This window comes from Jaculus jaculus, chromosome 8 (genome assembly GCF_020740685.1).
Source record: "Jaculus jaculus isolate mJacJac1 chromosome 8, mJacJac1.mat.Y.cur, whole genome shotgun sequence".
NCBI lineage: Eukaryota > Metazoa > Chordata > Mammalia > Rodentia > Dipodidae > Jaculus > Jaculus jaculus.
The window spans coordinates 17,735,450-17,879,628 of record NC_059109.1 but is presented as its reverse complement, the minus strand read 5'-3'; the positions used below and the strand labels follow the sequence as shown (position 1 = coordinate 17,879,628).

At 45.7% G+C, this 144,179-nt stretch overlaps 1 protein-coding gene across 1 annotated transcript; it reads right to left on the bottom strand.

Annotated features, from left to right (window-relative positions):
- Nucleotides 1-33,863: 33,863 nt before the first annotated feature.
- Tnfrsf21 (TNF receptor superfamily member 21) lies at nt 33,864-108,488 on the bottom strand. The gene is made up of 6 exons (XM_045156935.1): nt 107,871-108,488; nt 82,885-83,533; nt 80,456-80,953; nt 58,922-59,187; nt 36,380-36,608; nt 33,864-35,284 (listed from the first exon to the last, which is right to left on the bottom strand). Exons 1-6 carry the CDS (start codon nt 107,973-107,975, stop codon nt 35,055-35,057), a joined length of 1,977 nt encoding a protein of 658 aa, XP_045012870.1. The 5' UTR covers nt 107,976-108,488; the 3' UTR covers nt 33,864-35,054.
- Nucleotides 108,489-144,179: the final 35,691 nt, after the last annotated feature.

The following is a 144,179-nucleotide window of genomic DNA, read 5'->3' as shown; positions in this document are numbered from 1 at the left end:
AAGCCAAGATTCTCGCATCTCCTTCAATCCAAACCCTATTGTCGCCGTCGCCTTCTCGTTGCCGGGACAAAGCACCTGAGCAAAGACAGCGGAGGCAAGAAAGCTTTACTTGGGCTACAACTGCAGGGAAGCTTCATGATGGCAGGGAGCAGCATGGCATGGGTGAAGGCTGGGTGTCACCTCTGCCACGGCTGGTGGAGCACCATGGCAGGACAATGAGCCAAACTCTAAAAAGGGCTCTATAATACTTCTCAAACTTTCCCCTCAAAACCTATTTCCTCCAGCAAGGCCGTACCTCCCAAATTGCCGCCAGCTGGGGACCAAGAATTCAGAACACATGAGTTTACGGAGGACCCCTAATTCAAACCACCACACACACTTAACAAACTCAGGTTTCATTTCTCTCTCTCTCTCTCTCTCTCTCTCTCTCTCTCTCTCTCTCTTTCTCTCTCTCTCTTTTTCTTTTGGTTTTTCGAGATAAAGTTTCACTCTAGCCCTGGCTGACCTGGAATTCATTATGGAGTCTCAGGGTGACCTCGAACTCATGGCAATCCACCTCCCTCTGCCTCCCGAGTGTTGGGATTAAAGGCGTGTGTCACCATGTCTGACTCTGAAACCCAGTTTCTTGATGCTGCTTGGGTAAGTTATTCGTTTGTTCATTCAGTATTTATTAAGTACTTGACATTGGCTCAACACTGTGATAAGTGCTGGGAGTGTGACGGTGAACATGATCTCTCTGTTTAAAATTAGCTTATAATGCCGGGCGTGGTGGCGCACGCCTTTAATCCCAGCACTCAGGAGGCAGAGGTAGGAGGATCACCATGAGTTCGAGGCCACCCTGAGACTCCATAATGAATTCCAGGTCAGCCTGGGCTAGAGTGAGACCCTACCTCGAAAAACCAAAAAAAATAAAAATAAAAATAGAATTATCTTATAGAACCAAAGAAAATGAAGTGTGGTGATTACTAATCTATGACGACAGCTGAGTCCTTTAGCATTGATCGGTGTGCTCCTGACTGGACAGAGACAAAGTTTAGGGAGTAAAGTAGACAGAGAAATCTGCCAGAGGGTAGTAATACCTGAGCTGAGACCTGAAGGCTAACTAATAAGTCCTCAGGCATAGCATGGGAAAGGATGTGCTTTGAAGACAAAGAACACTATATTCATAAAGATTTGGGACCAGGGCTGGAGAGATGGCTTAGCAGTTAAGCGCTTGCCTGTGAAGCCTAAGGACCCCGGTTTGAGGCTTGGTTCCCCAGGTCCCACGTTAGCCAGATGCACAAGGGGGCGCACGCGTCTGGAGTTCGTTTGCAGAGGCTGGAAGCCCTGGCATGCCCATTCTCTCTCTCTCCCTCTATCTGTCTTTCTCTCTGTGTCTGTCGCTCTCAAATAAATAAATAAAAAATAATAATAAAAATAAAAATAAAAAATAAAGATTTGGGACCAGAAAGAATGGAAACTGAATAGAGATCAGAGGAAAACAATTTAAAAACTAGGCATGGTGTCACGCTCCTATTATCCCAGCACTTGGGAGGTAGAGGTGGGAGAATCACATGAATTTGAGGATAGTTTAGAGCTGCAAAGTGAGTTCCAGGTCAGCCTAGGATACAGTGAGACGCTGCCTTAAAAGGGGGGGGGGGACTGGAGAGATGGCTTCACAGTTAAGGTGCTTGCCTACAAAGTCTAAGGACCCATGTTTGATTCTTCAGATCCCACCTTAGCCAGATGCACAAAGGTGAGGCAAGCACAAGGTCGCACATGCCCACTAGATGGCGCAAGCATCTGGCATTCTATTACAGTGGCTGAGGCCCTGGTGCACCAATTCTCTCTCTCTCTCTCTCTCTTTCCTCTCTGTCTGTCTGTCTCTCTCACTCTCACTCTCACTCTCTAAAAGAGAGAGAGAGAGAGAGAGAGGTCAAGCCTGATGTGGTAGTGCAAGCCTTTAATCCCAGCACTCAGGAGGAAGAGGTAGGAGGATCACTATGAGTTCAAGACCAGTCTGAGACTAGTAGTGAATTCCAGGGCAGCCGGGACTAGAGTGAGACTACCTTAAGAAGAAAAGAAAGAAAGAAGGAAGGAAGGAAGGAAGGAAGGAAGGAAGGAAGGAAGGAAGGAAGGAAGGAAGGAAGGAAGGAAGGAAGGAAGGAAGGAAGGAAGGAAGGAAGGAAGAAAGGAAGGAAGGAAGGAAGGAAGGAGGAAAGAGGAAGGAAGGAAGGAAAGGAGAAAGCAAAAAGAAAGAAGAAAGATATTAGAGTAAAAAAAGAAAGAAAGAAAGAAAGAAAGAAAGAAAGAAAGAAAGAAAGAAAGAAAGAACAGGGTATTGCAGAAATGAGGGAAGAGACCGTCTAAGATTAACAATGGACCTGAATGTCAACGTTACAAAAAGTCAAGCAATGAAGAAATCTTCTATGACAATGTCCACTGGGCAAGTGATGTGGATGGACCAAGGCTAGATCACAGTGGAGAGAACAGAATGGACCTGCCAGGCACAGTGGCTCAAGAAGGAGGATCACTGTGAGCTCAAGGCCACCCTGAGACTACATAGTGAATTCCAGGTCACCCTGGGCTAGAATGAAATCCTACCTTAAAAAGCAAAAAAACAAAAAAAACAGTAGAAGAATGACCAAAGCTGGGTCTGTAGCCATCAGCAGAATGACTGCCTAGCCTCAGGGCAACATATATTGGTAATGGCGCTATATGCCTGTAATCCCAGAATTTCAGAACAACAGGCAGAAGGGTCAGAAATTTAGAGTCATCTTTCATTACATAGCAAGTTTGAGGCCAGCCAAAGCTATATGAGACCCTGTCTCAAAGAGTAAAACAAGCAAAACCGAAGAAAGAAAGAACCTAGACTCAGTGAAGACTAGAGTTGTTGGCAAAGCTCTATGAAAATTTGAAGTACCGTTTCTTTATGTAGTTTGCTCAAAATCCCAACCAGTTCCCTCCTCACTTACTTCTTCCCAGCATTGCATGTATTTTTACCCCCAATTTCTCTTCTCCTCTCTCTCTCCCTCTCTTCCCAGGTAGGGTCTCACTCCAGCCCAGGCTGACCTGAAATTCACTCTGTAGTCCCTGGCTGACCTGGAACTCCCAGCAATCCTCCTACCTCTGCCTCCCCAGGGCTGGGATTAAAGGCGTGCGTCACTACTCCTGGCCCAACTTCTCTTCTTGTTGAGGCTCTATTCATTCTCCAAGACCTAATCTCGTGGCCCTCCTGTTCCTGTAGTGAGAGAGAGCGGCTCAGTGCTTGCCACGTCAATCTTTGCTGAGTTAGCAAACTGCTCCCGTCTCACTGATCACGTGACATTTCCTTTGCGTGGCTGTTCTTGGATCTCTTGGAGTCTATTTAGCTGTGCACACCTGTCTCCATGACAACAGAGTTGGATGATGAGCCATGTATTAACTAGTCATCTTTGGACCTTCATGTCCCCAGCTCAGGGCACTGAGCACTATTGCCATCTGAACTGAGCTCTGCTGACTGTTATCTGTCTTACCTCGATGTAAGCACGTGGGAAGCATGATATTACTTCCCCCTTGAAGACAATGACTTTCTTTTAAGCTGTGTAGCCATGATCGTGTTCAGATTTATACCATTATCAACTTAATATTGCAGTGTCTTCCATTTTCTTTTCTTTCTTTCTTTCTTCCCTTCCTTCCTTCCTTCCTTCCTTCCTTCCTTCCTTTCTTCCTTTCTTTCTTTCTTTCTTTCTTTCAGTTCTTGAGGTACGGTCTCATTGTAGCCCAGGCTGACCTGGAATTTATTATGTCATCTCAGGGTGGCCACAAACTCACCGGTGATCCTCCTACCTCTGCCTCCTGAGTGGTGGGATTAAAGGTACGCACCACCACACCTGGCCCATTTTCTATCATGATTATTTGCCTTTTTGGGTGTGTGTGCGTGCGTGCGTGTGTGTAGAGACACAGAATGGCCTTTTGCCACTGCAAACAAAAGTGAGACACACGTGCCACCCTGAACCTGTCTTTACATGGTGGTTTGACAGGCAGGCACACTTTGCAACTAAACGCTTTTAACTGGTAAGCGATCTCCCCAGCACCAACCATGACTTTTATTTATTTATTTATTTATTTATTTATTTATTTGCAAGCAGAGAGATGGGTGCGGCAGGGCCCCCAGCCACTGCAGACAAACTCCAGATACAAGTGCCATTCTGTGTATCTGGCTTTATGTACACACTGGGGAATCAAACTCCAGCTGTCAGGCTTTGTAGGCAAGCATCTTAACCACTGAGCCATCTATCTCCCCAGCCCATCAGTTACTTTATTTTTTCTTTTGCTTTTTTGTTGATGTTGTTGTTTTATGGGGGTAGGGTCTTGCTCTAGCCTACCTAGGCTGAACTGGAATTTGCTAGGTAGTCTCAGGGTGGCCTCAGATTCACAGTGATCTTCCTACCTCTGCCTCCCGAGTGCTGGGATTAAAGGCGCGCACCACCACGCCCGACTACAACGATGTCTTTGAATAGTATCGATGATAAAGTACGGGAGACCACTAACTGGGGGGAGCTTGCTAAACAAGCATGAGGACCCGAGTTCAGAGCTCCAGCACTTACATAAATGCCAGGCAGTGCACGTTCAATCCTAGCCATGGGAAGGCAGAGATAGGAGATTTCTGGCTGGCGACACTAGCCTCACCCATCAGTGAGCTCTGCGTTTCTCAGAGACTCTGACTCAAAGCACAAAGCAAGGAGCAGTGGAGGAGGATGCCTAACGTCTATCTACCCCTAACCACCATAGGCATAGGCACATGAACTGTATCTGTGCCCCAAGACCTACAAGTACATGGTTGCTCACCCATGCACCCATCTAGAATGGGAGTGGAAGATCTTAGAATTTGCTAAAATCATCTTTAATGACTTGAAATATTTTTGCTCTTCACATATTCTAAATTCTATCAGTTTTCATCAGATTGCCTCATTAAACATGCATGAGTGAGTACTCTATAAATCACATTTATGGGCTGGAGAGATCGCTCAGCGGTTATGGTGCTTGCTTGAAAAGCGTGATGGCCTGGATTTGATTCGCCAGTGTCCATGTAAAGCCAGATGCACAAAGTGGTGTATGCGCTTAGAGTTTGTAGCAGCAAGAGGTTCTGACATGCCCATACTCTCTCTTTCTTTCCCTCTCCTTCTCCCTCCCTCTCTCCCTCTCTCTTTCCCTCTCTCTCTCTCTCTCTCTCTCTCACTCTCTCTCTCTCTGTCTCTCTCTCTTTGCAAATAAGTAAATTAAATCAGCATTTACAAGTGAAATAACTCAGCTTTGGAACTCAGAGTACTGAAGTACCAACTGATTAATGAAGTTGAATTAACTATTCACATATCTCTTCTTTCTTTTTTTTTTTTTTTTTTTTTTTTTTGGTTTTTCGAGGTAGGGTCTCACTCTAACCCAGGCTGACCTGGAATTCACTATGGAGTCTCAGGGTAGCCTCGAACTCATGGCAATCCTCCTACCTCTGCCTCCCGAGTGCTGGGATTAAAGGCGTGCGCCACCACGCCCGGCCACATATCTCTTCTTTCCAGAGAACAGCCTAGGGAACTGTTAAACCAACCCAAACCAGAAAAGTGGCATTGAACTTTCAAACTTATAAGGAGGGAAGCCAAAGTAATAAATTATATTTTTTAATTCTAATATTTGTTTGCAAGGAGAGAGAGAGAAAGGAAGAGAGCAAATGAATGGGCACTCAAGCATCTCCCCGTCACTGCAAACTTCAGACGCGTGTGCCACTTTGTGCATCTGGCTTTAGGTGGGTGCTGGGGAATCGAAGTCAAACAATCAGGCTTTGCAAGTAAGCTCCTTAGCTGATGAGCCATCTCCCCAACCCCTAAACTGTAACTTTAAATTCTAAATGCCTGAGGTGGCTGATTTGAAGTTGGTGATGGGGATAAGTAAAAGATGAATTAATTATGCTGTGATTGAAAGTCTTACAAATACTTTAAAAAAAAAACAATTTATAATTGGAAAGATAGAAGCTTTGTTTAGTTCACTTGATAAGCTATTTTAGAATTCCTCTGAAGTGAATTTCGTGATTCTTCTTAGATAGAATTTAGAACCTGTCACTCCTCCTCTAGCTGAGCTCCAAACACAGGGCTGACCAGCTCAGTCCTAGCTCACCTAATAGAGTGGGGTAAAGTAGAAGGTTCTATCTAAATCATACATGGGGGACTGTGCCTGTAATCACGGCACGCTGGATGTCTAAGCAGGAGACTCAAAAGTTCAAGGTCTACAGAATGTTCCATCTCAACACTGCAGAACATGGGACTTTTCAGTACTGCATAGATCTTTACCTAAAGTGGATCATTTATTATATTAGGGCATTGTTGCAGTCTGGTTCGCATTGCTGGTAGAAATCACCCAACCAAGAGCAGCTTCTGGGAAAAAAGAGATTTATTTTGGCTTACAGGCTCGAGGCGAAGCTTCACAATGGCAGGGGAAAACGATGGCATGAGCAGAGGGTGGACATCACCCCCTGGCCAACAGAAGGTGGACCACAGCAACAGGAGGGTGTGCCAAACACTGGCAAGGGGAAACTGGCTTTAATACCCATAAGCCAGCCCCCAACAATACACTCCCTCCAGGAGGCATTAATTCCCAAATCTCCATCAGCTGGGGAGCTAGCATTCAAAACACCTAAGTTTATGGGGGACACCTGAATCAAACCACCACAGGCATAAAGCAAATCTTAATAAATATAAGAAAATGGAAATGGTTCCTTATATTCTATCGAATGACAATGAAATAAATCTACTAACCAACACCAAGAGAGACTATGAAACACACACAAACTCATGGAAATTAAACAATACACTACTGCATGATGAACATGTCATTGAAGAACCAAGAAGACAATAAAAAAGAAAATCCTAGAATCAAGGGGCTGTAGTGGTAGTGTTTAAGGTGCTTACCTGCAAAGCCTAAGGACCCTGCTTCGATTCCCCAGGACCCACATAAGCCAGATACCCAAGGTGGCACATGTATCTGGAGCTTATTTGCAGTGGCTAGAGGCCCTGGTGTGCCCATTCTCTCTATCTCTATCTCTATCTGCCTCTCTCCCCCCACCTCAAATAAATAAATAAAATTTTATTTACATTGGGCTGGAGTGTTGGCTTAGTGGTTAAGGCACTTGCCTGCAAAGCCTAATGACTTGGATTCAATTCCCCAGGACCCACATAAGCCAGATGCACAAGGTTATACATACATCTGGAGCTCATTTACAGTGGCCAGAGACCCTGACATACCCATTTTATCTCTCTCTCTCTCTCTCTCTCTCTCTTTCTACTATCTATCTATCTGTCTGTCTGTCTGTCTGTCTATCTATCTATCTATCCATCCATCCATCCATCTATCTATCTGTTTGTCTCCATCCCTGTCCCTCAAATAAATAAATAAATTAAATACATATTTAAAAAATAGATTAAGAGCCAGGTGTGGTGGCACACACCTTTAATCCCAGCACTTGAGAGACAGACAGGAGGATCACCATGAGTTTGAAGCCACCCTGAGACTAGGTAGTGAATTCTAGGTCAGCCTGGGCTACAGTGAGACCTTACCTCGAAAAACAAAAGAAAAAAAATATATTAAAGCTATTAAACTATTTCCTTTTAAAAAGTCTTAGAATCATGGGCTGGAGAGATGGCTTAGTCGTTAAAATGCTTGCCTGCGAAGCCTAAGAACCCATGTTAGACTCTTGAGCTCCCACATCAGCCAGATACAAGGTGACAAAGCAAGCCTGCGCATGCGCACAAGGTGGCACACGTGTCTGGAGTTCGTTTCAGTGGCTGGAGGCCCTGGTGAGCCCGTTCTCTCTCCCTCACTGTCTCTCTCTGCCTCTTTTTCTCTCTCAAGAAAATAAAAATAAAAATAAATAAAATTTTTTAAAATGTGGTACAGGGCTGGAGAGATGGCTTAGCAGTTAAGCGCTTGCCTGTGAAGCCTAAGGATCCCGGTTCGAGGCTCAATTCCCCAGGACCCACATTAGCCAGATGCACAGGGGGCTGCATGCGTCTGGAGTTCATTTGTAGTGGCTGGAGGCCCTGGCGTGCTCTCTCTCTCTCTCTCTCTCTCTCTCTCTCTCTCTTTCTCTCTATCTCTATCTCTATCTCTATCTCTCTCTACCTCTCTATCTCGCTCTCTTGCATGTAAAAAAAAAAAAAAAAAAAAGGCCAGTCTGTTGGGCTTGCCTCAAAAAAAAGAAAAAAAAAAATTCCAAAAATCAAAGCTGGAGAGATGGCTCAGCAGTTAAAGAAGCTTGCTTTCTGAGTTGATGGTCTGAATTTAATTTCCCAGAACCCACTTAAAGCCAGATGTACAATGTGGCCATGAGTCTGGAGTTTGTTTGCAGCAGCAGAAGGCCCTGGTGCACCCATTATCTCTCTCTCTCAAATAAATAAATAAAAGAAATATTTTTTTAAAAAATTACAGACCAATCTCCCTCATGAACATAAATACAAAAATTCTCAACAAAAATATGTGCAAACAGAATGTAGGGACACATCAAAAAGATCATCCACCTGATCAAATTGTTTTATTCCAGAGATGCAGGGACTGTCTGATATATACAAATCAATAAATTTAATACACTTTATAAATGGACTTAAGTACAAAAAGATATTTGACAAAATTAAACATCTCTTCATGATAAAAGTTCTAAAGAAGCCAGGTGTGGTGGCGCACGCCTTTAATCCCAGCACTTGGGAGGAATGCAGAGGTAGGAGGATCTCCGTGAGTTTGAAGCCACCCTGAAACTATGTAGTGAATTCCAGGTCAGCCTGAGCTAGAGTGAGACCCTACCTCAAAAAGCAAAAGAAAGGGCTGGAGAGATGGCTTAGCGGTTAAGTGCTTGCCTGTGAAGCCTAAGGACCCCGGTTCGAGGCTCGGTTCCCCAGGTCCCACGTTAGCCAGATGCACAAGGGGGCACACGCGTCTGGAGTTCGTTTGCAGAGGCTGGAAGCCCTGGCGCACCCATTCTCTCTCTCTCCCTCTATCTGTCTTTCTCTCTGTGTCTGTCACTCTCAAATTAAATAAATTTAAAAAAAAATATTAAAAAAAAAAAGAAAAGAAAAAGTTCTAAAGAAACTGGGAACGGAAGGAACATAATAAAGACCATCTATGACAAACCAATAGCCAGCACTATACTACCTGGGGGAAAACTCACAGCATTCAAGACAAGGTTGTCCACTTTCTTGACTTTTATTTAATACAGTACCAGAAGTGTTGGCTATAACAAAAAGTCAAGAGAGGGGGGAAGGGAGGGAATTACCATGGGATATCTTTTTATAATCATGGAAAATGCTAATAAAAATTTTAAAAATAAAAAAAGTCAAGAGACACAGATTGAAAGGATACAGCCAGGTGTGGTGATACACACCTTTAAACTCAGCACTTGGGATGCAGAGGTAAGAGGATCGCCATGAGCTCAAGGCCAAATTGAGACTACATAGTGAATTTCAGACTACAAAAAGACTCTACCTCAAAAAAAAAAAAAAAAGTATACAAATAGGAAAGGAAGAAATCAAATTATCTTTGTTTGCAGATGATATGATTCTGTATGTATAAGGGACCCTAAAGACTCCACAGGAAACTATCAGAGCTGATAGATATTTAAACCAAGGAAGGAGCTCTCCTTTCCCAGAGTTAAGGTTCCTGGGAGAATCCAACCTGAACCTGGACTTGTGGCTGCTTACCTCAGCCCCCATCCAGAATTCAGAAAAGGTTATTGGTCTATAGAGGGACTTTACCCCATTCCTTCCTTCTCCTGAGCAAAAGTTCTGTACTCTCTCCTCTTTTGGTATTTCAACCTGGGCTGGAGAGATGGCTTAGTGGCTAAGGAATTTGTCTGCAAAGCCAAAGGACCCAGGTTCAATTCCCCAGGACCCACGTAAGCCAGATACACAGGAGGGCGCACACCTCTGGAGTTTCTTTGCCATGGCTGGAGGTCCTGGCGCGCCCATTCTCTCTCACCCTCTCTCTTCCTCTTTCTCTCTCAAATAAATAAGTATAAATAAAATTAAACTCTATACCTACATACAATGTGCCCAGGTCACAGTCCCCTCCCACTGTCCTTCTTTGGCCCCCTTCTCCCTCCACGAAGCCCCTCTTCTTTCCAGCTAATGTCTCTTGTACTTTGATGTCATTTCTCTTCTTTTTGCCCCCCTCTACCACACATGACCACATGTTGACGGACCCAGTGCCACGCAGGTCTTATGCGCATGACCGCAGCCACTGCGAAGTCACGCACGGAACAGCCCCTTCGTGTCTACGAGACGGTGTTCCAAAGCACCTCTCCTCACCTTCGGCCTCTTACATTCTCTCCAGCCATGAAACGTGTAACAGAGATGTCTCATTTAGTCCTTCACAGTCAACTGCCACTTATCTCACTGTTTTTGATGAATTTTAAGTCTCGCTGTAGTCACCACCATCTGCAGAAGAGAGCGTCTCTGACCAAAGGTGAGGGCGGCAGCAGCTTAAGGGCGCACAGAAATGCTCCAAAGGCAGCTCCGTGGGCACACCATATCCATTTGGCTGAACAACAGTAGAAGCTTCTCCTCTAGGGCCTGTGACCTCCCCAGCCACGGGCTTTTTTAAAAATATTTTATTTTTAGCTGGGCGTGGTGGTGCACGCCTTTAATCCCAGTATTCGGGAGGCAGAGGTAGGAGGATCACCGTGAGTTCCAGTCCACCCAGAGACTACACAGTGAATTCCAGGTCGGCCTGAGATACAGTGAGATGCTACCTCGAAAAACCAAAATAAATAAATATAAATAAATTATTTTATTTATTTGAGAGAAAGAGACAGAGAAAAAGAGAATAGGCGCACCAAGGCCGTCAGCCACTGCAAACACACTCCACACACGTGTGCCACCTTGTGCATCCGGCTTACATGGGTCCTGGGAAGTTGAACCTGGGTCCTTTGGCTTTGCAGGCAAGCACCTTAACTGCTAAGCAATTTCTCCAGGACCACCACTGGCTTTTGAGATTACCTGACTTTTCTGTCTTGTGTTGTGTGTGTGTGTGTTTGAGATAGGATCCCACTCTAGTCCAGGCTGACCTGGAATTCACTATGTCGTTTCAAAGTGGCCTCGAACTCACAGTGATCCTCCTACCTCTGCCTCCCAAGTGCTGGAACTGAAGGTGTGCGCCACCACGCCTTGCTTATCAGACTTTTTTCAAGCAGAATGAAATCGTTCTTCAAGCTAAAAACCCAGGCCTGGGCTAATCCGGGCCCACAGCTGGGCCTCAAGCTGCACGGATCCATCTGACCCATCAGCTGCACACTTTTTCTACTGTGGACATGGGAGAACTGAGAAAGGGGTCTTGAGAATCAAGAAAATGATGCAAAACGTAAGCACCAGGAGCAGATTGACCTTAGCGTCACAGGGGCATGCTAGATACACCCGCGGTTTTCCTCTAGCTCTGTCTCAGCCAAGGTCCTTAGCAGGCGAGCGTGGATCTTAAATACAAGGGGCACATGATGGACTCACTAAACTTGGGGAAGATGTGAAACTATCCCTTCTGGAGAAAGAGACAGAGTCAGAGTCAAAGTGCACGCCAATGTGTGTGCATGTGTGTACGATGTGTGTGTGCATGTGTGTATACAATTTGTGTGTGTGCAATGTATGTGTGTGTGTGTGTGTGTGTGTGCGTGAGGGTGTATACAATGTGTGTGTGCATGTGTGTGTCCAGCGCGTCCATGTGCGTGTGTTTGTGTGAGCACGTGTGCCCCATGTGCGTGTGTTTGTGTGAGCACGCGTGCCCCATGTGCGTGTGTGGGACCACTGAGAGCAGGAGTGGTGATTTCCTTCATCTTCCCTCCCTGAGCCTCCAGAGCCCTGGTGAACCCCAAGATTCACCCAGGCCAGCACCCTGACACTGGGAAGGTTCTCAGGGATTTCTGGAAGGCTGGGATTTGGACGCACTTGGAGAACGAGTTCATTGTGTAACTGGGAGGGGATGCAAAGTTCAGACCATGATATGCCAAGCAAGAACTATAGCTCAGGCCCAGCTCCTGGCCTACCTGGGGGTGGGGCGCAAATGCCCTCGGGGAGCTTTCTTAGTTATCTATAAAATTCCACGGATGAAAGAAAGTGGGGGAAGGAGGCTCACCCTCTTATTAACTTGCCTTCCTGGGTTTGGCAGCACATGATGTCTTTCCAAACTTTGCTCCTTCTCCTGGCAAAGACTTTTTCTTAGAGGCAAGGGTGGGGGGGGGGGGGTATGTATGAACAGGTTGGGGAAAAGGCTGCACAAAAGAACAGAGTTATTATGAGGTGCGCCAAGGAGAAGGCGGGTCAGCTACGGACATATGACTGCCAGAGCTGCTGGCAAAATTAAGAAGTGTATTTTCTCCTTGTGGCAGCAGAGGACAGCCAGACCAGGCAGGTTCTGGAAGGTACCTCTGAAAGCCCAGAGGTGCTGGGTCTCACATGACCTGGAAATGTCGGCTGAGCACATGGTGCTCAAAGCTGGGGTTGGTATAAGACCCAGAAATGAGATATTAGATCCCCTGAACATCTCCAGCCTTCCCAAGCAGGCTGATAAAAACCGAAGTTTAGGGCTGGCAACATGGCTTAGTGGTTGAAGCACTTGCCTGCAATATCTAAGGACCCAGGTTCAATTCCCCAGTACCCAGGTAAGCCAGATACACAAGGTGGTACGTGTGTCTGGAGTTTGTTTGCAGTAGCTAGACGCCTCATGCCCATTCTCCCTCCCTCTCTCTCTCTCACTCACTCACTATCTGACTCTCTCTCTCAAATAAATATAAAAGAAAAAAAATATTTTTCAAACTTCATTCTCCATCATACCCCCTCCCCATCTCAATCAGTCTCTCTTTTACTTTTGATGTCATGATCTTTTCAAAGGGGTAAGTGGGAGGAGGAAGGGTATTACCATGGGGTATTTTTTATAATCATGGAAGTTGTTAACAAAAATAAATGCTCTAGGCAAAGATTTCAATGTAGATACAATTAAAAACAAATTTTTTTTGTTTACCTAAAGTTTAGAACTTGAGGCTAGATGGAATCTATGGCTCCTTGACTGTCCGCCTCTGGTTTGAACCTGCCCAAGACCCAGACACCTGCACCTCGTGCCAACCTAATCCTACTGAAATATGCTTTCATCTCACCCCTCCCTGGACCAGATCACTCCCTGGCTCCACACTGCCTCCTCCTTCAAGCCTAAACTTTGCCGACCCCCTACAAATGCAGGCCCCACAGTTCAGCCGGCCCCACTCCCCATCCCCCACCCCCCTCCTCTGCGCCCCCTGCTGGACTCACCCAGAACTGCACCTCACTGTTCTCTGTTGCAAGCCCGGTGACCATTCCTTCTGCAATACTCGGAAAATCACGGGTTCTTTCTGTCTGCAGAACAAGCCGCCTACGCAACAAGGCGCGGCTCTTTATCAAGCCATATTGTTCTGTTATGTCTCAAAATGTCATTCTGACCACCCAACAGCTATTGGCCAACGCCAGCACTACACTACTGTGAATCATGATCCCCGGGCTGGAGAGATGTCCCCGCAGTTAAAGGCACTTGTGGCCGGGCGTGGCGGCGCACAACTTTAATCCCAGCACCCAGGAGGCAGAGGTAGGAGGATGCCCGTGAGCTTGAAGCCACGCAGAGACTACATAGTGAATTCCTGGTCTGGGCTAGAGCGATACCCTACCTCGAAAAACCAAAAAAAGAAAAAGGCACTTGCTAAGCCTGATGGCCTGGGTTCAAGTCCCCAGTATCCACCTCAACCAGATGCAAAATGGAGCATACATCAGGAGTTTGTTTGCAGTGGCAGGGTCTTGGAGTGCCCGTTGTCTCTCTCTCCTTGCCAGTAAATAATAACTGAAAATATTTTAAAATAAATAATAACACTCCTTACAGCAAAACATAGTTGCTGCATGCTGGGTGAAATTCTGTGTAATTTTCTAGGCTAACTCATGTCATCTGCCAACAATGCTAGGGGATAGATACGCCAAGGGCCTCTAATATTATTAGGGATAATTGGGCTGGAGAGATGGCTTAGCGGTTAAGCTCTTGCCTGTGAAGCCTAAGTACCCCGGTTTGAGACTCAATTCCCCAGGACCCACCTTAGCCAGATGCACAAGGTGACACATTCATCTGAAGTTCGTTTGCAGTGGGTGGAGGCCCTGGTGCACCCATTCTCTCTCTCTCTCTCCCTCTCTCTCTTGCTCTCAAATAAATAAATAAATGAAGATAAACAAAATTAAGGGGGGAAAAAAAAACAGGGATAACCAAGCCAAGCATGATGGCGCACACCTTTAATCCCAGCACTTGGGAGGCAGAGGTAGGAGAGTCACTGTGAGTTTGAGGCCACCCTGAGACTACCTACATACTGAATTCCAGGTTAGCCTGAGCTAGAGTGAAACCCTCCCTTGAAAAACCAAAAATTAATTAATTAATTAATTTTTTTAAAAAATAGGGATAATCTCTGAAAATAAGAAAGGGGATGTATATACCAGGGCCATGAGAGTATTTCACAGATTTGTTGAGTCATCAACATAAAAGGCCCTCGATGGTACCTGATGGGTCTCTGTGGTGGTTTGGATGTAAAACGTGCCGGTAGCCTCACCTGGGGGTGATTAAACCTCATCCTGGGGTGGAGCCTTACTGGAGGGCTAGTACAGCCCCGCTTCCTGTTCAGTTTAACTCGCTCTGGCTGCTGCCTCCCAGCCTGGGACAAGGCGTGATGCTCAGTTGTCAACTCACTGTGCTTTCCCACCAGGATGAAATTTCTAGAAACTGTAAGCTGAAATAAACTGTTTCTTCCCATCAGCTGCTTTGGGTACTGTGTTTTGTCCTCCAGATGAGAAGGAACCAGCTACAACCATTTTCTGGGTTGGTAGGGCCACCGACATCACCCTCCCCAAATAAGTCAACAGTGAACAATGTCACCGCTCAGGAAAGCCAGGACTGGGACTAAGGAGGAAGTGAGGATCCAGGGAGGATTGTAGTCATCACCACAGGTATCTTGTGTCTCACACCTTGCACGCATGCGTTAGCTCTGTTGAAGGCATGTACAAACATTCAGTTAATCTTTAATGACCTCCCCTGGAGAAAAAGTTGAAGTTCCTGGTAGGAAGTTATTTTGGAGCTTTTATTATTATGACTAATTTCAAGCACACACAAAAGTAGCCGAATTTCATAAGCCCCATGGACCCTGTCACCCGGATTCAACAAGAATCAATTCATACCTTGGTTTGTTTCATGTTATCTCACTCACTCCCCCTCCCCCTGCCAAGCCCAAATCACTGTGAAACAAATCCAAGGCCTGCATCGTTACAAGATGAGGATACTTCAAAAACAAAGGAAAGTTGGGCCAGGTGTGGAGGCTCCCAGCACTCCCCCGAGGTAGAGGTGGAAGAATCGTGAGTTCCCAGCCATCCTGGGACTACAGAGTGAGTTGAAAGTCAGCCTGGACTAGAGTGAGACCCCTCCTGGGGTGGGGAGGCATGAAAGGAAACAGAAAGTTGGGAGATGGTTCAGTGGTCCAAGATGCTTGCTTTCAAAGCCTGCTGCCCTGAGTTCAATTCTATAGTACTCAGGTAAAGTCAGAACACAAAAAGTGGGCTGGAGAGATGGCTGAGCAGTCAAAGCTCTTACCTGCAAAGCCAAAGAATCCAGGTGTGATTCCCCAGTACCCACGTAAAGCCAGATTCACAGGGGCACATGTGTCTGAATTTCATTTGCAGTGGCCAGAGGCCCTGGCACATCCATTCTCTCTCTCTCTCTCTTTCAAATAAAGAAAAAAATAAAATAAAGTGACACATGCATTGGCATTTGTTTGCAGTGGCACACATGTACACACATTCAAATTATAAATAAATGATTTGTTTCAAAGGAAAGGAAAAAGAGGGAATGGGTTGATGGCTCTGTGGTTAAAAGGGCTTACTGTGAGCTGGGCATGGTGGCGCACGCCTTTAATCCCATGACTCAGGAGGCAGAGGTAGGAGGATTGCCGTGAGTGAGTTCGAGGCCACCCTGAGACTACAGAGTGAATTTCAGGTCAGCCTGGACTAGAGTGAAACCCTACCTCAAAAAGCCAAAAAAAAAAAAAAAAAAAAAAAAAAAAGTGCTTACTGTGCAAGCCTGCCCACCAGAGTTCAGATTCCCAGAGCCCATGTGAAGCCTGGCACAATGGCATATGTGTTTGTAATCCCAATGTACCTACAGCAATAGCAGGCAGAGGCAGGGGAACCCTGAAGGACCAGCGAGCGAGCCCGACACTCACAGCGGCTAAAGAAGAGACTTTCTGTCGAGTAGCCTTCCCTGACCGCCACAGATGTGCCGTGGCCTGCATGTACCCACACATACATATACACACACTTAAAAATTTTTTTAATTTACATAAATTTCACTTTTTCTTTAAAGAGGGTGAAGGAGGGGAGAGATGGCTCAGCAGTTAAGACACATGCTTATGAAGCCTGATGGCCCAGGTTCAATTCCCCATGTAAAATCAGATACACAAAGTGGCACATGCATCTAGAGTTCTCTCTCTCCCTCTCTGTCTTTCTCTCTATGTTTACAAAATAATAAATATTTTTTTCTAATCTAGAGAGAAATGGGGCCTAAAAGAACAAGGTATACATTTCCCAGGATAGATAGAAAATAATTAATTCGCCAGACGTGGTGGTGCACGTGTTTAATCCCAGCACTTGGTAGGCAGAGGTAGGAGGATCACCATGAGTTCAAAGCCACCCTGAGACTACATAGTGAACTCTAGGTCAGCCTGGGCTAGAGTGAGACCCTACCTCGAATAAAACAAAAACAAAAAGAAGAAGAAGAAGAGGAGAAGGAGAAAGAGGAGGAGGAGGAGGAAGTAGAAGAAAAAAGAAAATAATTAATCCCATCTCATTTAAATGCTTCTAAACTTTATATTGGCCAAGTTTATTTATTTATTAGTTTTTGGTTTTTCGAGGTAGGGTCTCACTCTAGCCCAGGCAGACCTGGAATTCACTATGTAGCCTCCGGCTGGCCTCAAACTCATGGCGATCCTCCTACCTCTGCCTCTCAAGTGCTGGGATTAAAGGCGTGCGCCACCACGCCTGGCTCACCAACTTTATCTTTACTATGGTATATGTTGCCTTGTAGCCTTAATGGTTTCCCTTGAGTTTGACTTAGGAACTACAATGGAACTGGAAACACATCATTAACAAGAGTCCCATTTTTCTCTTACAGCACTTAATATTGCATTCTAGGGTTCCAGATGGCTAACTCTCCTCCCACATTTCCTACATAGTGTCCTGCCTTCTCCCAAACCAATCTCCTGCTTAAAAAATTATTTATTTATTTGAGAGAGAGGAAAAATGAGAATGGGTGTACCAGGGCCTCCAGCCACTGCAAATGAACTCCAGACATGGGTCCTGGGAAATCGAACCTGGGTCATTTGGCTTTGAAGAAAGGCACCTTAACTGCTAAGCCATCTCTCCAGCCCCAAATCTCCTATTTTTTTGGTTAATAACTACTTCCTAACTTCCTTTTTCTTTTAATATATTTTGTTTTACTCTTTTATTTTTTATTTATTTATTTATCTTTATTTTTATTTTTGGTTTTTCAAGGTAGCGTCTCACTCTAGCCCAGGCTGACCTGGAATTCACTATTCAAGCTGGCCTCAAACTCACAGTGATCCTCCTACCTCTGCCTCCCAAGTGCTGAAATTAAAGGCATGTGCCATCACACCCTATTTACTTTTTTAATTTCTTTAAGAGAGAGAGAGAGAGAGAGAGAGGCAGAGAATATGGGCAGGTCAGGGCCTCCAGTCACTGCAAGTGAACTCCAGGTGCATGCCCCACCATGGACATATGGCTTACGTGGGTACAAGGGAACTGAAACTGGGTCCTGAGGCTTCGCATGCAAGTGCCTTAACCACTAAGCCATTTCTCCAGCCCCTAACTTTCGTTTCCTTATCCCATGAACACCCACTGCACACAGCTCCTGCCAAGCAATAGATGCAGCCAAAAGGAGATGGGCACGCCCAGCAAACTGGTGAGGACTAAGAGGCAGCAGGATGGCATCTCGGAGGAGGTGGTGCGATGCCTCTTGTAGAATTGGCAAGAAAGGAAGGAAAGGGAAGCAGCTGACAGAAGGAGGGCATTCAAGGCAGAAGGAAACAATTTTGTCAAGGAGCTGTGGAAGAAATCTGGGCTTATGTGCTGAACTTCAAAATATACCATATGGCTGGGTGAGTGGGTCGGGGGCAAACAATGAAGGCTGAAAAATGTAGACCTTGGATCTCAATTCCGATTGAAGTTGAGGATGCTGGATGGAGTAGGGTTAGTAGGACGAAGAGGGAGCCCTCATATGATTAAAGAAATAAAGATAAATAAAACCAATAAAAAGCAGCTTTGAAACAGCCGTGGGAGCCAGGCGTGGTAGCTCATGTCTTTAATCCCCGCCGTCTCCCGGTTGCTGAAGTAGGAGGGAGGATCGCCCTGAGTGTGAGGCCAGCCTGGGTGACAGAGTGAGTTCCAGATCAGCCTTGACTAGAGTGTCACACTGCAAGGAAGAGGAAGGAAAAAGGAAGGAAGGAAGAAGGGAGGGAGGAGAGAAATTAAAAAGAGAAAGAAAGAAGGAAAGTCAAGGCTGAGCCCTTAATCCGAGCACTTGGGAGGTAGAGGTAGGAGGATTGCTGTGAGTTCGAGGCCTCCCTAAGAGTACTACATAGTCAACTCCAGATAAGCCTGGACTAGAGTGAGACCCTACTTCATAAAACCAAAAAAAAAAGAAAGAAAGAAAAGAAGGAAGGAAGGAAGGCAGGGAGGGAGGGAGGGAGGGAGTCAGGGAAAGAAAGATGGGGAAAAAGAGGGAGGAAAAGGAAGTTCTAGCTAAGCACTTGCTTCAGCAATGTGTATTAGTCTTGGATTTCATTTTCCGTGGGACTACACCCTCCCAAAGGTAGCATTATGTCTTTGTTAGTTAACTAAAGACGGTTACCACCCCCAAAGATTTGTCTTTGACAACATACATGGCACCTAGGAATAGTATTGGTGGCATATGTGCCTATTTAGTTTGTACACATTTATTTTTCCAGAAAAATGTTTTCAAAACAGAAACTAGACCAGACTTTATGGTTTTTACATATTTGTTTCATTGGTAAACAAAACAAAGAAGAGCACCATTAAGAGATAGGAGGGCTGGAGAGATGGCTCAGCGGTTAAGGTGCTTGCCTGCAAAGCCAAAGGACCTCGGTTTGATTCCCCAGGACCCATGTATGCCAGATGCACAAGGTGGCACAAGCATCTGGAGTTTATTTGCAATGGCTAGCGGTCCTGGCATGCCCATTCTCTCTCTCTCTCTCTCTCTTTCCCTCTCTCTCCCTCTCTCTTTCTATCCCCCCCCCCACCTCATTCTGTCTCTCAAATAAATAAATAGATAGGAAGTGATGCATATAATAAACTTTACTGTGGTGGTCTTTTATTTTTTTAATTTGCAAGCAGAGAGAGAGAATGGGTAGACCAGGGGCCTCTAGTCACTGCACACAAACTCCAGATGCATGCATCGCTTTCTGCATTGGACTTTATGTGGGTACTGGGGAATCAAACCCAGGTTGTTAGGCTTTGTAGGCAAGCACCTTAGCCACTGAGCCATCTCTCCAGCACAGTGGTTGTTTTTATTAGGTTTTATGCCCCCACTGAGCACCTGTGGAAATATATTTAGAGTTGTTCATTTTCTAGAGCAAAGATTGTTGAACCACATAGCCAAGACTTTGGAGCTAAATCTATAGAACTCAAAACGGAATCCAGGGTTGACCAGTTGCCTACTGATCTGGGGTTGTATAGAAACTAGCCAAGGATCTATTTACTTCTGACCACTGCCTCCATTGCTTTAGCCATTGAAAATGCTGCACTTTGCTCTGGGCTTGTTGCACTTGGCTGGTTTTAGAGTTCATTACGGGTAATGTTCTTAGTTCCAGGGTTGGTAATGTGAGCTTATTGTCAAGTGTGCACTAGAGAGCTCTGGAGTGAGAACTGTGAGCCCGTGACCTCTAATGTGCCTTCCAGTTACATCATGGGACACAGATATTAGAACTCTGAATTTTATAGTGCCACCCCTCCCCAAACTAAAAATTAACTAAATTTCAGTTGACAGTTTACTAATCAATTTGGGTGGTAGAGGGAGGTGTCTGAGCATGTTGGTTCTGGGTTCACACTTGATGGGATTCGTTTTTCTCATCCTCAGGCTGGAGAGAAGTCTCAGTGATTAAGATGCTTGTCTGCCATTCCTCTCTCTTCCTCTCTTCCTCCGCATCTTTCTCTCTCTCAAATATATATATATATATATAAAGATAAAAGAAATGGGGCTGGAGGGATGACTTAGCTGTGAAGGCACTTACCTGCAAAGCCAAAGGACCCAAATTCAATTCCCCAGGACCCACATTAGCCAGATGCATAAGAGGGGAACACATGTGTCTGGAGTTCATTTGCAGTGGCTGGAGGCCCTGGCACTCCCATTCTCTCTCTCTCTCTTTCTCTCTCTCTGTCAAATAACTAAATAAATAATGTTTTAAGGTATTTTTAAAAATTAAATAAATAAATAAAGGGGCCAGAGAGATGGCTTAGCTGTTATGGTGTGTGCCTGCAAAGCCAAAGGACCCAGGTTCAATTCCCTAGAACCCATGTAAGCCAGCTGCACAGGTGGTGCATGCACGTATCTGGAGTTTGTTTGCAGTGGCTGGAGGCCCTGGTGCACTCATTTCTCTCTCTTTCTCTCTCCCTCTTTCTCTAAAATAAATAAATAAAAATAAAAGGTGCCTGTCTGCAAAGCCTGACAGCTCAGTATCCACATAAAGCCAGATGAACAAGGTGGCACATGCATCTGGACTTTGTTTGCAGTGGCTAAAGATCCTGGTGTGTCATTCTCTCTCCCTCCCTCCCTCCCTCTCCCAAATAAATAAATAACATTAAAATGTTTAAAAATTATGTTTTTGGCGGGGGGCTGATGTTTGGTTTTATTGTGCCAAGGACATGACAAATGGTGGATCTTGTCAGCTCCTATAGGGCACATGTGACCAATTTCCTGAGGCTGTTCCCACTCCGGACACCCACCCTCACCGAGTTGTATGAGACTCACACTCAGGAATCACTGAGAATCTTGTTTCAGAACAGGGCAATGCCTGTTCCTCTTTATCCAAATGGCATTTAATTTCTACTCGTTCTCCCCAGTTTGACTCAGGGGTTCACACACCCGTTTTCCTACTTTGTGGACCATGGTGTCATAGGCTCTGAAAATATCTGTCGTGATTAACTGCTGGCCAGCCGACTCTCGGTCTTATCTGACAGCTCAGCTGGGGTTAGGTCTGATCTTAGAGAGGAAGGGGAATATTTAGAGGCTTAAATCCTTCACTTTATTTAATTAAAAAAAAATTTTTTTTGGTTTTTCAAGGTAGGGTCTCAGTCTAACCCAGACTGACCTGGAGTTTACTATGTATTCTCAGGGTGGCCTCAAACTCATAGCAATTCTCCTATCTCTGCCTCCCGAGTGCTGGGATTAAAGGCATGTGCCACCACACTCAGCCACTTTATTTTTTTAAATATTTTATTTTTATTTATTTGTTTGACAGAAAGACACAGGGAGAGAGAGAGAGAGAGAGAGAGAGAGAGAGAGAGAGAATGGCCTCCAACAACTACAAACGAACTCCAGACACATGTGCCACCTTGTACATCTGGCTTACTTGGCTCCTGGGGAATTGAACCAAGGTTCTTTGGCTTTGCAGGCAAGTGCCTTATCCACTAAGCCATATCTCCAGCCCCACTTTATTTTTTTTTTAATTTTTATTTATTTATGAGAGAGAGGGGGTACAGAGAATGGGCATGCGAGGGCCTCCAGCCACTGCAAACAAACTCCAGATGCATGTACCACCTTGTGCATCTGACTAACGTGGGTCCTGGGGAGCGAGCCTCGAACCAGGGTCCTTAGGCTTCACAGGCAAGCGCTTAACCACTAAGCCATCTCTCCAGCCCCACTCTGGGAATTTTGCACTGACACTCAGCCTGTGACTACCTAACCTGGCGTACTTAGTAGTCTCATCGTTGTATCAAATGCTTTGTATTTCTAGCCCCTAGCAGAGTGCCTGGCAGGTGTTCAGATGTTCATGGATGGATGACTGGAAGAATGCAGTGAATGTCTCTGTGGGTGGGGACACTATATTTAAACAAAAGGAACCAAAACACAATGTGAAATTAGCTGCCGTGCACTTGTGGAAACAAGTGTCATGGCACAGGCTCTTCCAGTGGCTTTTCTGCCTCTTCTTCCTTCCCTGTGAGATTTCCTGTTGGACATAGGTGTGGGCGAATACTAATCAGACAATGCCAGGAGAGACCGAAGCATCTCCTCTGGAGAGAGGGAGGGCTTCTGAGAAACCCTTTATGTTATATTTCTTCCTCGTGAGTTCATTAACTACGAAAGAGGACTGTGTTAAGAAATATGAGGGCTGGAGAGATGGCTTAGCAATTAAGGCACTTACCTGGGAAGCCCAAGGACCCAGGTTCAATTCTCCAGGTCCCACATGAGCCAGATGTACATGGTGGCACATGCATCTGGAGTTCATTTGCATTGGCTAGAGGCCTTGGCATGCCCATTCTCACTCTCTCTCCCTGTATCTCTAATAAATAAAGAAAAATAAAAAATTTAAAAAAGAAATATGAAAAGGTGTTTGGACCAGTAAATAGCTACTACGTTTATTTATAAATTGTTAACTTTAAATCCTTTATATTTGGCATTTGTATTACTTCTAGGTTTGTTTGGGGGGCAGTCAAAACAAGGGATCTAGGGCACTGGGTATGATGGCACACACCTTTAATCCCAGCACTTGGAAGGCTGAGGTAGGAGTATTGCTGTGAGGTCGAGGCCACCCTGGGACTACCTAGTGAATTACAGGTCAGTGTAGGCTAGACTGAGACCCTACCTCAAAAAAAAGAAAAGAAAAGAAAAGTTTCTGTCATCTTCTGGACGAGGTCAGGGACATGGTCATTTGTAAAGAGCAGAGCAAGTTTCCTAAATTTTTCTCATAAAGTTATGGCTGGCATTTAAAACAAAATTTTTTTTGGTTTATTTTTATTTATTTATTTGAGAGCTACAGACAGAGAAAGAGGCAGAGAGAGAAAGAGAGAATGGGCTCGCCAGGGCTTCCAGCCACTGCAGACGAGAATTCCAGATGTGTGCACCCCCTTGTGCATCTGGCTAACGTGGGCCCTGGGGAATCAAGACTCCAACCGGGGTCCTTAGGCTTCACAGGCAAGCGCTTAACCACTAAGCCATCTCTCCTATGGCTGGCATTTTAAAGCTGGTTCTTATAATTTTTTTTTTTATCCAGCCCAGGCTGACTGGCACTCATTCTGTAGCCCCAAGCTCCCTCCAACTCACACTGATCTGCCTGCCTCTCCCTCCTCAGTGCTGGGATTAAAATGTGTGCCCCCATGCCTGGCGAGTGGTTCATATATTTTTTTTTACTCTGGCTTCATGTGTTTACATTTCCTGAGTGCCACAAAAAAATGTTTTAAATATTTATTTATAATTTTTGAAAATTCAATAATAGAAATAAGCAAATTCAAAAGGCTTAAGAGAGCAAATTGTGGACTGGGGAGATAGGTCAGCAATAACAGGCACTTCCTTACAAAGCCTACCCACCCAGGGTGGATTTCGATTTCCCCAGTACACACGTAAAGCCAGATGCACAAAATGGCACGTGCTTCTGGAGCTCCTTTGCTGAGGCAAGAGGCCCTGGATTACTCTCCTTCTCTGGTGGTTTGGTTCAGGTGTTCCGAATGCTAGATCCCCAGCTGGTGGCATTTTGGGAACTGGTGCCTCCTAGAGGTGCTGTATGATCGGGGGTGGACTTATGGGTAATACAGCCAGCTTCCCCTTGCCAGTGTTTGGCGCACTCTCCTGACCCTGTTGTCCACCTGATGTTGGCCATGGGGTGATGTCCACCCCCTGCTCATGCCATCATTTTCCCTGCCGTCATGGAGCTTCCCCTTAAGTCTGTAAGCCAAAATAAACCCTTTCCTCCTACAAGCTGCCCTTAGTTGGGTGTTTTGTACCAACAATGTGAAACTAACGCCTTCCCTTTCTCCCTCTTCCTCATAAATAAATAATACATTTTTTCCCCAAAAAGAGCAGGTTGCCAGGTGTAGTGCTACACACTTTTAATCCTAGAACTTGGAAGGCAGAGGTAGGAGGATCACTGTGAGTTCGAGGCCAGCCTGAGATTACATAGTGAATTCCAGGTCAGCCTGGGCTAGGGCAAGACCCTACCTCAAAAAAAAAAAGGAAAAAAAAAAAGAGTGAGCAAATTGTGACAAGGAAATGCCCTTTTGATTGTACTGTCTCCTTTTAGCCTGTTCTCCTCCTTTGAGGTGTCTTTTATATACATGGCAAGATAGTGTGAATGCATATATTTGAAATTCAGGACTCAGGTTGTCAAGAGGCTTTACTATGTTTTGTGTGACCTTTCCGAGACATGATCAAACCTCGATTCACCACAATTAGGGCGCTGATGACAAAGAAATGTTTCCACCCAAGTCTGGCTTGTTGAACCAATGCATTTATTGGGGGTTACTTACACAGGTGACTCAAAGGCAGCTGTGTCAGCAAAATGCCCAACCCAGTGTGACAGCTCGCAAAAACTACATGCCCAGAGCTCCGTGCCAACTTGCAGCTCAGACCAGAGATACTCCTCTCCCCTCGAAGGAGGAAAATGGACTAAGAGACAGAAGAATGAAAAGGGGCCTGGAGAGATGGCTCACTGCTTAAAGTGCCTGTTTGCAAAGCCTGATGGCCTGGGTTTGATTCTCCAGCACCCATACAAAGCCAGATTCAGAGTTGGCGCATGCGTTGGGAGTTCCTTTGCAGTGGCTCAGGCCATAGTGGGTACATTCCTCCCCCTTATTCTTTCTTACTCTCTTTCTCCTTGCAAATAAATAACCTAAAATATTTATTTATTTATTTTATTTGAGAGAGAAAATGATAAAGAGGGAAGGAGAGAGATAAAGATAATGGGCATGCCAGGGCATCTAGCCACTGCAAACAAACTCCAGATGCATGCACCACCTTGTGCATATGGCTTGTGTGGGTCCCGGGGAATGGAACCTGGGTCCTTTGGCTTTGGAGGCAAATGCCTCGTCAATTGTGATGGTGCACACCCTTAAATCCCAGCACTCAGGAGGTAGGAGGATCATAGTGATCTTGAGGCCAGCCTGGGCCTACAGAGTGAGTTCCAGGCCAACCTGGGCTAGGGTGAAACCCTGCCTCTAAAACAAAACAAAAAGAAGGTCTGGGGCTAGGGAGACGGCTCAGTGGTTAAAACGCTCGCTAAACCTGCCACCCACATTCAATTCCCCAGCACCCATGTAAGCCAGACGCACAAAGTAGCACTTGGAGTTTGTTTGCAGGGGCAAAGGCTCTGGCATGCCCATACTTTTTCTCTCTGCTTGTAAACAAATAAAAATATTTTCTAGGGCTGGAGAGATGGCTTAGTGGTTAAGCACTTGCCTATGAAGCCTAAGGACCCCGGTCCGAGTCTCAACTCCCCAGGACCCACGTTAGCCAGATGCACAAGGGGGTGCATGCATCTGGAGTTCATTTGCAGTGGCTGGAGGCCCTGGTGCACCCATTCTCTCCCTCTCTTTCTCTCTCTCTCTCTCTCTATCTGCCTCTTTCTCTCTATGCCTGTCACTCTCAAATAAATTAAAAAAAAAAAGAAATTTAAGATGCTATGAACAAGCCATGTAGAAACCCATTTCTTTGCTAGTTAATAATATGTAGGCTAAAATCATTTGGGGCCAGGCATGGTGGTGCGTACCTTTAATCCCAGCATCAGGAGGCAGAGGCGGTAGGATCACTGTGAGTTCAAGGCCTGCCTGAGACTACATAGTGAGTTTCAGGTCAGCCTGGGCTAGAGTAAAACCCTACCTCAGAGAACAAACAAAAATGTTTGGGAGCCAAGCATGATGGACAGCACACCTTTAGTCCCAGCTCTTGGGAGGCAGAGGTAGGAGGATTGCCAAGAGTTGGAGGCCACCCTGAGACTACAGAGTGAATTCCAGGTCGGCCTGAGCTAGAGCGTGACCCTACCTCAAAAAACCAATAACAAAATAAAACAAAAACAACAATAAAACAATGTTTGGGGAGACGTGTCCTGTGGAGGTGGATAATGTTGTGGCCAGAAGCCATAGATTGTTATTAGAAAAAAAAAAAAAAAAAAAAAAAACAAATTCAGTGTCAGAGGTGTGACAGTTTCTAGTGAGTGACTGACCAAAGAGGCTCCTGATGCCCCCAAAACATTACAGACTATTGTCAAGGCTTTTGGCTGCCCATCAGAAGCAGATGGTGTGACCCTCTTGCTGAAGACTCCACATGCCTGGGCTGCAGCTCACTGAGAAATCAAGCTGGAGCTGAGCTGGAAGCCTCCTTCCTGCAGACTAGCTGTCAGGATGCTGGCAAGAGCTATGTGGCCTCGGGGGCGGGGGGGGGGGGAGGGGAAGGGCGGGAAGTCATCAATGTTCACCCGCAGTGGACACCTCAAGCTTTACTCGCCAGACTAAATGTACCAGCTGTTTTAATGGTGGCATGTTTGTTATGGAGGAAACCAACTGGTCTGATTGAATTTGAGGCCTGTTCCATGGGAGGGAATTCATGACCAGTTCTGAAAATCTGAAAGCCTATGGTTGAGAAGATCATAAGCCCTATGGGTGAAACTACTACTGTTGTCTGGCTAAATGAATATATCATGCCCACCAAGCAGCCCGCTAAATACTTATGTTTATGCGCACAGATTAATACTACTCTCACTTTTGGTTAGAGAAGCTTCTCTTTTCAGATGGCGGTGACCACTGGGGTGACTCAAAGCTCACCATATGTAGCATTGAGAAGTGACAGTGGAGTGTTCAGCACTAAGTGAGAATCTCTGTCACACCCCCTAAGGCTCAGGAACCATTTCTGAATAAGTGGCAGAAAGAATGTGAGAGCCAGCCAGGCGTGGTGGCACACACCTTAATCCCAGCACTCAGGAGGCAGAAGTAGGAGGGTCGCCATGAGTTCAAGGTCACCCTGAAACTACATAGTGAATTCCAGGTCAGCCTGAGCTACAGTGAGACCCTACCTCGGAAAAAGAAGAAGGAGAAGAAGAAGGAGAAGGAGGAGAAGGAGAAGAAGAAGGAGGAGGAGGAGGAGGAGATGATGAAGAAGAAAAGAGAGGAGCCAAAGGAAGGGGAAGATGCTTACAGGGCATTCTTCCAGATACAGAATGGCTCAGATATCCATGACCTCACAGTGCCTGGCACTACCTACACAAGACTCTCATAATAGGAGAAAAAGGTGATGGCATCAAAATGAAAGAGACTAACTGAGAGAGGAAGCGGGTATGATGGAGAATGAATTTGTGAAGGGGAATGTGGGGGAGGGGAAGGGATTATCCTGGTTTATTGTCGATAATTACGGAAGTTGTCAATACAAAAAGTTAAAAAAAAAAAAAGAGTCCCAGATCTCTCTACTCGTCCCTCCACTCTCTTCCCTTCCCTACCACCTGCCGTGACAGCGCTGGGACTGCCTCTGGGTACAGTAATGTGGGTAAGAGGAGCGAAGGCCACCTTCCTTCAGCCCATACCGCTGCACAGCACCCAAGGTCCCTGCTTCACGGAGCACTTCCTCTCCTTTCCATGAAATCCTCTTCCTGCCCGCCCCCACCGCTTCTCCTTCTCCTCCTCCTCCTCCTCCTTCTTCTTTCTTTCTCTCTCTCTCTCTCTCTCTGTGCCGGGTGTGTAAATATTCTATCTTTCTCATTCTATTCTCTATCTCCTCTCTTTCTCCCCGCCCCCTTTTTGCAGAGCTGGCCTGAACGGTCAATACCCAAATCCCTTGCAAATTATAGCTTCCCAGGTAACTTCTGGGAATCATGGACTCTGGATAGGTGGGCTTCCTCCATTCATTTAAAGTCCAGTTCCAACTGGAACTCTGGATTTTGCAGCTCGGGAATCCCTCCTCCCTAATAACTCTGTTCTGTGTTTTCTTTTCCTCTTACTTTGAAATAAACTTCATTCTTTTAAACCCTTTTCTGCCTTTTACACTTTTTATTTATTAATGTATTTACTTATTTGCAAGTGGAGAGAATGAAAGAAAATGACAATGGGTGTGACAGGGTCTCTTGCAGCAGTAAACAAACTCCAGATGCATGCACCATTTGGTGCATCTGGTTTTACATGTAAACTGGGGAATCAAACAGGGCTGCCCCACTCTGCAAGCAAGTAAGCCCCTTAAACTGCTAAGCCATCTCCCCAGTCCCTTTCCCACCTTTTTAATTCTTAATTTAATTTCTATTTCTTTATTTGCAAGGAGAGAGAGAGAATTAGAGTGGGGTGCACACCAGAACCTCTAACCACAGATGCACACGTTTGTGCATCTGGCTAATGTGGGTACTGGGGAATCGAATCTAGGTCCTTAGGCTTTGCAGGCAAGAAGCTTAACCACTGCACCATCAGCTCAGCCTCTTAATTTTGCAGAGAAAATAAACTCAACACCCTTAGACGGTATCTCCATATTAAGACCATTGTTTTGGTGAAACCCAGGCATGATGACTACCCAGGACCCATATTACTCAGGAACCCAACAGAAGCACAGGTCTCCCGCCCCTCCCCCACGTGGCATTTGAAAAGGAGTCAGCATTTTAACACGACCTCCAGGTGTTCTATTTGCACACTGAAGTTAGAGCCTCACAGCAAAGTGGCCTCTAATGATGCATTCCTAATAAGTTTCCCCAGGGTGTGGGCACTGTGAGGCCCTCACCCTTTGGCAAGGATGGAAATTAGCTAAAGACAGTCTTCTAAGTGTGCACTCCCCTCCCCACCTCCAAAAAAAAAATACAGCCTTGCATGGGAGGGTCATTTGGGTTTCACCACAACCTTCATGCATCAGATGGTGGGAATCGGGTCTTTTTAGAAAACAGGCTGTTCACTGCTGGGTGACTCTTATTTACATGAAATCTTGAAAGCCGCCGATGCCTGTCCAGCGTCTTACAGTAGGGAGCATTCTCCCCTTGAAAAGCAGCCTGAGCTAATTGAATTTAGCCTGGAGGAAAGTGCGGTATTCTCTAAAGAAAAATAAATTGTCTCTTCCTCAGCCCTTCAAATTACCGAAGCTAGTCTCTTCCCTGCCTGCGAGATCTGCAGCAGGTCTCCCGAGTTGTTCCTACTTTCATTTCTTACTCTTCCAGCTATCCCCCTCTTCCCCGCTCCACTGTGCCTCAAACTCTCAGTGTTCAGATGAGCCGCTGTCCTTCAAGGAAGGCAGCCCAAGCCGGGGAAGAGGGCGCTAGCTTTGGCGACCGGGGAAGGGGAGGCTGGCCAGGTCTCTAGCGCCGGCTAGCCTCAAACTCCCTACGGAGTCAAGGATGACACTGAACTTCGGATCCTCCCGTGGCCTTCTCCCAGGCCTTATGGCGCGGCACCAGGTTCACACCACGCTGAGGATCAAACCCAGGGTTCCTGTGTGCTAGGCAAACACCCCACCTACTGAGCTACATCCCCAGTCTCGCTCATAGATTTATTTTTATTTTTTATTTATTTTTGGTTTTTCGAGGTAGTTTCACTGTAGGCCAGGCTGACCTGGAACTCACTATGTAGTTTCAGGGTGTGGCCTTGAACTCACAGCAATCCTCCTACCTCTGCCTCCCGAGTGCTGGGATTAAAGGTGTGCGCCACCACGCCCAGCTCTAATTTTATTTACTTGAGACAGAGAGGAGAGAAAAAGAGAGAGAGAGAAAATGGACGTGCATCAGCACTTCTAGCCACTGCAAACGAACTCCAGACGCATGCGCCACCTTGTGCATCTGGCTTATGTGGGACCTGGAGAAATGAACCTAGGTCCTTAGGCTTAACTACTAAGCTATCTCTCCAACCTCTTTCATGTATTTTTAAAATATATGTTTTATTTATTTATTTTAGAGAGAGAAAGAGGGAGGGAGAGAATAGGCACGCCAGAGCCTCCAGCCACTGCAAATGAACTCCAGATGCATGTGCCCCCCCCCTCGTGCACCTGGCTTACATGGGTCCTGCCAAGTCGAACTGCGATCCTTTGGCTTTGCAGCCAAACGCCTTAACCACTAAGCCATCTCTCCTTTCATGTCTTTTTTTTTTTTTTCCTGAGACCATATCTCTCAGTATCCCAGGCCAGCTTTGAACTTGTTAGGTTTTTGTGGGGGTGGGGTCACAATGGAGGACCAGGATGGACAGTTCCTTGACATTATATGGGGGAGACAGAGAGGGGCAGAGAGAGGAAGTGAGAGAGAAAGAAGGATGGAGAGGAAGGAGAAAATGGGGGCTGCGTGCACCAGGAGTGGACGAGCAAAGTGTGTGTGTGTCGGGGAGAGGGTGAGGAACCTGGTCTGCGGGGGAGCGGCCTTGGGTGGTAAGCAGTGGTGGAGGCTGGACGTGGGGGCCAGGGAGAGCTTAGCCCAAAGGTACCCCCACTCACCACACCGGGCAGCGGTCCGGAGTCCCAGGGCTAGCCTGACCAGGTCACAGGGAAGAGAGAGCGCTCTGGGACACGTAACAGTAACAGAACTCGTGAAGCGCCTGAGAGCTGGGATCACAGGTGTGTGTTAGCACACCTGGCCCTGTGTACTTAAATAATGTAAAGGAGGGACTGCTTTTCGTTCTTTTTTCTTCCTTTCTTCCTCCCTCCCCCTTTCTTTTCTCCCTTCCTTCCTTTCTTCTTTCTTTTTCCTTTTTCTTTTGAGGTAGCATCTCCCTCTAGCGCAAGCTGACCTGGAATTCACTATGGAGTCTCAGGGTGGTCTTGAACTCACAGCGATCCTCCTGCCTCTGCCTCCCAAGTGCTGGGATTAAAGGCATGCGCCACCAGGCCCAGCTTGTTTTCTTTTCCTTCTTTTTTTTTAAATATTTCATTCATTTATTTGCAAGCAGAGAGAGATAGAGATAAAAGAGAGAGAGAATGGGTGCCCCAGGGCTTCCAGCCACTGCAAATGAACTCCAGATGCGTGTGCCACTTTGGGCATCTGGCTGTACATAGGTACTAGGAAATCGAACCAGGGTCATTGGGTTTTGCAGGCAAGAGCCTTAACCACTGAGACATCTCTCCAGCCTGAGACTGTTTTCTTTCTAGAAAAGTTGTGCATCACGTCAGCTCAGTACTAAGCTTTCTACTTAGCCACAAACATGTATGTTCGTTCTTTTTCCTCAGAACATCAACATACCACCTCACTCTTCCTTGCACAGTATGTTGCACACTGCAAGTTCACCAACTGCAAGGCTTTACTTGTGACCCAGATAAATTTCATCACTGGGATCTTGGCCTGTTGCAGATGAAAACGGCTATCTGGCTGGCTGCTAGTCTTACCAAGAACTGTCTTGGATTAAGATCAACTCCCCCCACAATCTAGATTCAAGTCTGCTCTTTGTTAACTTGGTTATGAAGCCACAAGCAAGTTTGTTAGTGGTATGCCTTAGATATGATGTGTCTTCCCCTCTACCACACAGGCTTACCTGAGGAAGGTTTTGTCCTTAGCTGGTGGCTTTTGTTTTGTCTGTTTTTTCCCCCCAAAGTAGGATCAGTCTCACTTTAGCCCAGGCTGACCTGGAGTTCGCTATGTCGTCTCAGGGTGGCCTTGAATTCATAGTGATCCTCTTCCCCTGCCTCCCTAGGCCTGGGATGGTGGTGCCATCAGACGTGTCTGTGAGGGCTCTAACTTCACCAATGGATCAATCCATTTCATAGCTGGATGGGCTATTAGGTAGAAGAAATAGGTCACTAGGGGTGAGACTTGGAAGGATTTATCCTATTCCAAGACCCTTCCTGTGTCTCCATGTGCTTCTTGGTCACCACAAGCTGAGTGACTTTTCTTTTCCATGTCTTACCACATTTCTGCCTTACCACAGCTGCCTATGGACTAACGTCTTGAAAACCAAAATACATCTTCCTCCTGTAAAGTGATCTTTTTGCTCATTTTTACTTAGCATTATATGCCTATTATGGTCCTCTGTAAAGAGGGCACAATAATAGAATGTTGTTTTATAGGATGGCTGTGAAGGACTCAATAACAAAAAAGCACTTTTGGGGCTGGGGAGATGACTCAGTCGTTAAGGGTGCTTGCTTTAAAAAGGCCTACCAGCCCAAGTTCAATTCCCCAGTGCCCATGTAAAGCCAGATCCACAGAATGGTGACTGTGTCTGGTCTTGTCTGCAGCAGTACAAGGTCCTAGCATGCCCTTTTCCGTCTTCTTATAAATAACAAAATACATTCTTTTTTCTTTTTTTTTTTAAAAAAAAGCATTTTTAAAATATGAAATTGTCAGGTTGGAGAGATGACTCAGCAGTTAAATGGGCTTTCTTGAAATGCCTATTGGCCACACATAAAGCCAGATGCACAAAGTAGTGAATATGTCTGGATTTTGTAGGCAGTAGCAAGAGTCCCTGGTTCACCCATTCTGCCATTCTTTACTTTTTTTCCCCCCCCAAGGTAGGTCTCTAGCCCAGGCTGACCTGGAATTCACTATGTCGTCTCAGGCTAACCTCAAACTCAGAGCAGTCCTCCTACCTCTGCCTCCTGAGTGCTGGAATTAAAGGTGTGTTCCATTACACCTGCCTCTTTCTGTCTCAAATAGGTAAAAACAAAACAATAAAACCATTAACTTGGGCTATTAACAAAAGCAACCCCAATTTACTAATAATCTATAAACAACCACGATACTCAATTTTTCATTCCCCCATTCGTTATGTTTTCCACTCCCATATAAAACATCAGATGGTCCTAAAATCCTCTATAAAACAAAATCTGTCTCTACCACCACTGGTCTGTTCTAGCTTGATGTTTTTCTTCTTCTTTCGTGACACAGTTCCTGTCAGGCATCAGCAAAAGGAAGAGAAACTGGTGTGACAGCCAGTAAGTCCACATGCTGGGACGATTCACCAAAGCCCAGTCACAGGGACAAGCGTGGAATCTGAGGAACCGTTCAGTGTCGCAACTGTTCGATGCTTTAGACAGGGCAGGGCAGCCACTTCCAGTTTCTCACTGAAAGAGGAACTTAAAACTGCCAAAGTCTGCTCACTGAAATTCTGTTGCACCAGGGTCCCCAGAGGGACTTGCAACGTGGCACATCCCATCAGCGTAAGACCTCACCGTGCCTCGATGATACAAAAGCTCTCTGGAGTTATTCTGGGACAACAAGCCTTCACCTAGCAGCCTGTGATATACAGATATGCCCATGAGTGACAAATTACTTGGAGGAAACAAGAGCCTAACGTTTAATTCAAAAGACTAGGAAATGCTTGAAAATCTTCACCAGAGTCCTTTGCTGTGAACCTTTATAGATAGAAACTTAAAAAAAAAAAAAAATTATTGCCTTTAATTCCAGCACTTGGGAGACAGAGGTAGGCGGATCGCTGTGAATTTGAGGCCAGCCTGAGACTACATAGTGAATTCCAAGTCAGCCTGAGATAGAGTGAGATCCTACCTTGAAAAACAAAAACAACAACAAAAATCTTTAAAAAAAAACAAAACAAAACTTATTTGTAAGAGAGAGAGAGAATATGAGTATGCCAGGGCCTCTTGCTACTACAAAACAAAAACAAAACAACTCCAGATACATGTGCCACTTTGTGCATCTGGCTTTACATGGCTCCTGGGGAATTGAACCCAGGTCTTCAGGCTTTGTAAGCAAGTACTTTTAACCATGGAGCCATCTCTCCAGCCCCAACAGAAGCTTTTCTAATGTGCAGGATTTCCAAATTGGGCAGGCTGAGGATTTTAGATTTTTTCTAACAGACTATGGGGTTTTATAATTTGAGCCCACACAAGGCAAGAAGGTTAAGGGATTAAATACACGCAAACAACTCAAGTAACAAACACCTAATATTTATTAATAAATTAGTACACTTGAAGGCATTTCTCTGATATCAGTTCCTCATCACTACCCACCAATCCCACTCACACAAAGGGAGTCCACACAACCTTTGCATCAGAGGGTAGGTTTATAAATGGGAGCATAGTTGCAAATATATCAGACAAGAGTTCTTAGAGCTGCAGCCATTTTTTTAATTAAAGTGATTGAATGATGAAGGAAACCCCAGCAAGGCTTGGAGGGCAGACTGGACCTATAGACTATGTGTATATCAAAACAAAGACATCATTGAAAGCAAAGCCGGGCAAATTTTCTATGGAAAAGGTGCCACAGGCACTCAGTGTTGACGTTCCAAAGTGCAGCGGAGTGTTCTGGAATAGCTCAGTCCCTAACAGATGAGGTTCAAGTTCTTTGGTGGCCTAGTTGTCAAGCCACACTGAAGTAGCAAGTCCTGATGGCTTGAGGACTTCGTTTCTCCAGCCCAGAGCAGATTAGCATTAAGAGAAGCACAAGCCATGAAGCACTCTACAGTGTCCAGGCGAAGACCACACGTGTGCCCAGTAATAGTGCGGTCAGGTTTCAGCCGTGGATAGGATCGGTACACGACATTCCAAAGATAACTCAGAAGTCCAGCTGTGTTACAGTCACTCAGTAGGCTCTTGGATGTCTTAATCCTTAAGAACACTTGTAAAGGCCAAATAATAATACAAATAGTAATCACAGTTGTTCTTTTAATGAAACAAAAAAAAGGTAGGCGTAGCTGTTCAAAGACTTTTATGCCTGCTTATAGAATTCACAAGATGCCATGACACTTCTAAGAAGTTAAGTCTCGAAATCCAGTGCGTAGGAAAAGCCACACTGCATTTACAGTAGGTTAAAGTGCACAGAACAATTCTGAAAATATGTAAGAAGGCAAAAATGGAGAGAAAACATGGAACTTAAAAACTTCAGTGGTGGGTATTTTGCAACAGTTATACCCTGGAAAGGTGTATATATATTAGCTTTCCCGTAGGACAAGAAGAAAGGAAAAAGAGAGAAACCCCACAAGGCATATACTCTGTTAAACACATACATACACACACACCTAAAAACAAAAAGTCTGAAAAAAATTAAAAAAAAAAAAAAAAAAAACAAAGCCCACACACCCTGCCACTAAGTCCATTTCCAGAATGATGCAGTGTCCCGTGCCCTACAAGAGGTCGGGAAGATGGCTGTACACCGAGTCCAGGAGGGTCTGGCTGGCTTCCTGGCTCTTGACTCCAATAATCTCAAACAGCCGGTCCAGCTTGTCCTCGGCCTGGGGAATCTCTTCAATGGCCCGGAGCTCCTCGGGATTGAGAACGTGCAGCATGTCATCAAAGATGGGCTGCAAGTCACATGGGTCCAGGCGGACCTGCCGCAACACCGTGTCCTTCTTTTCTGCAAGGAAGAGGGGGAAGAAAGGAAGGAGACGTGTGAAAGCAATTGTATTGGCAGGGGAAGGGTTACCTGCTCTCCCAGCCTAGTCTCCCTCCAAACTCCAAGCTCCTGTGACGTTCCGGCACTTTTAAAATACATTGCATTGCACACAAGGTAACAAACAGGATCTGCACGAAGGAGCTGGGCCTGGGGGTGGAAGCCTGCAATTCTAGCACTTGGGGGATGATGGGCGCAGGAAGATCGAGAGTTCAAAGGTCAGCCGAGGCTACACCAAGTTCCAGACCAGCCAGACCTTGTCTTTCAACAAAAACAAACAAACAAAATGCCAAAAAGCAAAACAGAGATAGATATGCCAGGCGTGGTGGCACGCACCTTTATTCCCAGCACTCAGGAATGCAGAGGTTGGGAGGATCACCGTGAGTTCAAGGCCAACCTGAGACTACAGAGTAAATTCCAGGTCAGCCTGAGCTGGCGTGAGACCCTACCTCGGAAAAAACAAAAACCACAGTCAAAAGTGACAAATTGGGCTGGCGTGGCACTTGTCTTTAATCCCAACACTCTGGAGGCGGAGTGTAGGTGGATGGCTGTGAGTTCGAGGCCACCCTGAGACGACATGGTGAATTCCAGGTCAGCCTGGGCTAGAGTGAGACCCTACCTTATAAAAACCAAAACCAAACAAAAATCCATTCTTTGCAATGTAGCTTAGAGTGAATGTTAGGGTCAATTTGAGTCAGTAGGATGGTAGCTGTTACTGTCAAACTAAATTATATTTTAAATCCTTAGATTGAGCAATTGTAAATAATCTCCCCAAACCTGCCAGACTACATTTTATCAGACATCCCTGAAACACACATCTGATAGCAGCAACATGAGCACCAAGGGTGACCGGTATGTTTCAGAGCCAGGTCTCTCCAGGTAGCTGAGGCAATAAAGATTCTCTAGGTATGCCACATTAACCCACGACGCGGTTTCCCAGAGGCCAGTTTCGTGGTAGAGTGTAGGACAAGTCTTTCTGGATAGGTCATTCAAATGGCTCAGCTACAACTGGACTGCGGAGCCACGGGGGGGGGGGGTACCCCGATCTGAGGCTAGTACCTTTGGTAATAAAGGAGCCGTTTCTGCTCAGCGCCGAGGAGCCACTGGACGTCGAGTCGCAGCGCAGGAGGGGCTCCGACTCGTCCACGAAGAAGCCCTTGTTCTTGTCCAGCGGGGAGGGCTCCACGGTCAGGAGAGTGGAATTCTCAAGTTTCATGTTGGGACTCGGGATGGGGCTCGGACTAAGTGGACTAGGGCTCATGGGGAGAGCCAACTTGTCGGTTTCCAACTGTGGGAAGGAAAAAAACACATTGTATTCATCAAAAATAATATAGGAATACAATGAATTAAACCCTGAGACACTTTTTTGTTCCATTAATACCATATCTCTCTATTATCTATATACATTTTTTTTTTTGGTTGTTTCAGGTAGGGTCTTATTCTAGCTCAGGCTCACCAGGAATTTACTATGTCATCTCAGGGTGGCCTCGAATTCTCAGCAAACCTCCTACCTCTGCCTCCCGAGTGCTGGGATTAAAGGCGTGCACCACCATGCCCAGCCAAACAAATGAATATTTTTAAAAGTTTAAAAATATAAGCCAGGTATGGTGGTGCACGCCTTTAATCCCAGCACTCGGGAGGCAGAGGTAGGAGAATCACCGTGAGTTCAAGGCCACCCTGAGGAGACAAAGTGAATTCCAGGCCAGCCTGGGCTACAGTGAGATCCTACCTTGAAAAAAACTTCATTTATTTGAGAGACATAGCCAGATATAGATAGGTATGTAGGTAGATAGAGAGATAGATAGGTCTTACTCACTGAGTCATGCCTACGACCCTAAGATAATTTTATTTATTTATTTGCAAGCAGAAGTAATGAGAAGAGAGACAGAATGGGTATGCCAGGGCCTCCAGCTGTTACAAACGAATTCCAAATGCATGTGTCACTGTGCATCTGGCTTTATGTGGGTACTGGGGAATTGAACCCTGGTTCTTAGGCATTGCAGGCAAGTGCCTTAATCACTGAGCCACCTCTCCAGCCTTCCATTAAGACTTTTGAATTCCTTTATTTTTATGTATTTCTTAGTTATACTTGTATTCTTGCTAGATACAACATACTCTTTTTGGGGTTGTCTCTCCACCCCACCAAGGAAGGGTCTCACTCTCTAGCTCAGGCTGGCCTCGAACTCACAGTGATCCCAACTCTCCAGCACTCCAAACTGACTATTCAGAGATAGGGTCTTTAAAGAAGCTAGGAAAAAATGAGCCCATTAGGGCGGGCCCTAATCCAGTATCACTGGTATCCTTAATTAAAAAGAGTGGGACGCACAGAGGGAGGACTCTAAAACCACGACCTACCAACCAGGGGGCGAGACCTCAGGAGACACCAACGTTGTCCCCAGACTCCCTGGCTCTAGAATGGTGAGAACATAAATTTCCATGGTTTAGGCCATCCAGTTTGTGGCCTTTCGTCACTACAGTTCGAAGGAAGACACCCTCCCACACAGGTGGAAAATGAAGGCCTGGAGATGTTGAGTGACTCACTCCTTCAGTAAGTAGGTCCAGCAGGGAGGTGACAGAGTTCAAAGGAGACTGTCCCACCACAGGAGAGAAAGCTGGGAGGAGGGGGAGGGCAGCCAGGCAGGAACCGACCCAGCCCCAGAGAGGTCGGCGACACCACGAAGCTAGTCTTCTCCTGGACACTCAGGCTGCTGCCTGGCTGCCCTGCGAGGATGGGTGTCGCGGAGGTAATTAATGGGAAGATGTGACAGGACACTTCTACCGTGGCCAGGGGGTCTGACTGCAGACAAGGGAGGGGGGCACAGTGGATATGGGGGAAAGCAACAGGGCACAGGTCCTTCTTAGAAATGACCAAGGCCCAGGGGACACACAGCTCCCTTGAGAAGGCCAGTGATAGCCTGGGTTCAATTCCACAGTACTTGTGTAAAGCCAGATGCACAAGACGGCACGTGTGTCTGAAGTTTGTCAGCAGGAGCAAGAGGCCCTATTGTGCCATATTCTCTCATCCTCTCCTTGCGAATAAATTATATATGTTAATATATATGCACACACACACACACACACACACACACATTTTTTTTTTCACTCGCACCCTAGCTGACCTAGAATTCACTGTGTAGTCTCAGGGTGGCCTTGAACTCACAGCAATCCTCCTACCTCTGCCTCCTGAGCACTGGGATTAAAGGTGTGCGCCATCATACTAGGCAAAATTTTAAAGATAGTAATTTTTTTAAAAAAAGGAAACACTTAATAACTTAAGCAGGTCCTTATGGCATCTCCTAGCTCATTGACATTTTTATTTATTTTTTTTAGTTGGCTATCCTGGCCTGGATGGAAAGCAAGTGACCATCACACAGGGGAGGACTGTACTTCCATGCCAAGAACCCCCCCTTCACCCCCATACTTCAGGCAAATTGCTTTCAAGCTCCTCAGCCAACAAAACACTGCACACTCATCTCCAAACATCACTAGAGGTTAGATAAGGCACAAGGTAAACACACCTGTCTCGTTTGTAACTTTCGGTACCTGAGGAGGTCTTGTGACTCACTGCAGATTGCCAAGGCCATGGATTACAGCCCATACCCAGCCGTTTACACACCTAACATTCCCCAGCCATTCCTGGGAATCTCATCCACACACATGCCAGTGTACACTTTGGCACTGTTACCGCAGGTAACTTCTGGTCCCCAGATGCAAGTTAGGTGTGGACTTTTAAAAGTCTGACTTCAATAGGCGTAGGCTCCACTTCCCTGAAAACGCATGTGACAATTCATGCCAATGTGCTTCTTTGTGTGCGGGCGCACGCGCATTTGGGGGCTGCAGGATAAACTTAGGGTGTCTTCCTTAATTACTCTCCACCTTATTTTTACTTTCTTACTTAGTTACTTATTTATTAGAGAGAGCACAAGTGGGCAAGTGAACACATGCCAGGGCCTCTTTCTTGCCTCTTTGGGCATCTAGCTTTACATGGGTACTGGGGAATAAAACCTAGGTCAACGGGTTTGGCAAATAGCGCCCTTAACTGCTGAGCCGTCTCTCCAGCCTTCTCCATCTTATTTTTGAGACAGAGCCTCTCACTGAACCTGATGCTCACTGACTAGCCAGTAAATCTCGAGAGGGCTTCCCCAGTGCTGGCAACAGCATACCTGGCTTTCTAGGTGGGTGCTGGGGATCTGAACCCAGGATGTCATTCTTCCACAGCAAGCATTCACTGAGCCATCTCCCCAGTCCCTCCCTCCACATATATATATATTTCAAATCTCTTCAACAGGTAATGAGCCCTTGTAAACATTCTAGTTCTCAGAGATACTGCACTGGAGGACGTGGCCCATCACTACAGGGCACTGTTATCGCTATAAAAAGAACTTTCCACCCACAAACACACACCAACAGAGAAGTTCAACCCTCCTACCCATTTCCTGAACACATTTGAACTTTAAATCTTTTAACTTCCCCGTCAATTTGGCCAGGAGGTTCTATCAGTAAAAAAATAAGAACATGACTGCCAGCCTAATTTGGACAAGGTACTGAGCTGATGTGCTGCTGTAATTAACAAGTCAAATAATTAGGAAAATGCCCCTATGAATGGCATACCAAGCACAGCTAACAATCCAGAGACCACCTGACAATCACCTTTCCAGAAATCCTCTCAGTTACTAAGTAGATAAACCTCACTCTTAAAAAAAAAAAAAAGTTTTAGCCGGGTGTGGTGGCGCATGCCTTTAAGTACTGGGGAGGCAGAGGTAGGAGGATTTCCGTGAGTTCAAGGCCACCCTGAGACTACATGGTGAATTCCAGGTCAGCCTAGGCTAGAGTGAGACCCTACCTTGAAAAAACAAATACACACACACACACACACACACACACACACACACACATATTTGTTTGTTTGCAAGGAAACAGAGAGAGAATGGGCCATGCCAGAGCATCTAGCCACTGTAAACAAACTCCAGACGCAGCACTACTTTGTGCACCTGGCTTTATGTGGGTTCTGGGGAATCAAACCAGGGTCATTAGACTTTTCAGGAAAGCACCTTAATTGGTGAGCCACCTCTCCAGCCCAGAACCTTATTCTTTGTGCAACTGTAGCTGATTGCCTTCTAAATCTGTCTCAAAGTTCCTTATATTTTCCCCATTAAGAAAAATTACTAAGAGCTGGTGAGATGGCTTAGCCGTTAAGGCATATGCCTGCAAAGCCAAAGGCCCCAGGTTCGATTCCCCAGGACCCATGTTAGCCAGATGCACAAGGGGTGATCGTGTCTGGAGTCCCTGACACACCCATTCTCTCTCTCCCCCTCCCTCTTTCTCTGTCAAATGAATAAATAAAAATATTTTTAAAACAACCGCTGAGCAGGAGATATGGCTCAGCACTTGCTTGCAAAGCCTGATCAACTGTCCAATATCCACACAATTTCTTTTTCTTTCCTTTTCTTTTTTTTGGTTTTTCAAGGTAGGGTCTCGCTGATCTGGAATTCACTATGTAGTCTCAGGGTGGCCTCGAACTCACGGCTGGGATTAAAGGCGTGTGCCACCATGCCCGGCTTGTATTTCTTGCTCCTTATAGTTAAGTCCCACCCCCCAAAATCAAAGTCATGGAAAAAAAAAGTACCCCACCCCCAATCACTGCAAAGTTAGAAAGGAAACGTATCATTAACTACCTGTGTGGTCTTCAAACAACCCACTTCCCTCACCAGGCCTGCTTCCTTATTTGTAAACTAAGAGGTTTCCCAAGGTCATTCGGGCTAAGTTGCCTTCATTCAAATAATGTCTTATTTCCTCTCACTTTACTACTGCTGCGCTTTCGTTCTCTTTAAGCCCCACCCTCCCCACACTCAAATCCTCTTCTCCTTCCCAAGTTACCTGGACCAATTTCGTTGCTTTCTTAAAAAAAAAAAATCATTTATGAGCAAACAGAGAGACAGATAGACAGACAGTAGCCACCCCAAAGGCACTCCAGCTGCACAATCTTTGTGCATCTGGCTTTATGTGGGTACTGGGGAGTCAAAGTCAGGTCTTTAGGCTTTACAGGTAAGTGCCTTAACAGCTGAGCAATCTCTCCAGCCTAACCAAGTTAGTTTCAATTAGCACCGAACCACAATCTCCCTGAGGCTACACAATCTGTTTTTATAAGATGAGTTAACATCAAGGCGGCCGTGGACCACTGAAATGAAGCATTACTTACATAGCATGTATGTTCCTTGCTAGCTTACAAACATGGTGCAACTAAATTCCTTGACTCCTGGCACTACCCAGCTGGATGCCACCATGCCCTTTCCCCAAGGATGGTGCCAGAGCTGCCTGCTGGACTCTATATGAAAGCTTCAGACACGCAAAAGCCACCCTGCCAACCTAACTAGATTCTGGACAAGGGCTTTGATCTATTGTACAAATTCCAGATGTTTATTACTCCAAAGTGCTAGGGAGATAATGGGTCCCTTACCAAGAGCCGAGCCAACTTTACAGCTCGACTTTTATCTAATACTTAGGCAGAAGGAAATGTTCTTCTACGTTTGTGAAAATCAACTGAAACCAATAGCTATTCTATATGAGTTGACCAGCTTGTCACCCAGATCCAGTAAACAAGACAGGACTTTAAAAAATGAGTCATCAGAAGGCACCATGGTGCTGAGAAGAAGTGACAGAGGAGTGCTCAGCACTGCAATGTCTCGATCACACCTTCTAAGGCTCAAGGTCCATTGCAGAAGAGGTGGCGGAAAGAATGTAAGAGCCAAAGGAAGGGTAGGACTCCTTACAACGTGCTCCTCCAGACACAAAATGGCCTGGATATCCATGACCTCACAGTGCCTGACACTACCTACACAAGACCATCATAAGAGGAGGAAAAGATGATGACATCAAAATAAAAGAGAGACTGATTGAGAGGGGAAGGGGATATGATGGAGAGTGGAGTTTCAAAGGGGAAGGTGGGGGAAGGGAGGGAATTACCATTGGAATAGTGTTTACAATAGTGTTTACAATTATGGCAGTTGCCAATGAAAAAAAAATGAGTCATTTGCAGGCTGGGGAGATAGCTCAGTCAAGTGCTTGCTTCGAAAGCACAAGGACCTGAGTTTGATCCACAGAAGCAATGTAAAAATGCTACGTGAGTTTGCATGCCTGTAATCCCAGCACTGACAGGCAAGGTGGAGGCAAAGGTGCCTGGGGCTTGCTAGCCAACTTGTCTAGCCTACTTGCTGAGCTCCAGGCCAAGGAGAGACCTTATCTCAAAAGGGTAAACTGGACTCCAGGGCGGTGTGGAGAGCAGCTGAACTTTGGAAACTGGTTGACAAGCAACTGCATGATCACAAGAAGTTGCGCTGGTCCTTCAGGCAGGAGTAAAGGGCGGTGAGGCTTCTGAACTCAATAGTGGCCTCACAGCAGCCGGACGACTACCCAGAGATTAAATAACGAGGAATTCTGCAAATACCGGACACTTCGACTGAGATCAATCATTTTGTCATCTATTTGAAAATATCTCAAATCCCAGCAGACCAGTGACCAACCAGTTAAGAAAACAAACAAACTGAATTTCCACTAAAAGTTTATCTCAAAGGAATCACAACCACAAATACATATAAAGTTACAACTATGTAGGGATTAAGATATTATCTCAGGCTGTTGTCCCAGCTGCTCATATAATGAAGAGCAAACTAGATTTCAGACATCTACAGGTTTACATAGGAACCTCAGCTTGGGCTCAGGAAAAAAGAAAAAAAAACTCTATTCTCTTTGGCACAAATAGTTCTTGGTGTCTGAACAGGAACTGAGATCACAAATGAGTACCCAAATCCACATGTCCCACAATTTCAGATGTCAATGAGAACTCAGACTGTAAGGGTTATCAACCTGATTACACACACACACACAAATGAATAAATAAATCCGAATCAACAACAACAAAAAAGTTTAGGGCCGGAGCGATGGCTTAGTGGTTAAGGCACTTGCCTGCAAAGCCTAATGAGTGGAGTTCAATTCTCCAGGACCCACGTAAAGCCAAATGCACAAAGTGGCACATGCAGCTGGAGTTTGTTTGGAGCAGCTAGAGGCCCTGGTATACCCATTCTCCCTGTCTCTTTTCTATCTCCTTCTGCTTGCAAATAAATAAATGAATAAAGTGTTCAAAAAACAAAAACAAAATCTCATGAAGGGTGGGGAAGATAGTTCGTGGTTGAAGGCACTTGCTTGTAAATCCTGCTGGCCTGGGTTCGGTTCCCCAGCAGCCCATGTAAAGCTGGACAGGCATTCATTTGCAGCAGCCAGGGACCCTGGAATGCCCATACATATGCATCACACACACACAACAGCAGCAACAACTTTTTAAAATGGAAAAAAAAAACTAAAAAGGGTTAAGGGTGAGATAACTGTAAGACAAAGATTCCCCCGACTTTCTTGAAATGTTAATCCAAAGCCTTCTTTTGCTACTTCTCTTCTTCCTTGCCCTCCCAGCCTGCGCAGACTTCAGAAGCTATGCAAGAAGGTATACTCATTGCATAAGGAGTGCTAAGGCTTCAGTTCAAATTGCCAATTAGCAGAGGGCGCTCCCTTGTCGAGCTGTCTCTGGGGTCACGGAAGGCCATGGATGGAAGCAGAAAGAACACAAGCCGAGATGCTCGCTCAGCGACCTGGGAACCCCCAAGCAGACCACAGAGGAGTGAGCACTCGGCGAGGACCCACACAAAATAAAAGTCTCCTCCAACATGAACTCTCCCACCACCACAGAGAATTTAGCATTAACCTAATGCCAGAAAGCACCAGGGGATGATTTAAAAAGACACCTCCAACCGCCCTACATTGGTTTAAGTCTATGGTCATCAGAGGATTTTGTTCCAGATGCAGTCTTAAAATGGTGTAGTGGGTTCGAGAGATGGCTTAGTGGTTAAGGTGCTTGCCTGAGAAGCCTAAGGACCCATGTTCAACGCCCCAGATCCCACATAAGCCAGATGCACAAGGTGACAGACGTGTCTGGATTTCAGCTGCAATGGCTGGAGGCCCTGTGGTGTACTGATTCTCTCTCTTTCTCATAAAAAAAAATACCAGTTCAGGGGCTGGAGAGATGGCTTAGCGGTTAAGCGCTTGCCTGTGAAGCCTAAGGACCCCGGTTCGAGGCTCGGTTCCCCAGGTCCCACGTTAGCCAGATGCACAAGGGGGCGCACGCGTCTGGAGTTCGTTTGCAGAGGCTGGAAGCCCTGGCGCGCCCATTCTCTCTCTCTCCCTCTATCTGTCTTTCTCTCTGTGTCTGTCGCTCTCAAATAAATAAATTTAAAAAAAAAACCTTTAAAAAAAATAAAAATAAATACCAGTTCAACTCTAAACTAGGTAGAAAAATATACATTTAAAAAAAAACTGTGTAGTGAGTGATGGAGATGGAGAGTTGGTTCAGCAGTTAAGACACTTGCCCCCAAAGCCTAAGGACCAGGATTCGATTGCCCAATACCCACATAACGCTAGATGCACAAGGTGGCGCATTCATCTGGAGCTTGTTTGCAGTGGCTAGAGGCCCTGGTGCACCCCTTCTCTCCCTCCCTGCCTCTTTCTGAAATAAATAATAAATAAGCGAAATGAATTCTGCGCATGTCTAAGAGTTCATTTCAAACTAGGGCCCAAAGTGGATTTCTGACGCCAAATGTGGATGATCCGTTTTTGCCCTGAATAAGTGTGCAGGGCCCAGGCTACAAGGAGCCACCGGAGCTGCCAAGGCTGATAAGAACCAGCTGGCTCCAGAAGGAAGGAGAAGGGACGGTGTGCTGTGCCCAGCTGCCAGGGCGTGTGTCTGCAAGCTGTCCAGGCTGCTGACATCAACCGCCACGCTGCGCCATGCCCTGAGCTGACTCACGGGGCTGGTGTTCCCAGCAAGAGGAAGTAAGCCTCGTGGAGGGGGGATGTCTTGGTTCTGAGCAGGCACCCACCCACTTATCTTAGAATACACTGCCAAGCCGTGGCACCATCAGAACATAAGGAGCTGTGTGCTGGGTGCCAATTAAAGGCTTCCTTCACTGATCCTAGGACAATTCAAACAAGGTGTACAAATATTTTTAAAGCTTGCCTGGGGCTGGGGAGATAGCTTAACAGGTAAGGTGCCTGTCACATAAGCTGGAGAACTGAGCTTGGCTCCTCAATGCCCATGTAAAAGCCAGAGGTGGCACTTGCTAGCTAGTCTAGCTCCAGGTTCAATGAGACCTTGTCTCAAAAATAAAGTAAAATAAAATAAAGTAAGGCAGAGCCAGGTGTGGTGGTGTATGCTGTGAGTTCAGGCCACCATGAGAGTACATAGTAGTGAATTCCAGGTCACCCTGGGCTAGAGAGAGACCCTCTCTTGAAAAACAAACAAACAAAAAGAATAAAGAAAAAAAAGGTAGAAATCAACCTCTGGCTTCCACGTGCATAGCAACAGACATGGGCACACACATACATGCTTGTACACTCATACAAACATACCTACACACACGCTATTCACCAATAAATAAATGCATACATAAATAAAATTTGCCTTTAGGCCTGAAGCGCAGAAATCAATTTCTTGGCACGTGACTGATGGCGTGTGCGTTCTTTCGGAGTCTCTCTCCCTACACATCTAAGTTCTGGCCTCCACATGCTTATGACTCTACTCGTTTCTCCCCCAAAACCAACTTCTCTTAAGTGAACTATACAATGTTTCCATATGAGAATGTGTTTTTCTAAACCCCACATTTTTTTGTGATTTTCCTCTTAAATAAACCCCACAGTTTGCAACTTCCCGCGAAATAAACTTAATAATTTATAACTTTTTTAAAAAAGCAATTTCTTAAAAAGTAACACCTTCAGGCATGAAGGTTCAAGTTCACCTTTGTTAGTCAGGTTTTTGTTTTTTTTTTGTTTATTTTTATTTATTTATTTGAGAGCAACAGACAAAGAGGCAGAGAGAGAGAGAATGGGCGTGCCAGGGCTTCCAGCCACTGCAGACGAATTCCAGATGCATTCGCCCCTTTTTGTGCATCTGGCTGACGTGAGTCCTGGGGAATTGAGCCTCGAACTGGGGTCCTTAGGCTTCACAGGCAAGCGCTTAACCGCTAAGCCATCTCTCCAACCCATGTTAGTCAGGTTTTTGAACTTGGCAAATACTAAATTACGATTGTTTTAATGAATTCACTGAGTTTATGCTGCTACAATCACAATACACATGGTTTCAGTCCTAAAGGTACCTCTCTGATTTGGGGTCTCAACCACTAAGTTCCCTTTTCCTGGTCGTAACTACGAGGACAAATATCCTATACACTCTTCCGGGCAGAGTCTATACGTTCGGGATCCCTAGCAGTAGGAACATACACTCTCCACCCACACTGTGAGATCGGCAGACGAAGTGGACTCACTGGCTCTGATAATGCGTCTTGCTCTGCTGTGTAAGCTCTGCGGCCCACGTAGCGCTCGAGTGAAAGGCCCCCGTGTGGCTCCGCTCTTTGCGATCACAAGTGACACTACGTGTGCGTGTGGCAGTGTGCGAAGCATCCTGAGTCCGTGAGCGTACGCTTCAGTAAGTACAGCCGGATACCGTCCAGGAGGGCGGGATGCATTTAAACACCCACCAACAATGGACACGTGACGCAAAAAAAATGTAATACCTTCTTGCTGGGCATGGTGGCGCGCACCTCTGGTCTCAGCACTCGGGAGGCAGAGGTAAAAGGATCGCCGTAAGTTCGAGGCCACCGTGAGACTACACAGTGAATTCCAGGTCGGCCTGGGCTACAGTGAGACCCTACACCTCAAAAAAACAAACCAAAAAAAAAAAAAAAATTACATAGAGAAAATACCTTCTTGACCTAGAGGTTAGAAATCTGCGTATGTTAAAAGTCATCGGGCTGGAGAGATGCTTCTCTGGTAAACGGCACTCGCTTGTAAAGCCCGATTGCCAGTGTTCACGTCCCAAGCTACTGTGTAAAACTGGACATGCATTCATTTGCAGTAACAAGGAACCCTGGCATGCACACACCCGCACAAATAAATAAATTAATTAATAAATAAATTAATTAATTCAAAAAAGTCACAGCCGGGCATGTAAACATACCCCTTTAATCCTGGCACTCAGGAGAACAGGACGACCACTGTGAGTTTGAGACCTGCTGAGTTACAGTGAGACCCTGTTTAAACAAATAAATAAATAACAAGGGCTGGAGAGATGCCCAGTAGCTAACAGCACTGGCTTGCAGTGCCTGAAAGTCTAGGTTCAATTCCCCAGTACCCACATAAAGCCAGATACACAAAGATGTATGCACAGGTACGTATATCTATCTGGAGTTCCTTTGCAGTGGCTACAAAAACAAGTTCTGACAACTTTTATATTGGAGACAAGTTCAAAGTTTCTGAACAACTTGCATCTGAGTAGAGCCAAGCAAGGATGTGGAGAAAGCATCATTGAGAAGTCAAAGGTTTGAGAAGCCTTTAGCATGAAACAATAGGGGTGGAGAGATGCTTAGTGGTTAAGGCGCTTGCCTGCAAAGCCCACAGACCCACGTTTGATTCCCCAGGACCCACGTGAAGCCAGATGCACAAGGTGGCGCATGCATCTGGAGTCCATTTGCAGAGACTAGAGAGGCTGGCATGCCCCTTTGTCCCCTGTCTCTCTAATAAATAAATTTTTTAAGAAGTACATGGAGCCGGGTGTGGTGACACATGCCTTTAATCCCACACAGGAGGCAGAGGTAGGAGGATCACCATGAGTTCAAGGACACTCTGAGACTACATACTGAATTCCAGGGCTAGTGTGAGACCCTACCTTGAAAAACCAAAAAGTAGATGGAAGCTGGGCATGGTGGCACACACCTTTAATCCCAGTGCCCGAGATGCTGAAGTAGGAGGATCGCTGTGAGTTCGAGGCCAGCCTGGGCTAGGAGACCCTACCTTGAAAAACAAAAACAGCAGATGGGGCTGCTCGCAGAAGCAGACATGAATGTCTCAGGACAGGCCAAAGTACAATCTTGAAGGAAACTTGGGTCTTTTTCTAAAATAGCACAAGTAGGTATCAGTTCTAGTTTTCTGCACACTGTTGATGCCCTGAGCAATCATTCCTCCTGATGCTATCTTAGCATTCCTCCAGCACATTCCTCCTGAAACGTCTCCTCATACGGAGCCGTAATTATTCACATGTCTTTACCCCAGGAAGAGACTCCTGAAAGACAGAGGGACACCTCTCTTCTTGGCGTAGTGCCACGCACTCGGGTGGGACTCCACAGCACGTGGTTGACTCACTGTATGTAACTTTATGGATTTTCTTGTTGATATTTGGTTGTTTTTTTTGAGGCAGGGTATCACTATGTGGACCTTGCTATGTGGCCCAGACGGGTCTCAAATTCTCAGCAATAGACCTGTCTCATCCCAGTCTGTTGAGTCACCATGCCCATCTGAAATTTTGGAATGTGACAGTAAGTGGCATGACCCGAATGTCATTAAAAATCTAAAGGCTGGGCTGGAAAGATGGCTTAGCCAGTAAGGAGCTAACCTGCAAATTCTAAGGACCCCAGTGCCCATGTAAAGCCAGGTGCGCAAGGTGGAGCATGTGTCTGGAATTCGTTTGCAGGGGCTAGAGGCCTTGGCATGCTCGTTCTCTCTGTCTGTCTCTCTTCTCTCTCTCTCTGCTTGCAAATAAACAAAATTAAAAATCTAAAGGTTATTCAGACATGGCTCCATTTGTGCACCGTGGCCAGCACCAGGAAATGTCCCTAAACCTGTCTGCATATGTCAGCAATGGCTCTGTAATGTTCTTCGCTCACTACCCTGGAAGTTCCCCAGAGCCCACAGTCACACCCTGCGATTAAGTAGCATGTCCTCAAATGACCCTTTGTGCCACAGTGACAGAGAAAAGAGCGGGTGCTGGATACACACGCGTTTGGCTTACATCGTAGGTCCCAGGTCTTTCTGCCCCAAGAGTAGCTCGTATTTTCTAGGAGACAGACCACGAGAAAATGAAAAACAAAAACTCACTTCTACGGCCAAGGAGCAAACAGTGAAACATACAGCTGGCTTTTGCCTCACTGCGCTACATTTCTGAAAATAGCTGGCCGAAGGTGGCCCCCACAGATAAGGACAGCTGCATCCTGCAGCTGGCGGAGAGAAGGTCGGAACTGAAGTCCCTCTGCAGCTGAGCAGCACGGTTCTCCACAAAACAGCAGGCCCGCTGCCTCCCAGGGTCCTCCTAGTTGACTATACAGGGCAAAGCCACCCGGCCTCGCGCACGAGAGCAAGAGAAAGAAGGGGGAGAAGAGGAGAGCGAGGGAGGCCTATGAGCTCTGTGTTCTTGAGATGTAGCAGGTCTCCCACGTGACTCTGGAAAGCATGAACAAAAATTCCCTAAGGAGCAGGCTGTGGTGGCGCAACGCCAGCATTTAATCCCAGCACTCGGGAGGCAGAGATAGGAGGATCGCCATGAGTTTGAGGCCACCCTGAGACTACAGGGTGAATTCCAGGTCAGCCTAAACTAGAGTGAGACCCTACCTCGAAAAACGAAAAAAATATATATATATTCCCTAAGGAGCTGGCGAGATGGCTCATCGGGAAGCCTAAGGACCCAGGTTCCACTTCCCAGTAACCATATAACGCCAGGTGCACAAGGTGGCACATGCGTCTGGACTTTGTCGTTTGCACTGGCTAGAGACTCTGGCGTGCCATTCTCTCTGCCTCTTTCTGTCTCTCTTAAATAAGTAAATAAATATTTAACGATGTTCCCCTAAGAGGCTGGAGAGACGGCTCAGCATTTAAGGCCTGCAAAGCCCAACAGCCAGTACTCACATAAAGCCAGATGCACAAGGGGGCGCACGCATCTGGAGTTCCTTTACAGTAGCTAGAGGCCCTGACGTACCCATGTTCTCCCCTCCCCCCGCCCACACACAACACACACAGAGTCTCTCCCTGCACACAAATAAAGAAATAAATAAAAAACATTTAAAAACCAACATCTTTGCCGGGCGTGGTGGCTCATGCCTTTAATCCCAGCACTTGGGAGGCAGAGGTAGGAGGATCGCCATGAGTTCGAGGCCACCCTGAGACTCCATAGTGAATTCCAGGTCAGCCTGAGCTAGAGTGAAACCCTACCTCGAAAAAACAAACAAACAAACAAACAAAATGTCTTTGACAAAATTCCCTAAGGACAAAGAATCATTCAATATTAAAATTGGCTCTCAGTCAGCCATGGTTGTTGTTGTCTGGTTGTCAACTTAGCAGGATCTAGAATCACCATGGAAACAAGCCTCTAGTGAGGTCTGCGAGGGATCCTCTTGACTGGGCAATTCAACTGTGGGCAGCGCCATTGCAGGGACTCGGGTCCCAGACTGCGCGGGGAGAGAGCGAGCAGGCGGAGCAGCCTCGCCCATGCCTCTGCTTTCTCGCTCTGAACTGAGCTGAGCAGGACCAGCGTCTGCCAGCGTGCCTACCCCAACCGACCACACGGACGGTGACCGGCAGCTATCGGCTGAAATAAGCCCTAACTCCCTTAAGGCTGGTTATCTATTTATTTATTGGTCAGGTATTTTGTCCTAGCAATGAGAAAGTAACCGACACAAAGTTAACCAGAGTTCAATTATAGTGTAGTTCTACTTTATCTAATCTTAGACAAGGAGGACAGACACTCAATTCCACTGGCTGGACAACATCATTCTTTTGAGTTTGTGACTCTGCAACAAGCAGCTAAAGCAACACATGAGGTGAGTTAAAATTGTGGTGGAGTCTCTCTCCCTCCCCCCCCCCTCTCGTAGCTCTCAGGCTGGCCTCAAACATGCAATCTTGCCTCAGCCTCCTCAGTGCTAGGCACACAAGCGTGTGGTACTACACCTGGATTGCCCATTTCTTTTTTTTATTTTTAAAGAATTTTTTATGAGAGAGAAACAGTGTGGGTGCATCAGGACCTCTTGCCACTGCAAGTGAATTCTCTAGACATGTGTCACTTTGTGCATCTGGCTTTACATTGGTCCTGGGGAATTGAGCCAGGGTTGGAAGACTTTGTAAGCAAGCATCTTTAAACACAAAGACATCTCCCCAGTCCTGTTTTCTAAAAAAAATTTAATCATGTTTTTCTTTTATAAAAAGATTTATTTATTTATTTATATAAGAGAGGAGGAAGAGGCAGATAGAGAATGTGCACACCAGAGCCTCCAGCCATTGCAAACAAACTCCAGACACATCTACTTCCTTGTTCATCTAACTTATGTGGGTCCTGGGGAATTGAACCTGGGTCCTTAGGCTTTGCAGACAAATGCCTTAACTGCTAAGCCATCTCTCCAGCCCCTTAATCATTTTTTTTAAATTTTTTTTTTTTATTTGAGAGCGACAGACACAGAGAGAAAGACAGGTAGAGGGAGAGAGAGAGAATGGGCGCGCCAGGGCTTCCAGCCTCTGCAAACGAACTCCAGACGCGTGCGCCCCCTTGTGCATCTGGCTAACGTGGGACCTGGGGAACCGAGCCTCGAACCGGGGTCCTTAGGCTTCACAGGCAAGCGCTTAACCGCTAAGCCATCTCTCCAGCCCGCCCCTTAATCATTTTTAAGTGTACAAAAATTCTGTTTTAGTCTCCTTTTCTTTTCCTGTTTCTTTTTTAAAAAGTATTTATTTATTTGGGGCTGGAGAGATGGCTTAGCAGTTAAGGTTCTTGCCTGTGAATATTCCCTAGTACCCATGTAAGCCAGATGCACAAGGTGGCACATGTGTCTGGAGTTCATTTGCCGTGGCTGGAGGCCCTGGTGCACCCATTCTCTCTCTGCCTCTTTCTCTTGCTGTCTCAAGAAAATATGTAAATAAAATATTTTTTAATAAATAAAAAATTTATTTCTTCGGAAGAGAGACAGTGGACATGCCAGGACCTCCTGTTGCTACAGGAGTGCGATTTTGCATATCTGGTTCTACATGATAACCACTCCACAGGCTTGGAGGACAGGCCTGGGTGTTTGCCTTCAAGTGCACACGGCTAGTTCAGGGGTTTCTAAGGAGAAGGAACTGAGTCCCTCCTCTGCCTCACCATCCCATCCCATCCCATCCCATCCCATCCCATCCCATCCCATCCCATCCCATCCCATCCCATCCCAGACAAGGGATTGGAGGCAGGAAGGGAAAGACTGGGAAGTTGTAAAGAAAAGAAAAGCTGGGTGTGTGGGTGCCCGCTTTTAATTTCAGCATTTAAGAGGCAGAGGTAGGAGGATCGGTGTGAGTTCGAGGCCGCCCCGAGACTACATAATGAATGCCAGGACAGCTTGGGCTAGAGCGAGATTCTACCTCGAAAAACCAAAAAACGGGGGGGGGGGGGGTAGAGTAGTTTAGTGGTTAAAGCATTTGCCTGCAAAGCCAAAGGACCCAGGTTCAATTTCCCAGGACCCACATAAGCCAGATGCACAAGGGGCACATGCATCTGGAGTTCATTTGCAGTGGCTAGAGGCCCTGATGTGACCATCTTCTCTCTCTCGCTCTCCAAAAAAGGCAGGAAAATACAAAAAAAAAAAAAAAAAAAAAAGCATTGATTAGGCTTATTCACATCCACAAAGTCCCTAAAATAAAAGGGGGGAAAAACACGAAGAACTAAACTGAAAGAAAACCTAGAAATTTGGCTGGCCAGTGCTTTGCTTTTCTTGACAGAACATCTTCACACACACCTTTGTTTCCTCACCAGGGAGCACATTCCAGCCAGCCCAGGAACACTTGCTCAGACAGGAAGAAATAAATATTTACAGTCAGCAGGGGTTTCCAGAGTTCTTGGGCACTCAACCCAGACAGCAACGCTCTTCTCAACCAACAATCTTTTTCCAGCCCTCTTGTAATCAAAATCCTCCCCACCCTACACGACGTGGCCTTCCACATGCAGGAGGTAAAAGGTCCATTATTCCAGCGACCTGGAGCTAGTTAGGAACATTCTTCTATTCCTCTTGCCTCTAGGGCAGGGAAATCATTAAAATACATAATAAACATCCGTGGTTGCCTGCTGAGAATCACGCCACCTTCATTCCCAAAGCACCCCATGCACTCATGTTAGACCAATATAGTCATGAGGCAGAGAGGCACAGTGATTTTATCCAGGGGTGCCCTATGTGACTGTCTCCTCAGGACAAGAATTTAACCTGGCGCATTATCTCCACGGTCCTGCTCGGACGCGAGCCTTCACGGCTGGTTCTCTGGAGAGCCAGCACATTCCTCCGCCTGATCTCTTGGACTCAACCCGCTACATTGTACAGAGGTCTGTCTGTGTTTCTCCCTTCCAGCTGCAAGTCCCCCCGGCCTGCACTGACTTCTCCATCTGCACTCTCCAAAGTGCCTGGCACAGTACTATCCACACAGCATGTTACATAATGCAGATTTAAAAATAAAATCGAATCATCTCCCTTGCTACTCAGCACAGAAAACTTACACCCAAGATTAAAGGACTGAAAGTAACAGGCAACCCAATGCAAACCAAGCTATTGCCAAGGCTCTCGGTTTGCCCTCAGAACTAGATGGTAAGGCCCTACTGCTGAAGATTTCACCTGCTTTGGCTGCAGGTCTGTGAGAAATCTGAGTGGAGCTGAGCTGAGACGCCTCCCTGCTGTCTGTCACAGGGCTAGAGAAGGGCTGCTATGCAGCCTGCTGGGGGAGAAACGTCGTCAATGGCCTAAGCCAGAAGTGGACCCTGTGTGCTATATGGCTGGCCAGCCAGGCATGTGCCAACAGCTATAATAGCGGCATGTCTGTGAAAGGGGAAACCAATGCTTTCTGATTGAGTTTGATGCTCCATGGGTGGGAATTCATGCCTGGTAGAGAAAACCTAGTCAAAAGCCTACAGCTGGGGAGGTCATAAATCCTGGGGCTTGGGGCAGGGGTGGTGGGGGGAGCTACTTCTGTTGTTTGGCTGAATGGATGGATGACATCCACCAAATTACCTCCTAAATATTTACGCTTAGCCCCATATATTAATGCTACTCTCACTTTTGGTTAAAGAAACCTCTTTGTTTTCAGGTGGTGTTGACTACTGGGATGACTCAAAACTCATGAAAATGTTGACGAGAAGTGATAGAGTCTTGTCACAAGTCTCGGGGACCACTGCAGAAGAGGTGGCAAAAAGAATGTAAGAGCCAAAGGATGTGGAAAAGTAATTTGGGATACTATCTTCCAGACACAAAGTGGGCATTTCATCCATGAACTCAGAGTGGTATACGCTACATACACAAGACCTGCATAAAATGAGGATAATAATGAAAATAATAATAGTAATAATAGTAATAACAACAACACTAAAATAGAAGAGGGACTGGTTGGAAAGAGGAAGGAGTTCAGTGAAGGGGGCAGGGAAGGAGTAAAAGGAGGGTGGCATATATAGATTATGATCAGGGAACATTATGTGTCAAGATCGTCAATGAAATGTTAAAAAGAAAGGAGCTAGAGAGATGGCTTATCAGTGAAGGCTCATGCCTGAAAAGCCTAAGGACCCAGGTTCGATTCGCCAGGTCCCACGTAAGCCAGAAGCACATGGTGGCACATGTGTCTGGCACGTTCATTCTCTCTCCCTAATAAATAAATAAAAAGAAAGAATAAAAAGAAAGAAAGAAAGAAAGAGGCTAGAAAGCTGGCTTAGTGGGTGAGATGTTGGCCTGCAAATCCAAAGAACCCAGATTCTATTTCCCAGTTCCCACGTAAGCCAGATGCACAAGGGGGCGCCCGCATCTGGAGTTCGTTTGCAGTGGCTGGAGGCCCTGGCGCGCCCATTCTCTCTCTATATCTGCCACTCACTCTCTCAAATAAACAAAATAGATAAATTTAAAAGAATAAATTTTAAGGCCGAATGTGGTAGTGCACGCATCCCAGCACTTGGGAGGGTAGGAAGATTGTTATGAGTTTGAGGCCACCCTGAGACTACATAGTGAATTCCAGGTCAGCCTGGGCTAGAGTGAGACCTTATCTCGAAAACCCAAAATAAATAAATAAATAAAAAGTTTTAAATGTTAAAAAAGAGAAATAACTGGCAAGATAATTTCTAATTTCTAGCTATCCTTCAAAACTATGGTTTAAAAAAATTAATGCTATTTACTTCCATGCTTCCTCAGGAATGAATGGGCAGCACTGAGTCTTGACATCAAAGGCAAAATGTAAGAAAAGGATTAATAGAAAGAAGTGTTTTAAGGCTATTATCTGAAAAATGAAAAAAAAAAGTACACATTTACAACATATCTTGTAACTAGGTATGCATGTTGTTAGGGTATTCATTAAGGGGAAGAAATATATGTAAAGGAGAAAACATGGAATAAAAGAAAAATATATGATTAATCCAAAAGAAGACAAAATCCTAGAGAAACGAGGGGCAGGAGGGACAGGACAAACAGAAAACACTAAGGGAACAGGTTTAACATCCTCACACTTGAGAAATTCAAGGTCTTCCTCAGCTACATAGTGAGTTTGCAGCTAGCCTAGGCTACATGAGAACATTTTCTCAGGAAGCTTAAAAAAGAAAAAGGCTGGAGAAGATGGCTTAGCGGTTAAGGTGTTGCCTGCAAAGCCAAAAGGACCCCGGTTCTGTTCCACAGGACCCCTGTAAGCCAGATGCACAAGAAGGTGCACGCGTCTGGAGTTCATTTGCAGTGGCTGGAGGCCCTGGTACACCCATTCTCTTTCTCTTTCTCTCTCAAATAAATAAATAAAATATATATATTTGAAAAAAGGAAAAGGAGCTGGGTGTGGCAGCACACGCTTTTAATCCCAGCACTCAGGAGGCAGAGGTAGGAGGATCTGTTGTGAGTCAGAGGCCACCCCTGAGACAACATAGTGAATTCCAGGTCAGCCTGGGCTAGAGTGAGACCTGACCTCAATCCCCTACAGCCCCCCCATCCACCAAAATGAAAGGAAAAAAGAAAGAAAAGGAAGATGAAGGGTCTGGGGAGATGGCCCAGCAGTTAAAGTGCTTGCTTGCCAACCAGGGTTTGATTCCCCAGTACCACATAAAGCCAGATGCATAAAGTAGTGCATATGTCTGGAGTTCATTTGAAGTGGCAAGGGGCCCTGCTTCCCCTTTCTTCATCATCCTCTCTCTCTCTCTCCTTGAAAACAAACAAATAAATAAATAAATTTTAAATGAAAGAAAAAGAGGAAAATGCAGATTAAAACCCAAATATTTGAGCAACTGCATTAAAATGTAAATACCCTCAAATCTTCTAATGAACCAAAACACACGATCATAAATATATGTTCATTATAACAGACAATCTTTAAATAAAGACACACACACATTAAGAAGGACATAAAAAGAGACAACATAAAATTCAGAATTCAGTACCAGGCTTTCTGTTTTCTTAAACATAGTATTGTCAAAATTTCACTAACTTCCAACTGTCATATCATTGTTTTGATAGGTTTTCTTCTAAACACATATGCCCTGGAAGAAAAGCTACGATTCTGGAAGGCTGGGTTCAGTTTAGATGGTAACGTTGAAATTACAAAGTGCCTGCTGAATGTCCCTCACACCTCAAATGAAAAGCCAGCCTCTGGCCTGGCTCAATTGAAACTGGCTCACCGACCACCATAGGACCAGCTGAGCTAAAAGCTATACCAGGGCCAGCACTTTGAATAGAGCACAACATAGGCGCTCTAGGGCTCAAATCCGGAAGAAACATTAATCATTTAAAAAAATGAGTCATGCTACAGTGGACACTGCAAGCCTTATATTTGGCCAGCCAGGCCAAATGAGCCAACAGGTGCAATAGTGGCACCTCTGTTATGGGAGAAACAAACCACCCTCTAATTTGACTAGAGGCCCACTCCATGGGAGGGAATATATATCCCTGATACTGAAAACCTACAACAGGGGTAGTCATGAGCCCTAGGAGTGTAACGTCTGCTGCTGTCTGGCTAAAAGTATATACTATGCTCATCAAACTGCCCAGAGAGTATTTCTCTTAATGTTCATACCCATATATATTTTTTTTCTTTTCACAATTTTTATTAAAAATATCCCATGGTAATACCCTCCCTCCCCCCCACACTTTCCCCTTTGAAGTTCCATTCTCCTTTTTTTTCTTTCATACCCATATATTAATGCTACTCTCACTTTTGGTTAGAGAACCTTCTCTTTTCAGATGGCAGTGACCTTGGGATGACTCAGAAGGCATCACGGTGCTGAGAAGAAGTGACAGAGGAGTGCTGCATACTGCAATATCTCTATCACACCTTCCACGGTTCAGAGTCCATTGCAGAAGAGGTGGCAGAAAGAATGTAAGAGCCAAAAGAAGGGTAGGACTCCTTACATTGTGCTCCTGCAGACATAAACTGGTCTGGATATCCCTGACCTCACAGTGCCTGAGACTTCCTACACAAGACCATGACATCAAAATAAAAGGGAGACTGATTGAGAGGGGGAGGGAAGATGATGGAGAGTGGAGTTTCAATGGGGAAAGTGGGGGGAGAGAGGGAATTACAATGGGATAGTGTTTATAATTATGGAAGTTGTCAATAAAAAAAATATATTTAAAAAAATGAGTCATGGCTGGAGAGATGGCTTAGTGGTTAAGATGCTTGCCTGTGAAGCATAAGGACCCAGGTTCGATTCTCCAGGTCCCATGAAAGCCAGCTGCACATGGTGGCACATGCATCTGGAGTTCATTTGCAGTGGCTACAGGCCCTGGCACTCCCATTCTCTCTCTGTCTCTAATAAATAAATAAAGTAATAATAAATGAGTCATTTTTACACATTAAGAGTCCATTAGCTCCTGGGGCAAAGTTCCAAATCCCTAGCAGAGCAGTTACCTCAATACACAAGGGGTCGAAGTCCATCAGAAGACAGGAAGGCAAGTCTCCACTATGCCCCTGCCTCCTGACTCGCTTTGTGGTCTCAATAATCCTCAGAGATAGACCATGGCCGAGGCCGTTCCACAACGTGCAGTTATTAAGAACTAGAAGCCAGAACTCCAGGCCTGCTGGCTATTACAACTAGAGTCACAGCTGGGCCCAGAATGTTGTTGGACAAAGACGTGCACGATTAAGCCATGGAACAAGCAATTAGCATTGACGTCTCAGCCTCGGTCATAGTGCCCAGGTTATAAGAGAACCAAACAGAAAGCGTGCACGTCGCTGTCTCTCAAAATACAAATGGCAAAACATGGAGGTGGTTAGAATCTTTCTGCATGGAGAGGAGACAGGAGGAAAGAAAGTGTTCATATAACTGACACGTGGGAAGGTGCAGTGGTCTCATTCGTTTTGATTCACTTATAATTTTTAATTATGTATTTATTTATTCGAGAAAGTATGAGTGCACCCAGGTTACCTTGCATGTCTCGCTTACGTAGGACCTAGGGAGCCAAACATGGGTCGTCAGCTTTTGCAGGCAAGCGCACCTTAACCTCTAAGCTTTTGCTCTGGCCCTCATCTTTCTTTCTTTTTTTTTTGATTCAGAGCTGGAGAGATGGCTTAGTGACTTGCCTACAAAGCCTAAGGACCCAGGTTCAATTCCTCAGTACCCAGGTGAAGCTAGATGTACACAGTGGGTGGTACGTGCGTTTGGAGTCCATTGTTTGCAATGGCCCTGGTGTACCCATTCTCTCTGTATATCTTCCTCTTTCTTTTCTCGAAATTGAAGGAGGCAAAGAGGTTCGCAGTAAAGACGCGCAGCCTGGGTGGTATTACCTGGGTGGTATCTTCCATCAGCCCACGGATCTTCTCCACGACATCGTTGCGACGGTGCTGGCGTAGGGCGCTGATTAGCTGAGCCAGGCTGGCCTCCGGGCCGCGGATGGTCCAGTGTTGCAGGGCCGCGTAGGCCCGCTCGTGGTCTGCTGTGTATCCATTGGAGAAAGCGGCCACCTCCCGTTCGCTGGCATTGCAGAGGAACTGATAGATATCCTTCCACTGGCTTCCCACTTGAGCTGCCACCAGCTTCAGGATGTCAATACCTACGCCAGAGGAAATAAAATTAAACATAAATACAGGCCTGTCATGGTGGTTTGGATGAAATGTCCCCATAGACTCATGTGTTTTAAATACCTGGTCCCCAGCTGGTGGTAGTTTGTGGGGCCACTGGGAGGGGGAGCCTTGCAGGAGGAGGCGTGTCACTGAGGAGGACTCTGAGGTGATGGAGTCCAGCTGCAAGCCCAGTAAAGAGTCTAGGTCCTTTCCACTGATGTGGAGATGGGACCCAGGCTTCCTGCTCAAGCTTGTCATACTTTCTCTGCCAAGATTAAAGTTACCCTCAAAACTGTACATAGGAATAAACTCTTCTCAAGAAAAAAAAAAAAGGGGGGGTTCTGAAGAGATGGCTTAGTGGTTAAGGGGCTTACCTGCAAAGCCAAAGGACCCAGGTTGATTCCCCAGGACCCACATAAGCCAGATGCATAAGGTGGCACATGCAGTTGGAATTTGTTTGCAGCAGCTGGGGTGGCCATTCTCTCTCTCTCAAATAAATAAATAAAAGTAGGCATGGTAGCACAGCCTATAATCCCAGCGCTGGGGAGGCAGAGGTAGGAGGATCTCCATGAGTCTGAGGCCAGACTGAGACTACATAGTGAATTCCAGATCAGCTGGGCTTGAGACCCTTCCTCACTTAAATCAAAAATAAGTAAGTCAATAAAAGAAATAAACTCTTCTCCCATGAGCTGCTCTCGTTGAGCATTCTGTCCCCACCAGGAGACTGTAACTGCTGCACAAGCCTAAGGAGGAAGCCTTCCTGCTGTTCTATGACAAGAGAAATGGATCGCACTCTGTAGTGTTTGCCACCCTGAGGACAGTACGATACTGTTGCATTCAGCTCCATGTCTCTGGGACAAACATCCAAGCAGACATAGCTTATGGGGGAGAGGGGTTTCCTTCAGGCTTACAAATTCCAGGGGATCACCAACAATAATGGAAGAAGCTTTCATAGATTCAAGGAGAGAGAGAGACTACCAAACAGCAGTCTGAACACTCCTAGTAGGGTTGGACTCAGGTCTGAGCCCCACACGCACCTTAAAGCTGGACTCCGGGTTCCACCCCCAGTGACAGAGCCTCTTGGAGCTGAGAGCTGCCTGCTAGGGACTCAAGTACAAAGTTTCATCAAAAATAACTGAGTCTCAGGCTGGAAAGATGGCTTAGTGGTTAAGGCGCTTGCCTACAAAGCCAATGGACTCAGGTTCAACTCCCCGGGAGGCATGTAAGCCAGATGCACAAGGTGGCACATTCATCTGAAGGTTGCTTTTAGTTGCTGGAGGCCCTGGTGCATCCATTCTCTCTCTCTAATAAATAAATAAAATATTTTAAGAAACTGAGTCTCAGAAGTCACCATAGTACTAAGAACAAATCACAGTGGAGTTCTCAGTACTGAGATATCCCTATCACACCTTCCAAGGCTCAGGGTCCACTGTAGGACAAAGGGCAGAAAGAATGTAAGAGCCAAAGGAAGGGAAAGACTGCTTACAATGCACTCTTCCAGACACAAAATGACCCGGATATCCATGACCTTGCAATGCCCAGTACTGCCTACATAAGACCTTCATAATAGGAGGAAAAGATGATGACATGAAAGACTAATTGAGAGGGGGAGGGGAAATGATGAAAGGTGGATTTGTGAGGGGCAAAACAGGGATGGGAAGGGAATCATCATAGCTTATTAGCTATGATTATTTATATATATATATATATATAATATATAATATAATATAATTATATATAGCTTATATAGTAGTTGTCAATTTTTAAAGTTAAAAAAAATAACTGAGGCTAGGCATGGTGGCTCAAGCCTTTAATCTCAGCACTAAGGAGGCTAAGGTAGGAGGATCACCAAGAGTTCAAAGCCACCCTGAGACTACAGAGTGAGTTCTAAGTCTGCCTGGACTAGATGAGACCCTACCTTGAAAACCCATTAAAAAAAATAATAACTGAGTCTATGGGGCCATACATTAAAACTATCACATTCAAACACCACAGTTTCCCTCTCATAACCTCTCCTTCCGGGGGCACAGTCATGGCTCTGTGGTAAAGGACTTGCCATTATGCATAAAATCCTGAATCCACACACCACAACCACCACCGAAAAATAGGTGACTAAAATAGAACAAATAAATTACTACCACCAGTTTCACTTCCCCAGAGCAGAATGAGAAGAAAAGGGTTCATCTTGGAGGCATAAAAAATGACCCTCAGGGCTGGAGAGATGGCTTAGTGGTTAAGCGCTTGCCGGTGAAGCCTAAGGACCCCCCGTTCAAGGCTCGGTTCCCCAGGTCCCACGTTAGCCAGATGCACAAGGGGGCGCACGCACCTGGAGTTGTTCGTTTTCAGTGGCTAGAAGCCCTGGCGTGCCCATTCTCTCCCTCTCCCTCTCTCTCTCTCTCCCCCACCCCTTTCTCTGTCTCTCACTCTCAAATAAATAATAAACAAAAAAATGACATTTAGAATAAACGCTACCCGTCATGGGAGTATAGGCCTGTAATCCCAGGACCCAGAAAGAAAGGAGACGGAAGCAGGAGGATCAGAAGTTCAAGGTCATCCTCAGCCACACAGCAAGGTGAAAGTCAAACTGAGCTTCCCAAGACCTTGGCTGAAGGAAGAAAGCAAAGGGAAGGAGGAAGAATAGAACCACAAATTAAGACTGCAGTGGGCTTCTCGTGGCCCTGGCTAGGCAAAGTGCAGGCTCGGAATCATGTCCTTTATTTCAACTAGCCACACACCGAACTGCTCCAGGCCAACACAGTCATTCCTTCACACATGTAACCTGGTGGGACATGACAGTGTGTGCCTGTAATGTCAGTACTCAGCAGGGAAAGACAGGGGTGTGAAGTCAGCCTAGGATACGCACTGAGAAAAATCCAAAACAACAAAACAAAACAAAACTGGGTACATTCAGAAGGCTTGGGGCAGAAGGACTGGGGTGAGTTTGAGCCAGCTTGGGCTAGAATGAAACCTTGCCTCAAAGAAGTAGGGAAGAAGAAAAGGAAATAAGAAAATTACATGTATCTTCTTGGCTCGGATTCCATGCCTAACAAGCAATTTTCTGTTACCAGTGTTCTAAGTTGACCGGCATAATTAAAACGAAGACAGCATCCAAAATGACAGCGTAGTAACAATGGCCGTACTCTCCTAGGCACAACCTTGCTGAACATCTTTATAAAGCACTAACATTTCAATTGTACTGTTGAGAGGGGCAAAAAATCAGCAACTGCTATTAAATATATTAATACACGCTACCTTCCAAGGGGGAGAAAATGACTTTGAGCAAATGTCCAAGGCTGGTTATTCTGAAAGATATCTGTCCCCTCCCAATCCCCAATAACTCAATATCCACTAGTCTCCCCTCATCCACCCCCAGTGAATCCTTACAACACACGTGATGGGCTGGAGAGATGGCTTAGTGGTGAGGCACTTGCCTGCAAAGCGAAAGGACCCACATTTGATTTTCCGAACCCATGTAGGCCAGATGCATAAGGTGGTGCATGTGCCTGGAATTATTAATGCTTGCAGTGGCTCAAGCACACCAATTCTCTATCTGTCTCTCCCTCTCTCATAAATAAATAATTTAAAAAAATTTAAAACCACACATGGCACCTAATTCGGTAATTCGATGCCTTTTCCAACTTCACTGGGCATCTGTATACTAATTATACAGTTGCAGGTGCAAAGACAGAGCCAGCCCACATTTCTTTTCATCACAGACAGAAGAATCACTCTTCCTATTCCAGATGACCAACACCCAACTACCCCAGCCCAAAACAGTCATTCCCTAAAAACACCTAACTCACTGGGATGTGCTGGTATATGCCTATAATCCCAGAACTCAGCAGACAGAGGCCAGGGAGTCTTAGCAACCTCGACACGTGATTTTTCTTTGTCCGGGTCGTAGTTTCTCTGTGATGTGTCTGCATGGCCAGCTTTATGACACTGGCTCTTGGGGAGCATCATTCAGTGAAATACAGGTTATTTGAATACAGGCACTGTGATACTACGACGTTTCCAGTCTGATAAGCCAGATAGCTATTAAGTAGCTAGCAACGAGGTTTCACGTACAGTGTGAACACAGTGGTTAAGAGGGATTCCGCGTCTGGGGCGGAATGATGTTAGCGTGATGGCCTGAGTTGAATTCCCTAGTACCTACGCGGAGCCAGATGCAAAAGTAGTGTATATGTCTGGACTTCATTTGCAGCAGCATAAGTGCTGGAGTGCGGTCTCCCTCCCTCTCCCAAATAAATAAAAACAGTTCTTAAAAACCCTAAGCTTGGGGCTAGAGAGATGGCCCAGTGGTTAAGACGCTTGCCTGTGAAGCCTAAGGACCCAGGTTTGATTCCCCAGTGCCCATGTAAGCCAGATGCACACGGGAGGGGGGGGCGTGCGTCTTGAGTTCATTTGCAGTGGCTGGAGGCCCTGGTGCACCCATTCTCTCTATATGCTTCTTCCTGTCTCTCTCTCTCTCTCTGAAAATAAATATATGTAAAAAAAAAAAAAAAACTTTAAGCTCCAATAACAGGCTCCTTTCTCCTGAACTGTAAAACCGTAATTCCACAAAAATAAAACCCAAAACCAGAAAATATATAGAATGCCACCAATTGAGATATGGCTGCTCTTCCCATGCTGTTTCTCCCTGGCAGTGTGTGATACATTTGAACCAGTTGCTTTTCAGTTTTACAGCAATATTGAGTCAGACACAGTCTTTAACTTCAAGCAAATATACTCCACGAAAAAGAAAAGAAAAGAAGAAAACCCGCGGTCTATTTAAAACCCCACAGGTAACTTTTAAGTAATAAGCCAGCTCTTGTGGTTAATGCGGTAGACTGGTCCAAACACCAAAAGGCTTGTTAGTCTCTGAATCTTAATTTAGGTCAATTTGACTAAGGCCCACAGTGTCTTACATGAAAACACGGGTACTTTTTCTTATAAGTAAAACCATTGCTTACACATCGTCACGATGCCCATGACAGGGTGGCTTTGGGCAAACCACTAACTGTCATGTCCATTTCCTCATCTTACAATGGGGACACTCACGCAGGTCCCTGGGGATGAGCTGATTAACATTTCCCATGGAGTTAATTTATTTTGAGAATTAACCCTATCGTTATAAATGCTCCACATGCACGGAGCACCAAAGCTTCCTGCTCAATGCGATCTGATGCAAACGCACACACTTTAAAAGGTTTTGAAAAGGCTTAACAACAGCTCCTTCTTCCAAAACTCAGTAGATACACTGTTTTTCTTTTTTGCTTCTCTTTTTTTTTTTTTTTTGCCACAAAAATAAAAGAGAAAGGGGGGTGAGGGGGGGAAGGAAAGCATCGCAGAATGGATACAGTGATATTTCCTTGCGACTCAAATGGACAGGAAGCTCGGTTTTGTCAGGCTCCAATCAAGTTCCATGTCGTCCTCTTGGGCAGTGACATGTTCCCCTTTTGAAAGCCTGAAGGCAACGCCAGAGACCCCCTGGTTGTCGGGTCCTGGAACTGGCAATTCCAAGTCGGAGTAGACAACAGCAATCAGGAGCCATTCCGCACATCCTCACAAACTCCAGGGAGGAGCACGGCGGGAAGCAGTCCTGGATCCCCAACCGGCCGCCACCACCACAAGGGACGGGAAGACCTGTGTGTCCGATACATCGCATCAGCACACTGATAACCTGAAGACATGGGAAGGGAGCGGTGCGCACCACCCAGAAAATGAAGCAGCACTAAGGAAACACAATTTGTAGATTTTGAAAGTGTTTCTTTTAAAAGAGAAACCGGGGCTGGAGGGATGGCTTAGCGGTTAAGGCATTTGCCTGCAAAGCCAAAGGATCCCGGTTTGATTCCCCAGGACCCATGTAAGCCAGATGCACAAGGGAGTGCATGCATCTGGAGTTCGTTTGCAGTCGCTGAAAGGCCCTAGCGTGCCTATTCTCTTTCTCGCAAATAAATAAATAAAGTATCTTTAAGAAAAGAGAAACAAATCATTTAAGGAGAAAAGCAGTAGGGCAAATGTGAACAGTTACCTCTGGGGGTTGGATGGGAAGATGCACAGGTCTTCAACTGCAGAGCAAAAGTAAATTGATCTCGTGTTTTTATTTTGTTGGCCTGCTTGCTTGCTTTTTTGGGGGGAGGGGATTGAAGACAAAGTAGCCCCTACTGTTCTTGAACTCCTGATTCTCCTATCTCTACCACCACATACACCCACGAAATATTTTTCAATTATCTATGTATTTGCAAGCAGAGAGAACAAGAGAGAATGGGCACCCCAGGGCCTCTCACACTGCAAATGAACTACAGATGCACGCACCACTTTGTGCATCTGGCTTTACATGAGCACTGAGGAACCAAACCTGGGTTGTTAGGCTTTGCAAACAAGTTTCTTACCTGTGGAGCCATTATTTCAGTCCCCATGATTTTTTTTAAAAGGTCTGGGAACTGGAGAGATGGCTTAGCAGTTAAGGAACTTATCTGTGAAGTTTAAGGACTCATGTTTGACTCTCCAGGTCCTACATACGCTAGACGCACAAGGCAATGCAAACACGTAAGGTAACACATGCGTACAAGATGGCACACACGTCTGGAGTTCAATTGCACTGTCTGGAGGCCCTGATGCACCAATTCTCTTTCTCTCTCTAATTTAAAAAGTGGGGGAGGAGCCAGATGTGGTGGTGCATGCTTTTAATCACAGCACTAGGGAGACAGAAATAAGAGTATCTCCGTGAGTTCAAGGCCACCCTGAGACTACATAGTGAATTCCAGGTCAGCCTGGGCTAGAGTGAGACCCTACCTTGAAAAAACAAACAAACAACAAAAAAGGTGGGGGGAGCTGGAGTGATGGCTCAGAGGTTAAAGGCACTGCTTGCAAAACCTGACAGCCCGGGTTAGATTCCCCAGTTCCCATGGAAGGGCTGGAAGATGGGGGTGGGGGCCCCCACATTGCTTCTCGCTATGGTATCAGGTTCTGGAGCTCTGGGAATGACTGGAATTTCTATATTCTTAGTTTAATAAATTACTTAGAGCTTGGCGTGGTGGCGCACACCTTTAATCCCAGCACTCTGGGAGGCAGAGGTAGGAGGATCATCATGAGTTCAAGGCCCCCAGAGACTACAAAGTGAATTCTAGGTCAGCCTGGGCTAGAGTGAGACCCTACCTCAAAAAACTGAAGAAAAAAAAATTACTTAAGATTCTCTCTCTGTGCTTGCAAATAAATAAATACAAATAGGGCCAGGCGTGGTGGCACACGCCTTTAATCCCAGCACTTGGGAGGCAGAGGTAGGAGGATCACCGTGAGTTCAAGGCTACCCTGAGACTACATAGAGAATTCCAGGTCAGCCTGAGCTAAAGTGAGGCCCTACTTCGAAAAACAAAAAACAAACAAACAAACAAACAAACAAATATATATATATATATATATATATATATATATACACACACATATATATATATACACATATATATATGTATACACACACACACACACACACACACACACACATATATATATATATTTGGGGGGGCGCTGGAGAAGATGGATTAGCAGTTAAGGCATTTGCCTGCAAAGCCAAAGGATCCTGGTTCAATTCCCCAGAACCCACATATGCCAGATGCACAAGGTGGCGCATGCATCTAGAGTTCATTTGCAAGTGGCTGGAGGTCCTGGCACGCCCATTCTCTCTTAACCTCTTTCTTTCTCAAATAAATAAATTTTAAAAAGAATATTTTTAAAAAATATATTTTTAAGAAACAACATAGGGCTGGAGAGATTGAAAAAGTCACTTGCTTTCAAAACCAGACAGCCTATGTTCAATTCCCCAGGACCCAGATATGGTGGTTTGATTCAGGTGTCCCCCATAAACTAAGGTGTTCTGAATGCTAGTCTCCCCAGCTGATGGCAATTGGAAACTAAAGCCTCCTGGAGGCGGTGTATTGTTGGTGGCGGGCTTACAGGTATTATAGCCAGTGTCCCCTTGCCAGTATTTGGAACACCCTCCTGTCCCTGCGCAGTTTTTAAATATCACTGTGCAAAGTGGAGTGTGCTAACATATCCTTGTAATTCCAGCACTCAAGGGGCTAAGGCAGAAGAACTGCTGTGAGTTCATCTATATAGTGACATCCCAGCCAGCCAGAGCTACTATAATGAAACCTATGTCACCAAAAAAAAAAAAAAAAAAAAAAAGCAGAAGCAAACAAGCAAAAACATTGTGCAAAGATTTCTTGAAGTTAACAGGCTGAACATTTTCAATTGTAAGCTGTCAAAACAGTAGACGGTTTTCTAAATGGGAGAAAATGATACCCTTGATATTAAAGAGAAACTAATAATATTTTATTTTAAGCCAGGCGTGGCTGAGCACGCCTTTAATCCCAGCACTCGGGAGGCAGAGGTAGGAGGATCACCATGAGTTCAAGGCCACCCTGAGACTCCATAGTGAATTCCTGGTCAGCCTGAGGTAGAGTGAGACCCTACTTCAAAACACAAAAACAAAACAAAATAAAATTTATTTCATTCCATAGAGAAAAACAACAACAAAAAAAAAGTTTATTTCTTCTTACCTTCATCTGTGCTTAAAGCTCTCCCAAATACTTACTAATTCATTGAACAAAAATTTATCAAGTTCTTATTTTGTGCCAGACACTTAATTCAGTAGTACGATTGTAGCTACACTGAATATGCTGAGGGGGGCTACTGTGTCAAGAATAAGCTGAGGGGGTCTGGAGAGATGGCTTAGTGGCTAAGCACTTGCCTGTGAAGCCTAAGGACCCCAGTTCGAGGCTCGGTTCCCCAGGTCCCACATTAGCCAGATGCACAAGGGGTGCACACGTCTGGAGTTCATTTTCAGTGGCTGGAGGCCCTGGCATGCCCATTCTCTCCCTCTCTCTCTCTCTCTCTCTCTCTCTCTCTCTCTCTCTCTTTCTCTCTCTCTGTCACTCTTAAATAAACAAACAATTTTTTTTAATGTGTACAAACACCTGGTATTCACTGGCAGCAACACACACCCTGGTGCCCCACACATGAAAATAAATATTAAAAAAAACAGTAAGCGAGGCCAGACATGGTGGTACACGCCTATGATCCCAGCACTCAGGAGGCAGAGGCAGGAGGATCGCCATGAGTCCCAAGCCAGCCTGAGACTACATAGTGAATTTCCAGTCAGCCTGGGCTAGAGCAACCCTACTTTGAAAAACCACAGGTGGATGGATGGTTGGATGGATGGATGGATGGATGGATGGAAGTGGTGGAAGAAGCACAGACAGAAAAGGGTCACCAGTTAAGAGGTCACAGTAACAGGAAGGGAGATTGATCTGAGCCCAAGAGGTGTCTGTAGCATTACAAGAAGTGGGTGACTACTCAATTTAATTTGAAAGTGCAGGAAACAAGCTTAGCTAATGGACCCTACATGGAGGTGAGAAGCAGGAGTCTGGGGTGACTTCTTCGGGGTCTGGCCTGAGTGCGTACAAGACTGAGAACCACTTTCTAGGATGGGTAATGGAAGCAGAGAATGGCTTAGGCATCTTAAGAACAGGATGCTTGTTGGACATACAGATCTGTCAAGCAGACAGATCTCGAGTTTGAGTGCAAAATCAAGGCTGGCTATACACACGTGGGCATTCAGAGCAGATATATAAGTAGTATTTAAAGATCCGCATCTTGGCAGTGACCTTGGGATGACTCAGAAGTCATCATGGTGCTGGAAAGAAGTGATTGGAGTGCTCAGTACTGTAATATCTCTATCACACCTTCCAAGGTTCAGGGTCCATTGCGGAAGAGGTGGCGGAAAGAATGTAAGAGCCAAAGGAAAGGTAGGACTCCTTACAACGTGCTCCCCCCAGACGTAAAATGGCCTGGATATCCATGACTTCACAGTGCCTGACACTACCTACATAAGACCATCATAAGAGGAGGAAAAGACCATGACATCAAAATAAAAGAGAGACTGGACTGAGATGGCGTTTCAAAGGGGAAAGTGGGGAGAGGGAAGGTATTACCATGTGATTTATTTTTTTATAATCATGAAAGTTGTCAATAAAAAAAAAATTTTGAAAAGAAAAATACAGATATGCCATCTCCAAGAGAGGGAGAGACACAAGCCCGAAGCCTAGGATCTCCGCTATTCAGTCAGAGGAGGATGAGGAGGAAGAGCCAGCCAAAAGAGACAGGGACACGGGAGATCCAAGAGTTTGTGGTGCCCTGGAGTCCAAGGGAAGAAAGAACATCAAGGAAAAGGGAGACAGTGCCAAATGGTGCCACAGGCCAAATGAGCTAGAAATGTGCTCTGAGACTATGTGGATGAAGCCCAGTGTGCCAAGATACTGCCACACTCCACTAAGCTAAGGAACCGAATGCGTGTCATGTATAACCAATGCCTTTCCACAGCTTGACTGTCATGTTGAGAGGTTTGCTTTCCTCTTAGCAGTACATGAATGACGGACTGACTGGTCTCATAGTCTGTTGGGTCTCAGACTGGATGGTATACAATCTTGTAATATATCATTTTTGTATATTTATATGATTTTGTATAGAGGCTCAGTCTAGCCTAGGCTGACCACAGTAGCCCAGGCCAGCCTTGAACTCATAGTGATCCTCCCACCTCTCCCCATGTACTGGAATTAAATGCGTATGCCTTCATGCCCAATTTACAACAAGAGAATAAATATAACTCCCCAATACCCACATAAAGCCAAATGCTCAAAGTGGCATATTCATCTGGAGTTCATTTGCAGTGGCTAGAGGCCCTGGCACACCCATTCTCTCTCTCTCCTTGCAAACAAATAAATAATTTTTTTATAAAAAAAGGACCTTGATGTATTACCTACAAACCTAACAAATTGAATTTTACATTATCACTGCACTGTTGATCAACACAATCCCAGAAATCCTCCTTCCCCTGCAGAATCTGTTTATGTAATGCCTCGCCAGGCTGATCTAAGGACACACAATTTTCACATTTTTTTCTTCTACTTGTATTTGAGTCTTGCGTGGGAGAAATGATGATTTGTTTTTCACGATCTCAAACAACATTGCTGTTGGCTAAACCATTGGATATATACATACATACATACATACACACATACATATGTAAAATAATAGCAAATTCCGTTCTCCTAACACCTAGAGGAAGACGTCATAGCTAGGTGGCCTGGTAAGCACAGAAATCCTGATTCCGCAAGGAGAATCCTCCCTAGGGAAGAAGCCATGCTTCTGGTCACTTCCAGGCACACTATAGTGCTCGAGGCTGAAGCTGTAAGAAGTCATGTTCAGGCTGGAGAGATTGGTCAGCAGTTAAGGCACTCGCCTGTAAAGCCTGATGACCCAGGCTGGATTCCCCAATACCTACCAGGTGCATATGGCTAGAAGGCCTTGATGTGCCCCATTTTCTCTCTCTTTCTCTGTCTAAAAATAAGTAAATAAAATCTAATTAAAAAAAAAAAAAAGAGGGCCGGAGAAATGGCCTAACGGTAAGGCACTTGCCTGCAAAGCCAAAGGACCCAGGTTCGATTCCACAGGACCCACATTAGCCAGATTCACAAGGGGGTGCATGCATCTGGAGTTTGTTTACAGTGGTTGGAGGCCCTGGCTCACCCTTCTCTCCCTCTCTCTCACCCCTGCCTATATCTCAAATAAATAATTAAATATTTAAAAAAAATCATGCTCCTGCAGTAGTGCTGTGAGTTTTCTAATCCTCTTATAGCCTAACAAGTTCACCAGAACAGTAGTGGCGTAAGCCCCTTGGTACGGTGCTTGCCTAACATGGACAAGGCCTTTGAGTGGAGAAAAAGAAAAAAGAGATGGGGGGGAAAAAGGAATAGGTTCAAGAGGTTAGGCACCGTCTGCTGAAAATCAATTACCAGAACTGATCATGGCAAAGGCAGCAGTGGGCCCAGCGTCGATAGTGGAGACCAAGTCAGCTCTTCCTCAGACTGACTGTGGGGCCGACCTGGGCTGGCACGCCAGGACACAGCAGCCTCTTACATGCAATGATCTGCTCCCTTCAGCCGGGCCTCGGGGTGTCTACACTTCAGGTCGACTTCCCTTAGGAAACGGGGGGGTGGTGCAGGGGGTGCTGACCGACAGGTTGCCTGTCTGGGATTTTGGATCGAGGAGTCTCTAGCAAGGGAGGGAGGGCCGGACTCGCTCCAGGGGCGCAGCTGTCCGCTCGGCCGCTGTCCGTCACTGAGGCAGCATCTAACACAGCCGGCTGAGTGCGGATCGGCAGGACACAGTCACCTCGAACCGTGCCGGCAGCTCTGAATTCTTAAAAGTCTTAAAAGCAGCCTCGCAGTCCTTTCAACCATGGAGGATTGGATATTCAGATTTTTTTTTCCCATCCCAAACAATGAATGTAAAAGTAGGAAATCAGAGTGAGTTTCTACATAGGACAGCTCATTGCGGATGACGATCTCCAAGTGTCTTATTTTAGAACAAGCTGGGATTTCTTTCTTTCTTTTCTTTTTTTCAAATTTATTTGCAAGTAGAGAGAGGAGAGAGACAGAATGGACCTGCCACGTCCTGCGGCCGCTGTAACTGAACTCCCGGTGCACGTGGGTTTTGCAGGCACACGCCCTTAACTGCTGAGCCATCTCTCCAGCGCAGGTCGGGCTTTCTTTTTTTTTTTTTAATTTTTTATTTACTTATTTGAGAGCGACAGACACAGAGAGAAAGACAGATAGAGGGAGAGAGAGAGAATGGGCGCGCCAGGGCTTCCAGCCTCTGCAAACGAACTCCAGACGCGTGCGCCCCCTTGTGCATCTGGCTAACGTGGGACCTGGGGAACCGAGGCTCGAACCGGGGTCCTTAGGCTTCACAGGCAAGCGCCTAACCGCTAAGCCATCTCTCCAGCCCGGGGTCGGGCTTTCTTAAGGAAAATACTTTCCTTCATTAAACATGGTTGAGCGTACCAACCGTGAGGCCTGGGGCTGCTCGGTGATTGAGTACATGCCTCCATGGGCAATGCCAGGAGCTTGATTCCCAGCAATAATAATCATCTCAAAAAAAAAAAAAAAAACCTTCAAAATGGTGGTATTCATGACCTCACAGTGGCTGACACTGCCTACAAGACCTGCATAATAAAAGAGGGAAAAAAAATGATGGCATCAAAATAGAAGAGAGAGGCTCTGGAGAGATGGCTTAGCCATTAAGGTAGTTGCATGCAAAGCTGAAGGATCCAGGATCAATTCCCCCAACACCCACGGAAGCCAGATGTACAAGGCGACACGTGTGACTAGAGTTTTTTTGTAGTGCCTAGAGGCCCTGGTGCACCCATTCTCTCTCTCTCTCAAATAAAAACTAGTAGAGAGATCGGTTATAAAGCAGGGGGAATTCAATAGTGAGAAAGAGAGAGGATGGTGGGAAGGTATTATATAGTAGTATATATTAGTGTGTGTATATGTATATATATAATATACTATATATATGTATATAGTATATTTGGTGTTCAACACACACACACACAAACACACACACACATACAAAGTACAAGTTTGTGGACTGGGGATGGCTCAGCAATTCAAGGCAACTGGGTTCGACTGACCAGTTACCCACATAAACCAGAGGCACAGGGTGGCTCATACATCTGCAGTGGCTAGGAGGGCCTGGCACACCTATTTTTCTCTCTAATAAATAAATAAAAATAAATTTTTAGAAAAGACTGCCGAGAGTTGGAGTTGGCCACACAGGTATCCCAAATTCCCTCCTCTCATTTCAGAATCAGAGACCACAGTGAATGGGCAAGTGACTGCTTCGCATATGTCATCCGAGCAACTAATTCAGAGCCGAGCAGTTTCTCTTCCGGAAAACAACAGAGGCAATAATTCCCAAACGAGCGGAATACAGCAGCAAGTGGAACAAAGAAATCGTGTAACTACGACAGAGAATAATCACTCTCTCAGCTAACATCGCCGATAGAATTTTCCCTGAAGTTCCATGGTTGTCATGGCTAAATATCCCTGAGGGCAAGAGCTTGGTCTGCGCCCCTGCGGTGTTCAGCCTAGAACCCGCCAGCAAGTGAAATAATATTTCTGTAAGTCCAGCTTTTGATTTAAGGCTCACCTGGTTTGGATTTTCTTGCAGAACTTAAGCTCCTAGTTGCAGGGAGTTACAAAGATGTGCTCACCAGTAAGTCAAGAACCCCCAAGGCCGGGTGTGATGGCACAACAATTTTAATCCCAGCCTTCTGGGAGGCAGAAGCAAAAGGATCACTTTGAGTTCAAGGCCACCCTGAGTCAAAATAGTGAAGTCCAGCTCAGCCTGGGCTAGAGCGAGACCCTACCTCAAAAACCCTCCCCTAGTCAGCAAGGCATGGTGGCTCACGCACGCCTTGAATCCCAGCACTCGGGAGGCAGAGATAGGAGGATCGCCATGAGTTCGAGGCCACCCTGAGACTATATAGTGAATTCTAGGTCAGGCTGAGCTAGAGTGAGACCCTATCTCAGAAAATCAAAAAGAAAAACCCTCCCCCAGAAGAACCCCAATACTGGACCTCATTACTACGTTCACACTAATGGGCTCTGTGGTCAGGGTATAAGAAATTTAAAGCGGTCTCAGGCTAGCCTAAGTCTAAGCATATGTAAGATTATTATTAATATTCCTAATTCCTCTGCAGTTAAGGTGCATGTTGGACTACTATGTCTGGTGATAAACTTTAAAAGGTGACTCAAAAGCTGAGTGTTGGTAGCACATGTCTTTAGTCTCATCATTTGGGAGGCAGAGGAAGCACTATCCGTGCCTTAACTGGGTACAGCCTTAACTGTCACACTGCTGTTTCACAGGGGAAGTGCTTGACGAGGGGTCATGATGGAGGCGGTGTGAGGAAGGCAGGGAGAAGAGGATGGGTTTACCCCCAACTTAAATGTTCAAGAAGGGCTGTGTGTATACTCGTACGAAGTGATGGCCAGATAGTGAAGTCTCCACCCAAGTCAGGAGACATGTTTGTGGAGGACTGAGAAAATGTTTCAATATTATAATTTATTTGAGACAGAGAGACCGAGAGAGAATATGGGTGCACCAGAGCCTCCAGCCATTCCAAAGAACTCCAGATACCTGCACCACTTTCTGCATCTGGCTTTATATGCATTCTAGGGAATCGAACACACGCTATCAAGCTTTACAAGGCAGTGCATTTAACCACCGAGATCTCTCTCCAGACCCTGTACCAATGTTTTGAGTCAACCTGTTTTGGCTCTTCGAGGTAGGATCTCACTGTAGTCCAGGCTGGAATTCACAACATAGTCTCAGGGTGACCTTGAACACTCATGGTGTTCCTCCTACCTCTGCCTCCCGAGAGCTGGGTTTAAAGGTGTGCACCACCATACCTGGCTTTTGTTTGTTCGTTTGTTTTGAGGTAGTAGCTAGACTGGAATTCACTATGGTATGTCCTTGAACTCATGGTGATCCTCCTACCTCTGCCTCCCAAGTGCTGAGATTAAAGGTGTGCGCCACCAACACCCAGCTATCTCCTAGTTCTTAAGCAAATTGCAGTTGGTCTTTTCCTGCGCACTCAGCGTCTCTCCTCCCCACTCAGCTTGCAGGTAGCATTATGAATAGTGATGTGACTCAGTCCTCTCTACACAGCACTTTACGCACACAAGTATGAAGCTTTATACACTGTCCATGACTTTTCTTGTACCCATTCTCCCCTCAGAGTAAGCCAGCTCCCCTGAACAAAGACAGGCAAGGTTGAACCCACACCATCCTCTCTCTCTCCTTTTCCATGGATCTGGCCTGGCAGAGACGAGTTATATCACCATACCCATGGCAGGTGTTCCCGTGATGTGGGTCCCCATGGAATGCTGAGCCCTCTGGGTAAAAGATGGGATACATCAGGAGGAACGTGGGAACAATTTTGAAGACACAAGGGTAACCATCATTTCTTCTCAACTCTCACTGGGAAACAGATATATATGGAGCTCAAAAGTGAGCATTAACTATTCCATTCTGGAAGGGCTCGAAAGCTGGAGAGATGGCTTAGCAGATAAGGACACGGGTTTGATTCCCCAGTACCCACATAAAACCAGATGCCCAAGATGGCGCATGTGTCTGGAGTTTGTTTGCTGTGGCTGGAGGTCCTGGAGTGCCAATCCTCCCTCCCTCTCTGCCTCTTTCCCTCTATGTTTCAAATAAATAAGTAAATAAAAATTAAGAAAGCAAATAAATAAATAAAATATGTTCAAAAAAATTTAGAGAGTAGCATCTTAGACTTTTAACTCTAGAGAATGACACCTCTGCTCTGTGGTCACTGTGGAACCACAGGGCACGTGAGAAAGAGCCCCCAGTTTCCCTCACGTGTGTTCACTTAAGGGTGACACCATCACTATGGGCCCCAAGTGACTTCATGGAAAGAGTCAATGTTGTCACATAGTGACTAACTCCCTGACGCACAACACCAAAGATCCAGTCTCATTCAAACCAGATAAATCCCGTTCCTTTTTCCTCTCTCCCTGTTCTTCCCATTTTTCTTCTGCCTAAAATATGAAAGCAAAATGAAATGGGACGTGAGACAGACGCAGCTGAGCTTCTGTCCCTTCCTCACACATTCCAGAGCTGTGCCCACAGTACTTCCTGAACACCCCACACCTGCTCTGCAAACTTCTTAAAATTTCTAGAAAGGGCTGGAAAGATGGCTTAGTGGTTGAGATGCTTGCCTGCGAACCCTGAGGACCAGAGTTCGACTCCTCAGTACTCATGTAAGCCAGATGCACAAGATGGCACATGCGTTTGGAGTTCATTTGCAATGGCTAGAAGCCCTGGTGCACTCATTCTGTCTCTCTCTCTGCAAATAAATAAGTTAAACATTTTTTAACTGAACATCAGAGCCAGGCGTGGTGGTACACGCCTTTAATCCCAGCACTTGGAAGCCAGAGGCAGTAAGATCGCCGTGAGGTCGAGGCCACCCTGAGACTACATAGTGAATTCCAGGTCAGCCTGAGCTAGAGTGAGACCCTACCTCGAAAAACTAAAAAAAAAAAAACAAAACAAAACTGTACACCAATGGTAGACAGAGAGGGATATGTGGAAATGAATCATGGAAGAGATTTTTGTTGGTGAAAAAGACGGGAGCCGTGGCATAGCTTCCATGAGCCAAGGGTCCACGTGGCCAGCAGGAGCCAGGCATGGCCTGCTTACGGTGGGAGGGGTCAGTGCGGTTTCACAGGACCCTCAGCGCGGGCAATTTCATCCCGCCGCCATCCTCCAGCGTGGAGTGGACAGGAAGCGGGAAGAGATCTTATTATCAGGATAATCTGCTGGCCAGAACTCTGCGACAAGGCATTGTTCTAGAGAACTCAAAGCACCCAGGATGGCTTTTGCTAAACAGAGCCTCTCTTTGTGATAGGATTTTACCTGGCTGTACCTTTAAGAGCAACAAATTGGAAAGAAAAAGACCTTCCTGACAGAAACACCTTAAACATAAACATCCCAATGTAAAAACCGGGGCCAGAGGCTGGACTATTGGAAGAGCTGCTTACACCTGAATGAGACCACTGTTTAAAGCATACTGCTGAATTCTGTTCTCCACACAAGGGTGCGCTTGGATTTTGTTTGATTTGGCACTTCTATTCTTTTTACAAAGTAAGATATTGTTGTAGGACACAGGCATAGTATTTTACAAGGTAACAATAGCCATGAAAAAGTTTAAGGTCAGCCGGGTGGGGTGGCACATGTCTTTAATCCCAGCGCTTGGGAGGCAAAGGTGTGAGGATCACCGTGAAGTCAAGGCTGGCCAAGAATACACAACGAATTTCAGGTCAGCCTGGACTAGTAAAGCCAGGGCAAGACCTTAACAAAACCAAAAAAAAACAAAAAAATAAAGGTTTAAAGTCATAGGATTAAATTGTGTCTACTCCTGGACCAGCCTTTATTTCTAGAACTTGTTGTGTCCTCAAGAATTTTTAAACTACAATGCAAAAAGAGTTTATAAACACACCTCCTTGTAAGCTAATCTGTAATAGCAATCACTAGAGGAGTGGGAGACTTCTTCATGAGCCAGGAGAGGACAGTTTGAAAGGCACACCATCTATTAGGAAGTTCACATCGTTTTCTAATAATGGAAGCTATCTGGAGCAAATATGTAATCTCACTGGCTACTTACAGTCAATATTTAATACAATTTTTTTTTTGAGGTAGGGTCTCACTCTAGCCCAGGCTGACCTGGAATTCACTATGTAGTCTCAGGGTGGCCTCGAACTCACAGTGATCCTCCTACCTCTGCCTCCCAAGTGCTGGGATTAAAGGCATGCGCCACCATGCCCAGCTTTTAATACAATCTTTGATACAAGACCAGATCCTATACTCAAAGAAAAATCAAGTACTCTTTGGAGGGAGGTGGGGGTTCGGGGCGGTGCACAGCTTTGATTCTGGCACTCCAGACACAGAGGTAGGAGGATCATTGTCTGGATTATAGAGTAAGAGTAAGTTCCAGGTCAGCCTAGGTGAGATGCTAAAAAAAAAAAAAAAACTTAGAGGGGGTGCAGGATACTAATAAAGGAGAGGGGAAAGCCAGGCATTGTAGCGCACGCCTTCAATCCCAGCACTCAGGACACAGAGGTAGGAGGGTCAGTGTGAGTTCAAGGTCAGCCTGAACTACAGAGAGAATGCCAGGGTCAGCCTGGGCTAGAGCAATATACCTCCTCAGGAAAAAAAAAAAGAGAGAGAGAATAAAGTGTGTGTGTGTGGGGGGGTGACAAAATCCCAACATACTGAGTAAAAGATTGTCACTTTGGCATATTTCAGTTTCCATCCTAAGGTTGAAAAGAACTGAGATGTTACATAAACTATGTAGCTTGTTTTTTTTTTTGAGGTAGGGCCTCACTCTACCTCAGGCTGAACTGGAATCCACTTCATAGTCTCGAGGTGGTCTCAAACTCAGTGATCCTCCTACCTCTGCCTCAGCTGGGATTAAAGGCGTGCGCCACCACACCCAGTTTTTCTTTTTTCTTTAACCTAATATAAACTTTTTTTTCTGATATGGGTAAAAAAAAAAACAAATTTTTCAATGTCAATTTAATATTCCATTATATGATGAACGGGTTATAACTTACATAGTTATTTCCCTATATGTAGCCCTCTGGCTATTTCCAATGTTCTACTCTACAAAATGCTGAGATTAAAGGTTAAGACCTTAGCTGGACAGAAGAGTCTACATATGTAATTCCAACACTCTGCAGGCTGAGACAGGCAGACCATGAATTCATGGCCAACATGGGCTTGGGTGTGTGTGTGTGTGTGTGTGTGTGTGTGTGTGTGTGTGTGTGTGTAAACTCCAAAGGTCAACAGATATGAATTCTAGTCTCATCTGTTCTGGACAGTCAACTAGCTTGGTTTGGATCAAATATATATCAATATTTCTGTTTATGCTTTTATAATAGAATACCCAAAGTCGAATTTACAGGCAAAATGGCATAAACATTCTGAAGCCTCAATATAAAAGGACAAACCATTCGTTAGAAAGGTGAGTACACACTATCTCTAAGGGGAAAAGAACAACGTGGATGGAATTTCCAAAGCAGGTTTGGAACATCACTTGGGATTTAAAAGGAAGTTACCACCACGACTGGAAAACTGTAGCTTTCAAATCAAACTCAGCTCTGGGACAAATAAATCTGGAAAGCTTTTTCTTGTTCTCATAAGAGGAAAAGCCAGGCATGGTGGCACACACCTTTAATCCCAGCACTCGGGAGGAAGAAGTAGGAGGATCAACATGAGTTTGAGGACATCCTGAAATGACATAGTGAATTCCAGGTCAGCATTGGCTAAAACAAGACCTTGCCTCGAAACACCAGAAAAAAAGATGAATATCCCAGCCTATATAAATACGAGTGTAGGGCCCCACTTTAGAAGATGGGTATTTATCAACTAAAAGCCCTTCCTACTCTCCTGATGAGATCTTAACGTTACAGTGTGCCTCTGTATTCATGTATTTGATTATTTTTTTGTAGTCCTGTGGAATAGAAACAGAAAAATTCCAACAGGCAACAACTGTGAAGTCTAACCCTATCTGTTCTGGACAAATAACTGGCCTCGTTTGGGTCAAATCTCTCTGAATTCAATGTCCTCACTTAATGACAAGATTGACAAGTTCCCTTGGAGGTCTCTGATTCTGCAACATTCTCTGGTCTTAAGGGTTCCAGAGAGAGAAGAGGGCAGAGAGATTATTCTCTCTGAATGCATTCATTCTAATAGAGGTCCCAGATCATTTTCTATAACATGCTTAATCATCAAGACTCCAGGGCTGAGGTGATAGGCTGGAAGGTAAGAGCACTTGCTGAGCATAAGCATGTGGACCAGAGTTCACCCCCTAGTGCCCACGTAAAGAGAACAGTGTGGCCACATACGATTGCAAACCCAGTGCTGGTGAGGGTACAGACAGGAGGATCACTGGGGCTACCTAGTCGTCCAGGCTACACAGCCCCCCGAAAAACAGCATGAACCCCAGGTTCAATGAAAGACCCTTTTTCAAGGAAGTAAAGGAGCTGAGGGATGGTGCAGCAATTAAGGCATTTGCTTGCAAAGCTCACTAGCACCAGTTCAATCCCCCCCCCCGTACCCACAAAGCGGTGCATGCATCTGGTGTTCATCTGCAGTGGCTACAGGCCCTGCCACATCCATACTCTCTCCCCATCTCTGCTAAAAACTAAATAAGTAAATATTAAAGGAAATAAAGTGGCAATAGGAGAACACTTAATAACATCCTCCTCTGGCCTCTACGCACGTATAAGTAAAGTGTGTGCACTGCACACACATGCACACATACCAAATAATCTACACACACAAACAAAAAAATAGAGTATATGAATGATGCATTTCCCATTTCTTTACAAACAGGGACAGGGCAGGGCAGGGTGGTGCATGCCTTTAATCCCAGCACTCAGGAGGCAGAGGTAGGAGGATCGCCAAGAGTTCGAGACCACCCTGAAACTACAAAGTAAATTACAGGTCAGAACTAGGGCAAGACTCTACCTCAAAAAAAAAGAAAAGAAAAGAAAAAAGGGAGAAAAAAAAAGATGGGGCTGGGGCTGTAGAGATGGCTTAGTGATTAAGGCACTTGTCTGTGAAACATAAGGACCCAGGTTCAATTCTCCAGTATCCACATAAGCCAGATGCACAGGATGGTACATGTGTCTGAAGTTGATTTACAGGGGCTGGAAATCAGAAATGTGCCCATTTTCTGCCTCTTCCTCTCTCTCTCTCTCTCTCAAATAAATAAATTAATTAAATATTTCAAAAGAAGAACAAAGCAGGGACAGGGGAGAGGCCGCGAGGTGGAGGAGCAGAGCTCACCGTGCCCGTTGCAGTAGTACACCCACTTCTCCCTGCTCTGGGTGGGAGTCGCCGTTTTCTTCAATCCCGCCTTTTCCACGATGGCGCTGGGATCCTGCCGGGGCCCTTTCTTCAGAGTCCTGGAGCTTTTGCGGATGCTGCACACCACGATGGCCACCAGCGCCAGCAGCAGGAACAGCACGATCATCCAGGGCAGGTGCTCGTTGATGTCGAAATGCTTGTGCGGGCTCTGTCTGGGATGGCCCCTCTTGGGGCTCTTGACAGCTGTGCTGGACTTCTCGCCCCCCGTGGCCTCCATGGGCGGCAGCGGCTTCAGGATGTGTCTGTGGTGGGCGCCTTGCTGATGGGTGACTACCTGGAGGCCGGGGAAGGTCTTGTTTGCGCTTGTGTTGTCCCCCCTGGCTGAGCTGGTGTTGTCAGGGACTGTCCCTTCCTGGGGGCCACTTTGTACCTTTGGTCTAACAGAAGCAGAAGAGTTGGATTCTGTTGAGTTCATGCCTAGAAAAAAAGAGTAAGGAGGGGGGAAGAGCTTTTCCATATCTGGGAATCTGTACATGTTCTGCTCTTTCTGATCATCTCCAAACGAGGCCACTTAGTCAAAGCAGAGATGACTATTGGAGCTTTAAGACTGTACTGCCCGTTGTCATAAAGGCCTTAGCAGCATCTTTATATAGGGAGGTAACAAATCTGAATAGCTACACTCATTTTCTTGCACCTCCAATGATGTTCGATCTTGTCAACTTGGCGGGATTTGGGATCCCAGTGGAAATAAACTTCTGTGTGGGACTTTTCTAGACTAGGTTAACTGAGGTAGGAGGATCCACCCTACAGTGGGCAGAACCATAAAGTCCCTGGGCTCTGGCTTTATAACGAGCAAGGGAAGCCAAGCGTCAGCATTCACCTCTCTTTACTTCCTGTCTGTGGCATGACATAGCCTGTCACCCCCTCCTGCTGCTGGCACGCCTTCCCTGCCATACGGACTGGAGCTCCTGAAACTGTAAGCTCAAAGAAACCCTTCCTCTCTTACATTGCTCCCTGCCAGGTCCTCGCTCACAGCAATGAGAGGAATAACTAACGGACCCCTGTGGGCACCCTTGGGGATCCAATGCTTGAGCGTCAAGCCACTCCTATACGTCAAGCACCAAGTGGACAAGGTGTGCAGTCAACGCTCTTAGTCGTTCTTAATTGTTTTGATGATGCAAAGAACGAGTTCCAGTTAAATTCCTTTGTCCACAGCCCTCCTCTCAGCCTTTAGACTATTTTGCGATGCAATGATGACCAATACTGGGCTGGAGCAGGGCGTGGTGGAGCACACCTTCAATCTCAGCTCTCAGGAGGCAGAGGTAGGAGGATCTCTGAGTTTGAGGCCAGCCTGGGACTACAGAGTGAGTCAGGTGAGCCCAGGTCAGCCTGGGCTAAGGTGAGACCCTATCTCAGACAAAAAAAAAAAAAAGGAAAGGGGTTGAAATTCAATGCCTAGGGCAAGTAAAAGGCTGAGTGGAATAGGTCAGTAAATAACATACAACAGGACTCTCTTGGCAGTTATCATTAGATAAAGCATGACCGGGGAGGGCAGCGTAGTGGACTTCTTCCAGAGAAGTTTCCACAAGTGGTCTTTATTAAGAAATTTTGAGTCCTGGGACAGAACCTGGCTTGTCTCAGCCTCTGGGGAAATCTCCTGTGGTTACCGGAGAGCGCTCAGCACCCGTTTCTTCATTTCAAAACGGTGGGTGTGAGAAAACATTCCATCCTCAGCGAGGATGCCAGACAGCCTCCCAGAGGTCAGTATGTACAACTTAAGCTGGTTATCATCTTAGGGAAATGAGACACAGTGGAAAGGGATTTGAGAATAAAGGCCAGGTGTTAAGTTGTACCTGAGGACCAAATGGCAGACGGGCGAGAGCGCTGGGAAAACAGGTGAGCACCCATTAACTTCACTCAGTGCAAATTTGTTTGCTTTGGACTTTACATTCTTGCCCACCTTGGACCCACTATTCTTTCTTGTAGATAGAATGAATGGTATACTCTCCCGTCTCCTTCTCACCTTGTCTACCCAGGACTGACTCCATGTTAGAAAACCTTTGAATCCTCAAGGACCCTTAAACATCGAAATTACTCACGCACTTGGCAAGTTTGAAACCAAGATCTGAAGAGGTTAAGTGACCTACATAAGGTCACCCTCTGTCCTTATTTCTCTCGGTTCTTATTTTTCCAGTTTGATGTAACCTAGTTTTTACATAGCTTATGTCTCCTAATAGAAACCTTCTGAATTTAAATGTTTCTAATAAGCCCAAAGAAGCCAAACTTAATTAGCCACAAAATGAAGGCTCCTTCTTGGAGGGGTGAGTGACATCTTTTGGTTACATGCCCACTCTTTAATACTTCCCCTGGGCTCGAAGCCTTCCTCACACCAATAATTCTGAGATTACCTTTGGGAACATAAGTGGAGGAAGGGATTGCATGGGATTCCATATGCTCAGGGCGAGAAAAGATGGCCGTGTCAGGGGAAGGCAGGGTCGTGGTGGAGGACAGGCGGGGGCCACAGACGTTGTCTGCCTCCTTGGTCCCAGGCTTGATCACCACCAGGCTCTGACTCAGACAGTCCGTGAATGCTCTGCATTTCATCACGCTAGAAGGCACGTCAGAGAAGGTCCCGCGAGCGCACTGCCTACACCGCACGTCTTCATTCTCCGTCCCTTTCTTCCGAACGCCCCAACCCACCGGACACACCGTGTGGGGGGCGCAGGTACCATTAGACTGGAACATGCCGGGTGGGCAAATGCATTCTCGGTCAGTCAAGGCAGCACAAGGTAGTCGCTCAACCATCGGCCATGGGCATGGCTGACTACAGTCGTGGCATCTCTCGATGCCATTTTCATGCCTGGTGAAGGTCCCCGCAGGGCAACGGCTACAAACGCGCAGGCTAGTGTTGGTACAGTGCTCAGAGACGTAAGTTCCTGCTGGACACTTGTCACAGGTTAGCACCTGGCCAGTCACCCGGTCAACATGGCGGTACGTGCCAGTGAGACTTGGAGCCCGCTGCTCTGGCAGAGCCGTGGTGGTGCTCAGAAATCCAAGCTGAAAGAAATACAAGGGGGAGGGAAGGCAAAAGAAAAAAAAAGAAAAAGAGGCATTAGGCACAGACCAGAAGTGGGGGCCCAAGCAATCCCAATACCACCATCATCACTGCTATTACAGATGGGGCCAGGTGAGCTGGGGAGGTGGTTCAGTGGTTAAGACACTTGTTTGCCAAGCCTGACAGCCTGGGCTTCGTTCCCCAGTGCACACGAAAAACCAGATGCACAAAGTGGTGCATGGGTCTGAGGGTGCACCATGACCTCTTGCCACCACAAACGAACTCCAGATGCATGTGTCACTTTGTGCATCCAGCTTTCACATGGGGACTGGGCATCAAACCCAGGCCAGTGGGCTTTGTGGACAAGTGCCTTTAACCTCTGAGCCACCTCATCTCCCCTTCTCAGTTTTGTTTTTCAATCTTCCTGTTCCCAGTCTTATCCCCTAGATGACTGGGAATCTATAGTCAGGTCAGAATTCCAAGTGTTTCTGGTGTCCAAGCTGAGTTTTAGACATCCTATACTAAGCCACGACCCCTCTGTCTCTAATCTTCTATGAACCTGAGACCCATTTTAGCAACATCTCCTCCCTATTGCTACAGCCATCCCTCCTAATGCAACACTTTCCATGGCCTCAATATTCTTTTCTTTCTGGGATGGAGAGATGGCTTAGCGGTTAAGCGCTTGCCTGTGAAGCCTAAGGATCCTGGTTCAAGGCTCAATTCCCCAGGACCCACATTAGCCAGATGCACAAGGGGGTGCATGCGTCTGGAGTTCATTTGTAATGGCCAGAGGCCCTAGCATGCCCATTCTCTCTCTCTCTCTCTCTCTCTCTCTCTCTCTCTCTCTCTCTCTCTCTCTGCCTCTTTCTCTCTGTCTGTTGCTCTCAAATAAATAAATAAAAATAAATGAAAAAAAAATTTTAAATATTCTTTTCTTGTTTCTTTTCTTTTTTTAATTGAGGTAGGGTCTCACACTAGCCCAGGCAGACCTAGAATTTACTATGTAGTCTCAAGCTGGCCTTGAGCTCACAGGAATCTTCCTAATTCCGCCTTCTGAGTCGTGGGATAAACAGCGTGCACCACCACACCTGACTCAATACTGTTCTTTATGAGCACTTTTATAACAAGAAATGAATATTCATCTAATAATCCCAATAGCTGAGAAGCATAGAGTAAAAAGGTTGAGCCTCTACACATCACTCATCCCCAGAGAGACTGCTTGTTGACTTTGGTGCATAGCTTTGCAGACTTTTTTCCTGAGCATCTGCACAGAACACATACAGATATACTTTGAGCCTGCTGTTTCCTGTTGCTTTTGGTTGTGTTTTACGTATGTCAAGGGGAATGGCCAGACATGCTGGTGTGACTTACTTTCATTCAACTTTTGTTTTCTTTTCTTGTTTTTTTTTTTTGTTTTGTTTTTTTTTTTTGAGGTAGGGTGTCCCTCTACCTTAGGCTACCTGGAATTCACTATGTAATCTCAGTGTGGCTTTGAACTCACAGCAGTCCTCCCTCCTCTGCCTCTTCAGGGCTGGGGTTAAAGGCACGCACCAACACATCCAGCCTCATCCAACTTCTAATACGGCACTGAGATTTGTCTATTTGACAACATGAGAGCTGGACAGATGGCTTAGCAGTTAAGCACTTGCCTGCAAAGCCTAAGAACTCAAGTTCAAATCTCCAGGTCCCACGTAGTCAGACACACAGAGATGCACGCATGCAATGTTGTGCATGCACACGTGTCTGGAGTTCGCCCTGGTGCACTCATTTTCTCTCTCAAGATAATTTTTTTAAAAAAGGAACATGAAAATGACATCATCCTGCGAGATTCTCTTCATCAGAATTGATATAGCTGAATTTAGAGATTGTGCCTCTTGCAACCATGTAGACCGCCCTCTTGTGTATAGGTCAATGTATAGTTTTCTGTCTGTAAATTCCTCCCCCTCACGTCCCTGACCCAGCCAGCTTCGCTTTCCAAATAGCAACACAGCCATACTGCTCTTGGCCTTTTTTTTTCTTTCTTTTTTTTTTTTTTTTTAAAAAGATTTCAGTTACAGACACAGAGAGAAAGACAGATAGAGGGAGAGAGAGAGAATGGGCGCGCCAGGGCTTCCAGCCTCTGCAAACGAACTCTAGACGTGTGCGCCCCCGTGTGCATCTGGCTAACGTGGGACCTGGGGAACCGAGCCTCGAACCGGGGTCCTTAGGCTTCACAGGCAAGCGCTTAACCGCTAAGCCATCTCTCCAGCCCAACTCTTAGCCTTTTTGAGAACTGCTTTCTTCCTGATCAAAAGAAGTCTCAATACAAACCCTAACATGAAACTCACTCCATCTCTCTTCCGTGGCAATACGAATCTACTGCATACCACTCATGGGTGGACCAAATCCAGAGTCAGATGAAAAATTTGGCAATGATTTTGAGAATCAGACATTCTTGTCTAACTTCGGTCTTTTTTGGTCTTTTTGAGGCAGGGTTTCTCACTCTAGCTTAGGCTGACCTGGAATTCCCTATGTAGTCTCAGGGTGGCCTTGAACTCACAGCCATCCTCCTACATCTGCCTCCCAAATGCTTGGGTTAAAGGTGTGCTATCTTTTTTAAAGTCTATTTGCAAGTGGAGAGCAATGTAGGGGAGAGAGACAGACAGATAGAATGGCAGCGCCAAGACTTCTAACCACTGTAAACAACTCCAGATACATGGCGCCTCTCTGTGCATCTGGCTTTACATGGGTACTGGGAAAGCAGACCAAGCCCATTAGGCTTTGCAGTCAAATGCCTTAACTGCTGAGCCATCTCTCCAGACCCCAACTTCTGTCTTAAAGTTAACTGCACCTTGTTTTAGTCACTTATAAACTTTCCAGGTTGGACAAGGTTGTATTCAACTTGATGTGTTGCGGTTATGCCAAATTCCACCTTCTTAGTGAAGCCTTTAACTATTCGACACCTAGATTCCGAGCAGATGAGCCAACAGGTAACCTCGTTTCCTGTTTCTGTTCAATGTACTGATGTGTAATTACATACTGTCTTGTCATGTTGGCTGGTGGCCTAAGTGCATACATACTCATCGTCACTTAAGGAATCTGAGCTGCTCAAAGGCAGGGATAAGCAGACAGATGAGATCCCCTCACTTGCTCAACCACCTAATAATAAAGATGATGGAAATAATAAGCAAAGCATTCTCCAGGCCAGGGCCCACCACAGGAAATCCAACACACCACGTGTTCTAACAAGCAAGCTTACTGGAACCCAGACGTGGGTACGCGGTGCTTAGAGCCGCTTTCAGACTACAGGGGAAGAGCTGGATAGCTGCAACAGAGATCATTCTGCCCGAAAATGCGAATGACTAAGTCATTCTCGCCCTTTACAAAAAAAAAAAAAGTCTTCAACAAGTCTTTCCTAAGTAGTCAAAAGGAATAGCAAAAATAGAGAAACCAGTCAGGTGGGGTGGTACACGCCTTTAATCCCAGAACTCAGGAGGCAGAGGTAAAAGGATTGCCATGCGCTCAAGGCCACCCTGAGACTACATAGCAAATTCCAGATCAGCCTGAGCTAGGGTATGAGTATTTTTCCCTACCGCAGGAAAAAAAAAAAGTGGGGGAGGGGAGGCTGGAGCGATGCTTAGCAGTTCAGGCACTTGTCTGCAACGGCAATGGACCCAGGTTCAATTCCCCAAGACCCACGTGAGCCAGATACACAAGGTGGTGCATGCATTTGCAGTTAGTTGGCTGCAGCTAGAGGCCCTGGTATGTCCATTCTCTCTCAAATAAACAAATAAAAATATTTTTTTAAAAACCAATATAGATGATTGATAGACAGACAGACCGACGAACTGACAGAGGCACCTGGGAGCCCTCAGACCTCCTCCAAGAGCCTAGCAATACAAGTGCTGAGTTCCGTAACCTTCGACACCCACTCGAACGCACACACCCAAGCAGATATTGTCACACCCACCTCTGCCAGCGACATTCAGTGAAATGCAAAATCATTCAGAGAAGAGACTTCCTCTGGAGTGCTGTTCCTACCCTCCCACACTGAGAACAGTCTTTACACCCCCACCTGTCTCTTCTTTCCCTCCAGGACTGAACTTGCAAGGCAGGGAAGCTTGAGCTCTCAACTCCATCCACTTGACCACGCAGCCTTTCCCCCTCCGTGAAGATGAGGGATGGGTCCATGTGACCCACTGAGTCAACCCGAATCCTGAAGGACCCAGTTCATGGTATGCCTGACAAATGCTTGTGGATTAAAGGAGTGAATCTGCACATCATAAATAATTAGAAATGGCAAATTAAAGGGTGGTGATGGAGGAAGTAGCTGGAAATGAGCTCATATATAAAAGTGTGAGAAACCCCAAAGTCCCCATAGTAGAACTATAATGTTGATTCAATATGATCTATTCAATGATCTAGCTAAAGGGGGCTGGAAAAATGGCTCGGCAGTTAAGGGCACTTGCTTGTAAGGTCTGACAGACCAGGTTCAATTCACCAGGACCTGTAAAGCCAGACGCAGAGAGTGGGCCATGCATCTGGAGTTTGCAGTGGCATGACACCCTGGCCCTTTCTCTTTCTTTCCTTTCTCAATATGTATATTGGTATTTAAATAAAATATATTTTTAAAAAGTTATCTAGGGCTGGAGAGATGGCTTAGCAGTTAAGCGCTTGCCTGTGAAGCCTAAGGACCCCGGTTCGAGGCTCGGTTCCCCAGGTCCCACGTTAGCCAGATGCACAAGGGGGCGCACGCGTCTGGAGTTCGTTTGCAGAGGCTGGAAGCCCTGGCGCGCCCATTCTATCTCTCTCCCTCTCTCTGTCCTTCTCTCTGTGTCTGTCGCTCTCAAATAAATAAATAAAAATTAAAAAAAAAAAAAAAGTTATCTAGCTGAGCCATCCTAACTGTACATGAGATAGGGAGAAGCACTCTAAATATTCATTGAGGGCTGGAGAGATGGCTTAGGGTTTAAGGCAGCTGCCTGAAAAGCCTAAGGACCCAGGTTCTATTCCCCAGTACCTACATAAGCCAGATGCACAAGGTGATGCATATGTCTGGAGTTCCTTTGTAGTGGCTAGAGACCCTGACTTATTCTCTTTCTCCCTCTTCCTCTCCCTCTCTCAAATAAATAAATATTATTGAATGATTAAAAGGTAAAAAGCAGAACCAGCTGGGTGTGGTGGCACACACCTTTAATCCCAGCACTCGGGAGGCAGAGGTAGGAGGATAGCCATGACTTCAAGGCCAGCCTGAGAATACAGAGTGAATTCCAGGTCAGCTTGGACTAGTGTGAGACCTTACCTTATTTAAAAAAAAAACAAAGCAGAACCCAGAAAATTTCAAGAGGCAAGGAGACATTCATTGAATGACCTGTAGTAAGGACTTCCAGGGTCTCACTGCTCAGCCTGGTGACCTGCCTCACACCTCACAGATGGGCCTGTCTGAAGACAAACACCCAGATGTGTGAACGGACGTCAGAATGACTATGCCGATTTCTTCAACAATTATTATCTGGTGACCTCATCCTTCAAACAAACAAAAACCAGAAACTACTTGCCACTTAGGATGACAACAGACTTCTGCCTATCAAGTTCTAAGGCTGCACCAATGGGAAATTAGCATACTCAAGGAGGTGATAAACTTTTACTATTCATAACAGACCAGTAGGGAAATTGCCTGGGAGCCTGCTATAGTATTATTTTCAGTGCAATATAAAGCTGTTTTTTTTTTTGTTAATTTTGTTTTTTATTTATTTACTTGAGAGCGACAGACAGAGAAAGAGGCAGGTAGATAGAGAATGGGCACGCCAGGGCCTCTAGCCACTGCAAAGGACGTCCAGACGCGTGCGTCCCTTGTGCATCTGGCTAACGTGGGTCCTGAGGAATCGAGCCTTGAACCAGGGTCCTTAGGCTTGACAGGCAAGCGCTTAACCATTAAGATATCTCTCCAGGCCTAGAGCTGTTTTTTAGATGAGGAAATTCAGTTACTGTGAAGATTCTAAACCATTATTGTCCTGGGATGATGAGTAGAAAACAACCTGACATATACCAAAAGGTAAAAGCCAGACAGAGGGGCTGGAGAGATGGCTTAGCAGTTAAGGCACTAGCCTGAAAAGCTTAAAGACCCAGGTTCAGTTCCCTAGTACCCATGTAAAGCCAGATGCATCAGGTGATACATGCGTCTGGACTTCATCTGCAGTGGCTAGAGGCTCTGGCATACCCATTCTCATTCTCTTTCTCTCCCCCTTGCAAATTAATATATAAATATTTTTTTAAAAATAGCCAGACAGGGCTGGAGAGAAGGCTTAATGGTTGAGGTACTTGTCTGGGTAGTAAAGCCTAAGGACCCAAGTTCAACTCCCCAGTACCCATGTAAAGAAGATGCACAAGGTGGCACATGCATCTGGAGTTCGGAGTTCATTTGCTATGGCTAGACACCTTGGTGTGCCCATTCTCTCTCTTTCATAAAACAAAAAGGTATGTAGTTATTTTTAAAAAGCCAGACAGAACTGAAAGACTCTTACAACTGCTGAATTTTTTTTCTTGAGTGTCATGTTAAATTTAGAGTATCAATATACTGGCTGCTTAGAACCCTCCAGATTTGAAGAGATTGGAGGATACCTAGAAAGGAACAGTTCAAGGATAAAGCGTCCACAAATCCCAGGCACATCATTTCCAGTTATGTTATATAAACTTGATCTGCTCTCAAATTTCCTACTGTCCTCTCTGATTAAAAAAAAAAAAAAAAAGCATCCTGTTGCCAAAGCAGGAAAAGGCACTGTTTTTAGAGCTGTTGACTACCGAGAAGGCCAAGGCTGGATAGAATGTGCTGACTGTAGGACCAGAAGAAGGCAAGCTCAGAGGACAGTGAGAGAGGAAAATAGCAGACAAGGCTTCACCCAGATGCTGTTTTCTCTGGAGCCTGCAATGCAGGAGAACGTGTCTCAGCACTCCAGTCACTGGACTCCAGAACCACATTCCCTCCATCTCAGTGGCTATTTCTACAACCTCCACCTACCTGGAGATGCCAAGAACAGACGGCCCACTTATTTGGTCATGAAGGAATAAATGAATTTTGGCATCATATACAGTAAAATATGGAGTAATGTTACTCCATCCCACTAAAACACACAAACACACACACACGGCCAGTACAGAAACCATAGAAGTATAAGGGAAATGCCTTGTGCCAAGCAGACCTGGCTATGCCAGGTACTAGCTGGGTGTGATACTGTACTGTAATGAAATATAAATATTTGGTCTCTGGTCCTAGTTCCGGGCATACAGCTCCTAAGTCCTTGGAACCACCAAAGTGATATCATTGTCCTTCGTATGTAAGGGGGATTACAAGGGACTAGAAAACCCCAAAATAGCTTGATGGAGAATGGCCAGCAGAAGATCTAAGGTATGATTATAGAAATGCTATTTTCAGTCCCACCACACCCCAACCCCCAACTTCTGAGGGGCTGAAGGTTAAGCTGATCACCAATGGCTAATGATGCCTGCATAATGACACCTCCATAAAACTCCAAAAGGACAAGGTTCAGCAAGTTTACAGCTAGCTGAGCAGTTAAGTTCTAGGCGGGCAGCCCACCCTCGGCAGGCGCGATAGCTCCACACCCCTTCCTACATGCCTGCCCGACACACGGCTTCACCCGTAGCCTTTGCAACATCCTTTATTATAAGAAGTGGGTAGGGCTGAGGAGATGGGTAAAACCCTCGCCCCTCAAGCTGGAGTACCTGAGTTTGAACTGCAGGCCCCTCAGGAAAAGCTGGAAGTGGTGATGGGCTTCAGAAATCCCAGCATGGTGTTGCTGACAGACCCAAAGTTTCCCTGAAGCTCAAGACAAGCCCAGCAAAGAGTAGCAGAATGAGAATCCGAGCAAGAAACCCTGCCTCAAACGAGGTGGACAGGGGAAGACTGACCCCAAAGTTGTCCTCTGACCTCCATGTGCGCACGTGCACTCACCCACGAACACACACACAAACTGATGATAAAAATAATAGTAATAGTCATAAAGAAGCCAGGTATGTGAGCCACACTAGCAAATTAACTGAACCCAAGAGAGGGAGGGGGGGACCATGGCAACTGCCAGTCAATAAGAAGCACAGCTCGGGCTAGAGAGATGGCTTAGCGGTCAAGGCGCTTGGCTGCAAAGCCGAAGGACCCAGGTTTAACTCTCCGGATCCCATGTATGCCAGTCGCACAAAGTTGACGCAACACGAGGTCACACATGCCCTCCAGGTGACACAAGCTTCTGGAGTTAGAGTGCAGTGGCTGAGGCCCTGGTGTGCAAACCCTCTCTCTCTATTAAATATATCTATATCTATATCTATATCTATATCTATATCTATATCTATATATATATATATATATATATATATACATACATATGCATACATACATATACACACACACACACACATATATGTTTGTTTGTTTGTTTGTTTTTAAAGCACAAGTCACAGCCTGGGTCATACTTTTGACATTGGAAGAAGGAGAGGGAGCATCAGTCTTGTGGGACATTTTCCAAGGTAGGGTTTCACTCTTGCTCAGGCTGATCTGAAGTTCAATGTGCAGTACTCTCAGGGTGGCCTCAAACTCACAGCAATCCTCCTGCCTCTGCCTTCCAAGTACTGGGATTAAAAGGAATGCATAACCACACCAGGTGGCATGCTATTTTTTTTTTTAATATTTGATTTATTTAGCCAGGCATGGTTGTACACACCTTTAATCCCAGCACTTGGGAGGCAGAGGTAGGATTGCCATGAGTTCAAGGCCAGCCCGAGACTACACAGTGATTCCAAGTCAGACTGGGCTAGAGTAAGATCTACCTTGAAAAACCTAAACAGAGAGAGAGAGAGAATGGGTGTGCCAGGATTTCCTACCACTGCAAACAAACTCCAGATTCATACTGAGTACTGGGGAAATGGAACCTGGGCTGGCAGGCTTTGTAAGCAAGTATCTGAGGACGCTATTTTGCTGTTCTCTCTCTCACACACACACATACACGCACAGAGAGAGAGAGAAAGAGAGAATTAAGTAGTTATGGCAGAAACCACATGTCCCACAAGGCTAGAAGCACTCCTGATCCTTGGCACCTGGCGTGCAGGTCTGCTCCTTATTCTGCCTTCTCTTTGCAGGGCATCATTGCTATGAACCTGAAGCTGACCGCAGAAGAGCAACCAAAACTGAGAATCATATGTGCCCAGGAGTTCCTCACCCAGTCAATTTACCATAAAAACCCTTTACGGACAGCATATACGAACGTCCTGCTATTACAATACAGTAATACCAGGAGGGAAGAGCCGGGCGCAGTGGCGCACACCTTTAATCCCAGCACTCGGGAGGCCAAGGTAAGAGGATCGCAGTGAGTTCAAGGCCACCCTGAGACTACACAGTGAATTCCAGGTCAGCCTGAGCCAAAGCCAGACCCTACCTTGAAAGAACAAAACCAGAATACAATGAGGTTAGTCTCACCACAAATAATGACAAGAAATGTCAACAAACCCAACACGTGAAAAGATAAATTACAAACTTCAAAGTTGGGGCTGGAGAGAGGGCTCACCGGATAAGGTGTGTGCCTGTAAAGCCTAAGGATCCAGGTTCGATTCCTTACTATGCACATAAAGTCAGATGCACAAGATGGCACACGCATCTGGAATTTGTTTACAGTGGCTGGAGGCCCTGGCATGCCCATTCTCTCTCTCTCTCTCTCTCTCTGCTTCTTTCTCTCTCAAGTGAATAAATTTAAAAAAAAAAAAAGGTAATACTCTCAGACCACGAAAAAAGAAAAGGATAATAACACAAATGTAGGCTTTTACCTTTTATGTTTTATTATAGTAATATTACTAAAATGCAAAAACATGCCCTACACAGCTAATAAAAGCTTATAACCAAAAAGGTGTACAAATTAATGAATGAGGGTAGAGTAACTTCTATTCACTAGCTGAGAGACATGATTAATTAATTAAAGGGTAATCCATGCTGAAGATGTCTCAGCATTAAAGGCACTTGCTTGCAAAGCCTGTTTATCCAGGTTCATTTTCCCAATACCCACACAAAGCCAGATGCACAAAGTTGTACATGTATGGTGCTGGGGAGACGGCATAGTGATTAAGGAGCTTGCCTGAAAAGCCAAAGGACCCAGGTTCAATTCCCCAGGATCCACATAAGGCATCTGGAATTGTAGGCTCTAGTGTGCCCATATTCTCTCCCTCCCTCCCCCTCTCTGCCTCTTTCTCTCAAATAAATTTTCAAAAAAATTAAGTGGGGGGAGAATTAATCAAAATTCAAGATGTTATGAATAAAACATATGGAAACCTACTTTTTTGGATAATGGAGCACCCAGAAGTCATAGACTGTTACTAGAAAAATTTCAGTGCCAGGAATGGGATACCTTCCAGTGAGTTGTTGGCCAGGGAGGTCCCTGATGCCCCCAAAACATTACAGGTCATTATCAAGGCTCTTGGTTTCCCACCAGGAATAGATGGTAAGACCCTATTGCTGAAGACTCCACATACTTGGGCTGCAAGGTCACTGAGAAATCCTGCTGGAGCTGAGCTGATAACCTCCTCCCTGTAGACCAGCTGACAGAAAGCTGGAAAAAGCTATGCTGCATGCAGTCCTATGGGAGAGAAGTCACCAGTGGTGACAAACAACAGTGGATGCTGCAAGCCTTAAGTTTGACCAGCCAGACCAAATGAGCCAACAGGTACAACAGTGGCATGTCTGTTATGGGCTCTCTAATTGGACTGCAGACCCACTCTATGGGAGGGAACATATGCTGCTACTGAAACCGTAGGAGTGTAACGGCTGCTCTTATCTGGCTAAACATATATGTTGTGCTCACCAAGCTTCCCTGTAAGCACTTTTCTGAACGTTCATACCCAAACATTAACACCACTCTCACTTTGGTTAGAGAAGCTTCTCTTTTCCGATGACGGTGACCTCTGGGATGAACCAAAATGCAGCACAGTTCTGGGAAGTGACAGAGGAGTGCTCAGCACTGAGACATCTCGATCACACCTTCCAAGGCTCAGCGTCCATTGCGGAAGAGGTGGCAAAAAGAATGAAAGAGCCAAAGGAAGGGCAGGACTCCTTACAACGTGCTCCCCCCAGACACAAAACAGCCTAGCAGTGCCCAGCGCTACCTACACAAAACCCTCATAATAGGAGGAAATGATGGTGACATCCAAATAAAAGACTGATGCGGGGGAGAGGGGATATGGTGGAGAGTGGATTTTTGAAGGGAAAAGTGGCAGAGGGGAGGGAATTATCATGGTTTATTGTCTATAATTATGGAAGTTGTCTATTAATATAGAAAGTTAAAAAAAAAAAAAAGCCAAGTGTGGTGGCGCACACCTTTAATCCCAGCACTCATGAGGCAGAGGTAGGAGGATTGAGTGAGTTCCAGGCCACACTGAAACTACATAGTGAATTCCAGGTCAGCCTGGACTAGAGTGAGACACTACCTCGAAAAACCTAAAAATAAGCTTTCTTTTTTTTTTTGGAAGGCAACCATCATACAGTAATTTGACAGCACCCCCAGCAACCACTGCAATGCAAGTGTAGACAGCCAAAACTCCTTATATGTCTAAATTAAAGGAGCATTAGTACATTGAAGTGATAAACTCCAATACAGGCAGGTTCATAGCGTAGGAAGCGCATTTCTAGGTGGCCAGTGACACGCGAAGTCAACTGTCTTCCTGAACGCTTTCTGGCAATTGGCAACAAAAGCCATGCAACTGCTCATTCGCCTCCTCTGACCGAGGGCCAGATGCACAAGGGTGGCTCGTGCGCCTAGAGTTCATTTGCAGCAGCTAGAGGCCCTGTTGTATGCATATTCTCTCTCTCTCCTCTTTGCAAGTTAAAAAATAAAAAAATAAAAATAAACATGTTACCAAGTTGCCGGGGATATCTTTAATACCAGCACTTGGAGACAGAGGTAGGAGATCACTGTGAGTTCGAGGCCAGCCTGAAACTACAGAGGGAGTTCCAAGTCAGCCTGGCCGAGAGTGAGACTCCACCTCCAAAAAGAAAATGCTATTATTGTGACGCACAAACATAACATGTATGGACCATCCAAATCATGGCATTAAGTAAACCGGTTCCCAAGAGAAATGAGATGAAAAGTAGCTGGTCCAAGTCCATGTTCCTACTCTATTCAAATAATTAGGCTAGCAGCAAAGAAAAAAGAAAAGTCCTAGCCGGGCATGATGGCACATGCCTTTATTCCCAGCACTCAGGAGGCAGAGGTACAAGAATCACCAGGAGTTCGAGGCCACCCTGGGACTACATAGTGAATTCCAGGTCAGCTTGGGCTAGAGTGAGACCTACCTCAAAAAACCAAAAAACCAGGAAGAAAAAAAAAAAGTCTTAAAGGTGAGTTGAAATTATATTGCTAAGCAGAGCCCTGTCGCAGTTACTCACTAAACAAATATTTTTCAAAATGACCCAAGCTGTGGGAAATCCAAGCACCCCATTCCCTATTTATAACATTTCAACTTGCAGGAGTATCTTTCCATCTTAACGACGGCACCGTGGCCCGTCAGAGTCACCCCATAGGAAAAAGCTGGCCAGTGTCGACACGACCTCTCCTTTCAAAACACACACACACACACACACACACACACACACAGTTTCTCTAACTTGGAGCTTTGGCTAAACTTCCAAGCACCGTCATGAAACTTCCAGAACGAAAGAGGCAAAATGTGCAACTCCTCAGTAAAATCATTCCCTTTTACAGGAAATGAAGTTCTGGCGAGTCCAAAGTCAACCGCCGTCCCCTACCCACAACTTGGCAGAAAAGGCTGGGCGGATGCAGGTACCGTGACCTAGATCTGATTCATCTCTCCAGCGCTTGTCAATGACAGGATTGTTAACTCCGTCCACCTTCGCTCCCACATCTGTGGAATGGGGTCAAGGCTGCTACCTCAAGGTTTACGGAGATGGTTCACAGAAGGTGTTCAATAGTGCAGCAGTGGTACGTGCTCCGTAAGTGGGGGCTGGGGGGGCCGGTGCTGGTGGCTGGCTGAGCTCTCCGCCCTCACCCACCAGTGAAGGAACGCTGTTGGACCCAAGCTGCTCCCAGCTGATTCCAGGACTCAGGGGCTCACTCACTCCACGTTCTCCTCTCAGTCCATTAAGATCATGTTTCTTCTCCCAAGACACGTTTGCCAATGGTGCCAAGCCATTTGTGGAACAAAAGGAAAATGGTAGAAATATGAAGACAATTGGAGCTGGAGAGACAGCTCAATGGCTCAGGAAGGCACTTGCTTGCAAAGCCTGAAGGCCTGGGTTCAATTCGCCAGTACCCGCATCAAGCCGGATGCACAAAGTGGCCAGCACCCGGGAGGCAGAGGTAGGAGGATCACTGTGAGTTCGAGGCCACCCTAAGACTACAGAGTGAATTCCAGTCAGCCTGGGCTAGAATAAGACTGTACCTCAAAAAAAAAAAAACAAAAAAACTAAGCCGGGCATGGTGGCGCACGCCTTTAATCCCAGCACTTGGGAGGCAGAGGTAGGAGGATCGCCATGAGTTCGAGGTCAGCCTGAGACTCCATAGTGAATTCCAGGTCAGCCTGGACTAGAGTGACACCCTATCTCGAAAAGCCAAAAAAAAAAAAAAAAACTAAAATAAATAAAAATTTACATATTTATATTACACAATTAGGTTTGCCATAGTTTTTGCTGACCATGTCCCTCACCATCTATTGTTTTAGTTTACAGCAGTCCTGGATGTCCCTTCAAATATGCTTAAAAGAAGATGAAGTGGGGGCTGGAGATGGCTTAGTGATTAAGGCTGGTGAAGCCTAAGGACTTGGGTTCCCCAGGACCCACGTAAAGCCAGCCGCACAAGTTAGCACCTGCATCTGGAGTTTGTTTGCAGTGGAGAGAGGCCCTGAGGTGCCCATTCTCTCTCTTTCTCAAAATAAATAAACTTTTTTGTTGTTATTGTTTTTGTTTTTCAACGTAGGGTCTCACTCTGGCTCAGGCTGACCTAGAATTAACTACATAGTCTCAGGGTGGCCTTGAACTCATGGCGATCCTCCTACCTCTGCCTCCCAAGTGCTGGGATTAAAGGTTGCGCCACCACACCCAGCTCTAATAATTTTTTTTTTTTTTAAATGAAGGTACACTGATTGACAGGCAGAGGGGATATGATGGAGAGTGGAGTTTCTAAGGGGAAAGGGAGGCGAGGGAGGGAACTACTGTGGGATGTTGTTGACAATGATGGAAGTTGTCAATAATAAAAAAAAAAATCAAAATCAAAGATGAAGGTAGACAGCAAGCACAGCACCCTGGGGATGCATCCAGGTCCTATTCCACCCCACGCTTACCTGATAGCCCTAAGAATACGATGTCCCCAACACTACTGATAGATCACTGCCAAAGCCGGCACCGTGGCACCACACCAACGCACATCACACGGAGTATCATCACACCCCAGGGACGGTGAGCTCACTAGTGCCTTCAGCCCACAGCTTCGGGACAGCAGCAAGTCTCCACGGAGAGCCCCTGCCTGCCCATTCAGCCGGCTGCTGCCAGCTTAATAACCTCCACCCAACCAGGTGGCAGGCAGCATACAAGCCAATTTAAGATTCCTGTTGATTTTTCAGGTATTTGACAAATATAAACACTGGGAAAGGGCCAGTATTTATTCACGATCTCGGCCCTATTTCTAAGGGACAGAAGCTTAGCAGCTGCCGTTGCAACAAAGCCACGCTGCTCACACGCTCCATGGAGATCCAGCTTTGGGACCCAGCTGACTCCTGGTTACGGCTTCAATTGACATTCCGCCCAAAAAAAAAAAAAAAGATTTATCTGCAACTCATGGTCCAGACAGAACCTGCTCCAAATGGTCGCTGGACCCAGGCCCACAGCTCAGAGATAATCTGAGCTCCTCTTGTCACAGAGAAGGCACCTGGGTGTGCCAAGAAGTGACTGGTGACCTGGCATCACTGCAGTTTGCCAGGCCTGCATAGCGAAGACGGCCAGCCGAGTAGGAGCACTTACTGGAAAAAAAAAAAAAATAGGCAGAGCTGTTTATGCAAGAAAGTCACTCAATTCATACTGGTCCCTGAATGGTCGGATGATACATCTCCCCATTTCCCGTCACCGAAAGGAAAAAAAAATTAAAAAACGATTTAAGTCAATTTTAGTTCACATGTTTTTTGCTTTTTTTTTCAAGGTAGGGTCCTGCTCTAGCCCAGGCTGACCTGGAATTCACTATGTAGTCTCAGGATGGCCTTGAACTCATGGCGATCGATCCTCCTTCCTCTGCCTTCCAAGTGCTATGATTAAAGGCATGCACCACCACGCCTGGCCACATACTTTTTTTCTTTTAAATAAATATTTTTATTTGGTTATTTGCAAGGAGAAAGAGAGATAAAAGATAGACAGAATTGGGTGTGCCAGGGCCTCCAGCTGCTTCAAACTCCAGATGCACTTTGTGCATTTGGCTTTACATGGGTGGGGGCGGTTACTGGGGAATCAAACCCAGGGTGTTAGGCTTTGTGAGCAAATACCTTAACTGGTAAGCCATCTCTCCAACCCGTGTTCACATGTTTTATAAAGGACTAGCTGAACACCAAAGCAATTTGCAACTTACTTTTGGAGCCTCCAAAGCAACTTCACCTCTCACACTCAAGATGGAGCCAAGAACAAAGTCAAGGTGTGGTAACTCCCCATTGCAACTTCCAGCAGAGACCACAACCACTTTCCCGAACCAGCTCGGAACGCCACAGTGACTTGCTCCTGTCCAGTGGGGAAGCGATTATCTGCCAACTGCCCCCAGAAATAGGGCGCTCACTGTGCTTCCTCTAACGTGAAAGACTGTCCGGTTTAGCTTGAGGTGTAGATATTTGGCAGACCTATGCCTATTTAGTCTGAGGATATTTGGGGCTTTTTTCTTTTTTTTTTGGTGGGGGGGGTTGAGGTTGACAGTGTTTCACTCTAATCCAGGCTGACCTGGATCTCACTCTTTGGGTCCCAGGAGGGCCTTGAACTCACGGCAATCCTCCTACGTGTGCCACCACTCCCGGCTCAGGACCTTTTCTTATACCTTCTATATACCTTACTTCAGGGAATATTTTTATTACAGATTTGGTTTGCTTCTGTAGCTTAATTACACTGCAGGCTTTGTTTATTGATTTGGATTTGGACTGGATCTGAGGTAGATTCGAACAATCAGCATTCAATTCAAATAAGAAAGCTTGACCCACCCCATAGTCAGTCATTGTAGCGATGACTCTCTGACTCTCGTGGGGTAAACCAGGAATCTTTCACTTCAGAACAAGCTCTGGATTGCCTGGTCTCCCTCCATGCCTGACTTCCTCCTCAGTCACTTTCTCTGCTGAAACTGATCACGTTATTCCAGATTAGAAGTGTTTGCTTCCTCTTTCAATCTAACAGCTAAAAAATTCAGAGTTCTGTTATTTTTGTTTTTGTTTTTTTTTTTTTTTTTCAAGGTAGGGTCTCACTCCAGCCCAGGCTGACCTGGAACTCACTCTGTAGTCTCAGGCTGACCTCAAACTCACAGGAATCCTTCTACTTCTGCCTCCCCAAATGCTGGAATTAAAGGCACACACCACCACCCTTGACTGATTCATGTTATAAAGATGTCCAACATCACATTGTTACTTGAGTCAATTGCGTTCATCTACTGACTCCACCTGAACGAGTGAAACAGGCAGCTCTACTGATGGCCACGTGCGTTTTCTCAACTGTAGGACTGTTCCTTTGTGGCACGATCCAAAGCCCAGGTCTTTACTGGGTTTCTAAGCCTAGGATGGTATAGTATATGGTACATAGTGCACCAATAGTTGGGCATGGTGGTGCCAGCCTGGGACTAGAGTGAGTTCCAGGTCAGCCTGGGCTACACCGAGATCCTATCTCAAAAATCCAAAGAATACACAAATGTAGGTTCATTCCCATGGGGGGAAAAAATCATGTTCTCACTGTAGTCCGTTCTTTCCCTCAGCAAAGTAAGACAAGGTGTTAGATTATAGAAGGGTTAGGATCCTTTCTGGTAGTTAAAATAGAAAAAAGGGGGCTGGTGAGATGGCATCAGCGGTTAAGGCACTTCCTTGGAAAACGTGACAGCCGAGGTTCAGTTCCCCTGTGCCCAAGTAAAACCAGATGCACAAAGTGGCTCCTGCATCTAGAATTTGTTTGCAGCAGCTAGAGGCCTTGCAGGCCCATTCCCTGTCTCTCTCTCTCTCTCTCTCTCTCTCTCTCTCTACATTTGCAAGTAAATAAAAAATATTTGGGGGCTGGAGAGATGGTTTAGCGGTTAAGCACTTGCCTGTGAAGCCTAAGGACCCTGGTTCGAGGCTCGGTTCCCCAGGTCCCACGTTAGCCAGATGCACAAGGGGGCGCACGCGTCTGGAGTTCGTTTGCAGAGGCTGGAAGCCCTGGCGCGCCCATTCTCTCTCTCTCCCCCTCTATCTGTCTTTCTCTCTGTGTCTGTCACTCTCAAATAAATAAATAAATAAATAATTTTAAAAAATATTTTAATAGATATTTATATATTTAGTATGTTATATACAAAGGAGAATATTTTTGCATATAGTGTCAGCTCTAATTTAAAGTGCTTCTTGGACTTGCCACCAAGTCTTCCTGATTGCAACCCCCCGCCCCACCACCCCACACTTGCTTAGCCATATAGCCAATAAATGAGGTCCCTGACTTTTTGATAGGTGGTTATGTGAAGGAAGCACTCAGCTAGAGGTCCAGACTCAGTGGGTGGTGACACATACTAAAACTTGGTACTCTTTAGGCAAAAAGAAAATAGAAAAGGGTCGGAGAGATTGCTTAGTGGTTAGGACACTTACAATGCGAAGCCTAAGGACCCAGGTTTGATTCCCCAGGACCCACATAAGCCAGATGCGGAAGGCGGGACACACATCTGGAGTTCATCTGCAGTGGCTGGAGGCCCTGGTGTGCGCATTCTCTCCCCCAAATAAATGAAATGTTTAAACAAGAAAATACAATGACTTGTTCAACGGGCTACTAGACATAGCAAATGGTCATCTGTCTGGAATTCTTGTGTGCGCGGGCGCAAGGGACAGCATCTGTATGTTACATGCATGTGCGCGCGCGCCTTTAATCCCAGCACTCGTGTATGGCCAAAGGACGTCAGCATGCTCCTCTATTGCTCTTTGGTCTAATTTTCTTGAGCAGTGTCACTGAACCTAAAGATGACATCTGGCAGACTGGCTAACCAGTACGCCCCAGCGACTCTCCTGTCTCGGCCACCACAAAGGACTGTGGTTAGAGACACGCGTGGCCACTCACAGCTTCTCCTGCAGGTACTCAGGTTGGTCCAGCAGGCGCGATCTTAGTCATTTCCAAAGCGTCTATCAAGGACGTCCCCCTTTCTCTCCAGACTGTACAACCAAAGGGAGCCCCTGGGGGCAAGTGGCATCTCTGATTAGACAATGTCACACTGAGTAAGCTCTTACTGAGTATTCCTTCAATTGGTACAAGCCTAAGTAAATGTCTCATTTACCCTGTCTCCAGCACTTTGGCCTGGAGCAGACTACAAGAGTAATTTCTTCTTTTTAATGTTTTTATTTATTTGCAAGCAGAGAGAGAGGGGGGAGGGGAAAATGGGCCCACCAGGGCCTCTAGCAGCTGCAAATGAACTCCCGATGCACGTGCCACCTTGTACATCTGGCTTTACATAGGTACTAGGGAGTCAAACCCGGGTCATTAGGCTTTGCAGGCAAACGCATGAACCACTGGGTCATCTCTCCAGCTCCAATGCTGTATCATCAAGCAGCTTCAAGTTGTGACGGACCGTGTGGCGCAGGGGAGAGGGAGAGTGGAGAGAAGGGAAGTTCTAGGCCAGGTCCTGCACAGGCTCTGTGACCTAGAACAGCCCAGTGAAGTTCTCGGAGACTGTATTCTCTTGTCTTTAAAATGGAGATGCAGGGTTGGAGAGATGACTTAGTGGTTAATCGCTTGCCTGTGAAGCCCAAGGACCCTGGTTAGAGGCTCGATTCCCCAGGATCCATGTAAGCCAGAGGCTCAAGGTGGCACATGTATCTGGAGTTTGTTTGCAGTGGCTGGAGACACTGGTGTGCCCATTCTCTTTCTCTCTCTGCTCTTTCTGTCTGTCACTCTCAAATAAATAAAATAAATCTTTCTACAAGGAGATGCAGCAGGGCGTGGTGGCGCACGCCTTTAATCCCAGCTCTCGGGAGGCAGAGGTAGAAGGATTGCCATGAATTTGAGGCCACCCTGAGACTACACAGTGAATTCCAGGTCAGCCTGGGCTAGAGCGAGACCCTACCGTGAAAAACCAAAATAAAATAAAATGGAGATGCCATCACCTGCTTGACGGGGATGCTGGGAATAAATGAGATACACCATATACCGTGCCTGAAACCCGGTAAATGCTCTTTAGAGAAACATATACTTATAGTTGCTGTGCATACAACACTGTATAAAATATGCATGTATATACAAATATATATATATATATATTTTTTCAAGGTAAGGTCTCACACTAACCCAGGCTGACCTGGAACTCACTCTGTAGTCCCAGGCTGGACTTGATCCTTATACCTCTGCCTCCTGAGTGCTGAGTTTAAAGGCACAGGCCACCATGCCAGGCTTATACACTAGTAATTTTAAAGGCCTAAGAAAAGCTTCCTATCATACACTGAGCCCATCCTGCTTAAAAAAGTATCACAAAAGTAATAATCCCTAAGATTTTCACACAAATGGAAGGTATTTGAAGGAAAGGTGACAATTGAAGAGTTTTTACTGGTGCTTTTTTCTGGGCGAGTGGGGTTCAAGGTAGGATCTCATTCTAACTGAAATTCAGAGATCCTCCTACCTCGGCCGCTCTAGCACTGGGATTAAAGGCAGGCACCACCACACCTGCCTGATACTACTACTTTTTAAATCTAATCACACTGTTCGAACATAGCAGTTACCTCCCAGTGTCCCCCAGTAATATTTACCAGGCCGACTATATCCAATGCCTGCCATTCTTGATATGGCCAAGAATCCCAACAGGAAAAATATTCCTTAAAACAATGTCATCCAAGACTCAGGGTCCATTGCGGAAGAGGTGGCAGAAAGAATGTAAGGGCCAAAGGAAGAGTAGGAATCCTTACAACGTGCTCCTCCAGACACCAAATGGCCTGGATATCCATGACCTCACAGTGCCTGACACTACCTACACAAGACCACCATAATAGAAGGTAAAGATCATGACATCAAAATAAAAGAGAGAATGATGGAGATGGGGAGGAGATATGATAGAGAGTGGAGTTTCAAAGGGGAAATTGGGGGGGGGGAGGTGGGAATTGCCATGAGATGTTGTTTACAATCATGGAAGTTGTCAATAAATAAAAAATGTCATGAAGGGCTGGAGAGATGGCTTAGTGATTAAAGGTGCTTGCTTACAAAGCTGGAAGGCCCAGGTTGAGTTCTCCAATACCCACGTAAAGCCAGAGGCACGAAATGGTGCATGCATCTGGAGTTCACTTATAATGGCAGGAGGACCTGATGCGCCCATTCTGTCTCAAGCCCTGCCCTGATACTAGGGCACCCTGAGTTCATCACAGAGTAGTCCCTCGTACACTCTCTTAGTGCATGTCCTTCTGCCGTGTCCGTATACGGGAGTGCCAGGGCCTCTTGTCTCTGCAACCGAGTACCAGATACTTGCACCATTTTTTGCACCCATCTTATTATGTGGGCGGCTTGGAAATTGAACCCCATCTGACAGGCTTTTGCAAAGCAAGCACATTTAACTATGGAGCGATCTTCCCAAGCCCCCCCCCCACTCCATATATTTAACTAAAGCCTTTTGATTAGTTAACAAACAAACAAAATCCTGTACTACTTTTCATCTTGAGATCACCTCTAACTTTCATTATAAACTTCTTTTTTTTTTGTAACAGCCAAACTTACTCAGGACTGCTGTTGCAAGCTTGGCACAACATTTTTTTTTTCGAGGTAGGGTCTCACTCTAGCCCAGGCTGACCTGGAATTCACTATGGAGTCTCAGGGTGGCCTAGAACTCACGGGAATCCTCCTACCTTTGCCTCCCAAGTACTGGGATTAAAGGCCTGCGCCACCACGCCCGGCAACATTCTTGAGTAAACTAAGTTTGATGCTTTAATTAATGGGCACTCGAGAGGTAGGAGGATCCTTATGCATTGAAGGCCACCCTGAGACTCCATAGTGAATTCCAGGTCAGCCTGGGATAGAGGGATACCCTACCTTGAAACACCAAAAGAAAAAGAAAAAAGGGGCTTACCAGTTGCAGAGTGACACATGCATCTGGAGTTTGTTTGCAGCAGCTAGAAGCCATGGCATGCTCATTCTCTCTCCCTCTATCTGTCCCTTTCTCTCTCTCTCTCTTCCAAATAAATAAATAAAAATAAAATATTTTTTTTAAAAATGGGCTTGCAGCCTTTCTTGGTTAGCTAAAACATACCCTTTCGGTGGGCATGGTGGCACACACCTTTAACCCCAGCAGAAGAGGGTCGCTACAATGTGAATTCTGGGTCAGCCTGAAAAACAAAAATAAACCAAAACAAACATAACAAAAAAAAAAAAAAAAAACCACTACCCTTTAAGGTAGGCGTGGTGGCATACACCTTTGATCCCAGCACTTTCGAGGCTGAGATAGGAGGACCATCTTGAGTTCGGTATCAGCCTGGAGTTGAAAAGTGAGGCCCTACCTCAAAAATCAAAGATGGTAGCCCGGCATGGTGGCCCAGACCTTTAATCCCAGCACTCAGGAAGCAGAGATAGGAGGAACACCAAGAGTTCGAGGCCACCCTAGACTACATAGTGAATTCCAGGCCAGCCTGAGCTAGACTGAAACCCTACTTCAAAAAAAATAAAAGGTGGGGAATGGGGACTACTGGGATATCTCAAAGGTTAAAAGTGTTTGTTTTGTAGCCGGGCATGGTGGCACACGTCTTTAATCCCAGCACTCGGGAGGCAGAGGTAGGAGGATCGCCAAGAGTTCGAGGCCACCCTGAGATTACATAGTGAATTCCAGGTCAGCCTGAGCTAGAGTGAGACCCTACCTTAGAAAACCAAAAACAAAACAAAACAAAACAAAACGTGTTTGTCTTGAAATCCTGCCAGCCTGGGCTAGACTCCCCAGTATATTTAAAGTCAAATTCACAAAGTACCACATGCATCTGGAGTTCATTTGCAGCAGCAAAAATTCTGCCATGCCCATTCCCTCCCACTATCTGTCCCTTTCTCTCTCTCTCCTACTCTCCCCTTACAAATAAATATGTAAAGAAAAAGCAAACAAACAAAAACCTCTCTCATATCCCATACTAAAAGGTTAAAAAAAAAAAAAAAGCCGGGCGTGGTGGCGCACGCCTTTAATCCCAGCACTCCGGAGGCAGAGGTAGGAGGATCACCATGAGTTCAAGGCACCCTGAGATGACAGAGTTAATTCCAGGTCAGCCTGGACCAGAGTGAGACCCTACCTCGATAAACCAAACAAAAAAAAGAGTATTTCATGACTTAAGAAATAACACAGCAGACAATCCCAGCACTCGCACTCAGGAGGCAGAGGTAGGCGAACTGCCGTGAGTTCAAGACCACCCTGAGACTACATAGTGAATTCCAGGGCTGGGCTAGAGCCCGACCCTACCTCATAAAGGGGGGTGAGTGGTTGGTTAAGGTTAGTTGGTTAGTGGTTAAGGCACATGCCTGCAAAGCAGGACCCAGGTTTGATTCCCCAGGACCCCCGTCAGCTAGATGCACAAGGGGGCGCTGGCGTCTGGAGTTCGTTTGCAGAGGCTGGAGGCCCTGGCGCGCCCATTCTCTCTCTCTGCCTCTTTCTCTCTGTCGCTCTCAAATAAATAAATAAAAATGAACAACAACAACAAAAAAAAACAACGTTTTTTAAAAGCAGTAACATATGATTGTATTTTGCAAGGAATATTATGTAGGTCTCCCTCCACACCAAGGCACTGCCCTCGCCCCAGGAGGCCCGCTGCCAGCTTGCCATCCACCACACTTGTTTCAAAGATACAAACTTGGACTTTGCCATTATTAGAAATGGACAGAAAAGAGTCGGAAGGGAGACTGAGTTCTGTCTCATTAAAAATACTAACAGCAACTAACTTTTCTTTAGTCTCTCTTCCCCCTTAAAAGACACACAAGGAACCAGAGCGTCTGTAGGATGAATTCCCAGGCCTTAGCAACTGCAATGCCTTGAGATCTAAGGAGGCCTTGGCTGGCCAACCTTTCGGGGGGGGGGGAAATAAACCTTCCATTTCACTGCCCTGCCACGAAAACAGGCTCTTTTTTGTTTTTGTTTTGTTTGATTTTTAACTAACAATCCCCATCCTGCAGCAGAGATAAAAGACATGGGAAGTTTATGATGGCTCAAGGGTTTGATTTTCAATTTTCTTTCCCCTGATTCCCCCTGGCCCCAATCCTGGAAATGAGGGGAAGTTAAGGGTAACTTTGGGGTCAAGGATGATGTCAGGTTTTGACCAGGTTAAGTGATGGAGGATTCCTACGCATAGGGCACGCCCCAGATTTGGGTGCTAAAGGAGCCCACATCATTCCGCAGGGTCACGTGCCTAAACACAGGTAAATGAGAAATAAGGGAAGCTGAAGAAAATAATCTTTTTTTTTAAATAGCTCGTTCACCCTTCCCCCTCCACTACTGGAAGCCAGCGCACAGGCTGGCTCAGAGCCGCAGCTTTGGAGGCGCCTGGAGAGTGGGTCTAAGGGGTTCTTTTTTTTTTTTTTTTTTTTTTCTGGCGAGCAGAAATCGAGATCCACCCGAGCCAAGAGGGAGGAGAGATGGAAGGGGCGACGGAGGAGGGGGCAGCTGGCGCCCTGCTCGGGAATGCGGGGCGCGGAAGCAGGCAGGGGTGGCGGGCGCCCCTGCGCGCACCGGCGCGGCTCGGTCCCCTCTGCGGTAAGCTCGGTACGCGGCCCCGCAGTCTCAACAAAGCGGCGATCGCCCGCGCCGGACCGGGCAGTTCCCTCCGTACACCATGACAGGGGTCCGTAATGGGGGTGAGGGTAGATGCGGGGGCTCGAGGTAGGCCGAATGGTGGGGAAGGGGGGTGGTGGGAGGCGAATAGGAAACCTTGAAATGCGCCAGGCACCCGGCGGCCACCTCTAGCGCCATCCACGGCGCAGCCACCCAGCAAGGCAAACCATTCGCCTCCATCCCCCTGCCGTAGCCGACTCCCTCACCCCCCACACACACACCCCTCCCAAATGACCTAGTAGGATGCCTTCCCTGGCAAACCCTTCCCAGGCAGCCGGCCGATCCCCGCGCTCCCAGCCCGGGAGGAGCCGCCCCGCACACGCCAACCCTCGGTCCCCCCGCGAGCACTCACCAGGAGGAAGGAGCCCGCGATCATCGCGCCCGGCACTCGGTGTAGGCGACGGTGGCGGCGGCTGCGGGAAGCGAGAGCGGGGCGGCTGCTGGCGGAGGTCCCCATGGCCGAGCCGCGGACACGCAGGGGCGCCCGGGGCGCGCGGCCCCGAGGCAGCTTTGGAACGGGCGACTGCTTGTGGCCAGCGCCGCATCCAACCGCCGCCTCCCGGGCGGGGAGCCCATCTACCTCCAGCAGCCCATGTGAGCACACTGCGGCAGGCAGCCTCGGCGGGATGCGGGAAGCGGCCCGGGAAGGTCGGTCCGAGATGCTCAGCACCTGCCCAGGGGCGCGGACGCCCGGGCCGGGCGGAGAAGCAGCAGCAGCAGAAGCAGCAGCAGTCGCGCAGACACTCGGCGCCTCCGGATGCTCTCCACCCACAGCGGAGACGCGGGCAGCACGGCGGGCCCGGGGAGAGCGAAGGAACAACTGCCCATAGCGAAGCCTCCAGCCACCACCGAGCACCCTCCTCTTCCTCCTCCTCCTCCTCCACTGCCTAGACCGGCCGGCGAGGGACCGAGTTAAGGTGGCTGCTGAGCCCGCGGACACACGTGGTGGCGCCGAAGGGGCGGGGAACCGGCCCTTTGTGATGTCACCCGGGAGAAGGCCGGGCTCTTTGTGCACTTGGAGAGCGCCGAGCGTTCCAGGGCTCCGCGGCGGAGGCCGAGGGTGCCCCTTGGCGTTCACTGAAGCAATTGCATCCGCTTGCTGACCCGAGGAGACACTGGGGAGTCCTGACGCCCCTGATCAAACTTGTCTTGTTTTCTTTCTTTAAACATTTTTTAAAAGATATTTTTATTTATTTGCAATCAGAGATGTATAGAAGAAAGTCAGAATAGGAGCGCAAAAGCCTCCAGCCACTTGCAAACGAACTCCACTTTATGTATTTGGTTTTGTCTTCTTTCTTTTTTCTTTTTTTTTTTTTTTTTGGTTTTTCGAGGTAGGGTCTCACTCTAGCCCAGGCTGACCTGGAATTCACTATGGAGTCTCTTAAGGTGGCCTCGAACTCACAGTGATACTCCTACCTCTGCCTCCCGAGTGCTGGGATTAAAGGTGTGCCTGAGTGCTGGGATTAAAGGCGTGCGCCACCACGCCCGGCTTCTTTTTTTTTTTAAACAGTTTATTTATTTATTTTTATTTGCAAGCAGAGAGAGAGAGAGAGAGAGAGAGAGAGAGAGAGAGAGAGAGAGAGAGAGGAGTAAGGACACGCCAGGGCCTGTAACCACTACAAATGCATGTGCCATTTTGTGCATCTGGTTTACAACATGGGAACTGGGGAACTGAACCCCAGTAGTGAGGTTCATGCAGGCAAGTGCCTTAACTGCTGGGCCATATGTCCAGCCCTGTCTTATTATTTTGAATGAACATTTCAAGTAAATTATGACCAAAGCAAAAACTTTCTGAGCCGTGTGCTGGCACATGCCTTTAATCCCAGCACACAGCACTTTTTGAGATTTGCTGAGTTCACGGCCAGACTGAAACTACAGGAGTTGCAGGTCAGCCTAGGCTAGAGTGAGACCCTACCTCCAGAAAAGCCCCAATAATAATAACAACAACAAACCTTTCTATGGTTTCTAATAAATAGATTAAAAAACAGTCCATTGAGCCGGGTGGCGTATGCCTTTAATCCCAGCACGCCACTAGGGAGGCAGAGGTAGGAGGACAGCCATGAGTTCAAGGCCACCCTGAGACTACAGAGTGAATTCCAGGTCAGCCTGGGCTGGAGTGAGACCCTACCTCGAAAAACCAAAAAAAAAAAAAAAAAAAAAGTCCATAACTTAACACTGGGAAGGTTAAGACAGCTTAAGAGTTGGAGGCCAGCTTGAGCTACACATAGAAACTCTGTCTCATGTACAAACTAACTAGCAAGAAGCCAATGAACTGTAATGCCAGAGGCTAGGACAAGACTTCTGTACTTTGAGGCTAGCCAGAGCTGTAGTGTTCCAAGTAAAGCCAGACAGAAAAAGCCTGTCTTGGGCTGGAGAGAAGGTTGGGCAGCTAAAGGCGCTTGCTATTGAAAGTCTCATGGCCTGGGTTCAATTCCTCAGTACCCACATAAAGCCATAGGCACAAGTGGTGCATGCATCTGGAGTTTTCAGGAACAAGAGGCCCTGGCACACCAATTCTCATTCTCTGTCCCTCTTTACTTGAAAATAAATAATATAATAAAGTATTTTTATTTATTTGTTTGTTTATTTGAGGGCGAGAAACAGGTGGAGGGAGAGAAAATGGGCACTCCAGGGCCTCCAGCCAACTGCGAACAAACTCCTGATATATGCTTATGTGGATCCTAGAGAATCGAACTGGTATCCTTTTGCTTTGCAGGCAAACGCCTTAACCGCTAAGCCATTTCTCCAAGCCTAATAAAGTATTTTTTAATCCCTGTCTTGACAACAAAGACAAACAGAAAAATCAGACAACAGCTACAGAACATTTAATCATTTAGATCAAGGGCATGCCTCTAAAAGTTCACTGATCTCCTGGAGACATTATAGTACATATATTGATTCCTGGCTCCTTCTCCAGGGATTGTGATTTAAAATCAAGCACGATGAAGCCTGGCCTGGGCATGGCTTTTTTAAGAAGTTCCCTGAGAATTTTAATATTTAGTCAAGCTTGAGACCCTTGGGCTAATTACTAATTAAGAAAATCCAAATGAAGAATTACAAACCTAGAGTGGCTATGGAACCATCTATCTTCCAGAGCTCTTCAAACTCTGAAATTTGTGGACAGATGCATTTACTGTTTGTGTTTGTTTGTTTTGTTTTGTTTTGTTTTGGGGTAGGGTTTTGCAATTCACTCTGTAGTCTCAGGGTGGCCTTGAATTCACAGCAATCCTCCCACCTCTGCCTCCCAAGTGCTGGGATTAAAGGTGTGCGCCACCACACCTGGCCAGATACATTTTCTTAATTACAGAATACAAAGTATTGAAGTAGATTATCATAGAGATAAGAAACATTCATAGCCAAGAAGGATGGTGGCCCACACCTTTAATTCCTGCACTTGGAAGGCAGAGGTAGGAGGATCCGTGTGAGTTTGAGGCCACCTTGGATAGTTCCAAGGTGAGGTCCAGTGAGACCCTACAAAGAAAGAAAGAAAGAAAAAGGGAGAAAGAGAGAAAAGGAGGAAAGAAGAGAGGGAGGGAAGGAAGGAGGGAGGGAAGGAAGGGAGAGAGCCAGGCATGATGATGCACACCTTTAATACCAGCACTTAGAAGGCAGAGGGAGAAGGATGGTTATGAGCTTGAGGCCACTTTGAGACTACATAGCAAATTCCCGATCAGCCTGAGCTAGGGACCCTACATTGAAAAACAAACAAGCCAAACAAAAAAGCCAAAGAAAAGAAAGAATGAATGAAAGACAGAAAGAAAGAAAAGCAGGAGGGACGAAGGAAAGCAAAGAAACACCCATCTGCCTCTCCCCTCTGAAAACCGTTAAGATGTTTTGGGTTGGGTGCCATGGCCGGGTGCGTATAGAGGGAAGACACTCGGCCTCAGCAGTGAGGACAAACATGCTCTTGGACAGGTGGCATCTCCCACACTCTTCTAAATGAGTTTCCCTTTTTCTGTTTCACGGCTTCCTGACCGTGGTCACTACTTCTGTTAAGGCACCGTCTGTCATTTACACACTGACAGCACCTACATGCTACGCAGCACATGGCGCACAGTGATGAAATCGCCACTCGCTCCCAGCCCCTGTGATGTAGCCATTTCCTTCAAAATAGAAACATTCCCTCCTGGATGGGAAAGAAATTTTACAATGCTCGGGGAAACTCAGAAAGTTACAAAATTCATCCTTACCCCTCCCCAAGGTTGACAGTTGCTGGGGTGAGGAGACAGGAGCCACCTGCAAATTGACCAGGGAGGTCTAGGGAGGCAGCTATTGGAAGGCATTGCCCATGCTGAGGTGGGTATTTGGGAGTTACAGCATCCTTTGAGTTACACCTAAACTCATTGGTTCACTAAGCTAGACTCAATGGAATCATTCCTTGGTCTGTAGTAGCTACCCTATCTGGGGTAAATGGAAGTTTGTTCATACCACACCAGGAAATTCACATGAATTGTCAACTTTATGATTCTGAATCTGGACTTATTGTAGCCCAACTTTGTATCCACTGCATTCACGGTTTGTTTTGTTTTACCTTTAATTATCTGCTTCAACCTGGCAAGGTGTTGCAGTCCTTTAATTCCAGTTCCCAGGAGGCAGAGATAGGATTATTGCTTTGAGTTCGAAGCCATCCTGAGACTACATAGTGAATTCCAGGTCATCCTGAGCTAGAATGAGGCCCTACCTCAAAAAATAAAATAAAAATAAGCATTAAAAAGGGCTGAAGACTGTTAAGGTGTTTGCTTATGAAGCCAAAGGACCAAAGTTCAATTCCTCAGGACCCACATAAGAGGCACAAGGAGCACATGTGTCTAGATTTCGTTTGCAGTATCTGGGAGGCCTGGTGTGCCCATTCTCTCTCTCTCTTCTATCTCCCCTGCTTACAAATAAAAAAATACTTCAAAAGTGGGGGGGGGGGGATTGCTGGAGGAGATGGCTTAGTGGTTAAGGTTCTTGCTTGCAAAACCAAAGGACCCAGGTTTGATTCCCCAGCACCCACAAAAGCCAGATGGCCAGATGCACAATATGGCACACCAGTCTGGAGTTCATTTGCAGGGTCTAGAGGCCCTGACATGCCCATTCTCTCTTTCTTTCTTTTTTTTTTTTCTCTCTCTCTCTAAATAAATATGGATGACTCGAAAGTGACCATGGCCAGGCATGGTGGTGCAAGCCTTTAATCCTAGCACTTGGGAAGTAGAGGTAGGAGAATTGCCAAGTTCGAGACCACCCTGAGACTGAAACTAACTAATGAATTCCAGGTCAGTCTGGGCTAGAGTGAAACCTTTCCTTGAAAAACTAATAAATAAATATAAATAACTATAAATAAAAAGGGCTAGAGAGATAGCTCCAGTGATTAAGGCACTTGCCTACAGAGCCTAATGACCCAGGTTCAATTCCTCAGTACCCATGCAAAGGCAGACTCACAAATGGCACATGCGTCTAGTTTGTTTGCAGTGGCAAGAGGCCCTGGTGTGCCCATTTTCATTCTCTCTCTCTCCTCTCATGCTCTGCTTGAAAATAAATAAATGAAAATATTTTTAATAATGAATAAATAAATGAGTAAGTAAATAAAAATTATCTGCTTCAGGGCCCAACAGCAAATGACCCTGAAAATAATTAATTTGCTAAAACAGAATACTAACTATTTTCTTTCTTTCTTTTTTTTTCAAGGTGGTCTAGCTCAAGCCCAGGCTGACCTGGAATTCACTATGCAGTCTCAGGCTCTCCAGGCTGGCCTCAAACTCACAGTGATCCTCCTACCTCTGCCTCCTGAGTGCTGGCATTAAAGGAGTTCACCACCTAGGGCCAGGCATGGTGTGGCACACACCATTAATCCCAGCATTTGTGAGGCCTAGGTAGGAGGCTTGCCAGGAATTTGAGGCCACCCTGAGACTACATAGTGAATTTCAAGTCAGCCTAGGCTAAAGCTAGACCCTACCTTGAAAAAACAAACAACTACTACAACAACAAAAAAATTGTGCACACATTTAATCTCAGCAATTTGGGAGGCAGAGGTAGGAGGATCACTATGAGTTCGAGGCCACCCTGAGTCTACATAGTAAATTCCAAGTCAGCCTGGACTAGAGTGAAACCCTACCTCAAAAAAAAAAAAAAAAAAAAAAAGTTTTTTAAAAAAAGTGGAAAAAGAGGGAGAGCTAGAGAGATAGCTTAGTGTTTAAGGCACATGCCTGTGAAGCCTAAGGACCCAGGCTTGATTCTCCAAGTCCCACATAAGCCAGATGCACGTGGTGGTGCATGCATCTGGAGTTCGTTTGCAGTGGCTAGAGGCCCTGGCACACCCATTCTCACTCACTGTCTATCTCTCACTCCCTCTCTCTGTCTCTAATAAAAAAATAATAATAAATCTTAAAAAAATTTGACACACACACAAAAAAAAGTGGAAAGGTGTGCCCCACCACACCCCAGCATCCCTTGACTCTGCACACTTTTGGAAGAAGCTAAAAACTATTTAAAAATTAATACAAGGATTAATTCCAATTTTTTCTTTCAAACATCTGCCAGTGAAGAACAGAATTGTCCATAAATATTGGAAGGAAAAGTTGCAATATAAAATCTCTGGCCAAATTCAAAGTGGTTCAAAGACTATACCACCACCAGATACAGACTTTGGGGAAGAGGATATGATGTTTGGATTTGAAACTGAAGCTGGCCTCCAAGGCATGATCCTCCCACTTCAGCTCCCACAAACACTGGGATTAAAACTGACAACCCTTAAGCCTTGGAATCTTGTTTTCTGCTAATTAAGAAAATGGTGGCCACACCTTTAATCCATCCCAGCACTCAGAGATAGAGGTAGAAGTAGGAAGATCACTGTGCATTCAAGGCCATCCTGAGACTATGTTGTAAATTCCAAGTCAGCCTGGTTAGTTTGAGACCCTACTATGAAAAAGAAAGAAAGAGAGAGAGAGAGAGAGAGAGAGAGAGAGAGAAGGAAGGAAGGAAGGAAGGAAGGAAGGAAGGAAGGAAGGAAGGAAGGAAGGAAGGAAGGAAGGAAGGAAGGAAAAAAGAAAGAAAAAAGAAAGAGAAAAGAAAAGGAAAAAAGGGCAAGAAAGAAAATGTTCTTTTTCTTCTTGTATTTTGTTTTTCAAGGTAGGGTCTTGCTCTAGCCCAGGCTGACCTGGAATTCACTAGGTCTCCGGGTGACCTTGAACTCATGGTGATCCTCCTATCTCTGGTTCTGAGTGCTGGGATTAAAGGCATGAGCCACCACACCCAGCAAGAAAATGTTCTTTTATGGTGCTGGATCTGTAATTAACAGCCCAGGTTCAATTCCTCAGTACCCAGACATTTTTATTTGGGGCTGGAGTGATTGCTCAGTGGTCAAGGCACTTGCCTGCAATGCCTAATGATCTGGGTTCTACTCCCCGGTACCCACATAAAGCCAGGTGCACAAAGGTGCACAAAGAGGTTCATGCATCTGGAGTTGGTACCCACATAAAGCCAGGTGCACAAAGGTGCACAAAGAGGTTCATGCAACTGGAGTTCCTTTGTGGCGAGAAGTCCTGGCATGCCCATTCTCTCCCTATCTGCCTCTCTCTCTCTGTCTCTCTCTCTCAAATAGATAAGAGTGTTCTTTAAAAAATATTTTTTAGGGCTGGAGAGATGGCTTAGCGGTTAAACGTTTGCCTGTGAAGCCTAAGGACCCCGGTTCGAGGCTCGGTTCCCCAGGTCCCACGTTAGCCAGATGCACAAGGGGGCACACGCGTCTGGAGTTCGTTTGCAGAGGCTGGAAGCCCTGGCGCACCCATTCTCTCTCTCTCCCTCTATCTGTCTTTCTCTCTGTGTCTGTCACTCTCGCTCTCAAATTTAAAAAAAAATATATTTTTTAAAGAAAATGTTCTGTTATATCATTGATTTGAATCTTAGATCATTTTGGATCTAGGGGTAGTATAAAGCATTATTTCTGACTATACACTGAATTCCAGGTTAGCCTGAGCTAGAGTGAGACGCTACCTTGAAAAACAACAAAGCAAACAAACATACAAAGCAGATAGTTTCCTGTTCAGCGAGGAAACAATGCAGAAGAGTGAAAAAGGACCCTGGTGTTCTCAGAACTGTGGTCTTCACATGCGTGCACATGTAACCGCACACACATGCACACACCATACCTATACACACCACACCACACACACACACCCAACATACCAAAAGCAAAGTAATAAAAGCTGGAGAAATTGCTTAGTGGTTTAAGGGTCTTGCTGGCAAGGCCTCATAGCCTGGGTTTGACTCTCCAGTGCCCGTACAGTACACGCAGTGGCGAATGTGTCCGCAGCTTGTTTGCACTGACAAGAGGCCCTGCGAGTGGACTGCCCAGATTTTCTCTCCCTCTTTCTCTCTGCTTGCAAACAAACAAGAAACATATTTCAAAACAACAATAAAAGTTTAAAAGTTCAAAAAACCATTCCTGGGCTGGAGAGATGGCTTAGTGGTTAAGTGCTTGCCTGTGAAGACTAAGGACCCCGGTTCAAGGCTCCATTCCCCAGGACCCACGTTAGCCAGATGCACAAGGGGGCGCACGCATCTGGAGTTCGTTTGCAGTGGCTGGAAGCCCTGGTGCGTCCATTCTCTCGTTCTCTCTGCCTGTTTCTCTCTGTCAAATAAATAAGAATAAACAAAAAAATATTTTTTAAAAAATTCCTATTTGGACCACTAATTATGATTCAGGCTGTCCCTTCATTACAGAATTGATTGAATAGGCACATCTGGGCACTAAGGGCCCTTATGTCCTATGTCCAGTTCAGTTTGTCCATCCTATTGCCTATCAACCCCTTTAAACTCCTAGCTCACAATCAACATTAGTCTCACTAGATCATTGTGTTTCATTAACTGTTTAACTGCTTAGTCCATGTCACATTATTTATTTTATTTTATTTTTGGTTTTTCAAGGTAGTATGTCACTCTAGCCCAGGCTGACCTGGAATTCACTATGTAGTCTCAGGCTGGCTTCAAACTCACAGTGATCCTCCTACCTCAGCCTCCCGAATGCTGGGATTAAAAGCTTGCGCCACCACTCCCCGCAAAGAGAGAATGGGCACGCGAGGGCCTCTTGCTACTACAAACGAACTCCTGATGTATGTGCCACTTTGTGCACCCATGGGTACTGGGGAATCGAACTCAGGTCATTAGGCTTTCCAGGTAAGCACCTTAACTGCTAAGCCATCATTCCAGCCCTCCAAATCTTTGTCAGGAGTTACATCCATCTTGCTTCTTTTCCTTGTGAATTCCTATGAGGTAAGCCTTTAAGAACCCCCCTACTCTTCTAACCTCTGTCCTTATCCTTGTTGGCAATAGTTTTTGTTTTTGTTTTTTTCTCCAGATGGCTGAGTGATGGCCTGAATGGCGTTATATTATCCTCATATATCCTCTGACTTTGGGATCCTTGAGGGTAAAGCCCATGTTGTAATCATTTTCAGAGCTCCACAGTCAAAATTCAAGGTAATGACCTTGCTCAGTAAATAGTTGTTAAGAAACAGCTTGGAAAGGTTGACAAGCGATGGGCTGGTTCTCACATCTGATGTACTTTTTCCTTTTCCAAATCTTAATTCAAACATTCTGAGTGTGTCATACAAACAACAACAGGTTTGGGCTTTGGGTATTATGTCCTGGACTTGGATTAAACAATTTGTCCACAGCGCTGTTTCCTTAAAAGAACTCATTTAGGAACCTGCTGTTCTTTGGTCTAAGAAGGACTATCAGCTATTCAGCCACAGATTGCAAGATCAAGTCTCCATGGTGACTGCTACAAAGCCAGCACCCTCGGATAAGATCAAATAGGGATAGTCTTGCAAAGCACGCATTGTTCCAGAGGCTTCTTTTCTTTCTTGGATGATAAGAAAGGGATGATTTAAAAAATAGGTGGCCAGTCATATTGGAAGGTGTGGCCCCTTTTGTTTCATTCCCCTGGTCAGGGAGGTAACTAAATTATCTCCTTTTCTGAAGGAAGCCTGTGAACTTGGCATAGCACCCTGCAAAAGTATGCCCGCCCACACCCACAACTGTCCATCACACATGTGCTTAGGAGCTCCACCTCTAACCTTTTTTAAAATTGGTTTTGTTTGCTTGTTTGTTGAGGTAAGGTCTCACTCTGGTCCAGGCTGACTGGGAATTCACTATGTAGTCTCAGGATGGCCTCAAACTCACGGCGATCCTCCTACCTCTGCCTCCCAAGTGCTGGGATTAAAGGTGTGCACCACCATGCTTGGTGGTCTCTTGGTTTTTATACTTTTCATGACACCAACTGTATCATAATAATTTTTTGAAATGCCATTTCTTTATTTTGCTAACTTCTAATGTATCTCAAGACATTTACATTTGTTTGTTTCTTTTTTCTTTGAGGTAAGGTTTTGCTCTAGCCTAGGTTGACCTGGATTCAAGTCCTAGGGCAGCCTGGAACTCATGGTGATTCTTCTCTATGAGGAATCTTAAAATGCCACATAGACTTAGAGAAGAGCAGGAGATTTGTTGGAATTCACACAGCTGGTTAATGTGAGGAGCCAACATCAGAAACTAGGTCTCTTGGTGTTTTGTTTTGTTTTGTTTTGTTTTGTTTTGTTTTGTTTTGTTTTGTTTTGTTTTACTAGGTAGGATCTCACACTAGCCCAGGCAGACCTGGAATTCCTGTGTAGTCTCAGGGTAGCCTTAAACTCACGGTGATCCTCCTACCTCTGCCTCCTGAGTGCTGGGATTAAAGGTGTGAACCACCACGCCTGGCTCTTATTATTATTATTATTATTTTTTTTTTTTTTTACTGACGTACGTAAAGCTTTTTATTTGCAAAATCATCTTATGCACAAAATCCTTAAAAAGAGATAGAGAGACAGTCAAAAAGAATGAGCACACCAGGGCCTCAGCTGCTGCAAATGAACTCCAGATGCATGCACTTGTTTTGTGTAGCTGTCTTTACGTGGGTACTGGAGAATCGAACCTGGGTTGTCAGGCTTTGTAGGCAAGTGCATTAACTGCTGAGTCATCTCTCTGGCCTCCCTCCCTTTTTTATTATTTTTTTAAATATTTTATTTTTATGTATTTGACAGATAAGAGAGAGAGAGAATGTAAGAGAATGGGTGCACCAGGGCCTCCAGCCACTGCAAATGAACTCCAGACACATGCACACCCTTCTGCGTCTGGCTCAGTGGGACCTGGGGAATCAAACCTGGGTCTTTTGGCTTTGCAGGCAAACACCTTAACCATTAAGCCATCTCTCCAGCCCTGGAATTATTATTTTTAATTATTTTTATTTATTGCTTTGAGAGAGAGAAAGAGGGAGAGAATGGGTATACCTGGCCCCTGCACATGAACTCCAGAAACATGTGCCACCATGTGCATCTGGCTTATGTGGGACCTGGGGATTCGAACCTGAGTCATTAGGCTTCACAAGCATGTGCCTTAACTGCTAAGCCATCTCTCCAGCCCAGGGATTATTTTTAACTGCCTTTCGTATGAAGAAATCCAAAAAGATTAAGATACTTGCTCAGACCTAACTAGCAGACCTGGAACTCATTATGGAGTCTCAGGCTGGCCTTGAACTCATGGAGATCCTCCTACCTCTGCCTCCCAGTGGTGGGATTAAAGGTGTGCGCCACCATGCCTAGCTGCTGAGTGGATGTACAGGTACACCTCTCCTAGCTCTCTGCATTATAGTCTTCCATCCCATCGTCACCTCACTGGTTCCAGAGGTGCTGTGCCTGCTGCGCCCTGTGACCCAGCATTCCCATCTTTTTTTTTTTTTTTTTTTTTTTTTTATTTATTTGAGAGCGACAGACACAGAGAGAAAGACAGATAGAGGGAGAGAGAGAGAATGGGCGCGCCAGGGCTTCCAGCCTCTGCAAACGAGCTCCAGACGCGTGCGCCCCCTTGTGCATCTGGCTAACGTGGGACTTGGGGAACCGAGCCTCGAACCGGGGTCCTTGGGCTTCACAGGCAAGCGCTTAACCGCTAAGCCATCTCTCCAGCCCCACTCCCATCTTTAAAGGGCCACCTGAGACAAGAAAGCCCACAGGCGAGTAGAGATGAAACAAGCTCTTCACACACTCGCCCCGACCTGCTCTCCACAGTGGCGGCTGCAGAGCCGGAAGCGCTCAGGTGCGCGTGTTCAAGCCCAGCACCTCCCGGACACCGCATGCGGATGAGCTGACTTCTGGATTCAGCCCCGGACCCAGGATAAAGAGACTGGTTGTTGGGCTGGAGGGATGGTTTAGCAGTTAAGGCTCTTGTCTGTGAAGCAAGGAGCCAGGTTTGATTCCCCAGGATCCACATAAGCCAGATGCACAGGAGGGTGCATGCATCTGGAGTTTGTTCCCAGCAGCTGGAGGCCCTGGCGTGCCTTTCTCTCCCTCCCATGCACCACCATGCCCAGCTTTCTTCTTCTTCTTTTTCTTTTTTTTTTTTCTTTAACACATTTTTTTGAAAGAAGGAAGAGAGAGAAATAAAGAAGCAGATATAGAATGGGTATGCCAGGCCTGCAGGCACTGCAAATAAGCTCCACCTTCTACATCTGGCTTATGTGGCCCCTGGGGAATTGAACCTGGGTCCTTAGGGTTTGCAGGCAAATGCTTAACCACTAAGCCATCTCTCCAGTCCTTATTTCAATTCTTTAAGTAAAACAGACACAGACTCAGGTTTGGGGTTTGCATTTGAACCCCCCAGAGTAAGTCATTTCATATCTAGTGAGGCCAAGATTGGCCTTTCTGTCCCCAGTTCTCACCTGCGAGAGGCCATGGATCAAGCACTCTCTCTCCTCCAGGTCAAGTCCTTCCTCCCGTCGTGACTTTGTTTTCCTGCTTCGTCTCACACTGTATCTCCTTTCCCCTTGTTCCCCGCCCCCCATCTCTCTTTTCTGCTTTTCACCAAACCTAGGATGCCCAGGTGTCTCCATCATTACAAACATAAATAAGTCAACACAAAAGAAATTCTGCCACATCTCCCTGCTACTTCTTTACATAGCTGCTATATGATCTTTATTCCTAATTTTATTTTATTCTACTTTTTTTTTTTTTTTTTTTTTTGGTTTTTCGATTTTTCGAGGTAGGGTCTCACTCTGGCTCAGGCTGACCTGGAATTCACTATGTAGTCTCAGGGTGGCCTCGAACTCTCGGCAATCCTCCTACCTCTGCCTCCCGAGTGCTGGGATTAAAGGCGTGCGCCACCACGCCCGGCTTATTCTACTTTTTGAGCTATCCCAGTCTGGCCTGGAACTCACAGCGATCCTCCTACTTCCGCCTCCCGAGTGCTAGGGTTAAAGGCATGTGCCACCACATCTGGTTCTCATGGTATTAATTTTTTTAAATTTTTTTTTATTAGAGAGAGAGACACACAGGAAGGAGAGATAGAGAATTGGTGTGCCAGGGCCTTACCCACTGAAATTGAACCCCAGATGCTTGCGCTACCTAGTGGGCATGTGCGACCCTGCATTTGCCTCACCTTTGAGAGTCTAACTGCGGGATCTGGAGGGTAGAACCTGGGTCCCGAGGCTTCAAAGGCAACTGTCTTAATCGCTAAGCCATCCCTCCAGCCCTCATTGAATTCATCTTGTTAAGCTTTATCATTCCTTATAGCCCCTTCAGGTTAACAGTTCTCACCCCAGGGCAATGCCTTCCCCCAGAAGCCATTTGTCAATGTCTACAGATGTTTTTACTCCTTACAGTTTAAGAAGATGTGGAGCTGTTGAGGCATCAGAGGGGGAAAAAAAGTCTAGGATGTCTATAAACATCCTATAAGAATTAGCCGGGGCTGGAGAGATGGCTTAGCGGTTAAGCGCTTGCCTGTGAAGCCTAAGGACCCCGGTTCGAGGCTCGGTTCCCCAGGTCCCACGTTAGCCAGATGCACAAGGGGGCGCATGCGTCTGGAGTTCGTTTGCAGAGGCTGGAAGCCCTGGCGCACCCATTCTCTCTCTCTCCCTCTATCTGTCTTTCTCTCTGTGTCTGTCACTCTCAAATAAATAAATAAATAAAATAAAATAAAATAAAATAAAATAAAATAAAAAGAATTAGCCGACCTCTGAGCTGATATCAAAGCTGAGAAATCCCGCTTGTAGACAATTCCCGAGTGGCAGCCACTTGCTACCCCTCCCCCAGGTTGCACCCTCGGTAGCCATTCTTTTTTTTTTTTTTAATTCTTTATTTACTTGAGAGAGGGCAAGAGGCAGAGTGAGAGAGAGAGAATAGGTGTGCCAGGGCTTCTAGTCACTGCAAACGAACTCCAGATGCATGTGCCACCTTGTGCATGTGGCTTATGTGGGTAGTGGGGAATTGAACTGAGGTCCTTTGGCTTTGTAGGCAAGCACCTTAACCACTAAGCCATATCTCCAGCCCCTCTGTAGCCATTCTTCCCAGCACTTACTACACAGCAGAACTACTAGGAAGCTGCTAGAATCACTCCCCAAGCCCTGGCTCAGCCGGGCATGATGGATCATGCTTATAATGTCAGAAGTCTGGAAGTGGGTCTGGGCCTATAACCACTGCAAACAAACTCCAAATACATGCGCCACCATGTGTATCTGGCTTACATGGAATCTAACCTGGGTCTTTTGGCTTTTTAGGCAAGCGCCTTAACTGCAGCCTGTAATATGGTATTCTTTAAGGGCCTGTGTGAAATTAAGAGTTTATGTCAAAGCCTGGCGTGGTGGTGCATGCCTTTAATCCGATCACTCCAGAGGCTGAGATATGAGGATCCCTGTGAGTTCAAGGTCACCCTAAGACTACATAGTGAATTCCAGGTCAGACTGAGCTAGAGTGAAACCCTACCATGAAAAAAAAAAAAAAAAAAAAAGCTATGTCAAGGAGAAAAAGAACATCAGAAGGTTGGAGAAGTAGCTTAGTGGTTAAGATGCTTTCCTGCAAAGCCTAACAACCTGGATTTAATTCCCCAAATACCCACATAAAGCCAGATGCACAAAGTGGCACGTGCATCTAGAGTTCTTTTGCAGCAGCTGGAGGCTCTGGTGCACCCATTCTCTGTCTCTCTTCTATCTCTTTCTGCCTTCAAATACATAAATAAAATATTTAGGGGAGAAAAAAGAACATTAATTCTGACTATGAGTGCAAGGATGCTATCAGGATGATTTTTCGATGATTATACTTTTCATTCATTTATTTTATTGTCAGTGAACACTAGTGGAGCATTTTTAAAATTAATTTGTTTATGAGAGAGAGAGAAAGGCAGATAAAGAGAATGGGCATACCAGGGCCTCTAGCCACTGCAAATGCATTCCAGATGCATGCACCTCTTTGTGAATCTGGCTTTCGTGGGTACTGGGGAGTCAAACCTGGGTCCTCAGGCTTTACAGACAAGTGCTTTAACCACTAAGCCATCTCCCCAGCCACAGCAGTGAAGGATTAGGCAATAGATACAGACAGACCTTGAGAGCTATTCAAACTCTCTGTTTCTTCACTTTCTTATTTGCTAAGTGGAGAATAAACTATTACATAAGTACTTCATAGATTTAAATATGATAGTTGAAAGTGTGAGGTATTGGGCTACAGTTAGTAGTTAAGGCGCTTGTTTGCAAGCCTGACTGCCCAAGTTTGAATCCCCAGGACCCATGAAATACTAGGTATACAAAGTGATATATGTGTCTAGAATTTGCAGTGGCAAGAGGCCCCATTGTGCCCATTTTCATCTTATCTTTCTCTTTCTCTCTCTCTCACTGCTTTCAAATAACCATTAAAAATTTTAAAATAGGTCTGGAGAGATGGTTTAGTGGTTAAGCGCTTGCCTATGAAGCCTAAGGACCCAGGTTTGAGGCTTGATTCCCCAGGACCCACATTAGCCAGATGCACAAGGGGACACATACATCTGGAGTTCGTTTGCAGTGGCTGGAAGCCCTGGTGTGCCCATTCTCTCTCTCTCTGCCTCTTTCTCTGTCTGTCGCTCTCAAATAAATAAATAAATAAATAAAATAAAGGCCAGTCTGTTGGGCTTGCATCCAAAAACAATTTTTTTTAAATAAAAGTGGGAACTTGGCAAGATGGCAATTACCTTTAATGCCAGCACTCAGGAGGCAGATCTAAGAGGATAGCCCTCAGTTCAAGACTAACCTGATCAGGGCGTGGTGGCACACACCTTTAATCCCAGCACTCGGGAGGCAGAGGTAGGAGGATCACTCTGAGTTCAAGGCCACCCTGACATTACATAGTGAATTCCAGGTCAACCTGGGCTAGAGTGATAACCTACCTCAAAACAAACAAACAAACAAAAATTTAAAAATTAAAAAAATGGAAGTGGGAAGTATTGATGTTATGAGGCAACATAGACACATAGAGGCCTTCTCAACAGAGCAGGATTCTCCACTGTCAAAGACATGTTGTTTGTTTATGGCTCTGGTGCTCCTCTCAGAAAAATCAGGAGGACTCCGAGCTCCTCCAGCTGCACAGATCCAGGTGGATCTGATGCCACTCTGATGCGTCCAGCTGCCCTGGACCAAGCACCCAAGAAGAAACAGCTGGGAGGGATCAGCGAGGAGGAGAAGCGCTGTTAGAAAGGCTTCCTGCAGCCCACGTGAGGCAGAAGCTGCCTACGAAGTTGCTGTTTGTTTGTTGGTTCGTTTACTTATTATTTATTTGTCCTGTTTGATGTAGGTGTGAAACAATGTCCAACAATAAATGGGAATTTTATTTTGCTGAGTTGCTCTAACAAGAACAACAGAAAAGACTTAGCTTAGACCATGAAATGAGATGACAATGAGGCAGTGGTCACTGAGCAACATCTCCAGATGCTGGGGAGCTTCCAAGAGAGGACAGATGGTCAGGGACAAGAGCAGTCAAGGAACACCAAGAGGTAATAATGTATAAATATTGATTGAGGGCCTAGTCTAATTAATTAATTAATTTGCAAGCAGAAAGAGAGAGCGAGAGAGGAGACAGACAGAATGGGTAGGCCAGGGCCTCTAGAAGCTGTAAATGGATTCCAGAAACATGCACCTCTGTGCATCTGCCTTTACAGGAGTACTGGGGAATCGAACCCCAGGTCGGTAGGCAAGTGCCTTAACTGCTTAACTTTTTTTTTTTTTAATTTTTTTTTAGTTTTTCAAGGCAGGGTCTTGCTTTAGACTAGGCTAATCTGGAGTTCACTATGCAGTTTCAGGGTGGCTTTGAACTCACGGCGATCCTCCTACCTCCGCCTCCCGAGTGCTGGGATTAAAGGAGTGCGCCACCATGCCCGGCTTTCTCCACTTTATGAAGAAAATTGCAGCAGTGGTAATAAAGCCATGCTCAAACTCATGCAGCTGAGAAACTGAATGTGCGCTAGAGAAATGGGTCAGCAGTTAAGGCACTTGGCTGTAGAGCCTAAAGACCCAGGTTTGATTCCCCAGTACCCAGTACAAAGTGGTGAATGCATCTGGAGTTCATCTGCAGTGGCTGGAGGCCCTGGTGGGCCCACTCTCTCTCTCTCTCTCTCTCTCTCTCTGCTTGCAAATAAATAATTTGAATGTAACTCTGTACCCTGATGGTCTCCATCCCGTGCCTGAGAGAATGACAATGGATGGGGCGTTTGATGACAATAAACCAAGGACATGTCAGGCTGCAGGTAACTAGAAGAAAGCATAGTTCAATACACTGGTTTATGAGGAAAACCCTCATTTTCTTTTCTTGTCTTTTCGGGTTAATTGTAAACAAGGAGGAAGAGTACCTCAGAAGCCTTCCCTTCCCTCCTTCCGCAGCCCGAAGGTACAGATTTTTGTCCAAGATATTTCACTTTCATTTTTCATGTATATTTCATACAAACCTTGACAGCTTGCCTTGTTCAAATATTCTCTTTTTCAACTCTGCCCTCCCAGTTGGTCCTAACCTGACTGAGCTACTAGACATTTTGAACAAATCAATAATTGCTATAATTGTAAATCAGGACCACTTTTTAAATTTTATTTATTTTTAAGCAGATAGATACAGAGAGAAAGAGAGAGAGAGAGAATAGATGTGCAGGGCCACTGCAAATGACCTCCAGATATAGGGGCCATTTTGTGCATCTGGTTTTACATGGGTATTAGAGAATTGAACCCAGGCCATTATAAGGGTCTGAGATTCGCTGAAGAAAGACCCCAGACTCACATAGTATGTAAATGCAAAGAGTGTTTATTCTGCAGTCAGCCAGCACGCAGGGGTCAACCATTCATATAAAAATGGAGACCCCGAGAGGACCTCACAGACTCTTTTAAGCATAACTAAGGAAGGTTCTGATGGGCAATTAGTTTTATAGTTTGACTGGCTAATTTGAATAAGGATTGTATTTGATTAGTCTATTATTTTTATATATTCTTGAATTTTCAGGTAGTGACTTAGCTTTTTTTTGGCCTGGACAGTCACTGATTAATGGTCCCTTGTTTTAATTTTCGGTCTAGCCTGGGATGTGTTTTGTTGAAGCCTATCATGGTGTCAGTTTAGTATTTTTTACCATCAGCCTTTGCAAGCAAATGCCTTTAGCGGCTGAGACATCCCTCTAGCCCAGGCCCTCTTTTTATAAAAGTAATTCTAGCCATTTTTTATTTGTTTGTTTTTTGTTGTTGTTGTTGTTGTTTTTCGAGGTAGGGTCTCACTCTAGCCCAGACAGACTGACCTGGAATTCACTATGTGGTCTCAGGGTGGCCTCGAACACACATGGCAATCCTCCTTACCTCTGCCTCCCGAGTACTGGGATTAAAGGCATGTGCCACCACACCCAGCTTCAGTTCTTGTTTTTGATTTGTAAACGTGTGTGTGTGTGTGTGTGTGTGTGTGTGTGTGTGTGTGTGTGTGTTTGAAGTAGGGTCTCACTCTGGCCCAGGCTATCCTGGAACTCACAGCAATCCTCCCACCGTCGCCTCCAGAGTGCTGGAATTAAAGGTGTGCACCACTTCGCCAGGCTCCTTAAACTAGCTTCATCTCAAGGGGACAAACATCTGGCACCTGAGTCACTATTGTACCTTCCCGGATCCATGTCTCAGGGTCACGAAGGAAGCTGCAGAGGCAGCCAGTGTGGCCGAGAGCCCAGCGCCTCCTCCCAGCCCCCGCCCCCCCCACACAACGCAGCGCCCCACAGGCAGAACGTGCCAGCCCTTCCTCACTACCCAGCTCCGGGTTGCTGAGGCTGAATCCTTAGCCATCTCTCCAGCCCTCAAATAGCTTCTTAAAGTTTCTTGTTTGCTTGTTTTTCGAGGTAAGATCTCACTCTAGCCCAAGCTGACCTGTAATTCACTAAGCAGTCTCAGGCTGGCCTCGAACGGTGATCCTCCTACCTCTGCCTCCCCAGTGCTGGGGTTAAAGGCATGCGTCACCACGCCACCGGCACCCAGCCTCTATTTTTTATATATTTTAATATTTGCAAGCAGAGATTGGGGAGAACGAAGGGAGAAAAAGAGAAAATGGGTGATCCAGGGCCTCTTGCCACTGCAAACAAACTGAAGTTGTACGCACCATTTTGTGCATCTGGCTTTACGTAGGTATGAGAGAATTGAATCCGGGTCATCAGGTTTGCAAGGAAGTAGCTTTAACCTTGGGCCAGCTCTCCAGCCCCTGTTGCACGTTTTTTTCTTTTTTGGTTTTTCAAGGTAGGGATTGGCTCTAGCCCCAGCTGACCTGGAATTCACTATGGAGTCTCAGGGTGGCCTCCAACTCACGGTGATCCTCCTACCTCTGCCTCAGGAGTGCTGGGATTAAAGGCGAGTGCCACCACACCTGGCTCTTTTTTTATTTTTTAAATACTTCTATTTATTGATTTGCAAACAGAGAGGAAGAGAGAAAAGGCACACCAGGGCAAATGAACTCCCATTGCGGGTGCTACTTTGAGCATCTGGCTTTACGTGGGTACTGGGAAACCAAAGCTGGCTTCGCAGGCAAGCGCCTTAACTACTGAGCAACACTCAGGCCTCTTGTAATTTTTGTTGTTGTTTTGAGGCAGGGTCTTACTCTAGCCTAGGCTGGACTAGAACTCACATCAATCTTACCTCTGCCTCCCATGCCTGGGTTAAATATGTGTACCACAATGCTCTGCTTCTTCTTTCTTTCTTTCTTTTTTCTCTTTTTTGGAGGCAAGCCCAACAGATTGGCCTTTAAAAAAAAAAAAAAAGCAAGACAGCAAGATCGAGGGTGGGGGGGGAGGGAGGGAAGGGGAGAAAGAGAGAGAATTGGCACACCAGGGCCTCCAGCCACTGCAATCAAACTCCAGATGCGTGCACCAGTTTGTGCGCATGTGTGACCTTGTGAACTTGCATCACCTGTGCATCTGGCTTATGTGGGACCTGGAGAGTTGAACTTGGGTCCTTCGGCTTCATAAGCCTAATAAAAATATAGGGTCTCTAGCTCAGGCTGACCTGGAATTCACTCAGTTTCAGGGTATCCTCAAACTCACAGCGACCCTCCCACCTCTGCCTCCTGAGGGCTGGGATTAAAGGCGTGCGCCACCACGCCTGGATCCTTCATTTTTAATTAATTCTCAGTAACCTCTGCCACAGCCAAGAGTGAGTTCACTCAGAAGAAGATGTTTCAGAAATAAAAAGAAAACCTAAATGGAATTGAATCAGTGGGCTAGGAAAGCAAGGAGCTATTTTTCTGAAGCAAAATTCTGTCATCAAAACCTGTAATTAGACTGGTTTCTTGTGGCATCTCAAGTGGCATTTGGCTGTTTTGCTGCCTGAACAAACAGTAGAGGAGTTACTAAACTTATCTTCTCTCCTCTCCTCTCCCCTCCTTTCTCCTCCCTTCCCTCCTCTCCTCTCCTCTCCTCTCCTCTCCTCTCCTCTCCTCCCCTCTCCTCTCCTCTCCTCTCCTCTCCCCTCCCCTCCCCTCCTCCTCTCCTCTTCTCTTTTCTCTCTCTTTGAGTGTCAGAAACAGCAGCTCCTGTCAATTGTTAAGTGGTGCCAAGCATCATGTCTCTCACCCTCACAACACGATGAGGGTTGTATCATTACCCCTATATATTTATTTTTATTTATTTGAGAGTGACAGACAGACAGAGAGAGAGAGATAGAAGCAGAGAGAGAGAGAGAGAAAAAAAAATGGGTGCACCAGGACCTCCAGCCACTGCAAATGAACTCCAGATGCATGCGTCATCTTGTGCATCTGGCTTACATGGGTCCTGGGGAATCGAGCCTTGAACCAGGGTCCTTAGGCTTTACAAGCAAGTGTTTAACTGCCAAACCATCTTTCCAGCCCCCCACCCACTTTTTTTGAAGCAAGCCCAACAGTCTACCCCTTTTTCTTGATAGGGAGCAAGAGACAGAGAGAGAAAGAGAGCAAGAGAGAGGGAGAGAATTGGCCACGCCAGGACCTCTAGCCACTGAAATCAAACTCAGGATGCATGCACACAAGTTGGCGCATGGGCAACCTTGCACTCTTGTGCATCTGGCCTATGTGGGACCTGGAGAGTTAAACATGGGTCCTCAGGCTTCCCAGACAAGCGCCTTAACTGCTAAGCTATCTCTCCAGCCCCGTTGTCCCTACTTTAATCCTAGAAACAGGCTAAGGCACTTCAGTAATTAGACCCTGGCCTGCTTAGTGGCGAGCCTGGGATGTGAACCTGAATAGACCTCACTTCTGACCACAGATGTCGCTACTGTGCCTTCCTGAGTCAAAGCAGGAAGCTCCACTCACTGCAAGCCTCCCCAGGTTCCCTTTCTGCCCTTTGTTTTTCCCCTTCCTCGCTTCTTTGTTTGGCCAGCTTGCTGATGCCAATCTCAGTGTGAAGATGGGGCAAGCGGCACCTGGCATGTGGGAAGACAGATCATTAAGAGACTGCCCACCTCCCGTTCTCTTGGGTTAGACAAACAGGAGCTAATGAAGCTTGCTGACGTCAAAGTGACGGTCCCGTTGGGAAGGTGTGGTGCTCACCCGCCCATTTCACAGATCAGCTGGGCAGACAAAACAAATAAGAAGCAAAGCCCACGCCTTGGCCCATTGTGTCATCGTAAGTGCCTGTTCACCTGGGTCACCTCTGAGATGTGTATCTGTGCCACGGATTCAGAGAGACAGGTGCTGTTCAGTATCTTCTTCTAGAAGGAAAAATTACCTAGTGCCACGTGAATGCTTTTTCCCACCTCAGACTTGCCACGCCTTTTCTGTGCTCCCTTGCATGAAAAATCATGAGTGTGTCCTTTGCCAGGAAGGGGGCCTTGGATACAATTTATTTGCAAAGAAATACAGTGGCATAGGAGAATTTGTACTGGTACACGAGGCTCTTTTTCCCAGTTAGAAAGCTGCCGCAAGAAATCCAGGGATCTGTGGTGATGCACTGGGGTCTTTTGAAGATGGGGCTGGAGAGATGTTTCCATGGTTAAAGGCACCTGCTTGCAAAGCCCGATGGCCTGGGTTTGATTCCCCAGGACCCACATAGAGCCAGAAGCACAAAGTGGCACATGCATCTGGAGTTGATTCACAGTTCAGGAGGCCACGGTGTGCCCATTCTCTCTCTCCTTGTAAATAATGAGATAAAAATTGAGCTTGGGGGACTGGAGAAATGGCTTAGCCATTAAATTACTTGCCTGTGAAGCCTGAGGACCCAGGTTCGATTCCCCAGGACCCATTTAGGCCAGATGCACAAGATGGAACATGCATCTGGAGTTTGTTTGCAGTAGGTGGAGGCTCTGGCACACCCACTCTTCCTTTTTTTAAAAAAATATTTTATTTTTATTTATTTATTTGAGGGAGAGAAAGAAAGAGAATGAGTGTGCCAAAGCCTCCAGCCATTGCAAACAAACTCCATGTGCATGTGCCCCCTTGTGCATTTGGCTTATGTGGCTCCTGAGGAATCAAACTTGGGTCCTCTGGTTTTGCAGGCAAGCGCCTTAACCACTAAGCCATCTCTCCAGCCCACTCTTTCTTTCTCTTTATATGGCTCCCCCACTCAGTTACAAATTAATACTATGTTTAATTTTTTTTTTAATAGAGGTTTGAGCTGGGCATGGTGGTGCAAACCTTTAATCCCAGCACTTGCGATGCAAAGTAGTAGGATTGCCGTGAGTTCAAGGCCATCCTGAGAATGCCTAGTGAACTCCAGGTCATCCTGGGCTTGTCTCAGACCATGAGGTTGTTGCATGCCATGCTGTGTCTGAATGTGGGCATCAGATTCAAGTTGAATCTCCTTACTACAGGCTGGACCAAGAAAGTAACTTACATGATAAATACAAGGCTGGGCTGTCCATCTGGGTCAGAGGCCAAGGGCCTGTGTAGAGAGGCAGAGCTCAGCTGACATAGGCTGGTGGAGGGAACAGACCATATCACTTAGCCTGGCTGCAGATCAAAACTGTTTTGTCCTCTCACTTCCTACCTGGTGAGGTAATTAAGTGGTGCCCTCCAGCTCAGAAAGAGATGGGGAAACAGTGTAAAAATAATAGATGACAACTCCACCCAGACCTACTTCCTCTGGCTTCAACCCTCCCTCCTAGTTGAAGGGCCAAGTGATCTTCGTTTAAATACGATTTAAATGCAGTACTTTTGGGCGACAGACCACGTACAGAAAGAGGCTGATGCCATAAACCACCTCTGGCCTAGGATGCCCTTCCTTGTGCACTTCCTCTCTTATGCTCTGAGAGGGCCTGAACCACCCTGACAATGAAAGAAATGGAGGAAAAAAGATGCGGACATGCAAAACGTTACCTATACCACTTCCCAGAAACCTCCTTGCCCCAGCCACCACCACCACCACCAGCATCTGTTCTTTCATCCAGTGAGTCACTCACACAGTTTTTGAGCCCCGGCAAAGTACCAAGCACTGTTCACTATTCTTTTCTTTCTTTCTTTCCTTCTTTCTTCCTTCCTTCCTTCCTTTTTTTTTTTGTTTTTTTTTTTTTTTGTTTGTTTTTTGAAGGAGGATTTCCCTCTAGCCCAGGCTGACCTGGAATTCACTATGTAGTCTCAGGGTGGCCTTGAACTCACAGTGTTCCTCCTACCTCTGCCTCCCAAGTGCTGAGATTAAAGGCGCGCGCCACCATGCCCAGATTTTTTAAAAATAGTTTTTATTTATTTGAGAAAGAGAGAGAGAAAAAAAGAAAGAGGCAGAGAGAGAGAGAGAGAGAGAGAGAGAGAGAGAGAATGGGAGTACCAGGGCCTTTAGCCACTGTAAATGAATTCTGGACACATGCGCCACCTTGTGTATCTGGCTTATGTGGGTACTGGGGAATCGAACTTTGTCACTAGGCTTTGCAGGCAAGTGCCTTAACCACTAATCCATCCCTCCAGCCCCACTGTTCTTTTTTAAAAACAATATTTAAAATTTTTTTTTAATTTGAGACAGTGTGGTGGGTGCAGCAGAGCATCTAGCCATTGCAAAGAAACTCCAAAAGCAAGTGCCACCATGTGCATCTGGCATTACGTGGTCATTGGGGGATCAAACCTAGGTCATTTGGCTTTGCAGGCAAGCGCCTTAATTGCTGAGCCATCTCTCCAGCCCTGTTCTAATGCTTGAAGGTAGTGAGTTGAACAAGACAAGCAAAACCTCTGCCTTCCTTGACTGATGGTCTGTGTACTCACAGCGGCAATTGCATCCGAAAGCAGGGAGGATTAAATGCTTTTTCCTGTTATTCTCCTATGAATTCTCCAGCTAGGACCGTATCAGTTGGACTGATTAAAGACAGATTAACAAGGACTGGAGAGATGGTTTAGTAGTTAAGGCACTTGCCTGCAAAGCCAAAGGACCCAGGTTCGATTCACTGGGACCCCTGTAAGGCAGATGCACAATACGGCACATGCATCTGGGGTTTGGTTCACAGTGGCTAGATGCCCTGGCAGTCTCTCTCTCTTTCATCTGCCTTTCTCTCAATCAAATAAATATTTTCTTTCTTTCTTTCTGAGTTAGGGTCTCACTCTAACTCAGGCTGACCTGTAATTCACTATGTAGTCTCAGGGTGGCCTTGAACTCATGGCAATCCTCCTACGTCTGCCTCCCTAGTGCTGGGATTGAAGACATGTGCCACCTCGCCCAGCTAAGTTTTTTTCTTTTTTCATCTTGTTTATTTATTTATTTGAGAGCATCAGACAGAGTAAGAAGGAGGCAGAGAGAGAGAGAGAGAATGGGTGCGCCAGGGCCTCCAGCCACTGCAAACAAACTCCAGACGCGTGTGCCCCCTTGTGCATCTGGCTAACGTGGATCCTGGGGAATTGAGCCTTGAACCGGAGTCCCTTAGGCTTCACAGGCAAGGGCTTAACTGCTAAGCCATCTCCCCAGCCCTATAAATAAATATTTTTTAAAAAACAGAAGCATAAGACAGATTAACAAAAACCAACAGAAGCTTATAAGCAGGTGTGCTGTGTTTTCACAGGGAGTACAAAGTGATGAGTAACTCACAGGATAGTTATAACCTGGGCTCCCATAGCAGAGGAACGAGCGCTGTGTAGACAAGTGGCAAAGCAGCAATAAAGAAGCCAGGCATGGTGCACACACCTCGAATGCCAGCACACGGGAGAAGGAGGGAAGATGATCCCTGTGAGTTCAAGACCAGCCTGGGCAAGAGTAAGAGACTTCCTTGAAAAAATGTTTGTTTGTTTTTAAAGAAAGGTAAAGGATGCTTTGGTCAGAGACTGAATGCAGTGCCCCTTGTGAGAATGTCTTGGAGGAGAGGTCTAAAAGGAGGTAAAATAATTATACCACGGCTGGGCTTCATGGTGCACACCTTTAATTAATCCCAGCACTGGGGAGGACAAGGTAGGAAGATCACTGTGAGCTCAAGGCCACCCTGGGACTACTGAGTGAACTACTGAGGTCAGTCTGGGCTGGAGTGAAACCTCAAAAAAAAAAAAAAAAAAAAGTTGGGCTGGAGAGATGGCTTAGCGGTTAGGCGCTTGCCTGTGAAGCCTAAGGACCCCGGTTCGAGGCTCGGTTCCCCAGGTCCCACGTTAGCCAGATGCACAAGGGGGCGCACGCGTCTGGAGTTTGTTTGCAGAGGCTGGAAGCCCTAGCGCGCCCATTCTCTCTCTCCCTCTATCTGTCTTTCTCTCTGTGTCTGTCGCTCTCAAATAAATAAATGAAAAAATAAAAAATAAAAAAAGTGTGTGTGTGTGTGCGCGCGCGCACGTGTGTGTCCAGAATGAAGACAACGCGGTACAGGAAAGGAAGCAGAGGCTGGATTCTGTGAGCGTTTTAGCAGGTGGTACGAATGCACCAAGAGCTGAGTATTTCCGTTCCCGTTCGCACTCCCTTGCCTTTCCTTATCCAGCCCTCTCAAAAGGTATTGTTGTGACATCAACTTGAGCAGAGGAGCTACAAACATGGGGACAGGCTGCCCCCAGGAAAGTGAATTATAGGAGCACCGCTGGAGCACTTGGTGTTGAAGGGCAGGATGTTATCTTTCGCATGATCTTATATCCAAATACCCGGATGAAGGCTGGAGAGATGGCTTAGTGGTTAAGGAGCTCGTCTGTAAAGCCTAAGGACTCAGGTTCCATTCCCCAGTTCCCACGGAAACCAGATGCACAAGGTAGCACATGCATCCGGAGTTTGTTTGCAGCAGCTGGAGGCCCTGGTGTATCCATTCTCTCATTCTCTCTCTCTCTCTCTCTTCTTGCAAACAAAACAAATAAGTAAAAATTTCAAAAATGTAAATAAAAATAAAAGTCACTTAAAATGAGATTTGAGGCCAGGCAAAATGGTGTACGCCTTTAATCCCAGCACTCAGGATGCAGAGGTAGGAAGATCACCATGAGTTTGAGGCCACCCTGAAACTACATAGTGAATTCCTGATCAGCCTGGACTAGAGAGTGAGACTTTATCTTGAAAAAAAAAAAAAAAAATACCAGAAAGCCAAGTGCCACATGTTCTCTCTCATATGTGGATCCTAGCTACAGATGATTGGGCTTCTGCATGAGAAGGAAAATACTTAGTAGCAGAGGCCAGTAAGTTAAAAAGGAGTCATAAAGGGAAGAGAAAGGAAGGGAGGAGGGTACTTAATAGGTTGATATTGTATATATGTAATTACAATGATTGTGATGGGGAGGTAATATGATGGAGAATGGAATTTCAAAGGGGAAAGTGTGGGGGGGGGAGGGAATTACCATGGGGTATTTTTTTATAATCATGGAAAATGCTAATAAAAATTTTTAAAAAATGAAAAAAAAAATTAGCCAGGCATGGTGGCACACACCTTTAATCCCAGCACTCGGGAGGCAAAGGTAGGAGAAGTGTCATGAATTTGCAGCCGCCCTGAGAATACAGACTGAATTCCTGGTCAGCCTGGGACAGAGTGACACCCTACCTCGAGAAACCAAAAAAATAAATTTAGTTTATACCAGCAAATATTGATTGACTGGCATTGATATAACCCCTACCCTTATGATTATAATTAAAATACCTAAATAAGAAAATACATATATATATGTATATGTATATATATATGTATATATATATATATGTATATATATATGTATATATATGTGTATATATATATATATTATAATAATAGTAATAATAATAAACATTTTTTTCTGACTAAAGATGTAGCTCAGCGGTATAGCACATGGCTAGAACATGAAAAACTTTGAGTCAGTCCCCAGCATTACAATAAATAAATAAATGAATAAGTAAATATTTTGTGATGCCCCTTTTAGAACCCTGAAATGAAATTCATATACTTCCAGTGTGTTGACAAACAGGAGATGTTTTATGGTGAGATAATTATAAACAGGCTTTTTACCTACATGAGTGTCCTTGGGCCTTGGGGTCATATGCAAATTAAAGACATCTTTGGCAAATTGTCCTGACCATAGGACAATTCCTTATTATGTGCGACTGCCCCGCACATTTCAAGGCAAGGAATAGCTCAGTCATGCCCCCAGTCCAGATAGCCCCTCAGACTCCCAGGACTCCTCCAGGGAGAACCGCTCTGCTTGTCCTGTTGAAGCTCACTATGTTGGAGCGTTAGTACAAGTCCTCTGTGTGAGACCACTAGGGCATCTGCCCTGCGCCATGTGTGATGGACTGAACAGTGATCCCCAAAAAGGTTCGAGGCCACCCTGAGGCTACATAATGAATTCCAGGTCAGCCTGGGCTACAGTGAGACCCTACCTCGAAAAAGGAAATTAAATAAATAAATAAATAATAAGACAGAAGGGCTGGAGAGATGGCTTAGTGGTTAAGGTTCTTACTTGCAAAGCCTAAGGTCCTAGGTTTGATTCCCTAGGACCCACGTAAGCCAGATCCACAAGGTGGGTGGTGCATGCGTCTGGAGTTCATTTGCAGGAGCAAGAGATCCTGGTGCACCCATTTTCTCTCTCTCTGCATATTTCTCTCTTTTGCTCTCTCTCAAAGAAATACATAAATAAGACAGGGGCTGGAGAGATGTCTCAGTGGTTAAACCCACTTGCTTGCAAACCCTAATGGCCTGGGTTCAATTTGCCAATGTCAACTTAAAACCAGATGCACAAAGTGGTGCATGAATTTGGAATTTGTTTACAGGGACAGGAGGCCCTGGCATGTTCATGCGCATTCATTTTCTCTCTCTCTCTCTCTCTCTTCCCAGTGGTATTCTTTGTTATTGTTGTTATTTATTTATTTATTTATTTATTTGAGGTGGGCAGGGAGAAAATGGGTGTGCTGGGGCCTCCGGTCACTGCAAATGAACTCCAAATACATGGGCTGCCTTCTATAGTTGGCTTTGTGGGTACTGGGGAGCTGAACCTGGGTCCTTGGGCTTTATAGGCAAGCATCTTAACTGCTAAGCCATCTCTCCAGATCTTGGGTTTTTTTTTTGTTGTTGTTGTTAGTTTTGTTTTGTTTTGGAAGACTTAGAGAGATTTTGTTAGATTAAGAGAAGAAGTACAAAAAGCTCCTGCCATGTGGAAAGCAAGGGGAGTGAGAGAGCACACTTGGGAGTAAGAGCCCCCCAATTTTGATTCAGTGGGGCAAAGATGTACGGGACTTACCAGAGTATGGACCTAGAAGTTCAGGAAAGGTAGAAAGTCAAAAAGAGACCTTTCCCACCTGATAAGGATCTCTTTTTGTTTGTTCATTCGTTTTAATATTTTATTTTTTTATTTATGAAAGAGAAAGAGACAGAGAGAAAGAGAGAATGGGCACGCCAGGGCCTCCAGCCACTGCATACAAACTCCAGACACATGCGCCCCCTTGTGCATCTGTCTTATGTGGGTCCTGGGGAATCGAATCCGGATCCGTAGATTCACGGGCAGATGCTGTTACCGCTAAGCCATTTCCCCAGTTCCCTGTTTGTTTGGTTTTGGTTTTGTGAGGTAGGCTCTCGCTCTAGCTCAGGCTGGCCTGGAATTCACTATGTAGTCTCCGGCTGGCCTTGAACTCCCAGTGATCCTCCTACCTCTGCCTCCTGGAGTGCTGGGATTAAAGGCATGCGCCACCACAGCCCCTAGTATTGGGATTCAAGGCGTGCATCTTTTTTTAAATTTTTTTTTCCATTTATTTTAATTTATTTATTTGAGTGCAACAGACACAGAGAGAAAGAGGCAGTGAGAGAGAGAGAGAGAGAGAGAGAGAGAGAGAGAGAGAGAGAGAGAATGGGCATGCCAGGGCCTCCAAACACTGCAAACAAACCCCCTTGTGCATCTGGCTAATGTGGGTCCTGGGGAATCCAGCCTCGAACCAGAGTCCTTAGGCTTCACAGGCAAGTGTTTAACAGCTAAGCCATCTCTCCAGCCCCAAGGCATGCATCGTAAGTGCATACTACACATCCTACCCTTTTATAGATACAAAGGTTCGGAACATTGATATTCTCAAGGGTTGGTGGGGGTAGAGAACTTACTGATCATGAAAGGATAGGCATTATGATTCCTTTCTTCTCTGACGCATCAGGCTCCGGGGATCTTACATCTGCTGGGCACATGACTCATTCTCTGGTTTCCTTCACACCCTTAATACCTACTCCTACACACACACACACACACACACACACACACACACGTGCACTCTCACATGCACACACGCGCGTACACATTCACTCACACCCTAACACTTTAAACCCTATTACTCTGCTCTATCTTGTACCTTAGTTTTGCTTATCGCTTCATTACCATTTAACATACTAATTTGCTTATTCATTACCTCCCTTCGTGTTCACCTGCCCTGTGCTGAGGCAAAGGCTCCATGGGGCCAGGCCATCTAGGTTGGCAGTACTCACTAATGTATTTCTAGTGCTTGGAACTAAGTTTGAAGGCTGAAGAGATGGCTCAGCCATTAAGACGCTCAGCCGCAAAGCCTAACATCCCGGGTTTGATTCCCCACTACCCAAATAAAGCCAGATGCTCAAAGTGGTGCATGCATCTGAAGTTCATTTGGAGTGGCTCGAGTGTGTGGTGTACCTATTCTCTCTCTTTCTCCTTTCTCTCTCTCTCTGCTTGCAAATAAATAAAAATACTTAAAATAATCATAAAAAAGACTTAAGTTTGGGGCTGGAGAGATGGCTTAGCGGTTAAGCGCTTGCCTGTGAAGCCTAAGGACCCCGGTTTGAGGCTCGGTTCCCCAGGTCCCACGTTAGCCAGATGCACAAGGGGGCGCACGCGTCTGGAGTTCGTTTGCAGAGGCTAGAAGCCCTGGCGCGCCCATTCTCTCTCTCTCCCTCTATCTGTCTTTCTCTCTGTGTCTGTCACTCTCAAATAAATAAATAAAAAAAAAAAGACTTAAGTTTGGAAAATAAGGAGTAGTACATGAGTGTTTGTCAAATTAAAGAAGAAAAAAGGAGGAGGGGGAAGGAAGGAAGGAAAGGTCATTTTCCCCAGAACATAAGTAAGCTTTGCGGTTAAACAACAAGTACAATCTTCTACTTGAAGTGAAGGAATTGTATATATTATGCACATAATAAAAAGGCAGGTGCGGCTGCCCACACTTTTAGTCCCAGCACTCAGGAGGCTGAGGTAGGAGGATTACCATGAGTTTGAGGTCATCCTGGGACTACAGAGTGAGTTCCAGGTCAGCCTGGGCTAGAGTGAGGCAATGCCTCAAAAACAAATGAGCAAACAAACAAAAAAAGCCACCTAAAAAATCATTAAACTTGAGTAAAAAAAATATTTTTTTTCTATAGGCAGTATGGCGTGGTGGGGGGGAGAGTTTTTCAAGGTAAGGTCTCATCTAGCCCAGGCTGACCTGGAACTCACTCTGTAGTCCCAGGCTGGCCTTGAACTCACAGTGATCCTCCTACTTCTGCCTCCCAAGTACTGGAATTAAAGGCATGGGGTTTGTTTGCAGCAGCTAGAGGCCCTAGTGGGCCCATTATCTCCATCTCTCTTCTATATTTTTGTGCTTGCAAATAAATAAAAATATTTTTAAAAACTATGCAATAGTCAAGCTTGGTGTGGTGATACATACTTTTTCTTATTTTTTTCCTATTTTTTCCTAAACTTTATTTTTATTTATTTATTAGCAAGAGAGGGGGGAGAGAGAGAATGGGCATGCCAGGGCCTCCAGCCACTGCAAATGAACTCCAGATATGTGTGCCCCCTTGTGTATCTGGCTTACATGGGTCCTGGGGAATTGAACCTGGGTCCGTAGGCAAATACCTTGACAGCTAAGCCATCTCTCCAGCCCCGTGACATATACTTTTAATCCCAGCATTCAGAAAGCAGAGGTAGGAGAAATGCCATGAGTTCAAGGCCAGCCTGGAACTACAGAATGAGTTCCAGGTCTGCCTGGGCTAGACTGAAACTCAGCCTCAACAACAACAACAACAAAAGAAATACTTTCCAGGGACTTCCGGTTAAGATGGCGGTGTAGGTACCACGCCAAAGCAGCCTAGGGGGGAAAAAGACCAAAAAAAACTCAGCAAAATACACACTTTTACTAAAAAGTGAGGTGTATAGGAAATTGAGGCGGCAGCGGAGAAGTGGAAGAGTTATAGAGCATCCAGAGCCTGCACAGGCGGGAACAGCGGCTCTGGGGCGGCTCGGCCACCCGCCGCAACCGCGGAGCGGCAGAAGCCGCCGGACTCTCGGCTCGAGCCGCAGGACAAGCCAGGTGCGGGATTTTCCCCTCACACCGTGCTCTCCGCAACTCAGGAAACGTGAGGGGAGAGCGGCAGCGAGCAACGGAGGGAGGAGCAGACCGCAAGGTAGAAGCACACGTGGAACAGCGATACAACCAGAGCAGCCGCGGCTCCCTCCCCTCCCCCGCCGCCTGAACCCAGCTCCAGCGAACACAGCAGCGGCCCGGGACCGGCCACGCCAACTTGGGCTGACGGCGGGACCCAAGCAGGAGCAGAGTTCGGCAGCAACTTCAGCGGCTCCAGCACCGGTACCAGTGGCCCCAGCAGCAGCAGACCCAGGAGCGGCAGCGGTGGCAGATCCCGCAGCAGCGGCTTCGGGGTGAGCAGCGGCGGAGGACACGGCAACGGCAGCTTCAGCAGCGGTGGTGGCTCCGGGGGTGGCAGCTACAACAGCAGCAGAGGCGGCAGCAGCGGCTCAGTTTGCCCCGTAGGAAAAGCAAGTGCCCAGCTCCAGATATCAGAACAGCAGCCCGACGACCCAGGCAGCAACTTGACTGAGACCACAATCACCCAAGGTAACTGGGATTGCACCAGGGAAGGGTCTCACTTGGTCACAAGCTGACTTGGATACCTCAACAGACCAGAAACCTAAACCTCTTTATTGATAGAGGATCTGGTCATTATAATAACTACTCTTGCATACATACTCGGGGCTGTTTTTGATTGAATGTTTACAGTGTTTAGTTAAATTTTAGAATCTACCAGTATTTTATTCCACTCAGCCGGCTTGAATACTCCGATAGCAGGGAAACTCAACCCCTAAGAACATCTTTGTAGATACTCTGAGAGTCTTAAGAGCCACACCTAACACCTTAAGGTCCTACCCTGAAAATATATTACATCAAATCAATTGATACAGCTAAGAATACACAGCTAGCTAGAAAATCCAAGCATTAACTTAATCCAAGATGCAAAAATATATACATTATAACACAAGAAACACTAAAAAGCAAGACAATATAAATCCACCTAAAAGTATTAATGCATCAGAAATGTCCTCCAGTGAGAAAGAGTTAGAGGAAATGCCTGAGAAAGAGTTCAAAAGAATAATTATAAATATGTTCAAAGAGGTCAAAGAACACATGAAAACAATCAAAGAAGAAATCAAAGAGGAAATCAAAGGAATCAAAGAAGAGGCAGGACACCAATTTAATGAAATAAAGAAGGCAATACAAGACATAAATAGAGAAATAGAAATAATAAAGAAAAACCAGTCAGAATTACTAGCAATGAAGAACACAGTTAATGAAATAAAAAACTCTGTAGAAAATCTCACCAGTAGGATGGATGAGGGAGAGGACAGAATATCTAAGCTAGAAGATCAGGTGGCAGACCTAATGCAGTCCAACAAAGAGAAAGACAAACTTATAGAAAAGTATGAGTGGGAATTTCAAGATATTCGGGACACTATGAAAAGATCCAATATAAGAATTCAGGGCATAGTAGAAGGAGAAGAACTCCACTCCAGAGGCATAGTAGGCATCTTCAACAAAATCATAGAGGAAAATTTTCCCCAAATTGGGAAAGAGGTGCCAATACAGATACAGGAAGCCTTTAGAACCCCAGCCAGACAAAACCCAGAAAGAAACTCTCCTCGCCACATTATACTCAAACTTCCAAACACACAAACCAAAGAAAAAATATTGAAAGCAGTTAGAGAGAAAAATCAAGTTACCTACAAAAGCAAGCCCATCAGGATTACAGCAGATTATTCAACACAAACTTTTAAAGCCAGAAGGGCTTGGAGTGATATATTCCAAGTTCTGAAAGATAACAACTGTCAACCAAGGTTACTTTATCCTGCAAAGTTATCCATCCAAATAGATGGAGAAATAAAGACATTCCATGACAAAAGCAGGTTAAAGGAGTATCTGAAGACAAAACCAGCTCTACAGAAAATACTTGATAGAATCCTCCATGCTAAACAAAAGGAAAAGCACACATATAAGGAACCTAGAAAAAACCAGCTATACTCAAATACCAGTTAACAGAAGAGAGCACAGGTAGAACAAGTAACACACACACACACACACACAAATGGCAAACATAAATACACACCTTTCAATAATATCTCTTAATATCAACGGTCTCAATGCCCCAACGAAAAGACATAGATTTGCAGACTGGGTTAAAAAGCAGGATCCTACAATTTGTTGTCTCCAAGAAACTCACCTTTCTACAAAGGATAGACATTATCTTAGGGTGAAAGGTTGGAAGACGGTGTTTCAAGCAAATGGGCCTAGAAAACAAGCAGGGGTTGCTATCCTAATATCAGACAGGGTAGACTTTAGTCCGAAGTTAGTCAAAAAAGATAAGGAAGGTCACTTTATATTGATTAAGGGCACACTCCAACAGGAGGACATTACAATCCTAAACATATATGCACCTAACATGGGGGCTCCCAAATTCGTCAAACAAACACTATTAGAACTAAGGTCACAGATAACACCAAACACAGTGGTGGTGGGTGACTTTAACACCCCACTCTCATCAATTGACAGGTCATCCAGGGAAAGAATAAACAGAGAGGCATCTGGACTAAATGAGGTCATAGAAGGAATGGACCTAACAGATATATACAGGACATTTCATCCAAAGGCTGCAGAATATACATTCTTTTCAGCAGCACATGGAACATTCTCTAAAATAGACCATATATTAGGACACAAAGCAAATCTTAACAAATTCAGGAAAATTGAAATAATTCCTTGCATTCTATCTGACCACAATGGAATTAAACTACAAATCAGTAGCAAGAAAGGCTATAGAGCATACACAAAATCATGGAAACTAAACAATACACTACTAAATGATGAGTGGGTCAATGAAGAAATCAAAAAGGAAATCAAAAAATTTATAGAGTCAAATGATAATGAGAACACAACATACCAAAATCTCTGGGACACAATGAAGGCAGTTCTAAGAGGTAAATTTATAGCCTTAAGTGCCTATATTAAGAAATTAGAAAGGTCGCAAGTAAACGACCTAATGCTTCGCCTTAAAGCCTTGGAAAAAGAAGAACAAGGCAAACCAAAAAGTAGTAGACGGGAAGAAATAATAAAGATTAGGGCAGAAATTAATGAAATAGAAACAAAAAGAACAATCCAAAGAATTAATGAAACAAAGAGTTGGTTCTTTGAAAGGATAAACAAGATTGATAAACCCTTAGCAAATCTGACCAAAAGAAAGAGAGAAGAGACACAAATTAATAAAATCAGAGATGAACAAGGTAACATCACAACAGATTCCAGAGAAATTCAAAAAATTATAGGGACATACTATAAAAGCATATACTCCACAAAGTATGAAAATCTGAAAGAAATGGATGATTTCCTTGATCTATATGACCTACCTAAATTAAATCAAAATGAGATTAATCACTTAAATAGACCTATAACAAACATGGAGATCCGAGCAGTTATCAATAATCTCCCAACCAAAAAAAGCCCAGGCCCGGATGGATTCACTGCTGAATTTTACCAGACTTTTATGGAAGAGCTAACACCATTGCTTCTTAAGCTTTTCCAGTAAATAGAAAAAGAAGGAATCATACCAAACTCCTTCTATGAGGCCAGCATCACCCTGATACCAAAACCAGGCAAAGATAGAACAAAAAAAGAAAATTACAGACCAATCTCCCTCATGAACATAGATGCAAAAATTCTCAACAAAATATTGGCAAACAGAATACAAGAGTATATCAAAAAGATCATTCACCCTGACCAAGTAGGCTTTATCCCAGAGATGCAGGGATGGTTCAACATACGCAAATCTATAAATGTAATACATTACATAAATGGGTTGAAGGACAAAAATCACATGATCATCTCATTAGATGCAGAGAAAGCATTTGACAAAATCCAACATCCCTTCATGATAAAAGTCCTACAGAGACTGGGAATAGAAGGAACATATCTCAATATAATAAAGGCTATTTATGACAAGCCTACAGCCAACATATTACTAAATGGGGAAAAACTGGAAGCTTTTCCACTAAAATCAGGAACAAGACAAGGGTGTCCACTGTCTCCACTTCTATTTAATATAGTTTTGGAAGTCTTAGCCATAGCAATAAGGCAAGAGACACACATAAAAGGGATACAAATTGGAAAGGAAGAAATCAAGTTATCATTATTTGCAGATGACATGATTCTATACATAAAGGACCCTAAAGACTCTACTAGCAAGCTGTTAGAGCTGATCAAAACCTACAGCAATGTAGCAGGATACAAAATAAATACACAGAAATCAGTAGCCTTTGTATATGCTAACAACAAACACACAGAGGATGAAATCAGAGAATCACTCCCATTCACAATTGCATCAAAAAAAATAAAATACCTTGGAATAAACCTAACCAAGGAAGTAAAGAATCTATACAATGAGAACTTTAAAACACTCAAGCAAGAAATTGCAGAAGACACTAGAAAGTGGAGAAACATCCCTTGTTCCTGGCTTGGAAGAATCAATATCGTGAAAATGACAATCTTACCTAAAGCAATCTACACATTTAATGCAATCCCTATCAAAATTCCAAAGGCTTTCTTCATGGAAATAGAAAAAACAATCCAAAAATTCATTTGGAATCATAAAAAACCTCGAATATCTAAAATAATACTGAGCAACAAAAAAGAGGCTGGTGGTATCACCATACCTGATTTTAACCTATACTACAGAGCCATAGTAACAAAAACAGCATGGTACTGGCACAAAAACAGACATGTAGATCAGTGGAACAGAATAGAG

What these genes read in the sequence shown, in the direction of transcription:
- Tnfrsf21 (XM_045156935.1), bottom strand. Translation starts at nt 107,975, where the DNA reads ATGGGGACCTCCGCCAGCAGCCGCCCCGCTCTCGCTTCCCGCAGCCGC. An exon ending in GTACTACTGCAACGGGCACG is followed by an intron (nt 59,188 to 80,455) that starts GTGAGCTCTGCT and finishes CCTCTGGCGTAG; the next exon opens with GTATTGACATCCTGAAGCTG. An exon ending in CGGCTCCTTTATTACCAAAG is followed by an intron (nt 35,285 to 36,379) that starts GTACTAGCCTCA and finishes TCTTCCTTGCAG; the next exon opens with AAAAGAAGGACACGGTGTTG.